This window comes from Hibiscus syriacus, unplaced genomic scaffold, assembly GCF_006381635.1.
Source record: "Hibiscus syriacus cultivar Baekdansim isolate YM2019G1 unplaced genomic scaffold, ASM638163v2 tig00111835_pilon, whole genome shotgun sequence".
Classification (NCBI taxonomy): Eukaryota; Viridiplantae; Streptophyta; class Magnoliopsida; order Malvales; family Malvaceae; genus Hibiscus; species Hibiscus syriacus.
This window is the reverse complement of record NW_024063193.1, coordinates 432,715-556,702: the sequence shown is the minus strand read 5'-3', so window position 1 is coordinate 556,702 and position 123,988 is coordinate 432,715. Positions and strand designations below refer to the sequence as shown.

The window sequence follows — 123,988 nt, the reverse complement described above, 5'->3', positions numbered from 1 at the left end:
TGTCACTCATCTCTCGCTCTTTGTGAACTTTGTCACATATCTCACTTTGAGGACTTGGTATTTTAACCGGATGCGTAAAAAATGACGCAATTAGGATTGCCAATCACTAGACCTTCCAGAATCCTTCCATTTCAATTCTCTGGAATCTTTCATTTAGACTCATCTAATCAAAGTAGTGCAAAAATATCGGTCTAAAAATGAAATTTCTGAGTGATTGTGTGAAGTTGACTATAACAGGTGTTTCACAACTCCCTTAGTCCATCTCTTAACACATTTGCTATTTTGGCTAGCTGAATTCAGCTTTATTGTATATAATAATCACCTTTATCAGGTTGATTGAAACTTATCCATAAAGCCGAGGTGATTAACCAATTGCTCTAGAGGGACAGTTTTATTGCATATAATAGTATAATAGGCTAGCTGAATATTATCCATAAAGCCAAGGCGATTAGCCAATTGCACTAGAGGGACAACTCAAGCTTTATTGTATATAATAATATAACATGGGTATCCAAATCCAATTTCTTAAGCTTGTTAAGAAGAACCTGTTATAGTCTAGGTGTTTTGGTGGAATTCAGAAAATCTCTTTGTTAGAGTTCAATTCTCAAGCAACTGATTTAAACTAGATTTACCTATTTGTAAAAATTATATTCATCATCGAATATCATCAATAGAAAAATACTCTAGTCAGTTTTCTAATGTAATACACCAATGATGCCCCATGTTGTACGCTCCTATATGTAAATACCAAGCCTTTTGTAATGTCTTTCAATTGGAGAAGGCTATCTCATATTTGTAATAGGATATTGTTTGGGTGTATTTCTTCTAGGGTAAGGTCAAGGGTCCTTGTTTTTCTGATTTTCAATCTTGATATTTTGTCAAAGATTACAACTCTAATCATGCAGAATTTTTAATCCAGTTGATATTCAAAGAACTACAAGATTACAAAATTGATTCAATGCTCATAACCTTAATAAGCAACACAAATTTATTTATTGCACAAAAGGCGGAGAAAGGAACAAAAAACAAGTTCCAACAAGATGCTGAAAATAGAAAGATACTACAGTGGTAGATATCACTTCCACTTGTTTATGCATCATGCCTCATTATTCCTATAATGTTGGGTATGTAATAGGATCAGGGTTCTTTTCTTCATTCGCCCCCATTTCTTGATCATTTCTTGTGTCAAAACCCCTTTGTCAACAAGCATCTCAATTTCTTTTAACAGTGGCCTAATATTGCCTGTAGAATGCCCCTTTACCCCCAAGTGGAAATTACAAACACTATCTTGATCATAGCTATGAGCAGAAGGGTTTGATGTCACTTTAGTTGGTCTTGGTGTGATGTATTGACCTTTAACCAAATGAGGATACAAGTCAGAAATGGAAGTTTGGAACACTTCCAAAGTTTTTCTTGATCGCATGACTTTCTTTGGTCGATCCGAACAGTTACTTGCTCTTTTTCTTTTGCAGTTGCGAGGACTCTGGATGCGACACTCATTCACATGATTACATTCTCAATTAAATCTCCACTTGTCACAAGATTCTCGAATTCTTTTGTCGGATTTGCCTGCATTAACTCGAAGAAAGGCGCTGGAAGAGAATCATGAAACATACGTGATATTTCTTCTTCTAATATGGGAGGTTGAACTTGTGCTGCCACTCCTCTCCATCTTAAGGCATATTCTTAAAATCTTTCATTGGTTTTCTTCTTTACTCTTCGAAGATCCATACGTGTTGGAGCTAAGCCTTTAACATACCGATATTGTCCCAAAAATGCATCAGCTAAATCAACCCATCTCTTGATCTGTTTTTGTGTCAACTGATTGTACCAGACTACTGCTGGGCCAATAAGGCTATCATGGAAAGAGTGAATTAACAGATCATCAGAACTTAAATATCCTTCCATTTTTCTGCAAAACATTCTCAAATGGATTAAGGGACAACTGGTGCCATCATATTTTTCAAAATTAGGCATTTTGAAATCATGGGGAATAACCAAGTGTAGAACTAAACTGAGTTCTCTTGCTTCTAGTCCTTTGTGGGAAGTATCAACACATTTCATATTTTTGATTACTTCATCCATCCTCTTAAATCTTTCCTCATATTGTGAATAATGAACGAGGCTATTCTTTGGGTTCAAGTGGGATGCCCAGAGTATATCCTTCTTAACTCTTCATTCTGATAGCATGGTTGCTCTTTAGCAGTTATCTTTTATTTATCAGATGCCACACACTGAATAATTTGATTTGATCCATCTGGTACTGAATCTGATGTTTCTTTTCTTATATCCTGAGGTAACCATGTCAATTGTTCTAGCCACTTATCTTGTAGTCCCTCATAAGATTGCTCCATTGTTTTCATGATGATGGTAAAGTAAAATAAATGAATGACCTTGGTTTTACTGTTACAAAACCTTTCATTAATTATTAACATGTTTTTATAATTAATGTATATAACAATACTAAAAAAATGTAATATAAATGAGAAAATGCATAAATGCAAAAATAAGAATGCAAACTGTGTAATGCAAAGATGTAAAAAGTAAGAATACAAAATGGAAATGCATAGATACAAAATGTAAATGCATGTATGAAAAGGTGTTACTCAAGAGTGATCATCTTAGAACAGATTTCATTGAACACAAAAGCTTCAGTACATCAAACAAAACTTTTACATATAAGGGACGACTTTTACTCCTAACTTCTCTATTTCCCTTAAAAGCCAAACTAACTTCCACTTATACTCAGGTGTGGAATTATCAATCTGCCTTAACTCTCTCGTGAAACCAGCTAGGTCCACCAGCTTATGAGCCACATTGTTTGCTTGAGCAGCGGCTTCCTTTATGATATTGTCTTTTTCATTCATCTTCTGTGTCAATTCCAAGAGTTGTAGGAAATGTTGCTCATTTTCCCTTGTAAGGGAATCTTTATGGTTACAGGGTTCTCGTACAAGATCTCCATAATCATATAAATATTTCTTCAATGTTTTGTTCTTGTCGATAGTGGCTTTTAATTCAGTATCGATCTTAAACTGATGAATCTGATATGATGGTTCCATGTTGGTCATAGCACTATTCAACCTTTGGTTGTCGACTTGATATTTTCTCGATTCCATGAAAGTTGTATTGAGTCTTTCTTCTGCAACTCGTAAATCATGAGAAAACTTATTGGCTCGTTCTTCATTTATATTGCAATTCTTTTTCAGTTTGGTGACCCCTGTTATCCACTCTTTTGGGGTGTTTCCTATGCCAGCATTTTGAAAGGCTTGACTGACCTTCTAGAAATCTTCATGTATGGTTTCTATTTTGGTGCTCAATTTATCGTTTTCAATCTTTAAATGACGTATTTGAGCTTCAAACCTCAGCAAATCTTCTTCTCTCTGGACGCCCCTACTGATACACTTACCTTTGAAGACTTTTGGGATTGATCTGGCATGATCTTCAATTACCAAACTAGGTTGATTATTTATCATAAACTGCAAGATTCCCTGATCCAAAAGACTTTGGACTCGACGTTTGAAGGCAAGACAATTTTCAATGGTATGTCCTTGAGCTCCGGCATGATATTTACAATAAACGTTGATGTCATACCAATTCGGATATGGAGGTTGGAATGGTTTTATATAATATGGATCCACTTCTCGTGCTTCAAGTAGCTTCTCATACAACTCTTTATATGATATGGGGATAGTATCAAGATGAGAACCACCTTTTATCTTGGATTGAACCTGAGTTTTAGACGTCAGGAGTATACCAAACTTTGATGATTTCAGATTACATGATTTCTTCTCATCTCTGGGAGCTTTTACAGTTGTCACCATTTCTTTGGTATCTCCAGACGATTTGTGAATACGAATGATGATTGTCTGTAATTTCTCAAGTTGGTTAAGATCCGAAGTCCCTTGCGTATCTGACATTGCAGGGTTAAGTTCGTTGAGCTCTCTCTCTCTTTCTGTGCAAGAATCTCTTCTCTTTTGGCCAAAACAGATATTTTATCCATCATCTTGGACATCTGCTCTCTTATTTCTCGTATCTCCTCTTGCTTCTTAATGGACACATGATCTCTAGGTGCATAGCTCTCCTCTATCTTCAGAGTTCCCTCAGGATGTCTTTTCTTGGCCGCATCATATTTTGTTTGATCATAAAACATTTTGTCCATTTACGATTTCTTTCCAATATGATAAACAGTCTTTCAAGTCAACACCTTTTGGTTATGCCATGATAATGCAATGTAAACAAAAGAAATCAATATGAACAGATTAGAGAAATGTAACATGCATAAAAAAATAGAATAAATAGAATAGTTAGTACCAACTAATGGAAAAAAATCTATCAAGGTATAAATCTTAACCTCATGCTTTCTAGTTCGCATGCATTGTTTGGAAAAAAATTAACCTAACCGCAAGATTTCTAGTTCGCATATTTATTCAGAGAGAAAAAAAAATATAAATTAAAAGCTAAAACTTATTTCTCCTTTGTGTACACCTATGGAAATGGTTTCAGTATTATCTTAGATTAGGAGGATTTCTAGGGTTTATTATATGCAGGTTTTTAGTTCTAGGAGTAAAGGTACTCGAACTGTCCTTGTTGATGTCCCCTTAGGCTGTTAACCCTCAATCCTAGTCCATCACAGACTAAAGTGGATCGAGTTCAACTCGAGGGGATACACTTCTCTATGCCTGACATGGAGAATAAATTCTCACGAAGACATAGAGCATATGAACCCCGAAAGTTACTTGCTAGGTCTGACACAGAGAATAAATTCTCACGAAGACGTCGCTTTCACTCCCACTTAAAAGGGACAAACTCAATTATAGAGCTTTATGTTATGCAATGCAAGTGTTGTGTGTGAGGAGAAATGTTCAAACCTCTGACAGACAAATAAAATAATTAATACCTTCATAAAATAAATAAAAAAATATTAATAAAATAATATAAAAATAATAAGTAATAAAAAATTTAAAAGAAAAGAAATAAAAATTAAATAAATGATTTTTTAATTTCTAATTAATAGAGACAATTTATAATTGATTTTAAAGTTTGACCGTCCCCAGCGGAGTCACCAAGCTGTCGTAACCGGTTTTCGTCCGTCCGGGTACGAATTTTTTACTTGGCGGGAAAAGTGATGTGAATAAATGGTTTTTTAAAATAATTTGGGAGTCGCCATTGGCCTTTTGGGTCAGGTAGGTCGAATACCTAAAAATCATCTTTTAAAAGAGTTTTTAAGAAAACATCGATTAAAAGATAAACTGATCTGCGTTTTAACCAAAAATTCATTCTTTTTAATAATAAAAAGGGATTCGTAGTCGGTTACGTTTAGGGAATGATTAGCACCCCTACAACGCCCAAAATTGGTACTTTTTAATTATAAATTGTCTCTATTATTAGAAATTTAAAAATTCAATATATATTTAATCTATAATCCTATTATTTCAAAATTATAATTATGAAATAAATATTAATTTATATATTTATAAATAAAATATTTATTTATTTAGAAATATCAGAAAATAACTTCTAGGTGCCTTAAGACAGCTCTTTTCTTCGATATTAAAAAATAAATAAACAATTAATATATAATTTCAAAAAAATAGGATATTTATTTATTTAAAAATATCAGAAAATGGACATCCAGTTATTTTAAGATTGCCCTTTCTTAATATTGAAAAATAAATAAATATATATTAAAATATGATTATTAAAAGTAATTTATGAAATATAGGATTTTAACGAATAAACAAATATTATTTATTATATATATATATATATATATTTATTTATATAAATAATAAAAATAATAATAATAAATAAAAATAATAATAATATTGTAAATAATGATTTAAAATAAAAGGAATTACAAATATAATATTAAAATGTAAAAAAGTAATAAGCTTGTAGAATGAATGAAAATATTAAACTTAAGGACTAAATTATAATCTAATAAAATTAAATACTTAATTCATAATTAATTATTTAAAATTACAGGGATTAGACATGCTATTTTACCCATTTATTAATTTAGTGACTAAAATAAAATTATATAAAATTTTAACATCAAATTAAAATAAATTAGAACATACTGTTCAGGATTAAAATATTAATTAACAAAATTACAAGGACTAAATCTATTATTTATCCTAAAATATACTATTTAATACTAATAAGGACTAAAACATAATAAAATAAAATTCGAAGGTCAAATTAAAATAAACACAAATAACTGGTGGTGACTATTTTGTAAAGATTACAAATATAGAACACCGCGTAAGGGGTTTACCCCTTATGAAATTATAGAAATACCCTCCCCAAAACGACGTCGTTTGGGAGATGGTATTTAAACCCAAAACTGGCTGGCCCTACGGGCCATTGTTCTCATTTTCTAAAGAGAGAGAAGCTCTCGTTTTCTCTCAACTGAAGAGAAAACCGGCCACCGTTGGTCACTGTTTCCGGCGCCAATCGCCACCACCGGCCGCCGTCTCCGGTGGCCGGAGATTACCAAACTACACCAAATTAAAGATCTCAACTCCTAGAGGCCAAATCCGGCCTTCTTTTACCCTAAATCCCCTTAGATCGACCTAGATCTAAGTTTTTTTTACCTTCGACTTTCGGCTTTCCGACGACGCAAGGAGGCTCCGATGACTATGGTTTCCTCGGTAAGCTTCTCTCTTCTCCTCTCTTTTCTTTCAATATTTGGCTGCTGTGGGTGGTTACTGTCTATTCGTATTCGTCTTTATTGTGGTCTCTTGTTCTCCGTTGCTCTTTGTATGTGTTGGTTGCCCCTCTGTTTTGGTTATCTCCAGTTCTTCCTCTTCTTCTTTTTTCTTGTTGCAGGTGTGGTCGATGGCTTTTATAGCCATCGACGGTGTGGCTCTCGGACCGGTCACAGAAGGGGGCACCTCGGTGAGTCATCGAGCTATGTGGTGACTCACCCTTAGAGCAGCAACGTGGACGGCCATCTGGGTCTTCTGGATCTTTCGGTGGTGGTGAGGCGTGGCGGTAGCTGAAGCGTCAACGTGGAGATGGCAATGAGCGGCGGCTGTGGCTTCTGGAAGCTTGAGGCGGCAGCTGGAGCTAGGGTTTAGAAACCCTAGCTAAAACCCTAAATGTTTAGGGTTTCTGGTTGGTCTGGGCCGGTTCTGTTTTGTTTGTAACTGGGTCGGTCCAGTTTTCATTGAGCCTGTTTGTAAATAATAATTATTTAATAATAATATAATATATATAATATAATAATAATATTTAATAATAATAATAATAATTTTAATAATAATTTAAGTAAAATGAAAAATTGGTGTTTACAGTTGGTTTACTGGTTTGTTGTGTATTGGGACTTGCGTTTGCTTGTCCTTTGTTTTGTTTTGAGTTCATTTGATTCCTTTGGATTATCATATGTAATCTTTTCCTTCTATTAGGTTTTGGAGATGTTTTTAATGAGCCATATGATAATATTGTTAGATTAAAATCTATAATTCTGAGCACATATTTATAATGTATATTGTTATCATAAAATATGAATAAATTAAGTGACTAATTATGTTATAAAATTATAAGGTATTGAAGTATCATGGAAATAAAAGTGTAGATACTATTAAAGTTGTATTTATAATTTGATGAGAGACAGAATTATAAGTACATATAATAACTGATTCAATCAACTATATAAAGGGATTATGGTCCTCAAGAAATAGATATATCGTATTTATGGTACTACCCTCTTTTTGTAACTTCAAATTTGCTTCCATGGGAGCTTTTCAAGGCTTGCAATGAGTCATCCTACTCTCATATAGTAACTCCATAATATACTTCCTTTTTTTTATAACAATTTCATCTCTTATCCTACAACACCCATGGCTAAAAAATATTGTAAGTTCCCAAATCCTTGGTTTCAAACTCTCTTGCTAGCAACGCCTTCAATCTCTCTATTTCCACTAAGTCATCACACGTGATGATAATATCATTAACGTAGACAGTTAAGATTGTCTTTTTCACACAGTCTTTACAAATAGGGTGTGATCATATTGGCGCTGCTTATAGTCGTCTCACAAAAGTACCTTCGTGAACCTGTCAAATCAAGCCCGAGGAGATTGTTTTAGTACATATAAAGACTTCAATAATTTGCACACTCACTGATTTCTAGATTTCATTTGTACTCCTGGTGGAACTTGCTTGTAGATCTCGTATTCGATATTACCACTGAGGAATGCATTCTTGACATCGAGCTGATGAAGCACTCAATCCTGATTCACTGCTAAGGATAGTAACACCCTTATAATGTTGAGTTTCGCAACCGGAGCAAAAATCTCTTGATAGTCTATTCTATAAGTTTGAGTGAAGCCCTTTGCCACAAGTCTAGCCTTGTATCGTTCAACGCTGTTATTCGCCTGGTATTTCCCAGTGAAGGCTAATTTGCAACCAACTGTATTCTTGTTTTTAGGAAGATAAAAAATAATCCATGTTTTGTTACTTTCAAGAGCTAAAAGCTCTTCTTCTACCGTCTTCTTCCACTAAGGACTTTTTAACACTTCTACTATGTCTGGAATGCGAATATTGTCTACTTTAGCTGTAAAATTCTTAAAGCCAAACATTATTTTACCATAAGCAACAGACTTATAAATAGGATGAGGTGTACGTTGTCTGGGCAATCGGTAACTCACTAGTATCAACCAATACATCCAACTTACTCCGATCACCTTATTCATTTGCTAGGGAATTCAAACCTGATTCTGGTTCTTAGTAGTACATAGGTTGTGTGGAGACTGATGGGACGCGTTGTGGCCGTTGTTTGTTCACATGAAGTTTTTCTCTTTCGATTTGGGAATAATTGGTGACGCAGGTGGGCTTGGTGTTTGAGGAGAATCCATCGGGCTAACGGTTTGGTGTAGGTCTATTTGGTCTTTAGGATTAGGTGTGGCGGTGGTGTTAAGAGATGGTTGATTAGGTGTTTCAGTGGTGTCAAATGTTAGTTTAATTTCAGTAGTTTTGGAAGGAAATAGGGTGACTGTCAGTTCAATATTAACCGAAAAAAACTAAAATTCAAACTTACTCACACTATTCCCACGAATTTCAGACTTGGAGAAAAATGTTTATGTCCAAGGAAGGTAACATCCATAAAAGAAAACACTTTCTTAATAGAAGGGGAGTAACACCGATAACCCTTTTGAAGAGAATAGTACCTAATGAAGACCCACCGAATTGCACTTAGATTAAGCTAAGACTTAGAGTTGGTATGATCATGGATAGAAGTAGTACAACCAAAGACACAAAAAGGAACACTAGTATTTAAAGGTCTAAAATGAGAAACATCGAGTAAGAGCATCCCGTGGATACTGAAATTGAAAACTTTAATAGTATGAGATTAATGAGATAAGTAACAGTTAAGAGAGACTTACCCTAAATATACTTTGGAACATTAGTAAAAAAAAAAGAGTGACCGGTAAGCCCAAGAAGATGTTGGTTTTTAAGCTCAGCGACTCTATTTTGTTGAGGTGAATTGGACACAAGAAGTGAGAAAGACAATGCATTTTTCCTTAAAGAAAGATCCCAATGAGAGAAAAATATTCATTATCATTAATAGACTTAAAAATCCTAATATAACCTTGAAATTGATTCTCAACCATTTTATGAAATCACTTAAAAATGTCACCACCTCAGATTTATTGCGTATGAGAAAAGTCCATGTAGTACGAGAATAGTTATCAATAAAGGAAACAAAACAACAAACCTTGTTTAAGTTTTTGATGCGAGATGGACCCCAAATGTCATTATGTACAATAGCAAAAGGTTTTGAAGAGTGATATGGAGAAGGATGATATGTACTGCGGGTTCGTTTGGCAAGGTGACAAATATCACAAGAGAAAGATGCAAGATTTTTATTAATGAAGAGCTTGGGAAACAAGTTTGCAAGATAAAAAAACTAGAATGACCTAACATAAAATATCATAAAACAATTTCAGCAGAAACATTAGTAGGTGAGGGATATATCGAACAAGACAAGACAAAATACTAGAGTTTGCTTGGGTTTGAATTGGTAGAGGAGCCTCAAGAATGTATAGTCCAGGACGAAGCCTAGCGTTGCCAATCACCGTCCCCGAGCTCAAATCCTGAAATTCACAAATATCATAGGTAAAATGGGTAGTGCAATACAATTCCACAGACAAATTACTAACTGAAAGAAAATTGAAAGTCATATTCGGAACATAAAGAAAATAAAGGGTACAACAATGTGGGTTTATTCGAAGAGAGACACTGCCACCAATAGTCGAACCATCAATAGTTCGGACACTAGAATAAGATATTGCTTTTTGAAAATTCTAAAATAGTGTGAAATCTCGTCATATGATCACTAGTCCCGGAATCAACAATCCATGAAATAAAATCAAGCGAAGAAGACAATGGAGCGAAAGAGTTGCTACGATCATGCACATCACGTGTGTTTGGGTTTAGAAGAAGAATGGAATTGGCCAAAAAGTTCCTTTAGCTCTGTTTTCTGCTAAATGAACCACTGCTTGCAACATCTACTGTAGCAGAATGCCGCTGAGGTTCACGCTGTGATGGTTGTTTGGAAGACTTCCAGTTTGCTGGTCGCCCATGAAGTTTCCAGCATTTATAACGAACATGCCCAACCTTTTTGCAATGATCGCACCAAGGTCTTCCCTTCCTAGGGCGAGAATCGCCACGAGTGTTCACAACCAGAGTTGAGCCATCAACTGTCGGAGTAAGTAGCAGGAGAGTATGCCTGCTCTCTTCACGCGAACCTCGGAGAAAATCTCGAAGCAACAGAAGGGGTTTAACACCCGAAATCCACCCACGAACCTCATCGAGATTAGCCGTCAAACCAGACAGGAATTGAATCACACACTGTTTCTCAATCAATCACTTGAAGAGCTTGACATCCTCGCCACAACGCCAGTCTTGAGATTCAAAGAGATCAAGTTGTTGCCACAACTGAGTGAAATACTGCATAGCACTTTGATCACCCTTGCTTTAATTCATTAATTTGACACTCAATCCAAAACAAACAGGATTTAGGTGAGGAATAGAGGTCGCAGCCTCAGAAAGAACCTCGGAAGAGGTGGAAGAACCATCGTGGCTGGGATATGGCGAGATTGGATCTAACCAAAACTGATACCATGTAGAAAATATATTTTACTTTAGAATTGAATTAATTGTATTCACGGAAGTAATTATCAAATAGGTACAGCGGAGTTTTATACAAGCGGTAACCAAGAGTCCTATCTAAGTTAAATTTATCCTTATCTACAAAGAAAGCTAGAGTTAGTGATAAGGTAAAACACTAATATTTACAGGACAATAACCTATAAACATAATATAACTCACATTTTCTACACTCTGCAAGTAGTGTTAAAGGCTCCTGGATTTGGAGGGGGTTGTGAACAAGTCTGATGACTTTGGTAAGTGCCTTCGTAAATACCTACAGTTTCAAGTAGGTGATGGGAAGTCGATTCGGTTCTGGCATGATCCATGGCTGGTGGAAACCGCTCTGAAATTTTGCTTCCCGAGACTTTTCACTCTTTCAGTAAATAAAGAGGAAAAATCGCAAATTTTGGTACACTGAATACATCCAGATGGTCTTGGAAAGTGGTGTTGCGTAGGAACCTAATCAACAGGGAGTTGGATCAATGGATAGGGTTAATGACCTTGCTGGAGAATTTCAGTTTTGGAAAATCCTCAAATGATTGCCTAATATGGAGAGGGAATGGTGAAGGTGAGTACTCGGTGAAGTCATGTATTAGTGTGTTTTCGAGAGAGATGGGAGAGGATCAGTTCTGGAGGAATCACCTTTGGCGAGGACTAGTCCCTCCTAGGGTAGAGACTTTTATGTGGCAGGTCATTTACGGAAAATTGGCGGTGAGGGCTGCTGAGCTGTTGAGGAGAGGGGTTCAAGTAATAGGTGATCTGCTATGTCCTTTGTGCGGGCTAGTACAGGAAACATCTTCGCATCTTTTCTTCTCTTGCCAAATAGAATGGAACTTATGGAACAAATTTTTGAATTTTTGGGGAGTTTTTTCGGTCTTTCGTATAGACGCTAAAGCTTTCATTATGGATTGGGGAAATCGGGTTCCTCAATCGGGCATTTGGAAACATAGGAACGAGATTGTGTTTGAGGAAGTAGCTCCTGACCCTTCTCAATTATTCTTCCTTGCTAGGTACAGAGCAGCGACGTGGTTCATGGCGAAGAACCCCAAAATTCCCATTCAGCTGGACACCCTTATTGGCAATCCTTTAGCAGATTCCTGCACAGTTCAGAAATCCTTAGCATATTCATCTTCCCCTTGGAGACCTCCCCCTTTGGGGCTCTTTAAACTAAATGTTGACGGAGCGGTAACGGGTGACTGGAAACCTAGTGGCATTGGTGGCTTACTCCGTGACCATTGTAGTAGGTTTTGTGGTTTTTCTCGGAAGCTTCAGGACCTGGACCCCCTGCGTTATCGGAGCTAGTGGCAGTCAAAAAAGGTTTAAATATGTTTGAACAATCGGCGTGGAGCTTTAAAGGACGTGTGATATTAGAAAGTGACAGCAAGATTTGTGCTGATTGGATTAAGAATCCAGCTTCATGTCCAGCTATTTACGGCAGTATGGTTAGGGATATTATTGATAGGGTTATGGAGAGAGGAGTGATTCTTCTTGTTATCTGTAGGAGTGCTAATGTAGAAGCAGATAGCCTAGCCAAAGCAGGAATCGGTTGACCACTGGGTTATTTTGTTAGGAGGGGAGGATTGTTGGGGGGGTGTTATGAAGTTTTCAGGGATTTCGTTTACTCAAAATCCATGGGTTTCATTACATATCAATAAATCTCGGGTTACTCTTTTCCTCCTTCCACTGGTCTTTCGGCAATTAAGAAGGGGTTTATAACGAGACCTCAAATTCTTATAAAAAAAAAGGTTGTAAGATGAAATAGAACTTACATTCTCATAATATTGTGATGAGTCGGACATGATATAACACTGTATCAAATGCGGGAGAGATATTGAATTGATAGCATGTATCAAATTCGTTGTATTAGTGTCTACAATAGGCAGACTTCAGGTGAAGTTGTGAACATGGAATCTTGTAATAAGTTGGCAGCCAAGTTATACTGCTCAATCTTGCTAATTTTAATGATCACCTACTATCAGTGCTAGATAAAAACTGAGAGCTAACGCGTTGATACTTCTTTTTAAGCCTTGTAGAACAATTGGGTTGTCAAACATCTTTTTACTTGTTATTATTAATCTGGGCCAATTTTTTGTTGTACGAAGTCATAATGATTGTTAAGCTTGTATGAATGCAATTGCCTGATAACAAAATTTACTAGGATTTTATTTATTTGAAAATCTAATTTTTCTATGTTGGTGAAAATTGCTTTGTGCTGCCATCTACAAGCAGTTGATTCCTGCTGGTGTCTTGCGAACATATCATACACAGTACCTTAAATACCATGGTCATAATTCATGCTAGTCTGACATGATGTTGTAAACATAGAACATATCATACACAGTACCTTAAATAGCATGGTCATAATTCATGCTAGTCTGACATGATGATGTAAACATAGAGTAACGTAAACTTTCTGGTAAAAAATTGTCTTATGGGGAGAGATTAAATCATGCTTTCTGATATAATCATGTGATAGTCACACATCTTTTAGCACATAATTCCTGCAGGAATATGCTGCTAACGGTACGGTGAACCAAAATTATGCAAATATTCTTTTGATGGTTTTGCGCCTTCGTCAAGCTTGTGACCATCCTCTTCTTGTTAAAGGATTTAACCTTGACTCCATTCAGAACTCTGATTCTGTGGGACAAGTTTCTGTAGAAATGGCAAAGAGGCTTCCTAGAGAAATGCTGATTAATCTAGCGAACTGCTTGGAAACTTCCGCTGCCATCTGTCATGTTTGCAAAGTGAGTTTTCGTAACCTAACATTTTGCTTATATATGGCTCTATTGTTCACCATCTGAATGTTGTTACTGTAGCATTGAGTTATATACGTAATTTTTATATGATGGCTTTTCTGAGGAATATAAGCAAATTTCATGTCATGGTAGTTTTTAACATTTTAAGACCGAAGGTGAGGTGATTGCGTTCAATATGTTCAATCATGAAAGAGTAACGAATTATTGGAGTGAGGGGTTTGGCTTTCTTGAAGCTGGTGCCCGTATTTTTACTTGCTATTCAGTTATAACCTTCTGTTACCTTTAATCCTCTTTGGTACTGGTATAGGTTGCAGATTTGAAATATTTTTCAATTACAAACCTCTTTAGTATATGGTTAGCCGTCTGAAAAGCTTTACTATTTTGAAAACATCTGTATGGTTATTTTAATGCTTAATCCTTTTTTGCATGATCCACCTGATGACCCTGTTGTTACCATGTGTGGTCATGTTTTCTGCTACCAGTGTGTGTCAGAACATTTGACGGCTTATGATAATACGTGTCCCGAGTGTGGATGTAAAGAACAACTGGATGCTGATATAGTCTTCTCTAAAGATACTCTTAGGATCTGTCTTGCAGATGGTCATAATGGTAGTCCTGTGCATCCTCTGTTTGAAAATTCAGTGATGTTACAGGATGAGTACAGTTCATCAAAAATCAAGGCTGCCATCGAAATTCTCAAGTCAAAATGTCTACTAAAGAGTTCAAGTTCAGAATCGCAGAATGCCATGGGATGCAGTGAACCTCCATTCTCCTCTGAGCAGACATTTACAGAAACTGGCCATTCAGGTGTTAGTGTCGCAAAGCACAGAACGGTTTATTCAAACTTACCAGCTGACCAACCATTAAAAGCAATTGTGTTTTCACAGTGGACTAGAATGTTAGACTTGGTTGAGCACTCACTTCGTAATCATAGTATAAACTATAGGAGGCTTGATGGGACAATGTCTTTAGCTGCACGAGACAGGAATGTCAAAGATTTCAATAATGATCCCGAGGTTTGTCGGTTATTATTTTTAGAGTAATTTTTAGTTTAGAATCAATGAATGATGTATGGTGTGATTCGTTTCTGTTTCCTACTTTTTAAGTTCACAGTTATTGATTTTCTTGCAGGTTAGGGTGATGCTCATGGCGTTGAAAGCTGGAAACCTGAGTTTGAATATGGTTGCCGCATGTCATGTTATCCTTCTGGACCTTTGGTGGAACCCAACTACTGAAGACCAGGCAATTGATCGAGCACATAGAATTGGACAGACTCGTCCTGTTACTGTGACTCGGATCACCATTAAAAACACAGTGGAAGATAGAATATTATCACTTCAGGTAATTCTTATCTATAGATTGTACAATGACACGGATTTTCTCCAATTACAGATGCCAATGCCATTTTGTAGCTGATTTGACTTAAGTCTTCTTTTCTTTCCTTTATTGCGGTACTTGTATATTTATGGATCAACTGTGAAAGTAATTACATTTTCCTGTACCATTGGCCGGAAAGCAATGACAGCTTCATCATGGCTAGGGTTGTAAAATCGGATAATCGTTTAGGTTTCAGTCGGATCCTAGCAGGTTGGGTAAAGTCGGAAACAGGTCAAGTCAGGTAAATTTGACACCAGATCCAGATCGGGTTCAGGGCAGATCAAATCAGTTCGGGTTATTTTCAGGTTGATTTGACACCAGATCCAGATCGGGTTCAGGTCAGGTCATTTTCAGTTCGGATCGTTGCCAGTTCAGGTCAAAACAATTCAGGTCCGAAGCAGTTAAAAAGCAGGTTAATTCAGGTTCGGATGGACTTCAGGCGGATCTCGTTCAGATCGGGTCACATCATTGGCAGACAAAATTCAGGTCGGATCTCTATCAGATACGGATTGAGTTCAAATCGGGTTATTTTTTATTTTTGGATTAATTATTTTCGTCTTTCGTGAACGTTGAATTGCAATTTGTAATTGTATATGATTTAGAGTAAATTACTAATAATATAAATAATCATGGTTCAATTTTATGAAAAATACAAATTTAAGAATTAAATTGAACAAATATGAAATTACAAAAGAAAAATTAAATAAATTAAACAACACACATTGATGAGGGATCAAATCGAAATAATTTTAAATTGTGAGTTTGAAATTAATACAAAAAAGTACTAAATTATACCCATTTAAAAAGTTATGGGCCAATTAAAAAAATAGAATTAAGTAATAAGTATTGATCAATTTCATATGCAAATAAAATTTGGAGGACTAATTTGAACAAATATTAAATTAAAAATAAAAATTTAAATAAATTAAACAACACACATTGATGAGGGATCAAATCGAAATAATTTTAAATTGTGAGGTTGAAATTAATACAAAAAAGTACTAAATTATACCCATTTAAAAAGTTATGGGCCAATTAAAAAAATAGAATTAAGTAATAAGTATGGATCAATTTCAGATGCAAATAAAATTTGGAGGACTAATTTGAACAAATATTAAATTACAAATAAAAATTTAAATAAATTAAACAACACACATTGATGAGGGATCAAATCGAAATAATTTTAAATTGTGATGTTGAAATTAATACAAAAAAGTACTAAATTATACCCATTTAAAAAGTTATGGGTCAATTTAAAAATAGAAATAAGTAATAAGTATGGGTCAATTTCAGATGCAAATAAAATTTGGAGGACTAAATTGAACAAATATGAAATTACAAATAAAAAATTAAATATATTAAAAAACACAAAAGGGATCAAATCAAAATAATTTTAAATTTTGAGGTTGAAATTATTAAAAAAATACTAAATTATACCCATTTAAAAAGTTATGGGCCAATTTAAAAATATAAATAAGTAATAAGTATGGGTCAATTTCAGGTGCAGATAAAACTTGGAGGACTAAATTGAACAAATATGAAATTACAAATAAAAATTTAAATATATTAAACAAAACAAAAGGGATCAAATCGAAATAATTTTAAATTTTGAGGTTGAAATTAATACAAAAATATACTAAATTATACTCATTTAAAAAAGTTATGGACCAATTAATAAATAGAAATAAGTAATAAGTTGAGAAAAAAAATTAAAACAACTAATATATATATATATATATTATAAATTATATAGTTTATATATAAAGTATATGTATTATATATATAAACTATATAGTTTATATATATTTTATGTATAAAGTATAAACTATATATACCATGTATAAACTATAATACTATATAGTTTATATATGAACTATTGAACTATATAGAAACTACATAGTTTATATATAAATTATATATGAATTATACAATTTATATTTATATATTATGTATAATTATAAATAATATATATTGTATAAATTATATAATTTATTAATATAAACTATATAGTTTATATATATATATATATATATGGTTTAGGGTTTATGTTTTAGGGGTTAGAGTTTAGGGTTTATATTTATATAAACTACATACTATAATTTATATTTATATACTATATTTTATACTATTTATATAAACTATAGTTTATATTTATATACTATATATGTGAACTATAGTTTACATATGAACTATATATATAAATATGTATATACTAAGGTTGATATTTATATATGAACTATAGTTTACATATAAACTATAGTTAATATTTACATATGAACTATATATATAAACTATATAGTTTACATATGATCTATATATATATATATACTATAGTTTATATTTATATACTATATAGTTTGCATATGACCTATATATATACTATAGTTTATATTCATATACTATATATTATATATATAAACTATATATTATATATATAAACTATATATACTATATAGTATAATTTACATATGAACTATATATAAAAACCCTAAACTATACATTATATAGTTTATTAGTATATATAAACTATACATTATATATAGTTCATTAGTATATATAAACTATACATTATATATAGTTCATTAGTATATATAAACTATATATTATACAGTTCATTAGTATATATAAACTATATATTATATAGTTCATTAGTATATATAACCTATATAGTATATGGTATATACAAACTATATATTATATAGTTCATTAGTATATATAAACTATATAGTATATATAAACTATATATTAATTTATTAATATAAACATATATATTAATTGAAAGAATTGGAAAATATATAAGGATCAAATTGAACAAATTTTAAATATGAAACTTAAATTAATAAAAAGTAACATTAAATTTGATAGACTATATTTTATATTAATTATAAATTATAAACTAGATTATATTAATATAAGTTAATATTAATATTAATTATAATATATAATTATTTTAATATTAATTATAAATAGTTTATTAATATAAATTTTATAGGAATGAAATTGAAAACATGCCCCAAAATTAACCATTTTCTCCCGCCTCTTCCCGGCCAAACCCTCCCTCCTTATTTTTTGTCTCTCTTATTCCCGCTCAAAATCTAAAATCTCCCCCTTTTCTCGCGTTTTCCCTCTTTCATTGTTGTTTCCTGTTTTCCCTTCCTAAGGTTTAGTTTTCAGAAAATCTGGAAACGAAAGGTTTGCTAGCATTTCTTCTTCAAGTAATCAACAAACTTCTTCGGTTGGAGTCAACCCTTATCCAACTGTGCCACCGCCTTCCTCTCAAATGTAATTCAATTCATCGTTTTCCTTGTGTTATCTTTGGTTTCTAATTTCTGCTTTTGAAAATGGGATAAAATGAGCTAACTTTTCAGGGGGAAAAACATTGCTTCAGCGCAGGATTAGAAAGTAGTAGTCTATATTAGAATTAATGTTGCATTTTAGTCATTTATCCATTTTTAATCCTTTTTCTTAGTAACTTTGTAATGAGCAAAAATCGATTATCAAACAGAGACATAGTTTTCATGTATAATGGAATACTGTATTATTTTTCTTGTATATGAAATAGTTGTATGTGAATTGATATCAAACTTTAATAATCTAAACATTTTTAGTGAAATAATTATAGTTTTTAATTGTTTACTTTTAGTTTATAGCAGTTTTGGGTTAGTGAAGAGAAAATATTGATTAGACGGACATTCCAAATATATATAGTTTATGGTGTGTGTATATTTTATTAACATTTATTTCTTTGCTTAGTTGTTTTTGTGTTCATATTTTGCAGAGGGTTGCCGCTTTTCTGGATTGGAGTAGGTGTTGGGCTCTCATCACTTTTTACATGGGTGAGCACAAAGCTTCTATTTTTCTTTTCGGTCTTTTTTGAGTGATATTTAGTGTTATTCTATTAATTGGAATTTGTTTATTTTTTTGTATATATTTTGATGAAGTTGATTGAAATGACAAGTAGCTTCAAGCTTAAAGGTGAGGGTTCTTTCCTATGAGGTATGGTTATATTGTTTTGCCTGTAAGTTGTATGATTGAATGTTATGTTATAGTTTTGGAAGTAGAATTGGGTACTTCAGTGAAGCAATGAAAATTGGTAATGGATAGAAATCTATTTAGTTTGCATGGTTTGGTTGCTTTCTACAAATTAAAAGTGTTCATTACGCTTCTTATGGCATCCGAAGACAGAAATTGGCATTTGAGTGGGAAAACTTTAGATCAAATCGGCTATTGTACTGACTGTTATTTCACCAAATTATTATAAGTGGAAATTTACGTCTTTCCATTACTTTTTAAAGTTTCTCTGTCAAGGAGCCTTCTTTTATCTGTTAAAGTTTCTTTTTGGAGGGATACGCATCAGTACTAATTTGAACAAATTATTTGGTTATGTAATTGATTCTATTCATTATACATTCTTTGAATCCAATAATCAAGGCTATAATAGATAGCGATAGCTCAAAAATAGATGGGAGAATACAGGTTTTGCTTACAGGGCCTTAAATTATACTGCAAAATTGTATTTTGATATTTGTAAAACCCACTTCATCCATTCCAAATGCTTTAGTTTTCCAATTGCGTTCTTCACACCTGGTATAAACTGGTTTGGATGTTGACAGAGGTTGGCAGCATCTCTTGTGTGTACAATGTTGTTTTACATTTTGTATGTTTGATATTTTAAAATTGATTCTCTAGCATAAAGCCTTTGGACCAATTAGCTTATTTTGCTAAATTGCGGTATATTAAGGATTTATAGTAGCAACGGAACTGAAAGATGTGTTGTTCATAGAGATATCAAGCCCTCTAACATTCTTCTTTCTTCCAAGAAAACACCCAAGGTAAGGATCTTGGTCCTTAATTCTTGAGTTGAAAACGGATAGAAGTCGTTGTTTTGCAATTTGATTATGTGATATCTGCAATTGTAATGGTTGTAGTTGTGTGATTTTAGATTAGCAACTTGGACATCCACACCTTCAATTCCATTCCTTTGCAAAACTGTTAAAGGAGCATTTGGGTATGCTGTCAACAACATTGTCCTATAGAAAGCTAAAGGATACTTTTTCGTTTTATTTTGCTTCATGAAATACTCGGTAAAGATTTGTCTTTTTTTCTCTCATATTTTAGGTATGTAGGTACTTGGCACCCGAGTATTTCCAGCATGGAAAAGTGCATGATAAAACTGATGTTTATGCTTTTGGGGTTATCTTGTTGGAGCTGATAACCGGATTGAAACCAATCGAGGCAAGACGGCCTCCAGGAGAAGAGAAATTGGTCAGGTTGAATTAATTACAGGCCAGGTTCATAACAAGTCAGGTTGAAAACAGGTCGAGTAATACCAATTTTTTACCAGGTCAATCTCGGGTTCGGGTTCATATCAGTCGGATGCAGTTCGGGTTCAGGTATCATATTTTCTGTTCAATTCGGGTTCAGGTCGTTCTCAGGGTCGGGTGTAGGTTGGGTTCAGATCCACAATTTCCAGGTCCAACTCGGGTTCAGGTCAACATCAGTTTCGACTCGAGTCGGTTTCATATCGTCACATCGCATGTCAAAAACAGTTTTAACTCAAGTCGGTTTCAGTCAGTTTTATAGGTCGGGTAAGCTTTTTACACCCTTAATTATGGCCACAATCAAGGTACATTTTCCACTATTTTATCCGTCGATTGGTGTACTATAGTTAAAATGTTCTTTAATTGGAAAATCGAGTAATTTAATCCGTCTACATTTCGTAACGGTGATAATAGAAAACCGTCGAAATTTTGACGTGAATTTCATGCTCTTGTCGGATTTCAGAAGTTCAAGTCGGCATTTGGATGGTTTTCCGTTATGACGATTGTCGACTTTACGAATCTTGTAGTATAAAGATTAGATTACTCGGTTTTATACAGTTTTGACTATAACAGATGACTCATTTTGTTGGATTTTTTCAGTACGGAGGGAATTGTATTTCTTTCTTCGTTTCAATGCGTAAAATTGAATTAGAATAAAAATATTTTTTATATACTTAAATTAAATTCACAATTTTGTAATAAATTAAAGGCTTAAGTATATAAAATGTGCTCAAAACTATGTCCGTTTTCTTCAGTTTAGTGTCTAATGTTATTTTATTTTAGTTTGGTGTCTAACATTTCATTTCGTTACTCAAAATGAGTCAAGTCATGACGGACCGTTAAATTTGGCCGTTAACCCATTAAAAATGTCAGTTGACATATTTTTTAATATTAAAAAATGATTTTCGAAAATAATAAATTAATTAAAATAGATTTTAATACTAAGTAAATTATTTTGATTTTAAGTAGAAGTTCATGGCCTAATTGCAATTTTAATCTGCTCAGGCTCATCATTTTCAATGTTTTTAGAAAGAATTTCAGACAAACGAATTGCAGACCGTCTGATTTCACCTGCTATCTTTGCAACAATTTTGCTTCCTTCTAAGCCATTGTCAAGGACCGTAGTTACTAGCCCATAGTGCTGAGCAACACGATGGGGTGCAAGCCGAACATATGATGTTGGAAAATGTTGGAACTCAAATTGCTGCTGCTGCTGAGCATTTTGCAAAAGCCTCTGGATATTGAGGATTGAGAATAAAACAAAAAAAAGTATTGATGAGACGATGACGAGGAATCTGAAGAGCCTCAACGAGGAAAGGATCAACGGGTAACACTCTTTCATTAATAGCTGCGATGAAGGTTGTTGTCGACGACGGTAGCGTCGAAGTCATGTCCATGGCTATATTAATTTTCTATTTGCTTACGATGGAGGCAAAAAAAGATCCTCTGCTTCAGCCTCTCCTCTGTTGTTTTCTCCTTGATGATCAATGAATGGAGCAATCAATCAAGAAGAAGAGATAATCCCTTTTCTTCTTAGCATATGGGAAACAAAGGGAAAGAGAAAGGGAAAGAGGGAGATAAACCCAGTTTTTAGCATTGGAGCTTTCATTCCACAATTACATTCTACGACCCTAGAACTATAACGAGGCATTGAACTTCCACTTGACATCCTTTACCCTTGCCTGTAGATTTTGAAATTCTGATTTTGGGTTCTTGAATTCAATTTTAGAAAAGGTGGAGAGGGAAAGAGAGGGAAGATTGATTAGGATAATCACGTTTTTACCAAAATAAGGTTTAGTTTTTTATTTTAATTAATTTCTTGTTTTCAGAAATCAATTTTTAATATTAAAAAAATATCATGTGACATTTTTAATAGGTTAACGGTTAAACTTAATAGTCTGTCAGGGTTTGATCTGTTCGATCTATTTTGAGTAACGGAATGAAACATTAGACACCAAACTAAAACAAAAATAAACATTAGGCACTGAACTGAAAAAACGGACATAAATTGAACACATTTTGTATACTTAATCCTAAATTAAAATTTGTGTATTATATTGCATATTATACCAAAAGTAATGATTTTTAAACAATTTTTTTGGTAATACAATGTACTCTTGACCACAAAATATTATTGTCATCGTTATGATCATAGTTTTATTATATATATATATATTTGGGATAAATATAACATAGGCTTAAAGGTTACATTTGCTTATGTAGTGGACCTAATTTATCATTTTCGCTCATATCGTATTTTCGTATCATTTTAGCCCTCAAAGTTACCTCCAACTTAAAATCTTAAATTATAAACTCTAAGATAGAGTTTAGGGTTAGAGTTTGTGGTTTAGAGGTTATGATTTAGGGTTTAAGATTTATAATTTAGGGTTTAAGTTAGGGGTATAGTATATAATAATGCAATTGAACAACTTCGAGAGCTTAATTGATGCGAAAATATGATAGGGGCGAAAGTGGTAAATTAGGTCTACTACAAAGGAAAAGGTTACCTTTTTGCTTGTAAGATAATATTTGTTTAAAGATTCTCTATCAATTTACAATAAAAGTGCATACGTTGGTGCTGGAACTCGGGATTTATGAGAAGAATAATAAGTACCTTAAATTATTGAGACCGCTTAGTTCATACGCTATATATTAATTCTTTTTTTTTTTTGCATAATTATTTTTAGGCAAAGGGTAATTTTTTCATGTAATAGATCCAATTTATTATTTTCACCCTTATCGTGTTTTTGCATCAATTTAGCCCTCGAAGTTATTCAATTTCATCAATATTTAAATATTTACTATTGTTTAGAGTTTTAATTTAAGGTTTAGAGTTTTAATTTAAGGTTTAGTGCATAGAGTTTAAGGTTTTTGGGGTTATAGTTTAAGGTTTAGAATTTAAGATTTTCAGTTAGGGATAGGGCATAGAATGATAAAATTAAATAACTTTGAGGGTTAAATTGTTACGAAAATACGATAGAAATGAAAATGATAAATTGAGTCTATTATAGGGACAAATGTGACCTTTAAGTCTTATTTTTAGTTACCATTTGTATTATTATCATATCTTAATCATTATTTTAATAGTACTTGTTAACAATATCATTTGATCCAATTAAAAACTTTTATATAAGAAAATAAAATTCATTGATAAAAAAATAGTATTGTTTTATTTAGAGGTCTTGAGTACAAATAATTGTTTATAAAATATGTGTATTGTCTATAACTAAATTTTTTTTAACAGATATTATCTTATAATTATTTTATAATATTAAAATACTATAAAACAAAATAAAAAACCATTACACAAGAAAAAGTATTAAATAAAATCGAATCTTGGTCCCAACCGTTAAAGGAACCTTGTTCTCTAATTTGGATTTGAGCAATATAATATGTATGCGTTATGAGTTTACATCTATTTTTTTATAGAAAAAATCTATTTATTATTCATAGCTCAACACAATTATAAAAAAATGTTTAAATATTGTGATACCGTAAAGTTTAAAATATTTAATAAATATATATAATTAATTTTTATAATCGGTGTATTTTTGTTATATTTGAAGCTTTCAAATTATTTAAAATCATGTGTTTTTAATTTAAGGTTTAACTACATGGAAAATCACTTATGTTTACGTTTTATCCTCTTTTGGTCATTGATTTTATATATTCTCTCAATTTAGTCATACTTTTAAATAAATTTTAACATAAAATATATATTTTAAATAAAAAAATAAAATACTTTTAAATAAAATATTCTTCCAATTTGCTTTCCTTCGTTTTCTTTCAACCAAGGGGGCACATGTCACTATTTGATTAGTGAAAATAAATTTATTAAATTAAAATAAAGTTAATCCTCCGATCGAATGGTGACACGTGGCATTAGGGGTGAGCAAAATTCGACTCGACTCTTGAAAACTTGACTCGAATTAAATTCGAGTTGTAATTTCATAAACTAGACTCAACTTGAAAAAATTTCAAGTTCAAACAGAGTTGTAAAATACAACTCGAATAACTAAAAAATTTTAGTAATTAGTGGATTGATTTTCAAGTTTGAGTTGCGTCTCTCGAGTCTGTTGAACCATGTTTTATAATGTTTTGATATAACAATTTAAGGAAAAGTGTTTTGAACTTGATTGAATTTATTCAAAGTTTTCAAAAATAATTCAAAGTCCATTAAACTAGAATTTGAGCACAAAAATATTTTTCTGAGTACGTAGTACCGATACTGTTCTTACAGTATCGATATTATATGAACAATATCGATATTGTTCATGTGGTACCGATACCAAATGTAAGAGAAGTATTGATACTCTAAAGGTAGTACCAATACTACCAGTTGTTTTTCAACCTGCTCAAATTCCATAATACAAAATAGGTACCGATACCCAGAGGGGTACCGATACCACTTTACATAGTAGTATAAATACCATGAGTATAGTATAGATAATGGCCAGACCCAACGGCTAGTAACGACTAGTTTATTTAAATATAATAAAGGAAATATCGATACTCATTAAAGGAGTACTGATACTCCTTGTACTGGGCAGTTTTATTTTCCCCAACAGCTAGAAACGACCACAAACTCATTCCAACCTATAAAAACAAGTTAAGGGCACTTGAAGAAGGGTTAGAACACCTATCCAAGCTTTCATACACAAGAGAAGAATTTTTCATTCATATTATCATTTCTCTTGTAAATATTAATGTTTTTGTGAGCTTAATCTTGTAAACTCATATCTTGTGAGGTTTTCTTGTTTACAACTTTTTACCTTTTGTAAAAAGGGAGTGGTTCTATCTTAGCCATTGAAAATATAGAGATTTGTAAAGATTATCTCCTTATCATGTGAAAAAGAAAGAACAAATTAGTGAATTTGTTAGAAAATCCTTGGTGAGGAGCTAAGGTAGTGGATGTAGACTTGGTTGAGAAGTCGAACCATTATAAATCTTTGTGCATCAATTTTCTCATCCTTAAATCTCCTTAATCCCTAAATTTTTCTAAAATTCACTTCACCCCCTCTTGGTAATTTATTCGGTTGATCGATTGAGCTTCATCAAATATCTGAACAATTGGTATCAGAGCCTGACTCATTAGAAAGTTTAACAACCTTGAGACGATACTTGAAGAAGCTCTACCGATTTCAGACGCAATTGAGAAGATGGCTTTAACCTCCAGCTCTTATTACATTGAAGATTCTTAACCGGGTAACAAGTCGCCTTATTTCAATGGAGCAAATTATGCCTATTGGAAGAATATGATTATGTTCTTCATTCAAGCCAACGATCTAAGAGCTTGGAACTCAATCATTAAAGGATACTCCATTCTAACCGATGAGATGAATGATTGAAGTGATGGAGAGAAGAAGAAGTTCCAACTCAATGCAAAGGCTTTGAAACATTCTATTTTGTGCATTAAGCACGTATGAATATGGAAGAGACTCCTCTTGTTCTAATGCCAAGTAGATTTGAGACAAGCTACAAGTCACTCATGAATGAATCAATTTATTGAGGGAAATGATTGAAGTGATGGAGAGAAGAAGAAGTTCCAACTCAATGCAAAGGCTTTGAAACATTCTATTTGTGCATTAAGCACGTATGAATATGGAAGAGACTCCTCTTGTTCTAATGCCAAGTAGATTTGAGACAAGCTACAAGTCACTCATGAATGAATCAATTTATTGAGGGAAACCAAAATCAATCTTCTCAACCATAGCTATGAGAATTTTAAGATGAAACCGAATGAAGACATCAAAGCTATGACGTATAAATTTTTCGTGATTATCAACGGTCTCAAGGGATTTGGAGAAGTTATCCTTAATGAGAAGCGTGTGAGGAAGATGATTTATTCTTTTCCAAAGTCTTGACAATCGAATAAGACAACTATCATCGAAGCTAATAACCTAAAGACTCTCACTCTTGATAAGATTTTTGGTTCTCTTCTCACTCATGAGTTGATGGTAAAGGAAGAAGAAAAAGATGAAGAAAAGAAAAACAAGAAGAAGGGGTAAGCATTTCCTTCAAATCCACCAATGAGAGCAATTAAGACTCAAGTGAAGAGGTGGATAAAGATGATGATGAAGAAGAAGAGATAGTCAAGCTCTTCAAAATATTTAAGAGATTCGAGACTTTTAAAGAATTGAAGCATGAATCAAGGAAAAAAAGGGTCCCCCGGTGTAGTTCGAATGTCAACGAACGTGGCATGTCAAGTATGATTGTCCCCTCTTAAAGAAGAATGGATCAACTAAGAAAAAGGCATTTGTGGCGGCTTGGAGTGATGAAGATTACTCCAATGATGAAGATGAAGTAGTCAATCTATGCCTCATGACCATCGAAGAAGATTCAATGGTAACTTCTAGCTCTAGTGAATCAAATTCCTATTCTTTTAACGAGTTACAAGTTGCCTATGATGAATTGTATTTAGAATTTGAGACCATAAATTCCAAATATAAGAAACTGATTTTAAAATTCAAAGTTGAAAATGATTTTCTTTTGAAAGCAAAATTGGATTTTGAAAAGCAAAATGAAAATTTGAAAAATGATTTTGAGCTTTCAAAAACCAAAATTGAATATTTGGAAAAAGAAAATATTAAATTGAAGGTTAAACTTGAATGCTTAACAAAAGAAAAAGAAATCATTTCTAAAAATAATTCATCTATGTTAAAAATGGCAAAATGCTCATATTATCATTTTCATGGTCACAATGTACATAATTGTCCTATAAAGAAAAGAAAAGAAAATATTTTAAAATTAGACAAGTATGAGTTCCTAAGGGAACTAGAGACAATGAATCTAACATTCAATGATCCAAAGCAATTTGGATATCAAAATCTACTTAAATGTCTCTTATAGGTGTGTGTGAGCAATGGTGATGAAAGTGAAGACATTCAAATGCTTTAGCCACACTTGAAAAGGAATGGGTAACCTCTAACCTTAAAGCTTTTTGATTTTGTAAATTGGTTGCTCATTTAGTTTTATGCATGCATGAGTTTTGAACTTAAATGATTTTGTGTTGTTTTTCATCTCATTGTTGAAAACACTTCGAAATTTTGATATACCAAACAAAATTGTTAATTAATTTTTATAAATTTTAAGATTATATTTGATTCATTCATTCGAATATATAAAATTATTCTTTAAAGTAAAAACAACAATTTTTACTCCACACTCTACTGAAAATTTGAGTCATAGACTGGAAATATTTTTAAAATAATTTTTACTAAGGATTTCGAACTTTAATCGAGTTAAAAATGATTTTTAAATATAGTACCGATACTACTATAATAGTAATGATACTTGTTAATAAGTATCGATACATATATCGATACTGAAACCCAAAACAACGAAGTAATACTGATACTTCTGAGGCAGTACCGATACTGTCAAAATAGAATTCTAAAATGGTACCGATACCATATGTGATATAGATACTACTATGAGTAGTAGTACCGATATTCTGAGTTATGGTACCGATACTACTCCTTTTGTTTTGAGTCCATAAAATTTCAGTATATTGAAATGGTACCGATACTATGTACAATTTCAATACTACTAAATATAGTAGTATCGATACCCTTGTGGCAGTATCGATACTGATGTTTCCCAACGGTCAAATTTTTGTTTTTAATGCAGGGAGTATTGATACTGATAGATGTAGTACCGATACTACTAGCTTCTGAGCAGCATTTAATGCGGGAAACTTCCCCCAACAACTCTATTCACTACCACAACAACTCAAATGGTAGGAACTGATTGAATGAGTATATAAACAAGATCTCAAGCCATTTGTGAAGATAAGAGACAAAAGAGAAAGCCATAAACATCATACTTAATTGAATTTATTCAAAGTTTTCAAAAATAATTCAAAGTCCATTAAACTAGAATTTGAGCACAAAAATATTTTTCTAAGTATGTAGTACTGATATTGTTCTTACAATATTGATACTATATGAACAATATCTGTTGAACATTGTTTTATAATGTTTTGATATAACAAATTAAGGCAAAATGTTTTTGGACTTGTCTTGAATTTGTTCAAAGTTTTCAAAAGATTTAAAAAATAATTCAAATTCCATTAAACTATAATTTGAACACAAAACTGATTTTCTAGGTAGTGGTACCGATACTGTTCTTACAGTATCGATACTTCATGAATAGTATCGATACAATTCACGTGGTACCGATACCAAAGGTAAGAGAAGTATTAATACTCGCTAGGTAGTATCGATACTACCATATGTTTTCCACATAGCTCAAATTTCAGGATGCAAAATAGGTATCGATACTCAAATGAGTATCGATACTTCTTTATATAGTAGTATCGATGCAATGATCATAATATCGATACCGTCAAGTCCAATAGTCTTTAATAGCTAGTTTTATTTAAAAATAACAAAAGAAGTATCGATACTCATTAGAAAACATACCCAAAGGCTCCAAATCACTCCCAACGGCTAGAAACGACCACAAACACATTCTAACATATAAAAACAAGTTGAGGACACTTGAAGAAGGGTTAGAACACCTATGCAAGTAAACGGACACAAGAGAAGAGCGTTTCACTCTTTAGTCCATTTCTTATATAAATAGTTGTGTTTTTGTGAGCTTCAATTTGTAAACACCTACCTTGTAAGGGTTTTCTTGTTTACATTTCTTTTCCTTTTGAAAAATGGGTTTGGTTCTAGTTTAGCCAAGTGAAAAACTCAAGGGGTTGTAAAGGTTACTCTTGATCCTTGAAAAAGAAAGAACAAATTAGGGATTTGTTGGAAAATCCTAAGTGAGGAGCTTAGGTAGTTGATGTAGACTTAGTTGAGAGTTCAAACCACTATAAATCTTTATGCAAAATTATCTATCCCTTTTTTCTCCTTACTCCCTAAACACAATTTGCTAATTCACCCCTCTTGGTCTAATTTTCGGTTCATCTTTGAGCTTCATCAATCAATTGGTATCAGAGATTGACTCATTACAAGGTTTAACAACCTTGAGCCGATCCTTGAAGAAACTCTATCAATTTCAGATGCAACCAGGAAGATGCCTTCGACCTCCGGCTTTACTACATCGAAGATTCTCAACCAGTCAACAAGCCACTTTATTTCATTGGAGCTAACTATGCCTATTGGAAAAATAGAATAATGCTCTTAATTAAAGCCAACGATCTAGGAGCTTGGAACTCAATCATGAAGAGTTACTCCATTCCACCCGGTGATATGAATGACTGGAGTGATGGAGAGAAAAAGAAATTCCAACTCAATTCAAAAGCTATGCACATTATATTTTGTGTATTAGGCCTAGATAAATATGGAAGAGTCTCCTCTTGTTCTAATGCCAAGGAGATTTGGGACAAGCTCCAAGTCACTCATAAAAGAACCAATGAAGTGAAGGAAACCAAAATCAGTCTTCTCAATCATAGCTATGAGAATTTCAAGATGAAATCGGATGAAGACATCAAAACTATTACGATTAGATTTTCTGTGACTGTCAACGGTCTCAAGGGATTTTGAAAAGTGATCACTAATGAGAATCTTGTGAGGAAGATGATTTACTATATTCTAAGGTCTTGGCAATCAAAGAAGACGGTGATCATAGAAGCTAATGACCTAAAACTCTCACTCTTGATGAGCTTATCGGTTCTCTTCTCACTTATGAGTTGATGATAAAGGAAGAAGAAAAAGATGAAGAAAAGAAGAAAAATAAGAAGAATGAGGTAATCATTGCCTTAAAATCCACCAATTAAAGTAATCAAGACTCAAGTGAAGAGGTGGATGATGATGAAAAAGAAGAGATGACCAAGCTCTTCAAAAGATTCAAGAGATTCATGACTTCTAAGGAAGCAAAACATGAATCAAATAAAAATAAAAGTCCCCCGTGTGCTCCAATTGTCAAAGAACGAGGAATGTCAAGTATGATTGTTCCCTCCTAAAGAAGAAGGGATCAGGTAAAAAGAAGGCATTTGTGGCAGCTTGGAGTGATGAAGATGACTCTAATGATGAAGATGAAGTAGCCAACCTATGCCCCATTGCCATCGAAAAAGATTTAAAGGTATCTTCCAACACAAATGAATTAAATTCATATTCTTTTAATGAGTTATAAAATGCTTATAATGAGTTGTATTTTGAATTTGAGACTATGAATTCCAAATATAAGCAATTAATTTCAAAACTTAAAGTTGGAAATGATTTCTTTTTGAAAGAAAAAGTTGATTTTGAAAAACAAAATGAGACTTTGAAAAATGATTTAGAGTTTTCAAAAATCAAAATCAATGATTTAGAAAAAGAAAATTTTGATTTGAAAGATAAGCTTGAAAGCTTAACAAAAGAAAATGAATTAACTTATAAAAATAACTCATTATGTTTAAAAATAGCAAAATGCTCATATTGTCATTTTCATGGTCATTTGGAACATACTTGTCCCATAAAGAAAAGAAAATCTTTCAAATTTTGACAAGTATGTGTTCCTAAGGGAAAAAGGGGAATTGAAACTAACGTTCAAGGATCCAAAGAAATTTGGATACCAAAATCTACTTAAATGTCTCTTGTAGGTGTGTGGGAGCAATGGTGAAGAAAGTGGAAATACTCAAATGCTCTAGCCACACTTGAAAATGAATGGGTAACCTCTAAGCTTAATGCATTTGTTTTGATTATGTTGCTTATTTAGTTTTATGTATGCTTGAGTTTTGATTTTAAATGATTTTATGTTTTTTATCTCATGCATGTTAAAAAGTGTTATGATGAACATTTTAAAGTTTTAATGATTTCTCATAAGTTTTTGGTTCATCATAATGAATTTTGGTTAAAATTTGTTATAAATGCAAACGATATCTCTCTAACAATTGATATCAATTTTTCAAATGCTTTGTTTTTACAAATTTTTTAATTTTTGACCTTAATTTAAATGCTTATGCATATGATTATATTGCAAATGATATCTCTCTAACAATTGATATCAATTTTTCAAATGCATAACATTTTGGAATAGCTTTATGCACATGCACTTAAATACTATAATTGGTATTCCAAAAAGTTTATTAGACTTAGATATATTGAATTTCATGTGCTACTAACATGTATGTTCATCTTTGTTGAAATTCAATTTCTTTTAAGTGTCAAGTTTTTAAAGTCAAAATTTTTTTTGGAATGCTTTTATTGAGGGGAGCTTTGATTTTTCAAATGAGTTTAATGTCAAATTTACCACTTACTCTCCTTTCTTATTTTTGAACATTAAAGTTAAATTATTTTTGATATAACAAAAATGAGGAGAAGTATAGGTTTGAAAAATTTAATTTCTCAATGAAAAAGGGGATCTTTAAATGTTTTCCAAAATATGTCTCTTTTTCATTAAATGGTTTATTAAGGGGGAGTTTTGCCAAAAATAAATTTCAAATGTTTTGTTATATCAAAAGGGGGAGATTGTTGAACCTTATTTTATAATGTTTTGATTTAAAAAATTAAGACAAAATGTTTTTGGACTTAAATTGAATTTGTTCAAAGTTTTCAAAAGATTTCAAAAATAACTCAAAGTCTGTTAAACTAGAATTTGAGTACAAAACTGATTATGGGTAGTAGTATCGATACTGTTCTTACATTATCGATACTGTTCTTACATTATCGATACTACATGAACAATATCGATACTATTCACGTGGTACCGATACTAAAGGTAAGAGAAGTATCGATACTCACTAGGTAGTATCGATACTACCATATGTTTTCCACATAGCTCAAATTTCAGAATGCAAAAGAGGCACCGATACAAGGAGTATTGATACTCCTTTACATAGTAGTATCAATACCATGAGCATAATATCGATATTGTAAAGCCCAATGGTCTTTAATGGCTAGTTTTATTTAAAAATAACAAAGGAAGTGCCAATACTCATTAAAGGAGTACCGATACTCCATGTCTTGGGCAGTGTTATTTTGTAGAGAAAACATCCCAAACGGCTCCAAATCACTCCCAACGGCTAAAAACGACCACAAACACATTCCAACATATAAAAATAAGTTGAGGAAACTTGAAGAAGAGATAGAACACCTATCCAAGAAATCAAACACAAGAGAAGAACTTTTCACTCTTTATTCCCTTTCTCTTGTAAATAGTTGTCAATGGCTAAGATAGAACTACTCCCTTTTACGCATGTATTGTATATGGTTATAAAAGATCATTTAAATTGGAATCAAATAATATCATAATATTATAAATATTTATAATTAAATTTAAATAGACACTCAAAAATTTGACTCGATTCGATTCTAAAAAATTTCAAGTCAACTTCGAGTAGTAAAATATGACTCATCAACTCGAATAACTTACACTTTTTTTGACTTGATTCGACTCGAATCAGCTCGATCGAACGCTCACCCGTACATGGCATGACATGTGACATCATTTGATTGGAGAATTAAATTTATTTTAATTTATTAAAAGTAGGACTAGGTTGAGAGTAGTAAATAAAAGGGATCAAATGTGTAATTCTATCAAAATATTTAACTGCTGTCAATGACAGTTAACTCGGAGTGACTACATCTTAATTAAATAAAAACAAAAATTATCATATCTTATAATTTTTAAAATCAGTGACCAAAATTGGACAAAACATAAACGTAAGTGATTTTTCATATGGTTAACCTTAATTTAATTGGTCTAGAAATAGAAAAAGTTGTTTTTAGATTAAACTCAGTGGTATTCGATGTAGTTTATCTAAATAATAATTAATTATGTTGGTGTTATCTATTTAGATTAACTGATAATTTTTAAGTATAATAAAAGAATATGGATTAAATGTACAAATGAAGCATAGTGGAGGGATCATAGCTATAATTTGACAATATTTAAAACCCTGGCTAAAACCCACGATGAGCGTTGCGCAACTACTGCAAGTCCAATCTGCTTCCCCATTTGTTTTTCTGCTTTACACACTCTCGCGGCCGTTTTCATTTTGCGGCAAATTCCTCTTCAGAAAACAAGAGACGAAAAATGGCGGGGCTTGTACCTCCTGGTACTACGGCGGTTCCGGCCGATGTTTCCCACACGGCTCACACCAAACATAACGAGAAAACCGATTACATGAACCTCCCTTGCCCTATTCCTTATGAAGAACGCCACCGTGAAGCTCTCAGTTAGTTTTATTTTCTCTTTCATTTTGTGTATATGGAGTTTCTTTGTTGATTGTAACTGTATCTTTAGATCATGGATGCGGTTCTTTTTGTTCTTTAAATAAAAAAAAGAAAGAGAAACTTAGATATTCATTTCTTGATCTATAGGTGTATGTGGAATTTTACGGTTTAACATAATGACTAGAGATTGTGAAGTCACTTGCAAGGAGGGGATAGAGATTTAGTTTTTCGTTGTTGAGTCCCTTTCTTAGAACCCTAGCTGCTCTGATTAGTGACAATGATGGGTTCATTGTTTTGATGATGAAGTCATTCTTTTTTTTTCTTAAGAAGATTGATAGGATTTTGGTTTTTAATTGATCTTAAGTGATTTTTTTATGAAATAAATTGCTGCTTAAGATTTGGGGTAGCAATGTCTCTGGATTTCATAAAATGAACAAGTAGACTATTAATAACAAACCCAATTTGACATTATAGTAGTTTCTTAAGCTGCTGTGTGAAAAGAGAATGGCCAATGGATAGTAATGTTTGGCAATGAGGGACAGAAATGGTTTATTAGGGAAGAAAAAAAAACATGTGAGAGTGATCCACTACTAAGATTTTTTTAAGTAAAATGTTGCTAGGCTATTGAGGTTCAAGGGTTCTTTGTGTGGATCTTTATCTTGAGTTCTTTGAAATTTGATCTTTCTCTAGTGGCGTATTTTCTTTAGCATCTTTTACATGCTAGGTGTCCTGTTCAGTTGTGTCTTCTTATGCATATTGGGATTCTAGGGCATTATGATGCATCTTTAGCATGGTTATGATAGAGAAAGAAGAATGTTCTCCAAAGGTGGTTAATTTCTGTTCTTCTTGTTGAAAAGCTAATATTTTCTTTATCGCTTGAAAATGTTTGGCAGTGTCTCTGAAGCCGGAAACTTTTGAAGGATTACGATTTGATTTCACCAAAGGACTAAATCAGAAATTCTCTCTCAGTCACAGGTAGATTCAGCTCCTCCTATATTCTATTTTATTTATATATAATTACTACTATTTTCTTTAATCTTTTTCTCTTCTATCTTAATTGATTCTGGTATCTCTTTGTTCTGAAACATTTCTCAGTGTCTTTATGGGCCCAACAGAAATTCCTTCTCAATCTGCCGAAACCATTAAAATTCCTACTTCTCACTATGAGTTTGGTGCCAACTTCATTGACCCGAATGTAGGTTGCTTCTCTCATTATCTCTACTCTTCCAGTTCACCCTCTTTTCCTCAATTTTTTTTATCCTAATAAATAAAGTTAAAAGTGGGATCAATTATGGTCTTCTAGTTGATGCTTATTGGGAGGGTGTTGACTGATGGTAGACTCAATGCAAGAGTGAAATGGGATTTGACAGACAATCTTACTGTGAAGGCTAATGCTCAGGTAAATCATGTTTTCATATATCGTTTAGTCTTTTGCTTTTCTTGTTTAGTTGCAGTATATGTTTTTCTTGTGTAAACACTAAAACACATTGATAGTTTTTTGTTTCTTGTTCCAGATCACAAATGAGCCTCATATGTCGCATGGCATGTTCAACTTCGATTACAAGGTCGGTCGCTCAACTGTATATCTTGTCTTGTTGGCTTTCATCCATGTATATTTTTGTTTGTGTCATCATTGAAAGTGTCATACCTGATATTCTGATTTTTTTTTTGAGTTTATTCATCATTATTTTTGTGCTTGTAAACAAAATTTATGTGGTGGCTCGGGCTTGCCGCAATGAAATATGACTTGTCTTTCGTTTTGTGACTTTTTTTTCCTTGTGAAGGGTAAAGACTTAAGGTCTCAGTTCCAAATGGGAAATGGTGCCTTATTTGGTGCTAGTTATATCCAGGTAAATAATCTGAAGCCACATTATGATTTTGAATTCAATGTAGGAACTAGTTATTGGATGATACCTAGAAAAATCACTTTTACTGTACCCAGACACAAAATAATGTGGAATTGTAATTTCTCTTGTATTGCTATAGTTTCGGTCCTCTCAATAAAAAATGCTAGAAGATACATATACCAATATTGATGTAAGCAACCTAGACCTTTATTGAAGGCCTTTTGCATTGTGGATTCTGTTTCCTGTTCTAAAGAGGCATTGCATACATTAATTGTCAATATTCCATTGAATCCGCTACCTCTGCAGCTTGTTGTTATTAATATACTGAATCTAAGCCATATTTGTGCAGAGTGTGACACCACATTTCTCCTTGGGGGGTGAAGTATTTTTGGGCTGGTCAGCACCGAAAGTCGGGCATTGGTTATGCTGCCCGATATGAAACAGATAAGATGGTAATGTAATTTTTCCTTGATCATTGGCTTGTCAATATTTTGTCCAATAGTTGCTGCATTTCCAATGCTTCTAACTATGTTTCTAGACATGTTACAAAAGTAGGGGTGTAGTTTGGATTTTAGATCCCTAACCAAACTCCTGAATAACGTTGCCTAGTTGTGAGAATCAGGATTTCCTTTCTTTTCAATGGCTTTTGGGCAAACAAAGTCATTGGAATCAATTACATGGTTTAATGCTGCCTTTCTGATGGTAAAACTGAATGTGCATTCAGAACTAGTTAGTATAATTATTCATTTTTAGCAAGTTAAACTTCAAGGTCAAATTTTGATGACTCCAAGTGGGCACATGTGTTATAGACACAAAAGAAGATCTTGGTTTAAGGGTTTAAGCTCCATGAAGGTTTTAGATATTCAGAATACCTGTTGGTCAATGGATATTTGATGGCAATGCTTCTTACAAATCTGAGTTTTTATCTATAAAAAATAATAATTTGCTTCTTAAATTTGCCGAGATGTGGAATTGTAATTTTAATGTTAGAAATAACATCCGTTCGCTATGTGCGCATGATACCCAACCAAAGCTCTCTTTGGCTCCAGGTTGCCACAGGGCAAGTTGCAAATACTGGAATTGTTGCTTTGAGCTATGTTCAGAAGGTATCTGATAAGGTAAGGCCTATTTTCTCTTCTAATAATATTGCAATTTGATTCCTAGTAATTCTTAGTTCTTACCAATATTTATTTCTATCAAGGTTTCTCTTGCGTCGGATTTCATGTATAACTAGTTGTCAAGAGATGTAACTGCAAGTGTCGGCTATGATTACATTCTTAGACAGGTAAACATTTGGCTGCTGCATTTTCACTAATGTTCTCTGCATGCCTATAAATGTTAGTGTTTAGCATTTATATTGTTCTATGTATTCACTGAATTGCCTTCCGGATATCATTGAAAGGAACTTTACAAAGCAGTCTTTGGTTTCCTCTATATATAACTTTAGTTGGCTCTTGCATGCAGTTTTTGTCGATTTTAACTGGACCATCATTCTGGTGAATTATTATTTTTTCCACATTTTCAGTGTCGGTTGAGGGGAAAGATCGATTCGAATGGATGCACGACTTCATATCTGGAAGAGAGATTAAATATGGGCTTAAACTTCATTCTCTCTGCAGAAGTAATATAAAAGAGATGTTTTGTTTAGTCCTTTTCGTGTTTATTGATTGGAGCCTTACCATTTTTCACCGGTGTTGTGTTTTTGCAGATAGATCATAGGAAGAAAGACTACAAATTTGGATTTGGATTGACTGTGGGGTGATTCCACCATTTAGAAATCCGGGTTGAAGATCTATGGAACAAAATTTTAATGGTTGTTCCCAGTTGGATGTATTTCTGAAAATCAAATGCAGTTTGAGATGTTCAATAATTTCAAAGGATTATTGTGAGCTACGATCTGATTCAAAATGTTCAATTCGAGATCGATTAAATTTTTACTTTGATGAAGCACGAGCATTGCCTGATTTGTTGTAATGTAAAATGTCATGTTTCTATAGGCAGCATTGTCCGTAAGACATGTTTCAACAAAATAATCATGAGTTCAGTCGGTGGCAAAGTCGATTCATACAATACCTTATAAAATAATAACTAATATCTTCATATTTTGTGAGGGTTTTCAATCATGACAAACCCTAAGCTCTCAAGAAAATTTGAAAATAAATATCGTATACAAAAACTTCATAGTTACTAATTCTTTTAAGCAAACAGTTCTTGCAAGAAAAGGAAGTGAATGACTGAATCCTATTGTTGTCTCTGTGTCCTGCAAAGGTATAGTGAAAAGAGGTCCATTACAAAAATGGAAAATAGACAAAAGAAAATACAGAGTAAGGAATGCCTAAATGATTGTTTATGGATCAAAAGACTTGCCTATCATGAAATTTGAGATTTAGCGGAACTCGTCGTGATATTCGTAGTCATCTTCATCTTCATCTTCACTGAAGATGGCACCATAAAATACATATGGGTTCTCTATCATCTCGATTAAGCTCAAACGACCATCTTTATCAGAATCCGCCTGCAGTCAAATAAACAACTTTTTTAGTACATAAAAGGAAGTCTAAGAGAAACAAGGGATTTCTCTCCTCTTTAAACTCTCTACAGATTCAACCTATCGAACCCCACATCAAACCCAGATTCCATTGTTGGCATCAAATTTTCACACGGGTTCTCCTTTCTCTGTTTGTCCAGATTTCTTACAAAAAGAAAACCTCCAAAACCCCTAATCTAGTATCAACACATGAAAACAACCTTGAGAACACCCCAGTTTTGCCACTCCAAACAATCCGACTTTTAGTATATTTTACCTCATCTTGCTCTTCTTCCTCACTATTTTGAAACCCCAAAAATACCAAAATACCTGCCAACCGTGAAGCATCATTATGATGTCATTGGTTGACATGTCAATACACAAGTCTAACACCTTTTGTCGATCCCCATGTCGCACGGGTGATAGACAACAAAAGTGCACAAACACACTGTTCCTAATCCGCTCTGTGCATTACATTACATTCCAAGTTCAAAATGCAAATGCACAACCAAACATGTCTAATTGCAATACATGGATTCAGCAAAAATACATCTAATAAAAAGGTGACTCCTAGAATCAATAAAAAGAATATAATAGAATGACAGAAAAATTCATAGAAATCCATGTGTAGTACTCCTCAATTCTTTGGTGTCATAGTACCTGTGTTATGATGTAATCAGCTTGCTGTTTTGCATAGTACCGTTCTGACGGATGAATTTTCTCAATTATCGGTAGAAGTTCTTCATCGGACAAGAGTCTGTTAATAAGAAGCACTATATATTTATTAACCATCCAAACAACAAACTTCTCAGTTCAACAATGACACTAAACATAAAATGTACCTGTCACCATCTTTATCAAGCTGGCTAAACAACCATTTAGCCGGGGACTCCAATGAGTCATGAGATGGATGAGAAGAGTTGTGATCTTCTTCATCATAGTTTCTTACCAAGTCAAATAGCCCATGAAAAAATTCCTCAAAGTTAACCTTCCCATCCTTGTCTGTATCCCTTTCCCTGAAAAGGAAAAAGAAGCAAAAATTAAATAGTAATTTGAAGGCACTAGTAGAAATGGAGGATCAAATGCAAATAGGATAACATGCCCCAAAACAGTGAACTGTTGTCCTTTTATCTCTTGAACCCAAATTATACAATATAAGCATGAATTTGTTCCTTTTTTACATATACAATAGCCTTGGGTAAAAAAGAAAAAGAAATAAAATTCATGTTACCTTACTTCCTCTTTGCACAGCCAGTTAAGTAGTTTTGGGTTTTTGCTATCAGCTGGATGCAGAAAGCTAGGAAAACAAGAAGCAGAAAAATTATGGGAGAAGAAATTCATGCAACTAAAAATGGCATCTTTTGCCAGGAGTAGATCAGGTGAAACTTGCTGTAGAATTTGGTACTTACTCGTTGAACTCAGTTACATTCAATAAACCATCACCATCAGCATCTGCTGCATTAAAATGTTCCTCTTTCCACCAGCCCATATCATAGCCAAAAGAATTGTTGTCTGGAAAAGGGAACACAGTAAATTACCACATGGTTATTTTGTACAACAGATCACGGATGTTTACAGTGTTTTGGCTTCATGCCTCGATTCTCTCTCAATAAATCAGAAATTGATGGGATTATATAAAGCAACTAATTTTTGAAATCCACCCATCAAACACTTCAAGCCAAATAACAATTTCGCTTTAAAAACAAACCAAAATTACAAAACTAGAAGATATAGCAAAAGTACAGAGGATTTGCACTGTTAAATGAATTAAAATTTAGTAATGTAATGGCATAAACAACTAACCATTCTTCACCCAACTGGGAGGCTCATACTCTGCAAATGAAACAAACCCATCATGGTTCTTGTCATGAGTTTCCATCTCCCTCGTAGACCTGTGCAAGACTTCCTTTGCTGCTTGTTCCAGGTTCCAATTGGTCAATTCGTTCTCAGTCACGAAGCCATCTGCTGGGTTGACATCAATCTTGGGAAATAGCAATACCAACCTGTTCATTACATTAAACCTCCACTCGATCAAAATCTATCAAAATGTTACTCTCGTTGCATCCACAAGCATATAAGCATGGGTGCGAAGTTTACATAAGCATTGCATCACCATGCAAACATATACACTGGTACTATCAATTTATATTACCGACGAAATCATCGCATTTTACCCATTAACAAGTAATTTACAAATGTCATTAAGCCTACTCATATCTAACTAGTTACAATAACAAAGACATCTAGCATGCCATTAATAATGCACTTGAACAAATAAAAAACTTAACCGAATATAGCCATTAGCAAAAAAACTAAAAGTAGGAAGCATCGATGTGAACATATAAAACACAGCTTCCTCGTGAATAGTAGCAGTAATCAAGTTTTTAAGCATGTGACTTCATAAAGCATAAATTTTTAACTATAATAGGCAGCTAAAGTATTAATCAAAGCTTAAAACTTTGGAACACTTCATAACCAAAAGAAGCACTAACATGAACTTAAAAGTGGATTTTAAATGTAATACCACGAACCTGTTGGTAACGTTGAACTTCTCCTCGTCATTCAAGTAATCCTCAGCATTCATGAAATCCTCCCACTCGGGCTTCGACTCGTGACCCGGGGCGTGGTCATCTGTAAACTCAGGATGCGTGTGCTCCAAATACTGCTTCTCCCATTGTCGGTCTTCACGGCGGCGCTCGATGTCAGCGACGAGAGGGTCAAAAGGCACGGGCTCGTGGCGGGTGGGATTGCTGAAGCTGAAAGAAGAGCGGAGCTTTAGGCGGCGATGGCGGTTGTGGCCGGAGTGTTTCTTAGGGGAGTGTGAGATTAGAAAGAGTACTAGAAGAGCCACAGTAATGTATACGATGGCTGAAACTTTTCCCATATCCAGAAACCACCCAAAAGTTGATGAAAATTTGTTCTGAAAAAAGTGATCTACCCCTTAGAAAAATCTGGAAAAGGGGTCATCAAAATATCAGGGTTTAAGAGAATGCAAACAAGAGATCCGATCTTAAAATTGAAGCAAGGGGAAGAGCTTTTTAGAGATGTTGAAAATTTTGGACTGAGGATTGACGGACGAGGAGAGATGGCTTTGGTGGAAGAGTCCTCTGTTTACATTTAGATCTGTTGAAGTGAGATTTATTAGATAAGCTCATCCTCATCGTATTCATATGAGATTTAGTTTAAGTTGAATTAGTTGTTTAATTTTATATCCGCTAATAAGTTTAAACCATTATTTAATTTAAGAAAAAGTTTAAAACCGTCAATGAGCATAACTGACGATGAGTATCATTAAATTAATTTATAAAACGTTAAATAAACTCGTCTTTATCATATCCATTATAATTAGGAATACACATGAGATTTAGATTCAATATGATTTTATAAAATACTTTTTTTTAATTTGTGTTTGGATCATATTAGAGTTTTATGTGGTATCATGTGGAGTTAATAATATAATCATCTCTTATATATTTAAAGATAATTGTATTAATACTTTTATGTCTATATATATTTTTTAATTAGATCTATATTTTACTGAATAAAAATAAAAATTATATATATAAATATTTGAGACAGATCTATTTGAATTGGATATAAACTTTTATCCTTAAAAAATAAGTCAATTTCGAGTCAGGTGAAATTTCTGTAAATTTAGGTCAAATAAAAAAAATAAACAAATATAATACTTGAATCAAGTTCATATTAATAAAAAAAAATATAATCCTTAATCATAATTATAGTTGGATTATAGTATTTGGATAAAGTTACAATTCAAATTACATTTCTCAAATTTGTGTTTAGGTAAGTATCGTAATGGATGGATCATAATAAATTGATTTATATAATTCGAGCATTCTAACTATATAATTTTTTTATTTTTATAAGGTACAAATTATAATAATTCTCATTTTATTATTAATTTTCGACCATATATATAAATATATATATATATATATATATATTATTTTCTATGTTCGTAATTTAATAACGTTAAAGGTTCTCTTTATTTTATTTATTTATTCCTAGAACAAAGTTAAAAAATATCATAATTTTCTATGATCCATATTGTCTAGATTTCTTTTCTTTTTTTTTTCATTCACAATATCACCTGATTTAGCGAGAATATATATAAATTGTCTGTAGTTTATAGGAAATGCAGATTGGAGTGGGCAAGTTGGAAGAAGGGTTTCGGCGCTTTTCAATCCCCCCCAGTGTCTTATTATTTCTAAGCAAATTAGTGGTTGAAGTGAGGTATTTAATTGAGCCATCCTACAACTTGTGAATTCTCAGGATAACCCATCAACATCATTTATGATCTTTGCTTTGTCTTTTTTGAACTTTTCTTCTGTGTTCCCGTCTTTTCTTTTTCAAAAGTTTCTGCATACCACGTATTCGTTATTATTACCGGGTTATAATTTCACTCGGTAAACTTACAACACGCAGAAACTTTACTTAAAAAAAAAAAAAAGTCATGATTTTGATATTGGGTTGGTTAAAAGTTTGATTTAATGCTGGTTTAATAATTTTATTTTATCTTAAAGTCGGTCAAAGTATCGGAATGTTGATAGTGACACTGGTAGTAGCGTTATCTACAGTTATTCTGGACCTTTTTAGATGAATTTAAGATAATAGAAGTATTGGGTAATCATTTTCAATGAGAATTTAACATATTATAAAATCATATATTTTTTTTAATATGAAACCTTGGTATCTGGGTTTGCACTTTTAGTATTTTCCTTTTGTTTTTATGTTACCAGAAGTAATGATTTTCAGGATGGTTGTTTGCTAATTATGGCTAGCATCCAAAATTATTTTGTTCATTCCTTGAAGTTCCATATATGCTTTTTTCTTGTTAATTTTACCTAAAAATACTGATTCTCTAAGGATTGTAATTGTAAATGTTCAATTTTGAATACAAAATACATTTCTTTGTATGTATGAATCAATTGACCTAAACTGTAAGCACAAACTTCAAAATCCCTGAAATTGTAACTTGTAGTTTTGAGTCTTTCACTGGAATTTTTTCCTGTTTTGAACTTAAAAGGATATATCCTTTAGAATGACCACTTAGATTTAAACTGTAGTGCATATGTGATTTGGATATATGATTCTTCTTGCCAATCAATTAGCAAAGAAAAACCCCAATTAACATTGAAAATAGTGTTTGCTGGTAACTTTCATGTGGGCCTCTGTTGTTAAAACTGTTGTTATCGAGTAGGTTTGTTCAAATTAGAATTTGGCATTTGTGGTTTTAAGATATTTCTGATGTCTAACAGAATTCTGTGGCCTTTTCATTCATTAATAGGTCAGCAATTTACAATAGTCCATTTTTTGAATGGTGGAGCAAATCATTTTTGAATTCTTCGTATACTCCACTGGTGCCTTCTGAATTTTTTTGGACTTCATCTCTAGTTAAACTTGCTTGGCCTTTTCTGGGTCTATTTTCTCTGTTTTGCACCGCATCTCTGCTTCTCCATAATTTAAGTGTTCCATTAGATCTGTTATTAGTGAAGCCCACTATTGAAATTACCCAAGAAAGTATTGTCGAAAATTCATGGTATTGATTACAGACTATCCTAATTTGGCAGTTTAGTGAAAATCATTTCTTTCTTCCTGGGTGACAATCTTGATTGTAGATTTAGACAAGCCTAGATGACTGTGGATGAAGCTGGAAACAGCTCCGAGTGGAGTAGGGAGCTAGATAAGGCGTTTGAGAATGCCCTTGCAACTTATCCCTAGGACTCTTTGGTTAGGTGGGAGAAAATTGCGGCCGATGTACCTGGGAAAACTTTGGAAGAGATTAAAGAACACTACGAGCTTCTGGAAGATGATGTTAATCGATTTGTATCTAGTTGTGTGCCTCTTCCACCGTATAATTCTTATTCTGAGCGTTCAACCAGCCATGCCTGTGAGTATGTGACGAAGGTACTGGTAAGAAGGGAAGCAACCATATAGGGCCTTGTAACAATGATTCAAATCACGGGAGTAAAAATTCAAAGTTGGACCAGGAACGTCGCAAGGGGACTGCTTGGACGGAGGATGAACTCAGGTGAATTAGTTGTGGTTTAATTTTTTTTCCTGTTTTTCATTTGGATTAACTATGCACCTTTAGAAGTATCTTGATTAAGATTTATTTTGCACTGTCTAATTTGATACTTCTTTTTGCTATTTATGTTTAGTAATTACTTTCATTTGTTAAGGTATGATTGTATTGGAATCTCGTATCCTGTTCATATTTGGAATCTCTGATTTTTATTTCACAAGAGAGTTCCCAAGAATTTTTTCAACCAGTGAAAGGTCTCTCTCATGATTATTGTTAGCTAGTTGTTAGGAAGCTCAGATCTTCTATGTGGCTTTCTTATTTAAGGTTTCACTGCTGTCCTTTATTGAAATCTTGATGTCTGTGGAAGATCTATAGATGAATAATATATCCTGAAATGATGTGAAATAACTAATGGGGAAAGGGAATTTCAGTGTTACCATGTGGAAGAGAGATCTTGCTGGCGGTTGCTGCTTGTTCATTTTCTTTTTCCTGAAAACTCGTTCTCTAAAAGAGAAAAAATATACCATCTTTAAACACCCCCATACAACACAAGCTGCCTTTATATGTGGACTAACTAGCATATTTAGTTGTCTAATGTGGGTGACACCACCACAATAGTCCCTTTTTGGCCTTGTGTACTGTGCGGCCTTATAGTATCAAAGTTGGGTCCCTCCACATATTGCCAATTAGTTTTAGGTTGGATGCTTAAAATGTATCTAAGCGTAGGTTCTGTTATGTTCTTTTTATTGCCCAAGCGAGGTTGATGACCCTCGAGGTTGTTCACATACAGGGTGGAGGGCGAGTGTTAAGTGATATTATCCCATATCTGTTATATGGTCTTTTATTAAAGTTGGACCCTCCACCTACATCCATTTGATTTACGATTGGATGCTTAACAGTCCTAAATGTTAAAATTGGCATTTAGGTTTTGATTGCTTTTGACTGGTATATGTGTCTCACGTTCAACATATTTTTTCTGGCATAACAGTGTTATGTTTTAGGGAAAATAAGTATAAGAATTTAGGGATTTCAAAAATTAGAAAGAAAGAGAATACAAAAAACGTTTAGATTTCATTCCAAAAAGATGATCCTTAGAAGGACGAGGTACACTTATATAATTACAAGTACCTACAGTTGTATCAAGACAATAAATCTAACAAATTAACAGAATTTTGCTGACTCACGCCATCTACCAATTTGGACTATTCAACCTAGCCCACTGCCTCCTCCAAGCCCAACTCACACCCCTTATCTGTTGGAGAGATAATTGGGTCTATGTCTGATGTAGCCCAATTGATTTTGCTCCCACGTGCTTTGTCCTTGAGCCTTTAATCCATCTGTGCCACTTCTCTCTTCATTAGGTAAAATTCCAATCCCTAACTCTCCCAATTCAATCCTATTTGCCCCCAATTCCTCTCGGTCGAACCCTAACTCTCCTGCCATCATAACAATACCCCTTTCTCCAGAAGATTTTTGTCCCCAGGGATCAAAATCAGGAAACTGTTGTCTCAACACAGTATAATCTTCCCAAGTTACGTCTGTTGGTCCCATATTTGTCCACTGAATGAGCAATTGAATGACTGCCCGATTCTGTCTTGTAACCACTCGTTGATTCAAAACAAGGGCTGAGTAGATCTTCAGTTTCCCATTCGATGCTACTTCTGGAGGATCGATCGAGGTTAGTCCCTGTTTCCCTACTTTATTCTTAAGTAGACTCACGTGGAAAACTGGATGTAGTTTTGAATTTGATGGAAAATCTAATTTATAAGCAACATGACCAATTTTTTGTTATATATTGTAAGGCCCAAAATATTGAGTAACAAGCTTCAAATTTTTCCTAAGGGCAAGTGATGTTTGTCTGTATGGCTGAAGCTTCAGGTAAACTTCATCTCCAATTTGAAATTCCCTTTCTGTCTGATGTTTGTCACTAATCTGCTTCATTCGATTGGTAGCTTTAACTAGTTGCTCCCTTAATAATGAATTCAATTTCTCTATTTGTCGCATTAAATCCTGCACTGCATCCACCCTAGAATCTATTGTCCATGTCACATTAGGGGCCTTATACCCATATAAAGCTTCAAATGGTGTAATTTGTAGAGCAGTATGGTAGTTAGTGTTGTACCACCACTCAGCCTGAGCTAACCATTTTGACCAAGTCTTTGGTTTCAAGAAACACATATACCTTAAATATTGTTCCAAACATTGATTAAGCCTCTCTGTTTGGCCATCTGTCTCTGGATGATAGGTAGTTGATCGCTTGTAAATGTATATGTTAAGGCAAGCAAATCTGTGTAAGTATACACAATCGATTCAAGTAATATAGGTTAAGTGAGTATCGTCTCCACAAGGATTGGTCGAGAAATATGTTTTCACCACAACTAGTACTAGTGTCACAAACTAAGTCCCTACTAAGTTGTCAGCTTAAGAACTAATATTAATAAAACAAAGAAGTGATTTAATGAGTTCAGGAAAGTTTGGTCGAGGCAAAATAAATATGCAGAATAATAAAACAAAACAAGACAAGTGCTACTTTAAATATAATGCAAACAACCTCACATATTCAGACATATCACAGAGCACTGATGCTAAACTTTTGCTTCGACAACAATTATTTCTAAGTTCAAAATGAATTATTATGACTTACTAAGCTGCCCGACAGGATTACTAGGTATTCTTAGACGGTTGCTATGGCAATACTACTTAGTGTTAACTACAACCCTTGGTTTGTCAAACTGTTGTTGTAGCAATACCTCTCAGCGTAAACTATAGGCGTTGTCTATCCTACACTAGCGTCTATCCCTTTTAGTCGATTGAAACTCACTCCTTATCTCTAAGGTATCAAGTTAGAACTTCACCATCCCGGATTCATTCCATTGCTCATGTGGATCTATCTTAATTCTCTCGAATCTAAGAATCACTATCTAGACAAAAGGCTATCTCTCGAGGCTCTTACATTGCCAAGACATGTTTTACCAAAACCCCAGGCGATCTCTCGATGCTCTTACAGCGTAAGGTAAAATATTTAAAAAATGAGCAAAACAGTCATACGCAAAACATAATTCATCATTCATAAACTTAAAAATATTGTTCAGGCAAAACAAAGTTCAATATCAAGTAAGATAGTCATGATGCTATCAAAAGTCATCCAAGGTTCAACGTTTAATACAACCCCAAATAGATAAAGAGTTAAAAACAAAGGAAGAACGACTCCCAAAACCGGGGGCTCTGCCGCGACAATTTTGATTAGCACTACGCCTGCCTTGGTGATCACCTTCTCTCGAGGCCTGATCACCGCTCTGCTAATGTTTGGTTATGGAGGACACCAAGGAAGGTCGGTGGGTAGACGGTGAAGAACCAATGCAGTTGCTTGCTAATGCCTTGGGTAAAGCTATTCTCTCTTCTTCCTTGCCTTTTTTTCTTTTTCGGCTACGACTGATTATATATAAGGAAAAATCTCCTAGGTTTTTGCATGTTTTTGGAGTTTCCTTAAATAACTGTTATTGAATGTCCAAACTAAAAAGGAAAGGCGATTTTCAGAATAATTAAGGCTTTCTTGCGCGTGACGTAGGTTATCCAGCTAGCTTGTGGCATAGGCGGTTTCGTCACTCCTGCTTCAGACTTCTTCAGATAAACCTTGCCTCGGCGAGATAAAACTACTCCTCACGTTCTCATATGTTCCGTTGGCCTTTGCAAATTTACGTTGTCACGACTGAAATGTTCTTCCTCTGTAGGTTTCCTGCACAAACACAATCCAAACAACCCTTTCTACTCAACAGCATTACTCAACCCAAATAAATCTTGCCTAAGCAAAATTTATCCACCACAAGCTAATGTAATCTATATGCAACTAAATGCAACTAAAATGTTGTGCATACTTTGTTTAGACGAGAAATAACTTAAGTGAAAAGACTGAAAATTGAGTCTTTTTACGGAGTTCACACCCCAAAACTTAAGCTATTGCTTGTCCTCAAGCAATGTACAATAGCTAGAAGAAAATAAAAATTGTCATGGCAAAGCAGAGTTAAGAAAATCATATGGTTTGAGATTTCAGCCCTCAATAAAAATTGTTTGGCCTCAACATGTTCGACAGTCATATCAGTCAAGTCCCTTCCCTAGTCAGGATTCTTTGCTATAGTGTGTGCGTGATTGTAACCAATCTATGCATAAAGGTAATTATAAAACTTAAGTAAGAACTTCTGGTTTGTCAAGGCAACAGATTATTTGTCAGGCTTAGTTTATACTCCTAGTTATTTATCAACTTTTTATTCCTTTTTTTCATAGAGGAGTCAGCTCATCACAACTACCGTCCCACACTCTAGGTAAAAGGGAGCATACCTTCCACCCCAAGCTAGTAGGGTAGAGTCATCCTGTGACTACTTTCATTCACTTGTGTTCCTTGACTACTCTTAATTTCTTATGGAGTTTTTCTGTTTATGCCTTTGCACAGAGGAGTGTCCCTTCTTATTTTCTTCTTATTTTTCAAGTTTTTAAACACTAGAGAGTTTTCACTTCACCCTTAAAATATTTTTGATGTCTTGGCAAGCAGTAAGTTCTTTTCCAAAAATTTTACAGATTACCTGAAATAAATATAGCCTATAATCATGTTTATGAACTTCAAAGAATCAGGCCTAAGGTTGGTTCTCTTCTTTATATAGTCTTAACAATAATTCTGGCCTAGGAAATCAAATTATGCATTCATCATCGGGCATCCCTAATTCATTCCTAACAATAATCTTAACCTGCTTATGTCATGACAATCAAAATTTTCAACCAATTATCATCAACTTCATTCTAACAAAGTATGGCAGAATATGGTACAATACCTCCCCCAAACTTGAGGGATGCATTGTCCTCAATGCATGAGATTAAAACTACATGAATCTATATACAGATGCGAAAAAGAAAAAAACTAAAAATAAAATAGAAACTCACTGTGGTGGGGTGGCTTGGCTGGACGCCCTCGTTCGACATCATTTGGGAGGAGAGGGACTCTCGGATCTCGAGTCTACTGCTATTGGTGTCTAAGGAGATGGCTGGAGGATATGACCTACCATTCTCTTGTAGCGTTTCTTGCTGGTCGAGGCACGTGCTGGAGTTGACTGCTCGGTAGTAGGAGTTGGTTGTGCTGGAACTGGTGCTGAACTAGGATCTGCTGCTGGGACTGGTGTAGCTTGACAGACAGGGGTCTGGATAGGGCCGTGCTCGGGTTACTTCGATGCTGGAGTAAAAGCTTCATCGGGGAAGAAGTTGGGTGGGCTATCTTGACTGCTCTCGGAGGTAGAAAAGGAGAAGGAGCTTAGGAACTCTTCTGTGTCGCCTTGGCCTTCCTCTGGTATGGGTGGGACATGGGTTGCCAGTGGTGGCACATCGGTGGGCACACCTGGGGGAACTTCTGGAGGGGCATGTGATGTCGAGGCATGGTATGTGCTGCCCCCCGCATTGTATTTGAGTATGACACTGGGGAAGGTCGATAGTCTGGTGTTAGTGTTCGGGAGCAACTAATTGAAGAAGGCGTTGAGTTGCATGTCCATCGCCTTGACATACTTGAAGTAAATTTCCATGTGGTCCTCCAGGCGTCCGATCTTTTTATGCGTTTCTCGAGTGTGCGTGACCACAGCAGTCATTCTAGCCGCGACAACCGATTTTGCTCCTCTTTATAAACCTTTCTGCGGGGCGTCATCATTTAAACTCATCAACTCGGGTACCTTCTTCTTGGTGTTACCCTCCTTGGATTTAATGAAATCCTCAAAGGGATCCTCAGGAACTTTCTTCTTCTTGCACAATGCGGTTATCAAGTTTGGAAATAGTAGGTTACACCGGTTCCTCTTGGCGCATTCATGGATCTGTTCGAAGATGAGTTCTCCAACGTCTATCTTCCTCTCGTATATGATCGAGTGCAAAAGCATCAATCTCTTCACGAGGACAGTGGTGTTGTGGGACGTTGGCATCAGCTTGCCTTTGAGAAAGTGATTCCACAACTTCACATTTGGTTTTAGTGCTCGGCGATCTACTCGTTTCCTCGTAGGGGCGTTTCCTTCAAACTTGTCCCACCCGAAGCATAAATCCTGTAGTACTCCGTTGTATGTTTCTTGACCCGCCTCAGCCATGAATCGCTTGTGTTGTTCCTCCACTTTCCCTCATACATACACTGTGTGGTTGGATGGATCTTTAAGATGTGCGTAGAACTCCCTTACCATCGCTGGTGCTACAGTTTTGGGATGACGAGCAAACTTCTCCCAGTTGTGTTTCCGTATCACGTCCATTACTTCCGGTCCAAACGGTTCCTCATCCGTGTCTGGGAAGACAAATCCATCTTCCAAATATACTTGACGTTTCTGAAATATTTTGAAATGTGTTTCTGCTTTCGCAGTTTTGAATCGTTCAAAACTTTGTGTTGGGGCTTTCCTTGTTCTTACCATTGTTCTTGGCTGAAATCAGTGGTGGCAATGGGGAGGTATTCATTGAATTTTTTTTCTTGTTTAGTAGAGAGAGAACGAGGCACGATGAAGAAAAAGAGGTTGGGCAGTTATTTCTTTGGAAAGTAATGAGTGGTTTCAGGGCATTTTTTACTTTACACGTAGGGAAAATATTTTTGCAATTAATGAGAAATATATGATTGGACATAAAGTGGGGGAAAAGATATCTTTCCCTCTTTATTTTGCCGCCAAAACCATGCATCATAGGGTTTCTTTTCCTCATGCATGCTCTAACTCCCTATGCTGTCACGTGTTCTTTGCTTGCCTACAGTAAAGAAAGGAAATTAAATAAAACGGATAATGAAAGCAGAAAATAACTTTATTTATTTATGTACATAATTCAAATTTTCGTTAAAGTATAACAAACTATTGGGCATCATATGCCAACGATGCAGGTTTGTCGCGCATAACTGGGACTCCTTTATACTCATTGAGTCTCTGTCCGTTCACCTTGAAGATGGAACCATCATTTTGGTTCTGGATTTCAATTGCTCCATTGTCATGGACTTGGTGTACGATGAATGGTCCTGACCATCGTGATTTTAACTTGCCTGAGAATAACTTAAGACGTGAATTGTAGAGCAGTACTTGTTGTCCAGAATAGAATTACCTCGTCAATATTTTTCTGTCATGCCATCGTTTTGTTTTCTCCTTGTATAGGCAGACATTCTCGTATTCGCGTTCTCTGAATTCATCCATCTCGTTTAGTTCCAAGAGTCTTCTTTCTTCAGCAAGCTGAGCATCCATGTTTAGCTTCTTGATGGCCCAGTAGGCTCTATGTTCTAATTCAACAGGCAGATGACATTCTTTTCTATAGACCAGTTTGAATGGTGACACTCCCATTGGTGTCTTGAATACTGTGCGGTAAGACCATAGTGCTTCATCTAGCTTCGGCGACCAGTCCTTTCGACTTGGGTTGACCACTTTCTCAAAGATCTGTTTAATTTCTCGGTTAGACACTTTGGCTTGTCCATTTGTTTGAGGTTGATACGCCATAGCAATCCTATGTCGTATCACCATATCGCTTTAGTGCCTTGGCAATCAATTTATTGTCAAAATGTGTGCCTTCATCGCTGATGATAGCTCGTTCCAAATCGGGTGAATATATTTTTGTACAGAAACTTTAACACCGTTTTGGAATCATTTTTAGGTGTTGCGATGGCCTCAACCCACTTTGATACATAGTCCACTGCCAAGAGAATGTACAAATCTTCGAAAGATGTGGGAAAGGGTCCAATGAAATCTATTCCTCATACGTCGAAGAGTTCAATTTCCAGAATATTTTGCCATGGCACCTCGTGTCTTTTTTATATGTTTCCTGTTCGTTGGCATCTATCACATGACTTATAAAATTCATGCACACCCTTGAATAAGGCTGCCCAATAAAATCCAGATTGGAGCACCTTCGATGCTGTTCTCATTCCACCGAAATGCCCTCCATACGGTGACAAGTGGCATTGGTGTAAAATATCTTTCTGCTCTTCTTCTGGAATGCATCTTCAAATTATTTGATCTCCGCATTGCTTGAATAGAAACGTTTCATCCAGTAGTAATGTCGCACATCATGTCGGAATTGCTTTCTGCTCTGGCTAGATAAATCAAGAGGAACAATACCACTAATAAGAAAATTTACAATGTCAGCATACCACAACGCAACCGTGACAAATAATATTTTCTCATAAGGGAAATCCTCTTTAATTTCTGTTGTGTCAAGACAATCAAGTTTTTTATCTAGCCTAGAAAAATGGCTTTGCATCTTTTTTATTTTTCAGATATTTAATGGCTGAGTGATCTGTATGCACAATTACCTTAGTGCCTATTAGGTATTGCCTAAACTTATAGAATGCAAAAACTATTGCTAAAGTTCCTTTTCAGTGGTGGTATAGTTTACTTGTGCATCATTAAGAGTACGACTCGCATAGTATATGACATGAAAGGTTTTACTTTTTTGTTTCCCTAGCACTACTCTGACTGCATAGTCACTGGCATCGCACATGAGTTCAAATGGTTGGTTCCAGTCTGGTGGGATCAGGACTAGTGCTGCCGAAAGCTTTTTCTTCAAATCTGTGAAGGCATTCAAACAATCATTAGTAAATTCGAATGGATGATTTTGTTGAAGCAAAATACATAAGGGTTTAGAGATTTGAGAAAAATCTTTTATGAACCGCCTATAGAAGCCTGCATGACAAAGGGAATTGAGTACACCTCGCACATTGGTGGGTAGGGGGTAGATTAGCAATCACGTGTAACACCCTCAACCCATATCTGACCCGGATCTGGGTCTGAGGTGTCACATTGACTTTTCAAAACACTTTTCTTTACAAATCCACCAAAATCTTAAATTCATCATTTGAAAAAGTGAGTACATTTTAGAAATAAATATAATCAAATCGTTTTACAAACCAATCAGAGTATATTCAATCCAAATCTTGTAACTACATGCCAACTAAATTTTATAACACAAAATACATATACTCCATATGTTTCTGATCTGATATTCATAAGGAATATGCTAACCTGTCTTGCTCCTCTTAACTTCTCTTCTCGTTTCTGTAACCTACTTTGAAACAATCACACGCTAAGTCTATGACTTAGTAAGGCATTAAATTATAAAAGAACTCTAACTATTTACACATGCATGAACATATTATCTTATAATTCCATATCAAAACAATATAACATTATATATAACGTACTATACACATATACATATCACACATTATTTTCATCTCTAACCTTATTCCACTATCAATATTCTTATAATTTATATCTTATAATTATATCGTCTTATATATATTCTTTTAATCAACATATGATTCAATTAACCAAGCAATACAGACATCTTCATATAAATCATATCAAATTATCTAATAAGAAATACATGCATAAATATAAATCATCATTAGTCACTTATCATTTAATCACATAACACATATACTTAACCTTCTTAATCATATATTATACTTATACCTCATCATGTCATTGCTATAAAATTTATCATATCACAACATATATTTGTTATTATCTCTTGATTAGCCCATGTACATATGTGAGAACTATAAATATGTGAGTCTCCAGAGGTTGTGCACTAATGTTGTCACCACAACTCATATAAATGCACTGAAGTGCCGCGTAGAATTGCACCGAAGTGCCATATAAAATGTCCCTATGGACCACGTAGAAAATTCCTTAAAAATCATATATATATGCTAAGGATAAAGTATGTGTCTCAAAAGACATCACACATGTTCCAAGGAATACATATATGTCCCTCGACTCTTGGCATGTTAACTATACCTCTAGCTCTCATGACACATAACATGGGGATTAATATTTATGTTTTCACACATTGCCATATTCATATCACATATACACATAATCTTATAATTCTTTCACATAGCTCATTGTCACATTTTCATAAGATCACACATAGTCATGTAGACCATTTTCATATCATTCACATATACATATACTCATATAGTCAGATATCATTTATCTTGTAATTACATAGATCATATCTCATAACAGACATCATGTACCTATAATAACTTATTCATATCATATAAATTATGGTTTGTACTTTTATACTCACATATATTAATATCGTAGAACTTGGTTCACTTTTCATGTTATCATACCAGCATCTAATCTTATAAATCCTATAGGTAAAGCTATTTATCTTTATCTCATTTTCCTGTTGTACCAGCTTACATGGTTTATTATACTAACCTGTACAATAACATATAATCCTTATCACTTATCTCACATTATTTAAATAAGAGTTTATTATATCCATTTAATTTAGTTTCACATAACTCTCATAACCTTCTCATAGGGGTTTATAGTTCTTCGTTTTATACTTCCTATATCATAATTTCCTTTTAAATATATCACTCTTTCCTATAGTGCTTATCCTATAAGTTCGTATCATCGTTATGTTATGTCCCCTAATTTATATATATTATTTTTGTAGTATCTTAATTAATTTCTTCTGATTTATATTTTATTCTCTTAAATATTATCATAGTCACATATCTCCATGACTTATCACTTATATGCTGTTACATTTCATTCTTACGTATCACAATAAACTTTGGCTTAATTATTCTGTCAGTAACATATACCTACATGACTTGTTTCTTACAAGTATATCTTTACATATCTTATTTTGTGATCTTCCATTATCACAGAATAATATTTTACATAAATCATGTATCATATACAAAGCATATCAACGTATAGCACATATAATCATATAAAATTATTCTCATATTCATGACTTCATGCATATTACTCTAGGAAATAGACTTATCGCAAGTCAAATTTCTAGTAAACATTACATATCACTAATATGCACTCACTTTGGCCTCACTAAATTCCAATCCCCTTTTATGATTTCCTTTCTTCCGATCGAATCTTAACTTGATGGTCATCTCGAAACTTGTTCGTGATTGATATCTACATATTTATACATTGATACATATCAGTATCTAATTGATGTATTCTAATCTATCATTTCTTAGACCAAAAGAAAGGTCTAATTATATTTCCCCTTAAAGTGCATCGGTACATTCTACAGTACATCGATGCATTCCTTAACATGTGCATTGATGCACTATCTATGCATTGATACACAAATTACATTCGATGTTTTCATTTTAAGGGGGTGCATCGATGCACTCCTTATGCATCGATGCACTAATTGCATTCGATGTTTATTTATTTGAGAGTGCATCGATACACATTAAAGATGCATCGATGCACACAACCCAAAAATTCCATTTTGAGCACGAAAATGTCTTACTTTGTCCTCAAATTATACTTATTAACCTCTCCTTATACCTTAAAACTTATCTATACATACTGAGCCTCATTAATATTCATCAATCTCATCTTTAACCTCAATATCCTCTTTTCTTTATGAAATTCAAGAATCATGCTCAATTTTTAACATGTTCTAAATCCACTTCTAACACTTCATATCTTTTAATTCCACTAATGATAAGTTAAATTCAACTTCAAAGTCTATTAACTCCTTTTATTTCAAGAATTCCCTTAAAAACTCCTTTTACTTAATCTCTCATAACTCCATCATCCTTTATTTTTAAGATAATTTAAGTTTTCCTTAAGCTTAATTATCATCCAATAATCATAGACCAACTTTAATTTCAACAAATAATCAACTAACCACAAAACTCACATTTGCTATGGTAACTCACGACTGAAGAAGAAGAGAACTCTAGAAGTTTGTTTTGCCTTCTTCTCTCTACCACGCGGGTTTTCTTATCTTATAGAGGAAAATAAAAATCTTTCATGTCAAATGACCATTTTACCCTTTAATTCATCTAATAATTACTAATAATGATGCATAAAATATCTTCAAATAAGTCATTGAACTATTTAATTATCCCACTTTAATCACCAATTTCTGAAATTTTTTCAATATAGTCACTAACCCGGTATTGAGGATGTTACAAATCTCCCATCCTTTTAAGAAAGTTCGTCCTCGAATTTTTACTGCATTTATTGATAAGTACACTATCCATACATATCTTCTAATGCTCTTCATCCACATTCGTTCCTTTATACATTCATCTATACTTTCGTATAACCTTTATCGTATCTGATCCTTTAAAATCAATCATTTTCATTTCTTTATTCCATTATTCCTTTATTCATTTAAAATTGAAATCTCCTTATACATAAATAATATATTTCCTTTCATATTCATATGTCCTATCACCTATACTCATCTCTGTGTACCAATCTTTATTGCATCCTCGAACTTTGATAACCCAATTTACTTATACAAAACTTTATTCTTTACCATCTCTTATACTTGTATTTTCCTTTCTTAAAGCTCCATACAATTACTTTTCTCCTTATCTACATCATAGTTATCCGATCAAAATACACAACTATATTCAAATCCACATCATAATTAATTAATTCAACTTTATCCTTTCTTCCAATCTTATAAATTTATCACCTTTACTCTGATAGCTAGTCAATAACATCTGTTCAATCTAGGGCACTAGCCCTAGTCAACCAATCATATACATCCTGTAATTTCCGTTACTAAAACTCAACATTCTGACTTCCTTTGTCTTATAATCTGATCATCGATATACCCATTCTTAAACTATTCTTATCAATCCTCAGCTTTATTCAAATATACAAATCCTTACTTCCTTTACTATACCACATTACTATGATCCAAATATACAACCGTATCTGGATCCATTTCATATTTGGTTATCATATCCTGACAATATCTTATAATCTTATAATTCCGGTACATTTTTATCATATACTCTGGTTAGCTAACGTTAACTCTTTCCGTATTAATTGTAAACCCTTATCATCTAAACACTCTTTCTTATACACAATGTTATCCCTTCGTTTCGAACTCATAAGCTCTAACTTTATACATTTTATACGCTTGTCACTAATACACTTATTCTTGAACTCTTCCACCAATTCTCACTGCATCATTTAATCTTTTAACGCTCTTATAGTGACACTTGTTCACTATATTCTATCTTATCCACGAAATAACAAAACTAGTCCATATCACTTTTCTACTTCAAAATAGTGAAAAACTTTCTATCCTTATTCAGATATGATTTTAACTTTCTGAAATCAACATTTAATCTTATAAGATGCTTTATGAGGTTTTCGCTCTTTATCCTGCCTGACCAGGGCAGGTGAATTGCTATCACCATCAGATTTGTCAACTATCGATTCACTTTGATAATTTCTATAATCAATTTCTACTATATCATACAAATCTTATTCTATTTGTAAGATAACATACTCCTTACACTATCAGATCAGAAATGTTCAATTTGAGATGGCATGTACACATTTTTAAACCTTATTTGGCTTCGGTTTAAGCCTAGAATTGGCTAAACCTTATCTCTGATACCATTAAATGTAACACCCTCAACCCGTATCCGACCAGGATCCGGGTCTGAGGTGTCACATTGACTTTTCAAAACACTTTTCTTTACAAATCCACCAAAATCTTAAATTCATCATTTGAAAAAGTGAGTACTTTTTAGAAATAAATATAATCAAATCGTTTTACAAACCAATCAGAGCATATTCATTCCAAATCTTGTAACTACATACCAACTAAATTTTATAACACAAAATACATATACTCCATATGTTTATGATCTGATATTCGTAAGGAAGATGCTAACCTGTCTTGCTCCTCTTAACTTCTCTTCTCATTTTTGTAACCTACGTGTGAAATAATCACACGCTAAGTCTATGACTTAGTGAGGCATTAAATTATAAAAGAAACTATTTACACATGCATGAACATATCATCTTATAATGCTACATCAAAACAATATAACATTATATATAATGTACTATACACATATACATATCACACATTATTTTCATCTCTAACCTTATTCCACTATCAATATTCTTATCATTTATATCTTATAATTATATCCTCTTATATATATTATTTTACTCAACATATGATTCAATTATCCAAGCAATACAGTCATCATCATATAAATCATATCAGATTATCTAATAAGAAATACATGCATACATATAAATCATCATTAGCCACTTATTATTTAATCACATAGCACATATACTTAACCTTTTTAATCATATACTATACCTATACCTCATCATGTCTTTGCTATAAAATTTATCATATCACAACATATATTTGTTATTATCTCTTGATTAGCCCATGTACATATGTGAGAACTATAGATATGTGAGTCTCTAGAGGTTGTGCACTAATGTTGTCACCAAAGCTCATATAAATGCACCGAAGTGCCACGTAGAATTGCATCGAAGTGTCGCGTAGAATTGCACCGAAGTCCCATATAAAATGTCCCTAAGGACCACGTAGAAAATTTCTTAAGGATCATATATATATGCTTAGGATCAAGTATGTGTCTCAAAAGGCATCACACATGTTTCAAGGAATACATATATGTCCCGAAAGACCGCGTAGACCCTCGACTCTTGGCATGCCAACTATACCTCTAGCTCTCATGACACATAACATTGGCATTAATATTTATGTTATCACACATTGCCATATTCATATCACATATACACATAATCTTATAGTTCTTTCACATAACTCATTGTCTCATTTTCATAAGATCACACATAGTCACGTAGTTCATTTTCATATCATTCACATATACATATACTCATATAGTCAAATATCATTTCTCTTGTAATTACATAGATCATATCTCATAACAGACATCATGTATCTATAATAACTTATTCATATCATATAAATTATGGTTTGTACTTTTATACTTACATTTATCAATATCATAGAACTTGGTTCACTTTTCATGTTATCATACTAGCATCTAATCTTATAAATCCTATAGGTAAAGCTATTTATCTTTATCTCATTTTCCTATTGTACCAACTTACATGATTTATTATACTAACTTGTACAATAACATATAACCCTTATCACTTAACTCACATTATTTAAATACGAGTTTATTATATTCATTTAATCTAGTTTCACATAACTCTCATAACCTTCTCATAGGGTTTTATAGTTCTTCATTTTATACATCCTATATCATAGTTTCCTTTTAAATATATCACTCTTTCCTATAGTTCGTATCCTATAAGTTTGTATCATCGTTATGTTATGTCCCCTAATTTATATATATTATTTTTGTAGTCTCTTAATTTATTATCTTCTGATTTATATTTTCTTCTCTTAAATATTCTTATAGCCACATATCTCTATGACTTATCACTTATATGCAGTTATATTTCATTCTTACGTATCACAATAAACCTTGGCTTAATTATTCTGTCAGTAACATATAACTACATGGCTTGTTTTTTACAAGCTTATCTTTATATATCTTATTTTATAATCTTCCATTATCACATAATAATATTTTACATAAATCATGTATCATATACAAAGCATATCAACATGTAACACATATAATCATATCAAATTATTCTCATGTTCATGACTTCATGCATATTACTCTAGGAAATAGACTTATCGCAAGTCAAATTTTCAATAATCATTACATATCACTAATATGCACTCACTTTGGCCTCACTAAGTTCCAATCCCCTTTTATGATTTCCTTTCTTCCGATCGAATCTTAACTTGATGGCCATCCCAGAACTTGTTCGTGCTCGATATCTACATATTTATACATTGATACATATCAATATCTAAATGATGTATTCTAATCTATCATTTCTTAGACCAAAAGAAAGGTCTAATTCTATTTCCCCTTGAAGTGCATCGGTATATTCTACAGTGCATCGATGCATTCCTTAACATGTGCATCGATGCACTATCCATGCACCGATACACAAATTACATTTGATGTTTTTATTTTAAGGGGGTGTATCGATGCACTAATTGCATTTGATGTTTATTTATTTGAGAGTGCATCGATACACATTGAAGATGTATCGATGCACACAACCTAGAAATTCTATTTTGAGCACGAAAATGTCTTACTTTGTCCTCAAATTCTACTTATTAACCTCTCCTTATACCTTAAAACTTATCTATACATATTGAACCTCATTAATATTCATCTTTCTCATCTTTAACCTCAATATCCTCTTTTCTTTATGAAATTCAAGAATCATGCTCAACTTTCAACATGTTCTAAATCCACTTTTAACACTTCATATCATTTAATTCCACTAATGATAAGTCAAATTCAACTTCAAAGTCTATTAACTCCTTTTATTTCAAGAATTCACTTAAAAACTCCTTTTACTTAATCTCTCATAACTCCATCATCCTTTATTTTTAAGATAATTTAAGCTTTCCTTAAGCTTAATTATCATCCAATAATCATAAACCAACTTTAATTTCAACAAATAATCAACTAACCACAAAACTCACCTTTGCTATGGTGACTCACGGCTGAAGAAGAAGAGAACTCTGGAAGTTTGTTTTGCCTTTTTTTCTCTTCCACGTGGTCTTCCTTATCTTATAAAGGAAAATAAAAATCTTTCATGTCAAATGACAATTTTACCCTTTACTTCATCTAATAATTACTAACAATGATGCATAAAATATCTTCAAATAAGTCATTGAACTATTCAATTATCCCACTTTAATAATCAATTTCTGAAAATTTTTCAATCTAGTCACTAACCCGGTATTGAGGATGTTACATCACGTCCACATTGGCTTTATCGACTTCAATGCCTCGGCATGAAATTTTGTGACCCAACACTATTCCTTTGGTCACCATAAAATGGTATTTCTCCCAATTCAGTACTAGGTTGGCTTCTTCACATCGTTTGAGTACCTTGGATAGATTATCGAGGCATCAGTCAAAATCATCACCCGAGACAAAAAAAGCATCCATAAATATTTCCATGCATTCTTCCACCATATCTGAAAAGATTATCATCATGCATCTTTGGGATGTAGCTGGAGTGTTACACAATCCAAACGACATTCGCCTAAATGCATAGGTACCATACGAGCATGTGAAAGTGGTTTTCTTTTGGTCCTCCGGTGCTATGGCTATTTGGTTATATCCTGAGTATCCATCGAGGAAGCAGTAAAATGCTTTTTCCCGCTAACCTATCAAGCATTTGCTCGATGAAGGGGAGGGGGAAATGGTCTTTCTTTGTGGCTTTGTTGAGCTTCTTGTAATCCATACATATGCGCCAGCCTGTGACTATTCTTGTGGTAAGGAGTTCATCATATTCACTTTTAATCACGGTCACACCTCTCTTTTTTGGCACACACTACACCGGGCTGATCTATGAACTATCGGATATAAGATATATTACTCTTGCGTCTAACCATTTTATGATTTCCTTCATGACTACCTTCTTCATGATTGGATTGAGCCTTCTTTGGGGTTCTACCGAAGTGCTATGGCTATCTTCAAGGTTAATTTTGTGCATGCATATGGTCGGACTAATTCCCTTCAAGTCTGCCATTGTCTATCTGAGAGCTTTTCTGTGTAGTGACAAGACATTCAACAAACTATTCTCCTGTTCGGAGGTTAGGTTGGCAAAAATTATCACTAGTAGAGTTTCATAATTCATATATAAGCATATTTCAAATATGATGGCAAAGTTTTAAGTTCTAATTTCGGTGCATGTTGCAAGGATGACTCTTGAGACTTTTCTTCATCATATTCTAAAGGTTCGAATTTCATACTTGATCTATTATGAATAAGTCTCGATTGATCCTTTGTCTTTCCTCCGTATCGTACATTGGTGTCATTTGCATGGCGTTCATTGTTCAGATTTCCGTTGTCAGGGCCATGAATTTCTGAATCGTCTTATGAGAATAGTTCGTCGGGGCCAAAGTTTTCTCCTTTATGCATCTCGGTTGTAGGGTCATGATACAAAGCACTGTATTCACCGAGTCGTAGAGATTCACCTTGTCCCAAGATTATATTCTCCTCTAATTCTCTAATGCATTGGCACTCTTCTGAATCATCCACATATTTCATGGAATTGAATACATTGATAGTGACACTTTGCTCTCCTACTCGCATTGTGAACTCTTCCTTTTCACAATCTATTAGGATTCTCCCAGTGGCTAAAAATGGTCGTCCCAGGATGATCGGGGTGTTTTCATCGGCTTCGCAATCCAGGATAAGGAAATAAACTGGAAATACGAATTTATCCACCTTTACTATGACGTCCTCTATTATGCCCTCTGGTTGCACATATGACCGATCGGCTAGCTGTAGGATGACTGAGGTTGGACAGGCGTGATACCCGTCTAGTTTCATAAATATGGACATTGGTATCAAGTTTACACTTGATCCCAAATCAACAAGAGCTCGTTCTATGAAGTCATTACCAATTGAGCATGGTATTATAAAGCTGACAGGGTCTTTTTGCTTTGGTGGGAGTTTGCTCATTGCTAAGCAGATTTCTATTACTGTGGTAACACACTCTACCTTTCGTTTCTTCGAAACAATATCTTTAAGAAACTTGGTATAAGAAGACATTTGCTCAATGACTTATAGAAAGGGTATGTTGATACACAACTAATCCAGAACATCAATGAATTTCTTGAACTGAATGTCGTCATCGTGCTTCTTCAACCTTTGAGGGAATGGTGGTGAAGGTATCACATTATCTTTTGCTGTTGTTGAAAAATTTCTGGCCCCTACCATGAATTTCTCATTGTTTGAGTGATACGTTTCTGAGCCTTTACTTCTTTCCTTCTCTTCAGGTGTTTCATTAGGTTCAACATTCTCAGCTCGATCCTCTAGTTGTGTTATGCCATGGCAAAAACTGTTTGAGTTTTCTCCCCCAAACTTGTCATGTTGTTTGATCTGTTTTCCGCTCCTTAGTGTAAACATATTGCATTGTTCCTTCTCATGATGTTTAGTGATCTCTGTATCACTAGGGAGATTTCCTTGTGGGTGAGAATGTAATGCCGTAGCAATTTGTCCCACTTGATTCTCTAATGCTCTTAGGGATCAATTGTGGCTTTGCAAAAGTGTTGCTTGGCTTTGTAACAAATTTCCTTGATTTTTAATTGTTGGAGAATATTCGTGGATCAAGGTCTTTGTGGAGGCCATGAAGTCTTTCGTCGAAGCTATAAATTCCTGCAATGATAACTTCAAGGAATTAGTATTGGAATTAGTATTTGAGGCAGAAACTATACCTTTATTGTTTTGCCAGGGCTGCTGATGATGCTGATTTTGAAAATGTTGATGGTCAGAATTATTTTGCTGTGGCCTGTAATTTACTGCTTGATTGTTGTTGTTTCCTTGATTGCTCCATGAAAAATTTGGGTGCTGTCTCCAGCCAGGATTGTACGTGTTTGAATAGGGGTTATTGTTTCTCCGATTGTAGTTACCCACAAAATTGGATGACTCATAGTTTTCTGGGCATTCGCTCTCATGATGGTTGCCGTGACAAAATAAACATGCGTTATTGGTCACCTTGACTTCTCTTATCTCATTAGGACGTTGCAAATTTTTCAACATGTTGGTTTTGGCAGAAAGTTGAGCAGCTACCGAATCCTTACCCTCTAATTTATATGCTCCAAATATTTTTCTATCGGTTCCCAACCTTGTATTTGGAAATTGATAATCATTATTTGCTATCCTGTCAAGGATGTCAAAAGCTTTCTTGGGTGATTTGTCCAGTAAGGTGCCATTTGCTAAGGCATCTAGCATCATTCGAGTTGGTGCATTGACTTCGTTGTAAAACCTCACCACTTATGTCCAATCGTGAAAGCCATGGTTAACACACTTGCGAAGTAGGCTTTTGTACCTGTCCCAACATTCGTACATTGATTCATTATCTCCTTGGCGAAAACTAACAATGTCATTGCGAAGCTGTGTATTCATATTGAGCGAATTGTATCGCAGTAAGAAGCTCTTGCATAAATCTGTCCATGATTCTATTGAACCAGAAGGAACTCTGCTGAGCCTGGCTCTTGCTCTATCGCGTAGGGAATAAGGGAAAAGTTTCAGTTTGAGCACAACTTCGTGTACTCCTTGTTGCTGAAATGAGTCGCATACTTTAAGAAAAGTGCGTACATGTTACCTAGCATCCTTATTGGTTGAACCACCAAATTGTCCAATAGAGTTTAGCATGTTAAACATCACCAGTTTAAGTTTGAAATGAGTGGCTTGTATCTCAAGTGCCACTATGCATGGATTGAGATCGTCGAGAATCGGGTTCAAATGATCTCGTATCGCTTTTGGCCTTGAAACGTGAAGATTGATAGCTGCACCAGGTTCTAGATCTCCCGTGTTGTTTTGCATTTGGAGTTGATTTGAATGTTCTCTGATTCTTTGGATTCGCAACCTTTGTCTGAGTCGATTGTACTTTGTTAAAGATGGCAAACCTTCAATGAAGTCCATTGTAATCACTTCCAAGCATTGTTTGGGACATGAATAGGTTGTAACAACCCTGGCTTAGGAATATGCTCTATTTTAGTTCTCTGACACATTTTACACTGTTTATATGCTCTTGAATCTGAATTTTCATTCTTGGCCAGAAGAAATAAGACTTAATTCTTTGATAATTAGCTTGAATACATGAGTGACCTCCTTGTGGTGAATCATGTAAAGCCACAATTATATTCTATCTAAGGTCCCCTTTGCTGCCCACAAAAATCCTATTTTTGAAATACAAGACTCTTTTAACTAATTTCCAGTCCTGTAGTTTATCTGGTTGAATAACTAGAATAAATTTTTTTTCTTGTGCTATAACATCTTCTTAATAACTCTTTTCAATGTCCTGTACCCAAGTAGGTGTTATAACAGTAACCCTTATTTGAACAAATGCACCAGAATTCATTTGTTGTCTAGAGAGTGCATCTACAACTTTATTAGACTTGCATTTTCTGTATTGAATAGTATAATCCAGCCCCAATAACTTTATAAATCATTTCTTCTGTATAGTTGTAGTTAACTTCTGTTCTAGTAGATGTTTTAAAGGCACATGATATATTTTAATGACAAAAGAACCACTCTCCAAATAATGTCTCCAGTGAGAAACTGCCATTAAAATGGCCAAATACTCTTTCTCATAGATTGAAAGATCTGCATGCTTAGGAACCAAAGCTTTACTCAAATAAGCTATAGGTCTCCCTGCTTGAGAAAGAACAACCTCAATACCTTTGAAACTAGCATTAGTTTCAAAAAAAATTCTGCTCAAAATTAGGCAAAGCCAAAACTAAAGCATTACACATAACTTCCTTTAACTTTTCAAAAGCTGATATAGCTTCTTGAGACCAATGAAACCCATCCCTTTTCAGCATATTTGTTAAGGGTTTACTCAACTCCCCATATCCTCTTATGAATTTTCTTTAGTATCCAGTTAAACCCATAAATCCTCTCAAAGCTTTCAAATTCTTAGGTAAAGGCCACTGTTGCATGGCTTTAATCTTAGCAGGACCAGTTGCCACACCATAAACTGAAATTAAGTGCCCTAAATATTCCACTTGCTGCTGTTCAAAGAAGCACTTACTTCTTTTGGCATATAACCTATTCTTCAACAGAACCTCCAACACAACTCTTAAGTGTTGTTTATGCTCTGTCATACTAGGACTGTAAACCAAGATATCATCAAAAAAAATACAAGAACAAACTTCCTTAGATATGCTCCGAACAAATCATTCATCAAACCTTGAAAAGTAGTTGGAGCATTAGTAAGACAAAAATGCATTATTTTAAATTCATAGTGTCCTTGGTGAGTCCTAAAAACAGTTTTGTGAATATCTTCATCCTTAATTCTAATTTGCCAATATCCAGACCTCAAGTCAATTTTTAAAAAGAAAACAACCCCATTCAATTAATCTAACAAGTCCTCCACTATAGGAATAGGAAACTTATTTTTAACTGTAACAGAATTAAGTTTCCTATAATCCACACAAAATCTCCAAGTTCCATATTTCTTTTTAATAAGTAAACAAGGGGAAGCAAAAGGGTTTTTACTCACCTGAATAATAGAAGAGGACAACATTTCAGCAATCTACTTCTCAACTTCAGCCTTATGATGATGAACAAATCTATAGGGTCTAAAATTTACTGGTTGTGTTCCTTGTTTAAGGACAATCGCATGGTCATGTTTCCTTCTATGAAACATTCCTCTTGGCTCTTTAAATACTTCTTTAAACTCTTCCAGTAGGTCTTGTAGTGGAAGACGAGTTACACTTTCTTCAACTTCAGCACTCAGCAAATAAATCTCCCCACTCAATTCAGTGTATTTTTCAGCTAGCTTCTGAAATTTCTCACATGTGATGGTTTTGATTAGTAGTAACTTTTGAGATCCTTTAATAATAACAGTTTTCCCATCCTTCTCAAAACTGATAGTCTTAGTTTTAAAGTCCATCATTATAGGGTTGATCCACCCCCAATACCATGTCACTACCTCCCAAAGATAGTACTCTAAAATCATGCTGAAATTCATAGCCTTGTATCTTCCAACTCACCTTGTTGCTTCTAGCAGTACTAAACAACTTTTCACCATTAACTACTATAATAACTAATGGCTGAGTGTGAACCAATTCAACTCCTTCCTTGGCCCACTTAGGAGTCACAAAGCTATGAGTATTGTCACTATCAATCAGCACATTAATAGGTTTCCCTCTGATGCAGCCCTGAATCCTCAAGGTAGTATGTCCCACATTTCCTGTAATAGCATTGATAGAAATCTCCAAGGCTTCTTTTGCTAGTTCTTCCACCTCCCTAGGCTTTCCTTCTGTCAACTCTTGTTCAACAGATTCCTTTTATTCTTCCATGCAATTCAGCTGTTTGATTTTGCACTAGTGCCTAGGAGCAAATTTTTCCGCACATTTAAAATACAAATTGTAGGTTCTTCTATATTCCAGCATACTCTGCTTTGTGTTTGTATTAGGATGAACTGACTTAGGCAAAAAATTCTTATTTCCACTGCCTTGTTAACTACTTGAAGGAGTGTAAGAAAAATTTTTATTAGGAGATTTATACTTCTTCCCTTCAATCTCATTAGCCAACTCATATAATTTAGCTTGCCTGTAAGCTTCAGATAAGTTCTTGGGCTCTTACACTTTCACTTTATGTTTTAATTCCTCTTTGAGGTCACTAACAAAACTGGAAACAAAATAATCCTCCCCCAAATGCATGTTCTGTTGTAACAAGTAGGGTCTTAACTCCTCAAACTTTTCTTGATACTCCTCCATACTCCCTTCTGCATTAGCTTATTGAATTCTTCAATAATATCAGAATTGTTTCTGTCACAAAATCTGTGACAGAAATCAGCCTCAAATTCATGCCAAGTAATCCTATACTTATGCATAATGTAACCATCAAACCAGGTCTCAACCTTCCCAGTTAAATACATAGCAACTATTTCCAGTTTCTACTCTTCTGGTATTCCAAACAGATTAAAAAACTTCTAACATTTCCTAATCCAACCTCTAGGATTGTTACCATCAAACATTGGTAGCTCCAATTTTGGTCTAGGTAACACATAACTTGTGTTCCCAAAAGGGATTTTAGAGTAATTTCTAGTGTCAACATGTTCTCCTCCCATTTTAATCTCACTAGAACTACCTATATGATTTTTTCTTGCAATTTTTGATTAAAAGGTGGATTACCAGTAAACCCCACAGGTTTAGAAGTTAATATCCCTGGTTTATTAGGTTGAAAAATATACTTCTCATGCTCACTAAGAACTGTAACTAAGCATGGATGCTTACCTTCATTTTGTTTTGCTTTGTAGCTGCTGGAGGCAAAGATTCAAAAAACGGTCGTGTAACGGTATAACGACCGTTATATCGTGCTATCGGTGGCCCCCGTTACCGATATCAACCGAAATCATGGTGTGAAACGGAATCAAACCCATAATAGCCGATAACGGCCGTAATTTAACAGGTAACAATTGATCGCGGCTATAACAGACCGTTTTTTCCGGTAATCCCCGTTACAACATCAGACCAGGGTTTCAAATCGCTGTTGCATTTTCGGTTATTTCAGATTTACCGTGATTGCAGCCGTCGCGGGTGCTATTGCGGCTGTCGCGGACGCTATTACGGCCGTCGCGGGTAACTCGGACGGCGACGAAACCGCTATATCACGGCCGAAATCGCGGTCGCGGATCATTTTTTAAAACCCTGCATCAAACATAACCAACAACACAATTACTTCAAAAAAATAGCAATTCAGTTTCCTTTACAGCAAAAGTAAAATAAAAGTAAAAATGAAAGAATATATTCTCTGTAAAACCTGTAAAAATCAGTTTACTTTACATCAAAATTGAAAAAAAAAGTAATCACAAATTCACAATTATTGAATCGGTACAAAATATAAAAATAAAAAGTAACAGAAGAAGCAAACCCAAATTGAAATCTAAATTTGTTTGCTTGCAACTTCAAAAATCCTCTCAAATTTCACTGTCCCAAACTCAAAATAAAAGAAAAATCAGAAGGAAAAAAGCTTTCACTTTGAAGAGAATCTCACAATTTCAAGTAAGTAAAATACCTGATTGTTAAGTTCTTCCTTCTTGTAATATGCAGCAACCAACATAGGTATGAAAAAATTTTTGACAGAAACTCTTCACAAATCCATCAATTTTTTGTAGTTTTGTGGATATTTTTTGTAGAAATAACAAGAAAAATTTAAGAAAGGTAACAAAGAAAAGAAAAGGGATGCATTTGAAAAAAAAACATCTTTGATGCTTTTGCGTTCTGCCTCTATCCCTATGCCCCTCCATTTTCACGTAAGAAGAAGATAGGTTTTATGTTTTATCTATACCCGTTAGGGATTTCAAGATTTTTTTAAGTTTTATTTCTTATTATTATTATTTTTTACTTTTAATTTTTAGGCTTTTTGGGTTTGAAGTTTGGACCCAAACCATATAAATTTAAATGGAGTATTTGGGTTATTGTTATGTTATGGCCTTATGAATTTACCCCATATAATTAAATAGATTAGTCTATTTAATTAGTTATTATTATGGCCTTATGAATTTTTTAAAACAAATGTTGAATTTAAATTTTATATACTTCAATTATTTTTATTATTTATTAGTTTATGTAATAAACTTATTTTTTCACTGTTAATAATGTTTATTATTTTTTGTATTATGTTATTGATAACAGAAGTAATGAATTGCTTATATTTCTAAATTCTAACTTTTTTGGCTTTATGTTTCTTGTATATAAATAAAAATAAAGCATGTCACCACTTGAAGAGTTTCTGACGAAAATATTAGAAGGTGCACACTCCAGTGCCAAATGCAAGAGGAAGCACTGCATGTAAACTATGGGGTAAAGTTGTGAAAGGAGGAATAACACGATTTAAAGAAAACATTGCTCATAAAGCCATAAAGGTTGCACTATGCCCTAATGTTACTGGTATGTGATATTTTTATTATTTTTTTAAATTTTACTATAAATTTATTGATATAGATTATATATAATTGATAACAATACAAAATTGACATTATTTTTATTTTATTAACAGGTGTCATTAGGGAAAGTATGATGAATTTATTAAAAGAAGGAAACAAAAAAATAGACAAAAAGAGGAGAACATAAGAATTCTTGTCCTAGTTAAGAGAAGAGGGGGATGAAAATGAAGGATTCATTGATGAGATTGATGCAATTAGGCGCAACTCGAGAAAGTATCAAATCACAACATGAGTGGCACAGAAGAGAAGAATTAAGACGAAGTACTGGTGGTTGGAGTAATATTTATGAAGAAGGGCGACCTTCCCATGGATCAGTTGGAGGATATCGTCGAGAAAGAACAAGTAAATCCATCTCGAGTGAGTCTGAGTTTACCTTACGAGAAGCTACACCTTAATTGGTTAGAAGTACAAGCTCAAAACAACCAAAGGTCAGTGGTTCTTTTTTAAAGACTTTACACAAGAAGATGAGTGAAGCAGTATCTAAATTTTTAATTTATGAACGACTTCCTTTTCAATTAGCAAGTTCTCCATGGTTATATAATTTAATTCAAGTGTCAATAGAAGTTGGAAAAAATGTTGTCAGCGTGTAAAGCTGCCAACACCTTATGAGGTTTTAGATGTGTATTTGATTGAGTAAATAGATTGAAGACTCATTGGAAAGATTTCAGTGCAACTCTAATGTGTGATGGTCGGACCAACAGTTTAAACCAAATGCACATCATTAATTTCCTTGTTTATTGCAGTAAAGGAACCGTTTTCTGGAAATCCATAGATGTCTCAAGTGTTCGTAGCAGAGATGCTGAGTTCTACTACAACTTGTTAGATTAAGTTGTAGAAGAAATTGGAGAAAGCTACATTGTCCAAATAGTGACTGATAATGAGGCAGCAATGAAAGCCGTTGGAAAAAAATAATGTTAAAAAGAAAGCATCTATATTGGACCTCATATGCAGCTCATTGTTTGGATTTATGCCTTGAAGATATTGGAAAAAGGCCTAGTGTAGCAAAAGTGTTAGAAGAGGCTAAGAAAGTGACTTGTTTCATATACAATCACATTTGGACTATTGATCTAATGAAGAAGTATACACAAGGGAAGCAAATACTTCGACCAGCTCTTACTCGATTTGCAACTCATTTCATCCAACTTGAAGAGATAACAAGACAAAAGCAAGGTCTGAGAGAAATGTTTAATTCAAAGGTCAGTATTTTATAATTAGTTATATAATTACTTAAATATAACAATCTTTAATGATTTATTATTTGTAAATACTTTAAATTATATAATTTTAATTTTTTATGAATATACATGAATTTAAAGACTCAAAATGGGGATAACAAAAGACAGGGCCAGCTTATGAAGCCAAGAAGATTATTTTGGGAAAAGATTTTTGGAAAAAAGCAAACGACCTCATAAAAGTTTACGAGCCCTTAGCGAAAGTATTGAGACTTGTGGATAGTGATGAAAAACCAATAGTGGGCTTTATTTATGAAGCTGTTGATAAATCAAAACGGGCGATTCAACAAGATTGTCGATATTTCACTGAGTATGAAAAGATTATTGACAATAGGTGGAATTTTATGCATTCTGACTTGCATTCAGCCGGTAAGATAAAATGTTTCATATAATTGAGAATTATTTTTATATTTTATTATAGATGAAATTTTATTACTTTAAGCTCTAAATTATTATTTAATGATATTCTCATAAATTATGCTTAGTTTATTTTCTCAATCCTCAATTTCAATTTGGGGTGGAGCATTATGATAATGTATTGATAGAAACATTAGAAGGTATAAGATCAGTAATTGAAAGATTAGAACCTTCTCTTGACACTCAAGTCTGAATGGTTAATCATGTTAGATTCAAATATTATTATTTGTAACTTAATTACATAATTTGAAAATATTTTTTTCTTCATTTTTTCTTTATCTTTTATTTATGCAGTTGTTACTATTTCGAGATAAACATGAGACATTCGGTACTCCACAAGCACAGAGAGCTTGGAGCCAAATGAATCCAGGTAAATAGTTAACTAAATTATTTAATTTATATTATTTAGTTATATTATACATTTTTAATTTATTTTGAAATTTAAACATTATTTTATAGCTAAGTGGTGGATAATATATGTCACATGTGTTCTTGAGTTACAAAGATTAGCAATTAAAGTGCTTAGTCAAACAACTACTGCATCAAATTACGAATGAAATTGGAGCATATTTAGCTATATTCACACCAAGGCAATAAATAGGTTGAAGTATAAAAGACTTGAGAAACTAGTGTTCACCTATTACAATATGAGGCTTCATATTAGACATCAGAAAAGAACGAGCATCGATGATATAAACACTAGTTTTAATCCTATCAACCTTGATCATATCTTTAAAGATGTTGATCCATTATCAGAATGGCTTCAAGAGAAAGAGAATCCATTGTTAGATGGTGAAATTGTCGGTGTGTTTCCTGTGGATACCTCAGATGATGAAACGAATGTTGATGAATCTCAACAACAAAATTTGGCTCATTCAAGTTCTAGTGCAACACCAAGTCAAAGTGGTGATGGACTTGATGGTGGTGGTTTAAGTCCAATTGATGATGATGATGATGATGATAATGGTGGTGGTGGCAGAGATAAAATTAGGTCTTCTAGTCTATATAAAAGAGAATATGAGGTTGGTACCACTAGTGGACATTTCCGTGATAGATCGAAATTTGGTGAAAATATATCTCCGAAAGGAACCTAAAGCTCCATCAAAAGGAAAGTGCAAAAAGCATACTTCTGTAGGCTCTTCATCTAATAGAAGATCAAGTTCTAGTAAACTTGGGCAGGGAGATTCATCTACTAACACACAAGGTTTTTATCCACCAGAACAATTTCCATATTTCCAACCTTCACATGGTTATCCATAACCATATGGTTATTATCCATCATTTTCTAATTATGGTGTGCCATATCAACCTCAAATGTATCCTCTGCCACCAATGTATCCTCCGCCACCAATGTATCAACCACCTAAACCTCTCATTTATCCTCCTCAAATATATCCTCCACATCAATTATATGAAAATCAAGGTGAAAATGTTACTTTTTTGGATATGTTTTTGGACAAAGGCCATAAGAATCAAGTCAAGAAGGCTCTCAAAATGAAGGTGAAGGATCTGAACCTCCTCGTCATTCCACTGATTAGTGAAAATTAAATTCTTCCTCTACCACTTGAAATGTATGTTTTTTTAAATAATTGGAGTCTTTGGTTGATGGAATTCGATGAAACTCAATTGAGAAAATATTTATGAAAGTTGCTTTTGCTGCTAGGTTTTTTTATTGTAACACTGATGATAGCTCAAGATAGTGGCAACATTTTCAAAGGCTTTGAGTCTTCCTAGTTTTGCAGTGCTAGTGATGCAATACTGCCTGATTTTGGTCTAAAAACCTGCCAATGCGTATCATGTACTTTTATCATGAGGGAAAACGATTTAATACTTGTGTAATTTTTCCACAACAGAGCTTCTATGTGTGTATTCTGTTACAATCTATTTTTTTTACTTCCTTGCAGTGGTTGTTCCTTGTTGGTATCAATGAGAATGGGAATGATTTCTCATGCTTCACGTAGTGTTGATGCTGTTATACTTGTACTGTTATATTTTTGTTGTGTGGTCTATTTCCTGCTCTCTTTGTGGATGTGTGATGATATGAATTTCTGTATTTGCACTAGGAGGCTTTTCTTGTTTTTACCCCGCAATGAAATTTGTTTGAGATGTTGACTGCCATGTATCCTATTACAGTTTGCAGTCCATTAAATCATCAAATGAGAAAAAAGTAAAGGCTTTAAGTTTTGAATATTGTTCTTAGTGAGCTTACTGATAATAAGTCTATAAGTGTTAGAAAATACTCTAAAAATCATTAAAAGTGATTTTCTATAATTATAATTATAATTACTATATTTTATAATAAGTTGTGCGAATTTCAAAAAAATTCATGTCCGCGACACCCGCAGTGACCGCGATAACATCCGTTACGTCCACAACCGCGATAGCAATTTGAATCCCTAGCTGGTGGTTGACTCTTTTCTGACCGAGGTGAATCTTTTTCCTCAGCTGCCTGATTGACCAACTGTAGGATTCTCTGCAAATAGCCTATGTTTTCAATCATTCCCTCTTCATATGTTTGTATCCTTCCTTTCAGCTCTGCTTTCTGCCCAGTCCACCAAGATGGTAAAGTCTCCTCCTTAACCTCCACTGCTTGTTCTGGTACCTCTATGGTTCCAGTCTTTTGCATCTTTCTTGTCTCTCCTAGCGTGAAAATTGTTTTGGATCACTAAACTCAGCTCTGATTACCAATTTGTTATGTTTTAGGGAAAATAAGTATAAGAATTTATGGATTTCAAAAATTAGAAAGAAAGAGAATACAGAAAACGTTTAGATTTCATTCCAAAAAGATGATCCTTAGAAGGATGAGGTACACTTATATAATTACAAGTACCTACAGCTGTATCAAGAACATCAAATCTAACAAATTAACAGAATTTTGCTGACTCACACCATCTACTCATTTGGACTATTCAACCTAACCCACTGCCTCCTCCAAGCCCAACTCACACCCCTTATCTGTTGGAGAGATAATTGGGTCTATGTCTGTTGTAGCCCAATTGATTTTGCTCCCACGTGCTTTGTCCTGAGCCTTTATTCCATCTGTGCCACTTCTTTCTTCATTAGGTAAAATTCCAATCCCTAACTCTCCCAATTCAATCCGATTTCCCCCCAATTCCTCTCGATCGAACCCTAACTCTCCTGTCATCATAACAAACAATTTATGGTTTCATTATTAAAATGCTTTCCAAATTTGATTCTGATAAAATTGTTCGGTTCATTCATGTTATTCGTTAGTAATATTTAGTATAAAATCTGCCAATTTTGCGTCATATTGATGATGCTTTTCTATATATTAGAGATATTGGTTTGGTCCTTCTCCCATAATTTTCCAAACTCTAGTATTGTATCTTCTCATTTAATAGGTTAAATTATGTAAAATAAGTTGAATAAAAATTTCCCTTCCCAATGAAAACACATAGACTGATGCAGATGTCTTCACTAAGCTATGTAACACATGTAACTTGACCTTTTTACTTCAACTCTAGTTTCTCTTTTGAGGTTAGAAATGTTGAAGAAATTAACAAGTTTCTACTTTAAATTTCTTTTGAACTTCAGAAAAATGTTAAATGGGTTAGATTCGGCATGCCTTAGATGTAAAACTTGCCATCGGTAAATGGTTTGTTGTGATGATACTGATTCTATTTACCCCCCCAAAGTTTTGCCCTTCTCCCAGTTTGCTTTCTGAACTTCTGTCTATCCCAACTGAATTCCTATGTGTTCCCCATAAGTGATTTCATCCAAATAAATGATGAAATAACGACATTATAGCTGCTTGGAGAGCCACGTGAATTTAAAATTCTGTCAACTTTTGTTTTCCATTTCTTTTCCTTGGGTTGTTTCTTGGTTTAATTAGAACGGGAATACTATGAAAAATGAACAGCATTAAAGAAAAGAAAAAGATAAAATGAGATGGTGAAAAATTTTAATTGATTTTTCATGATGGCTTAAATAGTTATCATGCCTTAATTTCCTCATTTGTTTGAGAAAAAAAATATTAAGGTGACCATATTGTATAGAATCTAGAAGGCCGTGTGGCAAATTGACACAGTTTGAGGTTTTGTGAGCTATGCAAACTAAATGTGTAGATTTAGTGACTGTCTGTAGGTTTTTCCAAACTACCTCATACTTGAACTACTCGCCACTCTTATAGTTGGACTTGTGCCTTAATGATCACCGTGTACGAAGAGAGATGTGGAACATTTTTTTCTAAACTAAGAAGGAAATGGAATGAAAACATTATAGTCATGTTTCTTTTAAGTGGTTTGTGCATTTTGACATTTGCAATACATTATACCTGTATGTGCTTAAGCTTGAGCTTTCTTTTAATTTAGTCTTAGTGGATTTTGTATGTACTAAAAACATATTTTGGTATGTCAAAATCTGCACAATAATTGACTCTGCGTAAATAATCAGAATACTTGAAAAGTCAAGGGGCTAAAAGAACTAAGGGTGTTAAGACAGTTCTTTTCTTTTGGATGTTTTAGTATCCTTTGACGAGTTAGTATCCCTGAATATGATGGTTTTAGAGCTTTTTTCTTCTTCTTTATTTTGGTCTATAGTGCCTTCTCCTATCCTAGAGGAAATGTCCATAACCAGAATCTGTAGTTTGTTTAGGGCTCATCATATTACATTTTTAAATGTATGTTTAGTCACCCCATCCTTTTATCTTGAAAAACAGGTTATTTCTTCTAGGTTTGGAAAAATATGGGAAAGGTGACTGGCGAAGCATATCTCGGAACTTTGTTGTCACAAGAACGCCAACACAAGTTGCAAGTCATGCACAAAAATATTTCATTCGATTGAACTCCATAAACAAAGATAGGAGGTGATCTAGCATCCATGATATTACCAGTGTTGGCAATGGAGATATTTCAGCACCCCAAGGACCGATCACTGGTCAAGAAAATGGTGCAGCAGCCGGAGTTTCTTCGGGAAAGTCAGCCACACAGCCCTCTCAACATCCCACTTCGCCACCTGCTGTTGGCATGTACTGTACTCCAACTATAGGGCAACCAGTAGGTGGTCTCCTTGTCCCTGCAGTTGGCAGGCCAGTGAATCTTCCTGCTCCGACACATATAGGCAACGGAGTCACAGTTCCCAGTGCACCTATGAACATTGGTCCTGCAGCATATCCAACAACCGCTCATATGTAACATGATGTTTAGCTGCCATATAGATAAAGGATAGAATACTACTCGCTTATGCGGATATTGGGTTACTGGGTTTTCCATTCTAACCCGAATAAGATAAGCTTATTTGCAAAAACAAGTTGTATCTGTAATTTGTTTAATCTCTAAATAAGCCATAGAGAGAGAGTTTACATGTATCTATATTTAGGCAACTGTGGAATAGGTAAATGTTAAATGTTAAATGCGTTAGAGATTGTATGGCATAAGCCGTAAAAAGAAACCTCATATATTTTGCTAATAATAGAAGCATATATTTGTATGTCTATATATATATATATATACAGGAACATGTCAGAACAATGGGCTTTTTCTGGTATGAGTTTCTGTTTACAGTTGGATATTGTGTTCTCGAGGTATCTATGCTTGTTTTTAGCTTCAGAATTGTTTCCCGAGCCTCAAGAGGGTATAGGGAACGTCTCGTGAATGGTTCACACGATTTAGAGAATCGTATGGAGAGTCATGAGAGTTACAGAGCGCTTGCACCAGTGGGGTGGGGCTCGAAGTTATATCCCGAAAGATCCGGAAAATCCCTCAACACCAGGCAACCCTTTGCCGCCATAGCAACAAAGATTCAGGATGTGGACTCCCAAGGCCATGATGCCATGTGGGGAATGTGGAAGTTTTAATGGTGCAAAGAGCATTAAAGTACAAAGTCATCCCAAGGTTGCATTCCTTGAATTCCCATCGTTCTTTTCTTCCTTTTATGTTAAGCAAAAGCTTTCATTAGATCATAGCCTTGGTTGTTGATTTGGGCAATGGAAAAGCAGATGGGATGAGGAATGGCCTACCGCCCATTCATTTCCAGTTAAGCATATGAACATAAGCTTCATTTTCTTTGACCAGTGGAACAGCGTTTCATCGCCCTTTTCAAAAGAGGGTTCCTTTATGGATCATTGACTGATAGTGAAAACCGAAGCAAATAAAACAAAGATTTTAGCTTCTTCTTTTTTCGATACCGAGTCTAGTTACGAATCGGAGAGAGTTTGAATTCTGTTGTTCTTATGGATGCCAATAAGGGGTTAAGATCACCACTCCATTATATAGGTATTTAAATTTAGAAATTTTAATAAATTTGATCTTAGTTAAATCGATTCATTTAATCACTTTTACGAATTTATCTTTAGATGGAGAGAAGAACAAAGTGCACAGCAAATGAATTCATTACTTAACCAGCTTTTAGCATTAACCCAAAAACTTTGGAGAGAGCCACTAGTGATGTGTTCATTATTGGAAAGCAAAGATGACGAATTATTACGCAAGCTGCATTTCTTATTATATCATTTTAGTTAGAGGTGAATAAAACTCGTTTCAGTTCGAAAAAAATTAAATATAATTTAAATAACAAAATATGACTCCTCAATTTAATTAATTCAACGCTAATTCTTCTGTCATTTCAAATATATTTTTGATTAAATTTGAATCACATACTCCTTCAATACTGAATTATATGTGTAAATTTAGTTTTTATTTTTAACAATAAGTTTACTCTTTTCACAAAATAATCCCTCAAATTTTTTTATTACAATTGTTTTGTAAATTATTTCTTCCGATCAATTTCTTAATTCTTTTTTACTCCTGTAAACACTCTTTTCCTAAAACACTTTCTTCAAAAACAAATTTATAATATTAGATGACATTGGATTTATTAAATAATATTGTAATGTGAAAAAAAGAAATATTTATGTATTTTTTATATGGTTAAAGAAATTTATTAAATATTTGTAATTGTATTTGATCAAAAATTTAAAAACTCGACTTTCATAAACTCGACATAACTCGAAAAATTCTTAAATTTAAAATTTAAAATAGAATTCACTAAATCGAACAATTTATTTTTTGACTGGACTTGATTCAAATTAATATTCATCCTTAATTTTAATATACAATTTCTGAATCTTTGTTTGCTTTTTGTTTGGAGTGGCAGACACCAGAAAACTGCAATGCCAACTCAGTTTCAAAATCACATCTTATAGAAAAAAAGTTACTTTAAAGGGTTGTCTCAACTGTACACCGTATTGTTTTTCTTTTCCCATTTGCAAAGACTGCTATTTTCAAATATTTCCTGGAAAATTAATCAATTTAATTAGTCCCTTTGCTTCTCTTTTAATCTTTCTGGTTGTTTCACAGTTTCTAATAGCTTGACAATTCTAATGGAGTTTTCTAGCTTTTCATGTTTGATATATGTTCCGTACATTTTAGTCAACCACCGCACATAAACAAACTTTTTTGTAGACAAATTTATGATTGATTCATGTATTACGTTTGAACAAAATTGAAAGCCTGACTATCAACCTACAAATAGTCATGATAATCGTACGTCTAACACATTCTAAAGGCCTCTATAAATACTCCAAATTAAAATTGAAAAAAAGGATAAATCATTCGTATGATAATTCATTTTCTTCCTGTTAAAAATAGAGTGTAGGTTGTTTGGGTCTTTTGCCAGCTGGTCGTGTGGTTAAACGGTTTTGATTATTCTGTTAGGAGGTTATGCTCAATGATCCAAAACATATCAGACTAATAGTGCTGATCTGATACGATATATTGGGCTATATAAAATAACGCTTGGGTCTCAAGGCTAAGATATCAAATAGCCTACATTTCTCTCTTTTCTGAACCTAATTTCCTTCTTTTGTTTTTTTTCTTCAGTCGTTTCTTCCTTTGACAGCAGGCTAATTCGGTGTGGTTGGAATGCTAGAGAGGTGTTCATTCATTGTGTCTTATAGTGAATGTTCTTCTCCCATTCTTCTTCTCTTGCTATTTGTTTCAATTTAAAGTTCTCGTTTTCTAATGAGATTTTTTGTTTTTCAGCATGGTATCAAGAGATTGACAATCCACGAGCCTGTGGGAAATCATGCCTGGTTCTTCGGTTGGTGCCGACATATCCTCGGGGGGCCTGAGTGGTTCTTCGGTCGCTAATCGTTCAATGGAGGCTCCGTTCGCCAACAAGTATGTCAGCGTTCGTCTCAATGACCATACTTTTTTTTTTTTTTTGCTCTGGAAGCAACATGTTATCCTCATGATTCGTGGTCAAGAACTCGAACATTTGTTGGATGAGACAACGACTATTCACCTCAGACGATGATGGACGAGCAAGGTGAACTGGTTGTTAACCCAGCTTTTAGGCTTCACAAGAAGCAGGATAGCTCGTTGGCTTTTTGGCTTCTCTCAACGATTAGCCCTTCTCATCTCCCTCAATTGGTGGGATTTGAGACGTCAGCAAGTATTTGGAGCGTGATTCATAAGATGTACTCCAAGTTAACAACAACGAAGATTATGAGTCTTCACTGTCAGCTTTGGTCCCTTAAGAAAGGAGATCAATCGATTCAGGAGTATTCGACTCTGATAAAGGAGATCTGTGACATGCTTGACGCCAGTGGGAGTCCCATTTTTGAGGTGAAGCAAATTGTTACTCTCCTCAATGTTTTGCCCACCGAGTTTGAGTCGTTCGTTGCTGCCATCACGGTGAGTCGTGAGTCTTATACGTTTGATACTGTAACCTCCGTTCTTATTGATGTAGAGTCTCGGATTTGTGATCCTACGCGTGCTCCGGTTAGCATAAATATGGCTCGTCATGATCGTGATGGAAGTCAGAATAGTGGTGTCCTTAAAAATAATATTGGGCATCAACACTCTAGAAATCATACGGTTGATAACCGTCTTAAAGAGCAAGCTGGTGGCAAATACAAAGGTTGCCCTCGGCATCAATGCCAACTTAGTGGGAGGCTTGGTGTTACGCTTGATAGATCAATCGAAAATCGTCAAGAGAGGGTGAATTGGCCTTTAAAAATCTTTGGTGTGAAATCAATAAAAGATAAGAATTAAACACAAGATTTATAGTGGTTCAACTTTCTCAACCAAAACCTAAATCTACTACCTTAGCTACACACTAAAGATTTCAACAAATCAACTAATTTGTTCTTTCTTTTTCTATGCTTAAGAGTAACATTTACAATTCCCTAGTTTTTCAAGGCTAAACTAGAACCACTCCCCTTTTCAACAAATGATAACTTGGGTAAACTAGAAGACTTCTCTAGGTAGGTATTTGCAAGGGTTAAGCTCACAAGAAAAAGAACAAAATATATGCAATTAAGCTCTATACACTTATGTACAAGAGAAAAATGAAGGAAATAAGAATGAATACTCTTTTCTCTTGATATCTAAGCTTGGATAGGTGTTGTAACCTTTTCAAATGTCCTTGGAGTGCTTTTACTATGTGAAATGAGTTGCTAGCTGTTTATGATATTTGGAGATGAGTTATAGCTGTTGGAAGCTTTAAAAACATTTAATTAAGGCCACCCACACATGAAGTTTTGAAACTTTGATGAAAGTTTTGAAACTTTGATGAAAGTTTCAAAACTATTGTGAAAGTATCAAAACTTCTAAACACATTGCTTTTGAAAGTTTTAAAATTTATCAAAAGTTTCGAAAATATGAACAATGTATGAACATTGTCATGAACAGTGTCTAATAGTGACTGGATAGTGTTTTTCATAATTTCAAAGCTTTAAACACATTAAACATTTTTTAATTAACTCAAAATTTTTTTCATATATATAAAACAATTAAGAACACATATTTTCCAATTTATTTTAGACTTTTAATTATTTTTGAAATATTTGATTAAGTCCAAAATCAATTTTATAAATATTTGTTATATAAAAATATAACTTCAACAATCTCCCCTTTTTATTTAACAAAACTTATTTGAAAATTTGTTTTTCATAAAATTTTCGCTTTAGAAAAATATATTTTGAAAAAGAGAATTTATTAAAAAAATTTAAGATTTCCCTTTTTCGTTGAGAAATTTTATTTTTCACTTCTCCACCCTTTTTGTTATATAAAAACAATTCAAATTTTATTGGTTCAAAATAAAAATGGAGAATAAGTTAAAAAGAGAATAAAAAATTAAGCACAAAATCATTTGAAAACAAAGCTCCCCCTTTATAAGACATTCCATAAAAAGTTTTGACTTAAAAACACTTAAGCACTTAAGAAGAATATTGAATTTCAATTAGATGAGAAAACATATTAGTAGGACATAAAATTCAATAAATCCAAGACTATCATACTTTATGCAACATAAAGAAAATTCACAATGATTTGCACATGCATAAAGCAATGCATAATGTCATGCATTGAATATGGATATCAATTGTTAGAGAGATACCAATTGCTAGTAAGAACACATGCATGAACATTTAATCTTATTTACATTTTCATATCAAGAATGTAAAATATTAGGCATACATATGCAAATAGACAAAAGTTGATGTTGAATTATGTTTCGATATAACAAATTTAAGGCAAAATGTGTTTGGACTTGAATTGAATTTATTCAAAGTGTTCTAAAAGGTTTCAAAAATAATTCAAAGTCCATTAAATTCGGATTTGAGCCAAAATGCTAAAGGGTGTCAAAGTGCATCCATGCACCCCTGCAGTGCATCCATGCATCCCTGCAGTGCATCCATGCACCTGCACTAGTGCATCGATGCACCATGCAATGCATCCATGCACTAAAACACCGAATGCAATTAGTGCATCGATGCATCCTTATGTGCATCGATGCATCAAGGCTGTGCATCGATGCATCCTGCTGTGCATCCATGCACAAAGCCTGCAACGGCTAGTAACGGCTAGTTTATTTGAATTTAATGAAGGGGTATCGATGCACAATGATAGTGCACCGATGCACCATGTTATGGGCAGCCTTTTTGAGTAGAAAAATCATCCCCAAACGGCTCCAAAACATCCCCAACGGCTATATACAACATCAAACACATTCCAAGCTATAAATACAAGCTAAGGACACTTGAAGAAGCAAAAGAACAACTATCCAAGCAATCAAACACAAGTGAAGAGTTTTTCATTCTTATTTCATCTTTCTCTTGTAAATATTTTGTTCTTGTGATTTCAATCTTGTAAACACCTACCTTAGAGAGGTTTTCTTGTTTACTTATTTAATCATTTTGTAAAGGGGAAAAGTTCTAGCTTATACCGTGTAAAAGCTAGGGAAAGGTTCTAGTTTATCCCCGAAAAACTAGGGAGTTGTAAGGTTATCTCTTTGTCCTTAAAAGAAAGAACAAATTAGTGAATTTGTTGGAAAATCCTTGGTGAGGAGCTAAGGTAGTGGACGTAGACTTTGGTTTAGAAAGTCGAACCACTCTAAATCGCTGTGCAATTTTCTATCTTTCAATCTCCTTACTCCCTAAACTAAAAAACCGTTCCGACCCCTCTTTACAAACCGTTCCGGTTGTCGAATCGAGCTTTCGAAAATCCCAACAGATGACATATGCAAGTAAGAAGAAAAATTTGAAGATTTCTTACATGTGCACCTTTTTAAAATGATACCAAATTTTTTTTAAAGCATTATCAAACTTGGCATCATATGTTTAAAGTGATTTCAAATGTTTAAAATATTTAATAAATTAATGATATCTCTTGCTTTGAAAATAGTTTTCAATAAAAGCACAAATTAAAGTCAAAGTATTTTAAAAGAATCATTTAAAACATACAACATAACTTGACCAAAAATATTATGATGAACTAAAGATTGATAAAAACATTTTACTTTAAACATGTCCATCGTAACACAATTTCAACATACATGAGATAACAAACAACATGTAATCATTCATGCTCAAAATCTCATGCTAATCAAAAGCATCAAAATAGCCAAACAATAAACAAAATCAATAAACATTAAGTTTAGAGGTTACCCATCATTCTTTTGTGTGACTAGAGCATTATAATGTCTTGGCATTTCATTTTATTTCTCTAACGTAACTATAGCATACACTTGATATTTGGTACCCAAATTACTTTGGGTTCTTGAACATTAGTTTCAATGTCTCTAGTTCTCTTAGAAACCCATACTTGTCTAATTTTAAAAGCTTTTATTTTTTTATATAGGACAAGTATGTAGACTATGACCATGAAAATGACAATGTGAGCATTTTGCCATTTTTAATATAGATGAATTGTTTTGAGAAATATTTTTTTTTTGTGAATCATTCAAGATTAACTTTCAAATTAAAAAAATTTCTTTTTCCAAACCTTTAATTTTCATTTTTGAAAACTCAAAATCATTTTTCAAAATTTCATTCTGTTTTTCAAAATCTAATTTTGCTTTCAAAAGGAAATCATTTTCATTTTTGAATTTAGAAATCAATTTCTCATATTTGGAATTCATGGTCTCAAATTCCAAATACAACTCATCATAGACTTCTTGTAACACTTTAAAAGAATAAAAATTCAAGTCACAAGAATTAGAAGTTACCTCTTGCTCTTCAAGAGCCATAAAACACACCATCTTTGGATTTGAGAGGATGTTTGAACTCGATGATTCTTCTTTCTTGTCACCATGAAGTTCTTCAAGCTTATCCAAAGCTCATTGACATTAGAACATGAAGAATCTCCTTCATATATATCGGGACCAAATGTACAAAATAAAGTATGCATGACCATGGAGTTTTGTTGAAATTTCTTCCGTTCTTGGTCACTCCACTCCTTCATCTTCTTCGTTGGAGAAGAATAGTCATTCATGATCATCTCACATGCTCCAAGATCAATGGATTGAATGAATAGATACATTAAGTTATTCCAATGTCTGTAAACCCCTAAATTGGACATAAAAGAAATTAGGTCGAATCTAGAGAGTCCAATTGAAACGGGTCTGTCACGAAAATAATATTTGTTTCAAGCTCAACTTTTTAACATTTTAGTTATAGAAATATTCCTCACGTTCAAAATTCCAAAATTTAGCTGATTTTAAATGCTTGCGAAAAATTCATAATAATAATAATAAAATATATCGTAGAATGCTTGCATAAAATAATTCAAGAAAAATAATATAGTACAATGTCCCAATTACAAATAAATAGTCCCAAAAATATAATCAAAAGTCCGAAAGATAAAGATCATATTGAAATAATAATTTACCTGAAAAATAATTGATGAAACCCTCCAAGTACCAGTTCACATAATTCTGAGTATCTGAAATAAAAATTATAGGGGTGTAAGCTAATAAACTTAGTGTATCTCTAAAGTACAAACAAACAAAAGTCAAAACACAATCTAATTAAAAAAAATATTCACAGTCAGAATTATAATATTCAAATCATAGTTCGAATCAACCAATAATAATCATAATCCGATTCAAACAATGATAGTCATAAATTAAAATGGTATGCAAATGATCATGCACCCATCCATACTCCTGGCATACCCACCGAAGAGCGGATTCTCTAGAACTACACTATCTACAATCAAATCACACCATATAAAGTGGGGTCCACCACAAAGGTAGAGACCACTGAATCCGAAAAAGTGTCATTCACCCTGTCGAGTGAATGCACTGAACCTCTTCTATCAAAATTCGTCCCAATATGACATGCAAACGACCCACATATCCGATATCTAATCCTATCTAAATAACACATATTCGAACAACATATACTCAAATATCATATATCCAAATTTCGATCTGATCCGAATGAGAATACAATTACATGATCCTAGAGTCTGAACATATGGCATAATCCGAATCCGATAAATATCACATGTCACATAGCATAATTTTCTGAATTTCAACTGATACAACAATATGACAAAACCATCATGCTCGAAACCAACCAAACAACAAGCTTAACCGAATTATATTTAAAACAACAATACACATAACAATCATGCTCACAACCAATTCTAAACAATCGATAAATCAACACGAAATAGATATAGCACCAAGTAGAGACACACCTCAAAAAATAGCTAACAATGACAATAACGTCTCCCATGATCAGCTCGAACAGTGGTTGAACCGAATCTATTCCTACATAATAATTAACCAATAATTGTTTGGTCTAATTTAATATCAGAACCATATCCAATCTACGTAATCGACTAATACTCACGCTTAGTCCTCGCAATACAAGTCGGTTCGAAGTTAACAGGTAACAACGAAGGAGGCGGTAATTCCGGTTCCGAGTCAAAGTCTCCTGTAAAAATTCAACATTCAATTTAATTCTCAACTCAACGTTTTCTTTAATTAACAAAACAACTAAATACCGTTTGTAATTATTTCCAGTTCGATGCGAGGTAACCGAGCAGTAGGCTCTGGTTTGAATATGAGGGCTGTCGGTTTAATGTTTTATGACTACCAAACAACTATTCTCACAACCGATCGGTGAGGGAACCAACATCAATAGCCACAACCGTTCGTAGTGTTATTTTGATCTGGGATCCGACCGACTTGACCTCCCACCAACAAGCCCTGACGACAGTGAACCAAGAACGACTGAAACAACCCACACCCAATTGTAAAACTCGCCAGAGCAACCGAAGCTCTCGCTTGAAAGTGAAACGACGACGCCCAACGGTCGAGCAAGGGCGACGTCACGACCAACCAACTAAAACTGACGAACTTACTTCAGCGAACGACGATGACAATGAGGTGGGAGCACTGACGAGAGAAATAAGCAAATAAGGGGGAAAAAACAAAAAGAAGAGCAACGTCGTTCGTGGGTTTTAAAACCAAACTTAGAATTGTGATTTAAAGGAAAATGAGGTAATCGCAACATAAAGCCTTGAACTTCTTAGGGTTTTTGAGAATGGCTTAAAACTTCGTGCCTTTCTCAAGATAATCACTAAAATTTCTAAATATTCAATCTAGCTCTTTGGTTTATTTTAGGGATTTAAATAACTTTCCCTAAATTTTAGAGTTTTAGATTTAGAAAAAAATCAGAGTGTTACAATGGCAATAGTTAGATCCATTGAAATATAGAGGCTTGTTAATCGGTTGGGAGTCCTCAATGTAAAGTCGAAAGTGGAAGCCATTTTCTCTGTTGAATAGGAAATTGATAGACCGATTCTAGGATTTTCACAAGTTTGTTAAACCATTGATTGTGACCTGCTCTTATACCAATTATTAAGCTCGATCGATCAATCGAAAATTGCCAAGAGGAGTTGAATTGACCTTTAAAACTCTTTGGTGTGGAAACAATAAAATATCAAAATTAGACACAAGAATTATAGTGATTTAATTTTCTCAACCAAAGTTTACATCCTCTACCTTAGCTCCACACTGAGCATTTTCAACAAATCAACTAATTTGTTCTTTCTTTTTCGAGGTTCAAGAGCAACATTTATAATTTCCTAGTTTTTCAAGGCTAAACTAAAACAACTCCCCTTTTCAACAAAGGATAACTTATAATATCCCAAATACCAGACCAGGGACTATATCGAAAAGATTTAAAAATTTAAGAATTAATTGAATAAAGGGTAAAAGATGAGAAAAAGGATTTGAAATAGTGTTTAGACTAATTTGTATTAATAGATAAGTTAAGAGGACACTTTGGTCTTTTAAGAGTAAAATGAATTTAAAAATAGATTAGGGATTTTAAATAGGAAAAAATATGAAAGTAAAGCCTTTCTACACTTCTTCTTCTTCTTCTTCTTCTTCTTCTTCTTCTTCATGTTGGTGTACTCTCCTCTCTAGCACAAGGTAAATTTCCATTAGCTAGTGTTTCCTTTAAATTATGGATTGTTTTGGTAACATTAAGTGATATATATGCATGAGAAAGGATGAGATGTGATTAAAATAAGGAGATAAAGGAATAATAGAGATTTTATAAAATGGGTTTTTAAATGATATGTTAAAATATGAGTGTTTATTTATGTTTATTTGTAAATTTGACTTGTTAAAGAGATAAATGAGAGATTAGAAGCATTGAAGGAGTTTAAAAACAAGTTAGAAATTTTGGTGTGATTCTTAGAATCAAATTATGTGGAAGGATATTAGATGTCTTAAGTATCAAAATGAAGGAATGTTAGTATGAATAGCTAAACAAGAGTTTGATAGTATGGTATGGGGAAAATATAACTAAATGTTGTTCCATTGGTGTAAAAATCGGGTTGAAAGCTGGAAAATCTGGGCAAAGGTATCGGTACTGATAGAATAGTACCGATACTATATGAAAAAAGGGGGATGAACTAGCTAAGTTGTATCGCTACTGATTTAATCAGTATCGATACCGGCGAGGGAGTATCGATACCGAAAGGAAGGTATCGATACTATTCCAAGGCAAAATGTAAAAATGGTATCGATACCATAATAGGGCATTGGTATCATAGTATGGTAATATCGATACCACGGTAAGGGCATCGAATCTAAATTTGGTATCGATACTGGAAGGGGGTATCAGTACCATATAATAGAAATATCGGTACCAAGGTAGTAGTATTAATTCTATTGAGCTTGAAACGACCAATTAGATTGAAATTGTTATAGAAATTGAGATAATGATATTTTTAATATTCTTGAGGTACAAGGTTAAGGAGTATACTAACATTGGTATGTTATGTGTACTTAATGGATAATTGTGTATATCAGAATCAAGCTCCTGAATCAAGTAAAGTAAAAGGAAAAGGCCAAGTTCTGGAGTAGTAGTTTGTGAGTTTTGAATATCAAAGAAAGGCAAGCCAGGTGAGTACTTTATTATAAGTATGCGAGATGAAGAATATTCAATTTAGAATGATTAAATTTTATATGTGCTTTATAATATTGATTCTGATATTTTATATGTATGGAAAGAATATTATGAATGAGTTTTAGAGTATGGAATGCTCTAAATCGATTCCATAAATTAAAATGCATGAAAGGATGCATTAAGGCATGAAATGATGCCATAAATTAAAATGCATGAAATGATGCATTAAGGCATGAAAGGATGTCATAAATTAAAATGCATGAAATGATACATTAAGGCATGAAAGAATGCCATAATTAAAAATGCATGAAAGGATGCATTAAGGCATGAAAGGATGCCATAATTGAAAATGCATGAAAGGATGCATTAAGGCATGAAAGGATGCCATAATTGAAAATGCATGAAATGATGCATTAAGCCATGAAAGGATGCCATAAATTAAAATATATAAATGGATGTGTTAATATGTGAAAATATACATAATTAAAGTTAGTGAGCTAAAGAGAAGTATGTTGGACATAATAAAGATGACACTGAGGATAATATGACCAAGGTTTGGTTATAATATGAATGACTTAACAATTTCCTATGGATGATATAACTTCTTTTGAAGTTAAATAACTATGAGATACTTATGTATTCTTTAATATTCTTTACTATATTATATCTCACTAAGTAAATGCTTAACGTGTGTTATTTCTCACGCATAGGTAAAAGCAAAGATTAACTGAGTAAGGAATGTTTTTGTAGCTGTGGTGATCATCAACTAAGGTGGACTCATCCGTGACACAAGACAATCTAGTTATTTTGTAAAAACTTAGTTGTCATGTAATCACAATATTAAAAAGCTTTCAACTTTAATTAAGTAGAACTTATAACATTTTAAATAAATGTTTGTTTTATATTAAGAAGTTATGTTTTCAGAAGAGAAAAAAATATTTTCGAAAATTTATAAAGGAAGAACTATTTTAAGAGTAATATGATATTTGTATCTCGTATACAGAAGGGTATATGAGAGATGAGTGTTACATTTATTGGTATAAGAGCTACAGGTTTAGCTGATTTTCGGTCGAAACCAGTTTTAATTTTAAAGTAGAAAAGGGATTACATGCCATAAAGATTGTCAATGTTACGGTATGGTGTCATTTTAGCGAAATTGATGACACTCCTTATTAATTGAAATGTTATTATTATGTATGTTATTAAAGATGTCGTAATCTTCAAATTCGCGAAGAGCTAGGGGACAAGAGATGCAATAGGGAATTGATAGTGAGAGCTATGAGGCAAACAGTGAACAACCTATCCCCTCTGAAAATGCTAGTGCACCTAAAAGGATTCTGGTGCCTGAGTTTGGAACGTTCATGCAAGCCCTGGATGCTATACTGACTCGGTTTCAACCTCCCCCTACTCCTCTAGGACCTAGAATATTAATCCCAAAAGAGCTGAAGAGCTTGGGAGCTCTAGAGTTTTGGGGAGAAGAGAGGGAGGGTTGATAAGTGCATAATTTAGTTAATATTTTGCTTTTAAATTACTCCTTAATCATTGGTTTTTGTGGCTTAATTGTTTGTTTTGATTTATTTTCTGTGCAGGATGTCAGATTCTGAAAATTGCACAAAAAGGACAGAATTATGCAGTTTTCTATTTTCGGAATTAAAGCTGGATGAAATTCGGATTTGAATTAAACTCAAGATTAGGATAATATTTTAAACATTATATTTTATCTTTGTATTTTAGTTTAAATAAGTTTTATTATTTTAATTAAGTTTTAGGATATTTTTTTATATTTTATCTTTGTTTTAGGTATTTTAGTTTAAATAGGTTTTAATAATTTAATTAGGATTTAAAATATTATTTTTAGGTATTTTAGTTTAAATAGTTTTAAGTGTTTTAATTAGGATTTTGAGATGTTTTAGATTGTTTTTAGGAATTTGAAGGCTATAAATACCCTCTCAGGGTAAACCTAGAAACATATCTCTCTCATCTGAGAATAAATTCTTCTTCTTCTCTCAAGCTTTCTCTCTATTTTTCACATGCTTTTCAATTATGCTAAGTATGACTTTGGCCATGCTTAGCTAAAAACATATCTCTGTCATTTGAGAATAAAATCTTCTTTTTCACTCTATATTTCTCTCTATTTTTTGCATGCTTTTTCAATTATGCTAAGTATGACTTTGGTCATGCTTAGCTAATTGTCTTTCAAGCCGAAGACTAAAGCGAAGATTCAATTCCAAACGTGAGAATTGTAAGGTACTTAAATCGCTTCGGATTTTCTCTATGTTTTCTGAGCTTACTTTTTAAATCAAAACGATTTCGACATTGATCTAAATATTGTTATGGTTAATGTTTGAAGAAGGATTTGCTTATTGAAGCATATTCAACTTCCCCATAACACACTTAGCAAAATTTTTTGCTAAGAGGAAACTGAGACCATAATCAATTATTGTTGAAACGACACAATCTGAGTTAGCAGCGAAGAATTATCCTTGTAAGCTGATGTGAATCTTGAAGTAAAAATCTGTTTCGATGATCTGAAGAATTTGAGGTGAAGCTGAAGTCTGAGGCTGCTTTCACCATAAGTTTTCTTTATCTCTATATATTTAGATTATTTATTTAATTATTTATTTTATTTAATTCTTATCTTTTATTTTAAAAACAACTTTTAAAAATCTTTTTTATTTTACTTATTATTTTATTATTTTCCATTTTATTTATTATTATCTATTTTATTTTATTAAATCTTTTCAACTTTACCTGGAATTCTATCTCCTCCTAAAATCAAGAAACACCACAGTCCCTGTGGATTGACCCTGCTTCTCTATACTACCTTTTCTTTTTTATTTATTAAGAAGCCAGGAATTATTTTGATAGCAAAACAACAGTTATCAAGGGTTCTATGGAGGCCGACTTGTGGTTAAATGATGTTATACTAATGCTAGAGAGTCTTCAATGCACTGATCCAGAAAAAATGGGAGGAGATGTATCTTTACTTAGAGGATCAGCTCGAGTATGGTGGTCAAATACTACGATGTATGCACCTCCAGAGCAAGTGACCTGGAAATTGTTCCTTGAGGAATTCAAGAACAAGTACGTGGGTGAACAATTCGAAAGGGAAATGTTGCTAAAGTTCCTTAATCTGAAGCAGGATGATCGAGTTGTACATGAATTCGAGGCTGAGTACAACAAGTTGAGCCGTTTTGCCACTGAAAATGTTCAAATGACAAGGCAAGACGTGATTAGTTTATATAGGGTTTGAGGTCAAAGTTGAAAGAGATGATGTTGGCCTTGAACTTTCCGAGTCTACAAGAAGTCATAAACAGAGCCAAAGCTATTGAAAGAGCTCATGAAGAGATGTTAGTTGTAGAACAGATTGTTCAGACGGGGAAAAGAGTGGGAATGTCTTCCACTCCCCATCATGTTAAAAGAGGCAAGGGCTCGAGTTCTAGATTTTAGATAGAGATAGTTTTACAGTAGCTTCCCAGAAAAATAGACAATCTCAGTCTTTTGCTGCGAGCTCGGGTATAGTAGTTGGGGAAAGAATTCCATGTCAGACATGTGTCAAGTTGCACAATGGAGCATGCAGACTACTCAGTGGAGCTTGTTTCCAATGTGGCGAGATTGCTCATTTCGCTCAAAATTGTCTTAAGAAATGTGGGGACAATTTGGAGCAATTTGAAAAGTCAGTAGCAACCTCAAATAGAAGCAGAGAAAGGGGTAGATCCAGGGGAAAAATGGATCCAGTACAGAGACAAGAGACTCGGGGAGTCGCTAGAATTTACAATATTAAGACTAATGAGGATCGGGATGACCCTAAAATTATAGCAGATATTTCAATATTTTTAATGAGCATGTATTGGTTTTAGTTGAACCTGGTTCTACATACTCATACATTAGTACCAAACTGGTTAAAATTAGGGGAATCCCTTTAGAACTAATTGTGAGTGATATGATAGCGGTAAACCCCATGGGTCACAGTGCAAGAGTCACTAGAATATGTAGAAAATGCCCTATAAAGATTCAAGAGATTATATTTCTGGCAAACTTGATAGAGTTGCTCTTCGATGAATTTGAAATTATTTTAGGCATGAATTGGTTATCTTCACATTATGGATGGGTTGATTGTCAAAAGAAACGCTTGTTTTTAAAGGATGACGAAGGTTTAGAAATCGTAGTGATCGGTGAAAGAATGAAATTACCATCAAATGTGATATCATCTATGACTGCCAGGAAGATGATGTCGAAGGGATGTATAGCTTTTCTAGCCAATGTGATAGATACTCGAATTCCAGAAGTTAAAGTAAATGATATTCCCATGATTAGAGAATTTTTGGACGTTTTTCCTGAGGAGTTACCAGGATTGCCTCCAGATCGTGAGGTAGAATTCAGGATTGAGATTTATCCGGGTACCGAACCTATTTCGATGGATCCGTATTGAATGACTTCGACTGAAGAATTGAAAGCCCAACTGTAAGAATTACTTGATAATGGGTTTATAAGACCTAGTGTTTCTCCTTGGGGAGCACCTGTACTGTTTGTGAAAAAGAAGGACGTGTCTATGCGATTATGTATCTATTATCGCCAGTTGAATAAGATAACAATAAAGAACAAGTATCCTCTTCCGAGGATTGATGATCTATTTGACCAATTGAAATGAGTATCGATGTTTTCTAAGATATATCTAAGGTCGGGGTACCATCAATTGAAGATTAAAGAGGATGATATCTCTAAAATAGCTTTTTGAACTCGATATGGGCATTATGAATTTGTAGGGATGCCATTTGGGTTGACTAATGCACCTACAACATTCATGGACCTGATGAACATAATATTTTAACTGTATTTAGATCAATTTGTAGTAATATTTATAGATGATATATTGGTATATTCCAAGTCAAGAGAAGAACATGATGTTCATCTTCGAGTAGTTCTCCAGACGCTATGCGAGAAAAAGTTGTATGCCAAATTGTCAAAGTCCGAATTTTGGTTAGCCGAAGTTGTTTTCCTTGGTCACATAGTCTCCACAAAGGGCATACGAGTATATCCAAGAAAAATCCAACCTATAGTGGATTGACAATCTCCAAAGAATGTTTCTGAGGTTAGGAGTTTCTTGGGACTTACCGGTTTTTATAGACGATTTGTGAAGAACTTCTCAATGTTAGCTTTGCCGCTAACTAAATTGTTACGAAAGGATATGCCATTTTTCTGAACAAAGAAATGCCAATAAATATTTGAAGGGCTCAACAGAATATTAACAGAGGCCCCATACTTGTACAACTTGAGTCAGGAAAAGACTATGTTGTGTTTAGTGATGCATCCCATCATAGACTGGGTGTGTGCTAATGCAAGATGGAAAGGTTATGGCTTATGCTTCAATACAGTTGAAGAATCAAGAGAAACATTATTCGACGCATGATTTGGAATTGGCAGCAATTGTGTTTGCATTGAAAATCTGGCATCATTATCTGTACGGGGAACGGTGCCATATCTATACTGATCACAAGAGTTTAAAGTATTTATTGACTCAGAGAAAATTGAACTTGAGACAAAGAAGGGGGATTACGTTTCTAAAGGATTATGATATAATTATTGATTATCATCCTGGAAAGGCGAATGTGGTAGCAGATGCACTAAGCCAAAATATTTTTGCATCTTTACGAGCTTTCGATGCACATATGTCATTAAAGGAAGATGGTGCCTTAATTGCTAAGCTTAATTTAAATCCAATGTTCTTGGATCAGATTAAAAAGCTACAAAGTCAAGATGATAAATGTTTGGCGAAAATGGCGCAATTCGTAAAGAATGAGACCAAAGACTTCGAAGTAAGAGAGGACGAATGCCTATGTTATAAGGGAATACTTTGCATTCATGATAATGATGATTTGAAGAAAGATATTCTTTATGAAGCACATTATAGCCCTTTGAATATGCATCATGGAGGAAATAAGTTATACTAGGATTTAAAAAGTCGTTATTGGTGTCCTGGTATGAAAAGAGCTATATCGGAGTTTGTGGCTAAATGTTTAACATGTTAGCAAGTGAAAGCTGAACATCAAGTACCCTATGGATTACTTCAACCAATATGCATTCTGGAGTGGAAGTGGGAGCGAGTTACCATGGATTTTATTTCGGGGCTACCTTTATCTCTTGGTAAAAAGGATTCCATAAGGGTTATTGTAGACCGATTAACTAAGACAACTTATTTTATTCCAGTTTGGGTAGATTACTCGATGGATAAGTATGTGGAGTTGTACATTAAAGAAATAGTCAGACTGCATGGAGTGCCTATATCAATAGTGTTTGATCGAGACCCAAGGTTTATTTCAAGGTTCTAGAAGTCGTTGCATGAGGCATTGGGTACTCGATTGAACTTCAACACAACTTTTTATCCACGGACGGATGGGCAGTCAGAACAAGTCATCCAAATACTTGAAGATATGCTAAGGGCATGTGTGATTGAGTTTAAAGGATCATGGGAAAGATATTTGCCTTTAGCCGAATTTGCATATAATAATAGTTACCAGTCAAGTATTAAGATGACCCTGTATGAAGCATTATATGTGATAAAGTGTTTTACACCATTAAAATGGTTTGAATTGAAATACCGAGACATATTGGGCTGGAGTTGATTAAAGAGATGGAGGAGAAAGTAAAGATTATCCAAGGAAATATCAAGATAGCCTCCGATCGGCATAAATTTTATGTTGATTTGAAAAAAAGAAAGAAATATAATTTCAAGTGGGAAATAAAGTGTTCTTAAAGGTTTCACCTTGGAAGAAAGTCTTGAGATTTGGGCGTAAGGGAAAGTTGAGTCCGAGATTTATTGGACCTTATGAAATCTTGAAAAGAGTCGGACCAGTAGCATATAAGCTAGCTTTGCCTTCAGATATGGATAAAATCCATAATGTTTTCCATGTATCGATACTCAGAAGATATCTATATGATCCATCCCACATTATTAACCCAGAGGAAATAGAGGTCTGAACGGATATAACTTATGAAGAAGAACCAGTGCGGATTTTGGCTAGAGAAATCAAAGAATTGCGCAACGAAAAGATTCCTTTAGTTAAAGTACTCTGGCAAAATCATATGGTGGAAGATGCTACTTGGGAAAGAGAGGAGGACATGAAAATAAAATTTCCATACCTTTTTGCTTCAGGTATTTATCTAAATTCGAGGATGAATTTTCTTAAGGGGAATAATTGTAATATCCCAAATATCAGACTAGGGACTATATCGAAAAGATTTAAAAATTTAAGATTTAATTGAATAAAGGGTAAAAGATGAGAAAAAGGATTTAGAATAGTGTTTAGACTAATTTGTATCAATATATAAGTTAATAGGGCACTTTGATCTTTTAAGAGGAAAATGAATTTAAAAATAGATTAGGGATTTTAAATAGGAAGAAATAGGAAAGTAAATCATTCCTACACTTCTTCTTTTTCTTCACGTTGGTGTGCTCTCTTTTATAGCATAAGGTAAATTTCCATTCGTTAGTGTTTCCTTTAAATTATAGGTTGCTTTGGTAACATTAAGTGATATATATGCATAAGGAAGGATGAGATGTCATTAAAATGAGGAGATAAGGTAAATAATAGAGATTTTATAAATTGAATTTTTAAATGGTATGTTAAAATATGAACAGTAGTCGTGTATGAATATTGTCTTGACAGTGCCAATTAGTGACTAATTAACTCAAAAATATTCCATATGTATAAAAATATTAAGAACACATATTTTCAAGTAATTTTGGACTTTTAATTATTTTTGAAATATTTGATTATGTCTAAAATCAATTTTACAAATATTTATTATATCAAAATATAAGTTTAACTATTGGTCATCTAGTTGACAGATGCTGGCACAAATTTGACCAGAACTTTAAAGGGGTTTCCTTGAAGCAAGGTAGATCGAAGAGTGAGTTTAAGGTGAATGTTAAGTATGGATCTGATGATTTTGATGCTGCTATAACCCGTTTGTTAGCACACCTGCAGGTTCTGGAATTTTCGATAAAGGCGCTAGTGATGATACTGCCCAGATAAATTCTCTGATAGCGAAGGGTGTTCTCTTTGTTACTGGTAGCTGGTTCCCAGATTCAAGGGCTACGCACCATGTCATGAACAAACAACCAACAATGTCTACTAGGTACACAGGTTCAGATAAAATGTATCTAGGCGACGATTCTACTCTGACTATTTCACATATTGGGTCTACTGCTTTATCTTCTTCTACTTGTGATTTAAAGCTTAATCAAATGCTTTTTGTTCCTAAGATTATAAGAAATATTTTGTTTGTTTCTAGATTCACTCGTGATAATAATGTGTATCTAGAACTTCACTCTGACAAGTGTTTTGTGAAGGACAAGGTAACGGGAGAAGTCCAGTTGGAAAGTAAAGTGGTGTATGGTTTGTATTACTTTTCACCTGCTTATGTTACTTGTGGTTCTCTACGTAACATTATAGCATCTTCGCATGCATCTCATCATACATCTTCTAGTAGCTTGAATGACTGTTACTGGCTATGACATAGATTGTTGAGGCATCCTTCAACCTATGTAATAAAGTAATTGTTTAAGAAAATGTATAAACCTGCTATGTCTGACATTTGTAGTGCTTGTCAGTTAGGCAAAGGGCATATATTACCCTTTCATAAGTCAAATACTGTCTATAACGCTCTTTTTGAACTTGTATAAGCTTATGTTTAGGAACCAACACCCATTAAGTCTAATGGTTAGCAATACTATGTCTCATTTGTGGATATGTATAGTAAGAATTGCTGAGTTTATCTTCTAAGGAATAAAGCAGAGTTTTCTCATGCCTTTACTTTATTTCATGCTCTTGTAAAAAATCAGTTTCATTCTAACATTTTAGCTCTGCAAACTTATAGGGGTAGAGAGTTATACGCTCTTGAAGGGTATCTTGCTTCTGCTTGGATTGAACATCGTAAATCTTGTCCCTACTCCTCGTAGCAGAATGGAGTGTTCGAATGGAAACATCGACATATCATAGATACTGCCTTGACCTTGCTTTCTCAATCTTCTGTTCCGTTTAAATACTGGTCCTATGTCGTGCTCACGATTTTTTTTATTAACAGATTGCCAATGATTGTGATTGGCGAGGTGTCGTTGTATCAAAATTTATATGGGAAGAAGACAGATTATGAAGCCTTTAAAGTTTTTGGCAGTAAGTGCTACTCTTTGCTCTGTGTGTATAAAAAAAGGAAGTTTGAGTTTAGATCCAAACCATGTGTTTTCTTGGGGGTATTCTCTTCAACACAAGGGTTACCAATGTCTTGATGAATAAGGTCGTGTGTATGTCACGTGATGTTCTGTTTAATGAGCATGTTTTTACATTGGCTAAGCCTTCTGCAAGTCTAGATGTTGTTGAGACCAAGGTCGAAGGATCATATCATTGGGTAGTACCATTTCCTAAAACTGTTGTTACTCAAGATAATGGTCTAGTGGTCGGGTCCTCATGGCAAGTTATTGCTTCTCCTTCTGCCAATTGCGATTCACATGAGCTAGGGCCAAGTCTATCCATACTTATTGATAATGATACCACTGGTTCCTTTGATGGTGCAGGTTCTAATAATGTTGATGGTTCCTCGGTTGATGCTAGCGCTATAGGGCAATAGTTGTCGAGTGAACCGATTAATGGGAAGTATGGACCTGTTATGGGTAATAAGGTGTTATCTACTACTCTGGTGGACGCGAGTGCTAGACCTGCTGGAAATAGGCACTCTATAGTTACTCATAGTAAGGTGGAGTGTTTAAGCCTAAGGTTTTAAATATTTCAACTGATGGTATACCTGTGAGTGTGCAGACTACCCTTCAACACGAGTAGTGGAGTGTGGCTCTTAAGTCGGAGTACAAGGTGCTCCTCGACAATGACACTTGGGAGCTTGTTGTTCTACCACATGATAAAAAAGCCATTGGATGCAAATGACTCTTTAGGGCCAAATATAACTCGAATGGTACTGTTAATCGGTACAAAGCTAGGCTTGTTTCCAAAGGGTTCTCGCAAGTTCCTAGCTTAGATTTCATTGACACATTTAACCCCGTTGTTCATTTTTTTTACCTTGAATGAGTTTTTATATGTTGATGTTACCTATGATTAGCAGGTTCTTCAGGTGTGTTGAGAGTTACTGCACTGCATATTTGTGCAGCAGTCCCAGGTGTGCTTCCATGCATGCTCGTGCATGGAATGGTTGAGATGGTTCTAGAAATAGTCTAGAAGCCTAGAAGCTAGTTGGTTACTATAACAAAATGTTGTTAATGAATGTTGTTAAGCAGTTTTTAAGCTTTGTAAAGATGTTATATAAGATGCAGAAAACGTGAGGCTTGTAATCATCTTTGTGATTGAATAAAAAAACATGTGTGCAAATTCTTGAAGCTTTCTTGATTACTCAACATGGTATCATTCACCTCTGGTCCTAGAGCATTCTGCTAAGCTGCGATGGTATTCTTTGCTGATTCACCCTCCTCACAAGCTCGGTTGTTCACCAACAAACTAGTGAATGTGGTGCTCGACGAGATGAACTTCCTTTTATGGAAGCAACAAGTTCTGCTTTGTTAGGATTTTTGGAAGCTCGAATCGACAACCGGAACGGTTTGCAAAGAGGGGTCGGAACGGTTTTGTGTTTAGAGAGTAAGGAGATTGAAAGATAGAAAATTGCACAATTATTTAGAGTGGTTCGATTTTCTCAACCAAAGTCTACATCCACTACCTTAGCTCCTCACCAAGGATTTTCTAACAAATTCACTAATTTGTTCTTTCTTTTGAGGACAAAGAGATAACCTTACAACTCCCTAGTTTTTCCGGGCTAAACTAGAACCTTTCCCCTTTACAAAAGAATAAAATAAGTAAACAAGAAAAACTCTCTAAGGTAGGTGTTTACAAGATTGAGCTCACAAGAACAAAATATTTACAAGAGAAAGATGAAATAAGAATGAAAAACTCTTCTCTTGTGTTTGATTGCTTAGATAGTTGTTCTCTTGCATCTTCAAGTGTCATTAGGTTGTATTTATAGCTTGGAATGTGTTTGAAGTCGTATATAGCCGTTGGGGATGTTTTGGAGCCGTTTGGAGATGAGAAACAATTAATAAAACAACTTGGAGCGTGAGGGGAATCGGTACCCCCTCATGGGGAATCGGTTCCCTAAGTGCAATCTGTTTTTGACCGTTAGACAGGGGGAATCGGTACCCCCTGGGGGGAATCTGTTCCCCCTTGGGGGAATCAGTACCCCCTGGGGGGAATCTGTACCCCCTGGGCAATATGATTTTTCTTGAAACCCTTTAAAATGAAAATATTTTTTGCTCGATTAAGGCTCGAAATACTTTGTAAAATTGTTTTAAAATAGTTTAAGTATAAAACACAATTTTACACTTTAGTAAGGATTAAAATGAACTTTGAAAGACTTGGAGTAATATTTTGATATTCGAATAATTATATCGAATATACTTAGAAAATCTTTTGTAAAATCTTAAAATTCATTTAACTTAATTTGTTATATCGAAACATCAAAATGTTTTCAACAATCTCCCTCTTTTTGATATAACAAAACATTTGAGTAATTTTAAGATTTTGAAATAAAGTTTGAAATTACTCCCCCTTACTTTAACACTTCTCCACTTTAACACCTTAACACTTCTCCCCCTTTTTGTTAAATAAAAAAGACTCTAATCTTTGAAGTTCAAAATAACTTTAGAGAGTAAGTAGTAAATTTGACATTTTAAAAATCATTTGAAAAAATCAAAGCTCCCCCTCAATAAATGCATTCCAAATAAAATTTTCTTTTAGGATCTTGACAGTTAAACAAAATTGAATTTCAACAAAGAATAAGAAACATGTTAGTAGCATATGAAATTCAATATATCCAAGACTAAAATACTTTATGCAATACCAATTGTTGAATTTAAGATCATATGCATAAAGTTTTATAAAAATGTTATGCATTTGAAAAATTTTGATATCAATTGTTAGAGAGATATCATTTTCATTTAAACCACATGCATAAACATTCAAATTTAGGTCAAAAATTTTAAAATTTGTAAAATCAAAGTATTTGAAAAATTGATATCAATTGTTAGAGATATATCAATTGCATTAAAACCAATTTTGACCAAAATTTTATTATGATGAACTAAAAATTCTTAAAAATTAATATAACTTTAAAATGTTCATCATAATCATCTTTTCAACATACATGAGATTAAAACAATGATGCATAATCATTTAAAAACAAAACTCATGCATGCTTAAAATCAAATGAGCAACCAAATAACCAAAATTAAAAGCATTAAGCTTAGAGGTTACCTATTCCTTTTTCATGTGTGGCTAGAGCATCTTAAATATCATCACTCTCATCACCATTGCTCCCACACACCTACAAGAGACATTTAAGTAGATTTTGGTATCCAAATTGCTTTAGATCCTTGGACATTAGTTTCAATTCCCCTTGTTCCTTTCGAAACCCATACTTGCCTAATTTTAAAACGTTTTCCTTTCTTCAAAGGACAAGTATATTCCAAATGACCATGATAATGAAAATATGAGCATATTGTCATTATTGAACTAAATGAATTATTTAAAATGATTTATTTTTCTTTTGTTAAGCATTCAAGCATAACTTTTAAATCAAAATTTTGTTTTTCAAAACTATCAATTTTTATTTTTTAAAGCTCTAAATCCTTTTTCAAAATTTCATTTTGGCTTTCAAACTCTATTTTTGTTTTCAAAAGAAAATCGTTTTCAATTTTAAATTTTGAAATCATTTTCTTATATTTAGAGTTCATGGTCTCAAACTCCGAATATAACCTATTAAAAGCATCTTGTAACTCATCAAACGTATATGAATTAAATTCATTTGAGTTAGAAGATACCTCGGGCTCTTCATAAGCCATTAGAGACACCACCTTTGTTGGTTCTTCTTTCTTGTTTCCATGGATTTCCTCAAGCTTATTCCAAAGCTCCTTGGCACTTGAACATGAAGAAACTCCTTCATAGATTTCATGACCAAATGCACAAAACAGCATGTGCATGGCCTTGGCATTAAGTTGAGTTTCTTTCATTCTTTGTCACTCATCTTCTTCTCCCTCTTCTTTGGAGAAGAGTAGCCGTTCTCGATTATCTCCCATGCATCAAGATCATTGGATTGGATGAATACCTTCATTAATTTCTTCCAATGATGATAGTTGACTCCATTGAAGTATGGAGGTTTGTCGGTTGATAGGGAGTCTTCCATGTGGAACGAGCCGGAGGTGGAAGCCATCTTCTCGGTTGTTTCGCGAATTGGTAGAGCTTCTTCTAGGATCGTCTCAAGGTGGTTAAACCTTCTTAACGAGTTAGGCTCTGATGCCAATTGTTAGGATTTTTGGAAGCTCGAATTAACAACCGGAATAGTTTGTAAAGAGGGGTCGGAACAATTTTATGTTTAGGGAGTAAGGAGATTGAAAGATAGAAAATTGAACAGCGATTTAGAGTGGTTCGACTTTCTCAACCAAAGTCTACATCCACTACCTTAGCTTCTCACCAGGGATTTTCCAACAAATTCACTAATTTGTTCTTTCTTTTGAGGACAAAGAGATAACCTTACAACTCCCTAGCTTTTCCGGGCTAAACTAGAACCTTTCCCTAGCTTTTACACGGGATAAACTAGAACCTTTCCCCTTTACAAAAGAATAAAATAAGTAAACAAGAAAACCTCTCTAAGGTAGGTGTTTACAAGATTGAGCTCACAAGAACAAAATATTTACAAGAGAAAGGTGAAATAAGAATGAAAAACTCTTCTCTTGTGTTTGATTGGTTGGATAGTTGTTCTCTTGCATATTCAAGTGTCCTTAGGTTGTATTTATAGCTTGGAATGTGTTTGAAGTTGTATATAGCTGTTGGGGATGTTTTGGAGCCGTTTGGAGATGAAAAACAATTAATAAAATAGCTTGGAGCGTGGGGGGAATCGGTTCCCTAAGAGCAATCCGTTTTTGACCGTTAGACAGGGGGAATCGGTACCCCCTGGGGGGGAATCTGTACCCCCTGGGGGGAATCTGTACCCCCTGGGCAATATGATTTTTCTTGAAACCCTTTAAAAAGAAAATATTTTTGGCTCGATTAAGGCTCGAAATACTTTGTAAAATTGTTTTAAAATAGTTTAAGTATAAAAAACAATTTTACACTTTAGTAAGGATTAAAATGAACTTTGAAAGAATTAGAGTAATATTTTGATATTCGAATAATTACATCGAATATACTTAGAAAATCTTTTGTAAAATCTTAAAATTCATTTAACTTAATTTGTTATATCGAAACATCAAAATGTTTTCAACATGTTTTCTGTTCGCAGTCACCGTCTTGAATGGTTGCTGAATGGCACCTTCTCGGTTCCACCAGAGATGGTTGTCAATGATCTTGGTGAAATAGTAGTGAATGAAGCTCATGAAGACTTTATAGCGTAAGACAGTGTGCTTGCGTCCTGACTTCTCTCCACGATCAGTGCTCCATTGCTCCACCAGTTCGGTGGTGCTGAGTCAGCTGTCGCCATCTAGAATACGGTTCTGTATTTCTTTGCAAATCGACCCACGACTACAGTCATGAATCTGCATTACAAACTCCAGTCTATGAAGAAAAGAGATGATTCGATCCGGGTTTATCTGACTCGAGTTAAAGAGATTTGCGATGCTCTTGCTTCTTGTGGGAGTCCCGTGTCTCAAGTTGAACACATTGTAAGCATTCTTAAAGGCTTGCCACAAGAGTATCAACCATTCATGGCGGTTATTACAACCACTCGTGAATCACTCTCGTTAGATAAGGTGTATTCTATGCTGGTCGATGCCGAAACACAGATAGATGGGTTTGATTTTCGGCCTGAGAACTTCCCAATGAGTGCTAATGTTGTGCAAGGGAGGGGGTCGGTCTGGTGTACGTGGTCGAGGTCGTGCCCGACTTCAGTGCCAGCTCTCTGTGGCAAGAATGGGCACTCAGTGGATCGATGCTGGTACAGATTTGATTGAGACTTCCCTGTTGTCAATGCATCTTCTGGTTCGTCGTGATCCAGGGATGAGCCTGGTGCTAACTGTGCATTTCTTGATTCATCAGGTTGTTCTTACTGCAGTGCTAAAATTGATTCCAATCAACCTTAAACACACATGGCTTTAGGTGAATAGTGGTTTGTTGATTCGGGGGTAACCCATCATATAACCCCAGATGCTTCCAAGATGATGAAATCTTTTGAGTTTACTAGACCAGGTAAACTTTTAGTGGGCAATGGTGCATCTCTAAGGGTAAACTTAGTTCGAACATCTATTTTACATGCTTCTTCTCAGGCATTAATTTTGAGTGATCTTTTGCATGTACCAAGAATAAAAAAGCACTTGATTTTGGTATCCAAGCTTGCTAGGGACAACAAGGTCTTCTTAGAGTTTCATGCTGATGAATGCTTTGTTCGGGATGAGCTGACTGGTGCAATGGTACTTCGAGGGCAGCAGCGTGAAGGACTTTATACATTTGCTATAGAACCTATATTTTCTTCATGTAATAAAGCTGAAGTGCATAATACTGTTTCTTCTAGTATGTTTGAGCTTTGGCATAGGAGGTTAGGGCATCCTGCCTTCCATACATTGAAAGATGTGTGTAATTCGATCAATGTTAATGTTTCAAACAATCTTAATACGACTTGTGGTGCTATTGCATTGGAAAGAGTCGCAAGATGCCATTTGATTCCTCTACCATAGTTTATAATGTTCCCTTTCAGTTAGTTTTTACTGATCTTTGGGGTGTTGCACATGTTCCTTCTTATGGTTATCGGTATTACATGTCCTTTTTAGATGCATGGACACGCCATACCTGGGTTTATATGCTAAAGAATAAATCTTAGGCTCTTGATGCATTTCAGCTATTTGAAGCCATGGTTTCAACCCAGTTTTTGTTATCCATTAAATCAATTCAAAGTGATTAGGGAGGTGAGTATAGGTAGTTGTCTCGTGAGCTGACTCGTGCATACATTTCTCATCGAATTACATGCCCTCACACCTCTGAATAGAATGGCGTTGTAGAACGAAAGCATAGCCATTTAATCGAGCTAGCCATTGTGTTGCTTGCTTAGGCAGCTATTCCTTTCAGCTTTTGGTCCTATGCTGTGGCTACAGCAGCACACTTGATAAACCGGTTACCTACAAGGGTGCTAGGTAACATTTCTACATTCGAGAAATTATTTGGTTCTAAACCAGATTATAAGTCACTATGCGTGTTTGGTTATCGTTGTTTTCCATATTTGAGGCCCTTCCAACAGCATAAATTAATGTTTCGTTCTACACCCTGTGTGTTCTTGTGCTACAGCTCATAACATAGAGGTTTCCAATGCCTTGCTCAGGATGGTCAAGTGTATATTTCGAGACATATCAAATTTGATGAAGATGTATTTCTTTTTGCAGAAAAACAACAAGCTGCATGTGTGTCTAACACTCGTGCATGGAGATCAGCACTCTTATAGGTTGTGTCTAAATGTGTGAACACAAGGGTTGTGGCTGACACTTCGATGCATTCTTACACATCTTCACAAGTGCATGAATATTCTATTAGTCATGTTGGTGCAGGTTTTAGTGCTCAAGGAGGTGCAGATTCTAGTGTTCAAGGTGATGCTGATAACTCAATTGTGCAAGGAAGCACAGCTGAATCCAGTGATACTGAACCTACACAGCTACCTCATGCAGTGCCTAAAGTCTTGCCTAGTGAGCACATGCAGTTTGCTTCTGAGCAGAATACACCCTCTGCAAATCAGCATCCCATTCTAACAAGAAGCAAGTGTGGGATCTTTAAGCCCAAGGTATTTGTCAGCACCTTGAATAATTCTCTTCCTACATCGATTGATGAAGCTATGAAATCCAAAGAGTTGAGGGTAGTTGTTCATGCTGAACTTACTACACTTTAGAATAATGACATGTGGTTACTTGTGAAATTACCCGAGGGGCGAACCACTGTTGGTTGTAAGTGGTTGTTTAAAATAAAGTACAATTCAGATGGTTCAATACAAAGGTACAAGGTACGTCTGGTGGCTAAAGGATACTCTCAGGTACCAGGGAAGGATTTCAAGGAAACCTTCAGTCCTGTTGTGCGATTCTCCACATTGAATGTTATACGTTCTCTTGCTGTGTCTGGAGGATGGCTGTTGAGGCAGGTGGATGTCAACAATGCATTCCTCCATGGTAACTTGCATGAAGATGTATACATGCAACAACTAGCTGACTTTGAGCAGTACACTCGTGAGGGTGGAAGGGTCGTTTGCAATACAAAAATCCCTATATGGTCTGCGCCAGGCACCACTAAACTGGCATGCTAAGTTGAAAGGAAGTCTGCTTCATCTTGGTTTCAAAGAATCGAGAGCTAATGCCTCACTGTTCGTTTTAACAGATGATGGAGTATCAACCTATGTTTTGGTCTATGTTGATGACATAATAGTCTCAGGACAACCATCAGATGGAATTGAGAAGGTGGTTATGCTGTTGATGAATTGGTTTTCCTTAAAAGATCTAGGTGAGTTACACTATTTCTTAGGAATCGAAGTAAAATGATGTGATTAATTGTTGGTTCTTAGTTAAAAATAGTACATTTTGGAACTACTCAAGAAGGCAATAATGGTTAAGTCTTCATTCACTGCCACACCGATGGTTGCTTCTTTCAAAATGAATAAGGATGAAGGGCACTTGCTTATTGATGCTCGAGAGTTTCGCAGTTTAGTGGGAATGATGCTCTATGTGTGTCACACGAGGCCTAATATTGCCTTTAGTGTGAACAAGGTGGCCCAGTATATGCATGCCCCTCGAGAGCAACATTTGCTAGCTGCCAAACGCATTCTGCGTTATCTGGAAGGGACACTAAACTATGGCCTTGGCTTTTTACCAGGAAACTTACAAGTGTCAGCTTTCTCAGATGCTGACTAGGGAGGTTGTGCTGATGATAGGCGATCAATGTATGATCACTATATTTTTATTGGAGAAAGTCTTGTGTTATGGAGTGCAAAGAAGAAAAAGGTAGTATCACGATCAACTATGGAAGCTGAATGCAGGAGCCTTGTAGATGCTGCAACAGAGGTAGCGTGGGTGGATGCATTACTTAACTTGAAGGTACCACAAGATAAGCAACCAACTATATGGTGTGATAACACAAGTGTAATTGTTTAATTGCTAATCCAGTGTATCGTTCGCAGTCTAAGCATGTGGACTTAGATGTACATTTTGTATGAGAAAAAATTACTGTAAACTAGCTCTGTGTGAGTTATAATCCAGCAGCTCATCAAGTTGTAGATGACTTGACCAAGCCATTGTCAAAGACAACCTTTACCAGCTTTTGTGACAAACTAAACATTTTCTTTATTGCTGAAGATGAGAAGAAGAAGCAGGGGGAATATTGAGTGTTACTGCACTACATATTTATGCAGCAGTCCTAGGCATGCTTCCATGCATGATCGTGCATGGAATGGTTGAGATGGTTCTAGAAATAGTCTAGAAGACTAGAAGCTAGTTGGTTAGTATAATAGAATGTTGTTAAGGAATATTGTTAAGCAGTTTTTAAGCTTTGTAAAGCTGCTATGTAAGATGCAGAAAACATGAGGCTTGTAATCATCTTTGTGATTGAATAAAAAACATGTGTACAAATTCTTGAAGCTTTCTTGATTACTCAACAAGCTGGATGTTAATAATGCATTTTTTAAATGATACCTGTAAGAGGATGTCTACATGAGGCAACCAAAAGGGTTTGAGGAAACTGGTCCACATGGTGAAATGTTGGTGTGCAAACTCAAAAAGGGTCTTTATGGGCTAAGACAAGCACCTTGTAACTGGTTTAATAAACTTAGAGAAGTTTCTCTGTTTGTTTGGGTTTAAATCATCTCAGGCTGATAGTTCCTTATTCTTATTTTAAATTACTGATGTTGTTACTTATATTGCAATGTACGTGGATGGCATTCTAGTCATTGGCTCATCTACGGTGCATGTGTAACAAGTAATTGATCAACTCCATGACAAGTTCTCCTTAAAAGATCTTGGGCACATTCAATATTTCATGGGTATTGAAGCTGTTCGAACACCTTCTGGTCTATTCTTGAGTCAGAAGAAATATGTTGTGGAACTGCTTGAACGGTTCAATATGAATGCTACTGGGCCAATTGACACTCTCCTATGCTAGTTACTCCTAAGTTGGGTAAGAAGAGTGGAGGTAATCTTGTGGATGCCACGATGTACCGTAATGCTATTGGGGTACTTTTGTATGTGTGTCATAGTCAACCATATATCTTGTTTGTTGTGCATAAGGTTGCTCAATTTATGCAGAGGCCATGTGACTCGCAATGGTCCAAGGTTAAGTGCATATTTCAGTATCTGGAGGGTACGATTGACTTCGGTTTTTGGACTGCTCCTCAAAAGGTCGTTCCATCTATAACTTGTTTTATTGATGCAACTTGGGGTAATGATCTCAATGATCGATGTTCCATATCTGGTTATTATATGTATCTCGGGTAACATCTCTTATTGTGAAGTTCACGAAAGTATAGATTTGTTTCTCACTCCACTGCTGGGGCCGAATATCGAAGTCTTGCGAATACAACGTATGAGATTATTTGGGATAAGGCTATGCTTCAAGGTATGTTAAATACATTTTGATGTGTCGATATAACAAATTAAGTTAAATGAATTTTAAGATTTTGCAAATGATTTTCTAAAAGTATATTCGATTTAATTACTTGAATATCAAGCTATTACTCCAAGTCTTTCAAGATCAATTTTAAACCTTACTAAATGTGTAAATTTGTGTTTTATACTTAAACTATTTTTAAACAAATTTTCAAAAAGTATTTTGAACCAAAATCAAGCCTAAAATCAATTTTTCAAGGGCATGCACCGATGCACCAATCCATGCATCGATGCATCAATTAATTTCTTGAACATCGAATGCATTTTATGCATTGATGCACATACAATGCATCGATGCACTCAGTGCATTTGATGCATCGATGCACAAGACCATGCATCGATACACTCAGGCTTTTTCAAATCATCGAATACATTTTATGCATCGATGTACTCTTAGTGCACCGATGCACTGAGAGTCCAACGGTCAAAATATTTGAATTTTACACTGATGCACCGATGCACCTAGGGCATACATCGATGCAAAGACGCTCCCATCCACTTTCATTAATTGTTTTCACACTTAAACGGCTCTATTGACTCCACTAATCATCCCCAACATTTAGAATCATTTGAAGGTGTATTTAAACAAGCTTAGAAGCCATTGATCAACAACAAGAAACAACAAGAAACTAGAATCAAGAGAGAATCAAAGAGAAAGTATCAAACCTAAAGTTTGAGCATTTCAAGCCTATTTTTCATTCAATATTCATTTTGTTTTCATGAACACTACTTGTACTCAATTGTATTCATTCTTGAGTGTTCTTTTATTTGTTCTAGAATTGTGCAAACAATCTACCTTGTGAGGATTTCCTTGTAAGTTTGCAAATTTGTATTGTTCTCTTTGGGAGAGAGTGTTCTCAAGAATTTGGGGTATAATTCTTGAGGGTTTGTAAGGTTACTCTTTGTCCTCAAAAGAAAGACAAATTAGTGAATTTGTGGAAAATCCTTAGTGTGGATAGCTAAGGTAGTGGACGTAGACTTTGGTTGAGAAAGTCGAACCACTCTAAATCGATGTGCAATTACTTTCAATTTTCTGCAAAAGCTTCCACCAAATTTTTAATTGCCAATTCACCCCCCTCTTGGCCAATTCCGTCAATTGATTAACTCAACAATTAGTATTAGAGCCTAACTCATTTAAAGGTTTAATCGCCTCTTGAGTCGATACGGGAAGAGTTACATCGATAATCAAAGTCATCAATGTTCTCCACTTCAAACTTCGACTCCGGTCTCGATTCGATGCCCGTCAACAAGCCTCTTTTCTTCAATGGGGCTAACTATGCCTATTGGAAAAATTGGATGATGTTCTTCATTCAAGCAAGTGACATGGGAGCATGGAATGTTGTAGAAGACGGATATATCAAGCCTCTTACTCATCCAAGAATGTGGAGTGAAGGAGAGACAAGATTGTTCCAGCTCAACTCTAAAGCCATTCATATCATATTTTGTGCTCTTGGACCAGATGAATACGGAAGAGTTTAATCTTGTACAACCGCAAAATAAATATGGGACAAGCTTCAAGTCACTCATGAAGGTACCAATGAGGTAAAAAATCTAAAATTAGTATTCTAACGCATAGCTATGAAAATTTTAGGATGAAACCAAATGAAGATATCAAAGCTATGATGGATATATTCTCAATGATTGTCAATGGTCTTAAATCATATGGAGAGATCATTTCAAATGAAAAGCTTGTGAGGAAGTTAGTTTACTCCCTTCCAAAATCATGGTAATCAAAGAAGATGGCAATCATCGAGTCTAAGGACCTAACGTCCTTAACTCTTGAAGAACTAATCGGTTCCCTCGTCACTCATGAAATGATGCTTGAAGATGAGGTGGACCTTGATAAGATTGACGAGACACCAAATGAGAAGGAGAAGAAGAAAAACATTGGAGTTGCTCTCAAATCCACAAAAGATGAGAGTGATTCGAATGAAGATGACGATGACGAGGAAATGGCATTGTTTGCCAAACGGTTCAGAAAAATGATGAGACCTTACCGAGGAAGAAAATTCAAACGAAATGAAGGCCTCCAAAATGAACCAAAAGAGAAGGACCCGATCATTTGCTATGAATGCAAAAAGCCGGGGCTTGTCAAATATGATTGCCCATAATTAAAGAGAAAGGGTCAATCAAAGAATAAGCACAAGGCTCATGTGGCTACATGTAGCGATGAAGAAGGTTCCGATGAAGAGGAACAAGAAGTAGAAAACTTGTGCTTGATGGCATTCGGGGAAGATTCTAAGGTAACCTCTAACTCATCTGATTTTGATGATTTATCCTATGATGAGCTATTAGAGGAATATAATGGGTTGACTTTGGATTATGAGAAATTATTTTTAAAATATAAAAATGATGTTTCAAAATTGAAAAATGAAAACAAACTCATATCCAAAACCAACAACGATCTTGAAAGTAAAATCAAAGATTTGCAAATCAAACTAGAAGAGTTTGAAAAGAAAAATTTGGATTTGCAAAATTTACTTTCAAAGGTCAATGATGATCATCAAAAGAAAATTGATGATCTTAAAACTTCTTTTGATAAAGTTGGAACAAAACGTTTTGAAAAAGAAGAAAATTCAAAATCCAACTTTATTAGAAAAGATTTTAAAAACTACAATCATAGAGGTCCCCAAAAAACCTCTAATGGAAAAATTGTTAGAAGTATGTGGGTTCCTAAAGAACTCATTACTACTAAAGATAAAGATATCCTACACAAATGGATACCTAAGAGGACTAGGATTTTTGAAATTAATGAATATGGACCCAAGAGAATTTGGGTACCAAAAATCAAAAATTAATCTATGTTTTTAGGGAAAGGAGCATTGCTACAAGGCACGGGAAACAAATTCAAATTCATGGTACCTTGATAGTGGATGCTCGAGGGTTGCCTAAACTAAAATTTGATAATGATAAAATCTGTGATGCTTGTTCCAAAGGAAAATAAAAGCGAGTTTCTTTTAAATCCATTAATGATGTATCAACTAGTAGAGTATTACAATTGATCCATATAGATCTTTTTGGGCCAACTAGGACTACTAGCTTAGGTGGAAAACAATATGCATTTGTCTTGGTAGATGACAATTCTAGATACACTTGGGTTCTATTCTTAATTACTAAATATGAAGCATTAGAAAAATTCATCACATTTTCAAAAGTAATCCAAAACGAAAAAGGTTACTCTATAACTAGTGTGAGGAGTGATCATGGAACTGAATTTGAAAATCTTGGATTTACTGATTTTTGTAATTCTAATGGTATTAGTCATAACTTTTTAGCACCTAGAATCCCTCAACAAAATGGAGTTGTTGAGAGGAAAAATTGAACTTTAGAAGAAATGGCTAGAACTATGCTTTGTGAAAACAATTTGCCAAAATATTTTTGGGTGGAAGCCACAAATACCGCTTGTTATGTTATTAATCGAGTAATGATTAGGCCTATTTTAAAGAAAACTCCATATGAACTTTTCAAAAATAAAAATCCTAACATTAGTTATTTTCATCCTTTTGGATGTAAGTGTTTTGTTTTAAACAACGGTAAAGACAATCTTGGCAAATTTGATGCTAAAAGTGATGAAGGAATTTTTCTGGGTTATTCCTTAAATTCTAAAGCTTATCGAGTATTTAATAAAAGAACTTTGGTTGTAGAAGAGTATATACATGTTGTTTTCGATGATAACCTCCTTCCAAGGAAAGATTCTTGTGTGAATGATGATATAGGTGTTATAAATACAAATGACGTTAGACATGACGTTGGAGAACCATCATCAAAGGAAGAAACGAAAAATGAGGAAACTCATGATCCTCTCGAGAATCCAACCATTGAAGAAAGGGAAGTCTCTTGCCCAAGGGAATACAACTATGTCAAGGATAGTGAGATTATAGGTGATCAATCCAAAGGGGTAACAACTCGATATTCTCTTAGAAATATTTGTAATTATGTTGCATTTATCTCATGCATAGATCCTAATAATAATATGGCTATGCATTAAATGATTAACATTGGATTATGGCTATGCAAGAAGAGTTAAATCAATTTGAGAGACGTAAAGTATGTATATTAGTTGAAAGGCCTAGTAATAAATCTACTGTAGGTACTAGATGGGTATTTAGGAATAAGCTTGATGAGAGTGGTAATATAGTGAGAAACAAGGCTAGACTTGTTGCTCAAGGGTATACTCAAGAAGAGGGCATATACTTTGATGAAACATACGCTCCCATAGCTAGGATGGAAGCAATTAGAATGTCATTAGCATTTGCATGTTTTCATGAATTTAAATTATATCAAATGGATGTTAAAAGTGCATTTTTAAATGGTTTTATAAAAGAAGAAGTGTATGTGGAACAACCTCCAGGTTTTGAAGATTCAAAATTTCTGGATCATGTTCTTAAATTGACAAAAGCGCTTTATGGTTTAAAACAAGCTCCTAGAGCTTGGTAGAAAGATTGTCAATTTTTTTAATTGAAAAAGGTTTTTCAAAAGGGAAGGTTGACACTATATTGTTTTTAAAGCATAAAGGTAAAGATTTATTAGTAGTTCAAATTTATATTGATGATATAATATTTGGTTCTACTAATGATGTTCTTTGCCAAGAATTTTCTAAGCTAATGCAAAGTGAGTTTGAGATGAGCATGATGGGAGAACTCTCATTTTTCTTGGGACTCCAAATCAAGCAAAGAAAAGATGACATCTTCATCAATCAAGCCAAGTACGTCAAATATATGCTCAAGAAGTTTGGACTGGAAAATGACAAACCACATGACACTCCAATAAGCTCATCAACAAAGCTTGACTTAGATGAAGGAGGTAAATGTGTGGATGTTAAATTATATAGGTCAATGATTGGTTCTTTGCTTTATCTACTTGCAAGTAGATCGGACATTTTGTTTAGTGTTTGCTTATGTGCTAGATTTCAATCATGTCCTAAGGAATCACATTTACTAGCTGTTAAGAGAATCTTTAGATACCTTAAGGACACTCCTAGTTTAGGACTTTGGTATCCTAGAGACTCTAGCTTTAACTTGCATGCCTTCTCCGATGCGGATTATGGAGGATGAAAATTAGATAGGAAAAGTACCTTCGGTACTTGCCAATTCCTTGGAAATATGCTAATTTCTTGGTTTTCAAAGAAACAAAATTGTGTTGCATTATCTACCACTGAAGCGGAATATATTTCAGCCGGTAAGTGTTGTGCACAAGTTTTATGGATGAAGCAACAACCTTTTGATTATGGAATTGAAGTAGGTACCATTCCTATCAAGTGTGACAATACTAGTGCTATTTGTCTCACTAAAAATCCCATCCAACACTCTAAAACTAAGCATATTGAAATTAGACATCACTTCATTAGAGACCATGTCATCAAGGAAGATATAGTTCTGGAATTTGTTGATACTTTGCACCAATTAGCGGATATCTTTACAAAACCTTTAGACAAAGAAAGATTTTGGACACTTAGGAGAGAATTAGGTTTAACTGACCTATCTTCACTTAGTGTTTAAAATAACTTTAGCACTTTTAAGAATAAATGAAAAATGCATATAATAGTAATTTTTGATTACATTCATTACTATTAGTTAGGGGGAGTTTATGTTGCTTGATGAAAATTAATTTTATGTTCAAATGAAATTTAAAGGATTAATTTGATTGATTGAACATGATTAATCTTCAATATATGAGTTGCCAATACCACTAAATCTAATTAATTTAGCATTTTAAGTGTTTAAAACAAATTTTTGACATTTTTGTGCTTCATGCATCGATACACTTAACAGTGCATCGATACATCCCTTTGAATGTGCATCGATTCATCATGTTGATGCACCGATGCACGCCTTGAATGTGCATCGATGCACAGGGTCATGCATCGATGCATCCGTCTGGTTTATGGGTTTATATGCCTTTTTTTCCTTTATTTTCAAAACCCTAAAACTAAACATACACCCACCGTTCGTCTCTCTCTCTCTAAAAATCTCCTTTCTTGCTACAAAATCATCGTTTTTGGCCGGAATCTTCAAGCTTTTAACTTCTAATAATGCTTTAATCATTAATTAGTGCAAAACATCATTATATCCCTCTCAATCCGAAATTTTAAGGTAAACTTTTCTAAAAACTCTATTTTATCAATTTTTGATCTTATGGGTAGTTTTGATTAGTTCTAGGATGAACATTATATCGGCATTGGTTATATGATGATTCTAAACTAGATTTTACAACACATTTCATCAAAAACACATAATTTTTCAAAATTTTCTTTGAAATTCGAAATTAAAAAAAATCAAAAATCATTGATGTTTTTGACTTCATTATATTGTTTTTATGAAAACTATATGTATTGCAATATTTCCAATGATATTTTCAAATAGTTTTCAAAACTTTGCCCATTAGGATTGTTTTAGAGAACCTTGATTATTGCGGACTTAATTGAGTTTTGGGATTGATTAAATTGCATACATATGTTTCAATTTGCAGGTTATATTTCTTATTTCGATTCCTAAATCATGTCTAATCCCAAACGGCCTAGAACTTCGTCAAGTCATTCTTGTTCAAACCAACCTCCTAATCCCGTTCCTCAATCTCCTAATAGCCTATTAGGATCTTGCTTTAATATGCCTGGACGTTGGAGAGGAGAATTGTACCATAGGTACATGGATTCTTTCCAATCTTATAGAATTAGGGAAGAACGTATTCCATCTCTACAAGCCATGATAGACTTTAAATTTGAATACCTCCCGATTCTTAGAACATGGAAGTTTGATAAACTGTTCTCTCTTATACCTATCGTCTTTCATCAATTAGTCCGCATTTTCTATTCTAATGCGGTCTGTATTCAAAACGAAACTCAATGTGAAACTATAGGAATTAGATCCTACCTTTTAGGACAATATATTCTTATTGATTCCGCAACTATAGCTTCAAAATTTGGGTTAGATGACGATGATGTCTATGACGAAAAAGAAACTGTGGATTATCCATATCTCCCAAACCCTAGTGTTAGTACCCTTCGATCTCATCACGATCGTTTTCTTCATTTAATGATCTCATGGTGGTTTTGACCATCAGCGGGTAGGTACTCCACTCTTCGTGCTAGGAATTTATGGTGGATTTATTATATTAAGAATAAGATCAAAATAAATCTTCCACATATTATCTTTAGTGTGCTAGTCGATACCGTAAACATTATTCCATCCAAACATGTTGAAATATTAGTTTATGGTTGTCTTCTTAGAAATCTATTTATCAAACTCGGTTTGGATTTATCTCTTGACAATCTTATTCCTCTCCAAAACCCAATCAATCTCACATCCTTGAAGAAAACAGATTGGAAACAAGATGAGGTAACCGGTCAATGGGTTTTTAGACCCGGTAAGAAAATTCAGGGAGCTAGTTCCTCACGAGCTGCTCCAAGCTCCTCTCGTGCTCCTCCTCCTCCTCCTCCGGCTCTGGCTTCTGATGATGATCCTGAATTTCAATAGCTTATGCAAGACATCGATGATCACGTACCCGATGACGAGCCTGCTCCAGAACCAGCTCCACAAAAAGATCAAATGCCTCCATATTTTCGTTCATTTTTTTAGACATTTGATTTACGATATGCTTCCATCAAATCCCACTTGACTGCTACTCACAAAGTAGTAAATCAACGCTTAGAAACTTTGGAAGCTCGTCAGATGGAGTTTCAAAGGGAGATGCTTGCACGCATGGATGCTCTCTCTCTTGAGATACAAGCCCGATTTCCTCCTCCGCTTCCAGATCCTTCTATGGATGATTAGACTTATTTTAGTTTGATTATATTTGGGATTAAATTTAAAACTTGGATTGATTAAACATTTTGCTATTTTTGGAGTTGAATGATTGGTTGTTTGAACTTATTATAAATATTTGGTTTGGTTTAATTCTTGCATCATTTACATATTAGTTGCATTATGACCAATTATGCCATTTCACATTTTATTACGAATATTGATTATGAAACTAATGGCTAATCTCTCTTTTCATCTTTGATCTTAGCACCTTAATCTTTAAGTTTCTAAATATAAATTGGCTAAGTTTTTTAAAACCTTGTGTAAAGTTATTTAGAGTCTTTTTGATTTAACAAAAAGGGGGAGAAGTGTAAAATGTTTTAAAGGGGGAGAAATGTTATAGTAAGGGGGAGTAATTTCAAACTTTATTTTCAAAATAGTTTTTCAAAGAAAATCTTAAAATTACTCAAGTGTTTTGTTATATCAAAAAGGGGGATATTGTTAAATACATTTTGATGTTTCGATATAACAAATTAAGTTAAATGAATTTTAAGATTTTGCAAATGATTTTCTAAAAGTATATTCGATTTAATTACTCGAATATCAAGCTATTACTCCAAGTCTTTCAAGATCAATTTTAAACTTTACTAAATGTGTAAATTTGTGTTTTATACTTAAACTATTTTAAACAAATTTTCACAAAGTATTTTGAATCAAAATCAAGCCTAAAATCAATTTTTCAAGGGCATGCACCGATGCACCAATCCATTCATCGATGCATCAATTAATTTCTTGAACATCGAATGCATTTTATGCATCGATGCACATACCATGCATCGATGCACTCAGTTCATTTGATGCATCGATGCACAAGACCATGCATCGATGCACTCAGGCTTTTTCAAAACATCGAATGCATTTTATGCATCGATGCACTCTTAATGCACCGATGCACTGAGAGTCCAACAGTCAAAATTTTTGAATTTTACACTGATGCACCGATGCACCTAGGGCATGCATCGATGCAAAGACGCTCTCATCCACTTTCATTAATTGTTTTCACACTTAAACGGCTCTATTGACTCCACTAATCATCCCCAACATTTAGAATCATTTGAAGGTGTATTTAAACAAGCTTAGAAGCCATTGATCAACAACAAGAAACAACAAGAAACTAGAATCAAGAGAGAATCAAAGAGAAAGTATCAAACCTCAAGTTTGAGCATTTCAAGCCTATTTTTCATTCAATATTCATTTTGCTTTCATGAACACTACTTGTACTCAATTGTATTCATTCTTGAGTGTTCTTTTCTTTGTTCTAGAATTGTGCAAACAATCTACCTTGTGAGGATTTCCTTGTAAGTTTGCAAATTTGTATTGTTCTCTTTGGGAGAGAGTGTTCTCAAGAATTTGGGGTATAATTCTTGAGGATTTGTAAGGTTACTCTTTGTCCTCAAAAGAAAGACAAATTAGTGAATTTGTGGAAAATCCTTAGTGTGGATAGCTAAGGTAGTGGACGTAGACTTTGGTTGAGAAAGTCGAACCACTCTAAATCGTTGTGCAATTACTTTCAATTTTCTGCAAAAGCTTCCACCAAATTTTTAATTGCCAATTCACCCCCTCTTGGCCCATTTCGTCAATCGATTAACTCAACAGGGTATGGGTGTTCATTCAACTCAGACATCGATTATATGGTGTGAAAACACTAGTATGGTTGCTATGGCCGCAAACCCGGTTTTACATGTGCAAATTAAGATATACATTTTGTTTGGGAGAAGGTTGGGAGCAAGTTTCTTGAAGTGAATTATGTGCATGCTAAGTTTCAGGTTGCTGACATATTTACCAAGTCTCTTACCATAGCTCGGTTCTAGGAGCTACGTTGTAGTTTGAAGGTTTCTTTAAATCAAATATGTGCCCCTGCTGGAGGTGCTGATTAGTTTTTCTTCTTGAAGAAGGTTAAGAAGCAGAAAGAATGTTAAAAATAATGTGTAGATTATTTGGGTCTCTTACCAACTGGCTGTGTGGTTAAATGGTTTTAGTTATTTTGTTACGAGGTTATTCCCAATGATCCAAAATAAATCAGACTAATAGTGATGATCTGGTGGGATATATTGGGCTATATAAAATGGCCCTTGGGTCTCAAGGCTAGGATATCTAATAGCCTACACTTCTCTTTATTTTCTAAACCTAATTTCCTTTTTCTTTTGTTTCTTTCTTCAGCCGTTTCTTTCTTTAACGATAGCCTAAGATGCGTTTATTTATAGTGTCTTACAGTGAACGTTCTTCTCTCATTCTTCTGTTGCTATTTCTTTCAATTTACAGTACTCGTATTCTAATAAGGTTCTTTGTTTTTTAACATTCGCTCCTTTAAATACCTACCAATGATTATTCTCTTGCTTGATTCTCTACTTAAATTAAAAGGGGGTGAAATACCAACAAATTACGAATTAAACTTATATGTATATTAAAAAATTCAAATATATTCGAATCAGATCACTTTAACACGTTGAAGTACTTCATTAAGAGTTAAAGTTGAAATACTTCATTAAGAATTTGAACCTTTTTCCTTGAAAGAAACCAAATCTTCTTATCACAATTACTTTTAAATTTCACCTCTAAAAGGTGAAGAGCTATTAGTGACTCGTGCAGCGAAAAAGTTGGATTCACTTCCACATCCCATTTGCCAGAAACAAAACAGAGATTCATCACAAAACATTCAATAGCTTGTTGCCGTTGAATTTCATTTCATTTCTTTCATAAAAGAAAAGCAATGAATATTCAGCTGTTTCAACAAGTTGTTGGATTTCCAACAACATATGGAGTTGAAAGAACATCAAGGCCGTGCTTACCTGATGCTACTGGTCAATACCAAATTTCATCAAAAGGGTCTAAAAAAGGTGGCTCTTTCTTCCAATGTTTCCCAGTTATGGGAATTTTCATGGTAAAGTTGTTTCCGTTTTCTAACGGGAAACTGTTTTTTGCAGGCAAAGGAAACTTTGTTCTTAAAAGGATGAACTTGCTGGGGAAGAACATGGTATGAATTGTGAAAAACATTTGTAGGAATGTTGATATGAATTGTGAAAAACATTTGTAGGAATGTTGATGAGTGTCCATAATCGTTAATATTTTCTCGTTATTTCTTCGATCTTGTGAATTTGTTGCTGCTGATTTGGTTATGTTATGCTTATTTTCGTGCAGGGTCTTACATTCTAGAATTAGTGATAAAACGGGCGCATTCTGCATTTTTTTATTATTTGGTCAAGGCTGGAGACATAGGCACGATTCTGGGCACGACACAGTCTGACGTGGCAGTTTCTAGAAGATCCAGTCAGCGGCGATTTCTAGAAGATCTACTCGGCGCGCCTTCTGGAAGATGGACGAACAGAGTTGCATTAGGAGACTTGTTTAAAGTTTGAATTTGGAAAAAAACAATTATCTTTAGGATTATTTTATTTTAATTTCTTTGTTTTTCCTTAAGCTTTGACAGGATATAAATACCCTCTTGGGTTAAGCCTAAACACATAACTCAGATTACAATTCTCTTCTTCTTTCTAGTTTTATTAAAGCTTTCTCTTTTATTTTACTTTTCAAGTTTTTCGATTTTTCTTTTTATTTTAAAGCTTTTTTTTTAAATATGCTATGTATGACTTTTGTCATGCTTAGCTAATTTTCTCATAAGCCGAGAGCTGAAGCGATGACTCAATTCCAACGGGAGTATTGAAATAGACCCTTAATATCTTCGGAATATCTCTCTCAATCTCTACGCTTATTTTTTCAAAATCATAACAGTTTTCAAAATCAAAGATAGACTTTGGTCAAGATTGTTGTTGCGATTAAACGTGTGGGAGGAATGATTAGCTTATTGAAAGCACATTCGACTTCCTGAAAACACACTTGGCTATTTTTTTACCATATTCAACTTTCAACTTTATACTCTTTTATTTTTAATTAAAATTTTCTTTATTTAATCTCTTTTATTAATTAATCATTTTTATCAAAACTCCCCCCCCCCATTTACTATACCACGCCTGACATATATAATTCAGACAGAAATTCAGAATTTTCTAAGTCCTTGTGGAATCGACGCTTACTTCTCTACACTACGAATTTCCTTTATTTATTAATCGAGAAGAAAGAATTTTATTTGACATCAAAACGACAGTTGTCAAATATAAATGAGATGATTAGAAATGATGAGCTCGACCCCACTTGAAAAATTCAAAGTTGAGTTCGATTTGATTTGAAAAATTTTGAAGTTGAGTTTGACTCAACTTGACTCGAAATTTCCAAAGTTTAAAATTGTCAATCTCAACTTGAATTCGAAATCAAAAATTGAAACTCTACTCAAGCTTAAAAAACTTGAATCTCGAAACATTTTGAGACTTAACTGCCTAGTTGGGTTGAAGCTCGAACTCAAATTTGAACCTTAGCATTAAGTATATTAAAAACCGCATTTGAAAAAAAAATCATATAAATGTTAATATTATTAATAAATTAATCTTAAAATTAAAATGTTAATATATTATTATTTTTGTCACTCATAGACTTTTCAAGTTGCGTATCAAGTAGTTTGTTTCGATTCATTAATTTGAATTGAATTCGAGTTTGAATCGGATCTATTTAACTGTTGACCGAACTTCAACCAAATCAAAATCAAATAATTTACTATAAATCTGGTCTCAGTTATAGCCCCACACATGCCATATACTTCAAACATATAATACTGTGAAATGAAAGCTAAAGTTGAGTTTGTTGGAAAGTGCAGTGAGATTGGGGCAAAAGATGAGTGAGACGGTGAAGGGTAAGTTGACTTTGGCGGAAGGATTCTTCAAGTAGGAGGCTTAGAGAAGATTTTCAAGCAACTATTTAGTAAGAGAGAAGGGGAGAAGTTTTTGAAGGCTTGGCAATGTTATCAACCTATGTTGCACTGGTACGGATACGAGGACGGATACAGGGACGGGGACGGGAAACGACAATTTTTAAAATTACAGGGTACGGGGACGGTAAGGGTACGACATATAAAATAATTTTAAAAATTATAAATATATATAAAAAAATCATAAATAAACTCAAATATCAAGACTCAAACAACAATATTAAGTTTAGATATCATGCATCAATTGAATGTAATTGAAAACAAAACATACGAATATAAAAGGCGAAAAAAGATGTTCATCATAAAACAACAACATTCACATGAACCAAATCCTCGGACGAATATAAAACAACTAATAAGAAAATAAAACATCTTAACATACCTATACAGCAACCCCTTAACTAAGGCTCTCCCCTTAATTCCTAAATTCATATTAAAAAAGCCACATCATAAAGAAAAGATCCAAAATTCAATCAGCTTATGTGAAAGTCGCTTAAGATAGGTTTCAGAGAGAGATCTCACTCTTCTGTTTAGCACATAACATTAGTTTAGCACAGATGCAAAATTCCTCTGTGAACAACTATGGGAAATTAAGGTGCAAATATCCGAACTGACCCTCAACTAGAGTTAAACTCATGGTTTTCAGAACCGGACCGGTTAGCGAACCAGTCATGCTACCGGTTCACTGGTTCAACCGGTCGAACCGGTCGAATCGGTCCGACCGGTCGGAAGAACCGGACGACGTCATAATTATTTAAAAAATTAAATAAAAAATACCAAAAATATTTAATAAAAAATAATTTTTTATATCACAAGTCATATTCAAAGCAAGTCATAATATATATAAGTTAAAAACTATAAAATCAAGTGAAACAAAATGATTCAAATTAACTACAACATAATATTTAAGGTAAAACATATTAAATAATAAATATAATTATGTAACTATAATTAAAAAATAAATTTGGGGTTAAAAAATCATAACAAAATGATATTGTTTGGTTTAATTTTTTTTAAAACAATCTCACATGGCTAAGAAACATAGAAGAGCATCCCAAAAGTCTAAAGAGTAAAAATATGAGAACAAAACAATCTCACATTGCTAAGAAACATAGAAGCGCATCACAACTAACTTCTATAAATAATAGAGGTAATTTGACATTCAAAATCATGGAGCCTTTTGGTGAGCATTGAGTGAACTATTCTTTCACTTCAATCAAGCTCGAATTTTAGGCTTCAATCGAGCTTCTAAATTTTTTTTGAGTTCAAGTTTCAATATTATATTTCGAGTTTGAGTTGAACTTGATAATTTTTAGCTTGTGAGTTTGAGTTGAGTTGAGCTTACTTTTAAAGTTTTCAAGTTCGAGTCGAGCTCAGCAATACTCGAGTTCGACTTGGCTCGTTTAACAAACGACGTTGTTTGGTTTAATTTTTTTAAAAAAAAAAAACAAAAATCCCGGTTTTTCCCAATTTTTTCCGGTTTTCAGCCAGTCCGGTTCGAACGGTTCAGCGGTTCTGGCCAGTTCACTAATAGCAGTTCAACCGGTTTAGATTGAACCGGACTAAGCAACGGTTCCCGGTTGAACCGATTGAACCGGTCGGTCCGGTCCGATTTTTAAAACAGAGGTTGAACTACAGCTTGGTGAAACATTTTAGCATGACACATGTTAAAAGTTGAACGTAATTGTTCTAAAGCAAACAACAAAAGACCAAAACGTTCAAATATCATTTATTTGCTATCAAATGCAAGGGAACAAACAAAGAGTAATAATCATTTGCTACTTTCCACTTGAAGTATAATACAAAAGAAAGTTAGTTGCTACTCGCCAATAGAAACTCTATATCAATAGTCATTTGCTTGCAAACAAAGGCGGGGGGATTACAAAAACAAAACCAAAAAAAGAAGTGTGCGTTGCTACTCAAAACTCCATATCAGTAGTTGCTTGCTAGCAAAGACAAGGGAACAAAGAAGAAGCATAAATCCACAATGAAAGCCAGTTACTACTCAAAATTTCATATCAATAGTGAATTTATAATTAAAAAAACGGTTCATACTTTCACCAAAAGCCATATAAGAATCTTTCTTCAGCTTCTCCCACCTAATTAAATCCCTATTGAAAAAAAATCCTGCTTTCACTACTCAAAACTCCATTTTCTTTTCTTATCATTTTTTTCCGGGTGGACTTTCAGAAACAATATCATCCAAGAATGGGCAATCCAATTGTTCCCAAAATGGCAACAACTAAAACAACACCTAGAACAGTTTAATTAAATCCCTAGACGCCGATTACCTTCATGGGCATCTGTAAAATGTATTTCAACAGCTTCGTAACTTAAATCAATATACAATATAACCTATCAGAAGAGAAACTCTTCACAGTTTCACAATTCTGTTTATGAGAATGAGAAATAAGACCATGGCAAAAAGACAGACTGTCGAAAGAAATAAAAATCCTTCTGTGTCCATTCGCACTATCACGACCATATAAAGAAAAAAGAATAGAGAGAGAGCAAATAAATGTCCATAAACAAATTACCATATTGGTACGAAATAATTTATAAGATCTTGAAATACTTACAGCAAAAGAGCAGCAGAGAAATCTGGTTTGTTCAAGTTTATCCCAGCAGTGTGCTTGGTAAAAGAAGCAGAAGCTGTATCAAATCCAACTTCACCACCCAAATAAAGCTCGTTGCTGCCGATTGTTGCCGAAAGCTTCAACTAGGTTATGCTGTTGTGAGTTTTTTTTTTAAAGTAAAATGACGAAAAGCACATGCCGTCCCCGAAACGTCCCCAGGTTCTGATGAAACGTCCCTGACGTCGTTCAGCCATACCCTTCGACCGTGGCACGTCCCCGGTACGTACCCCAGCCGTCCCCGTGTCGTCCTCGGCAACTTGAAACGGGTCGTTCAGCCGTACCTTGCCACCGTGACACGTCCCGGTACGTACCCCAGCCGTCCCCGTGTCGTCCTTGGCAACTTGAAACGGCACCTCTATGGCGTCCCCGTGCTTCCTTGTTATCAACAATAGCAGGCCCTATTGCTGGTTTACTCTTCATATCATCCAAAAGGACAGCATTTTGCAGTGACAGATCAATCAAGATCCCTTGTGGTAACGGAGAATTCCTCAGAATCCATTACAAGATCTTGATTCCATCGGAGAAAATAAAGGGTGTTAACCAGAGTGAGAACATTATGAAACCATCTCAAAAGTACATCCAGATTGTGACAGTGGATGGTTTTGACATCTGGTTCATGGGCTTCTTCAATATCAGTAAGCCTAGATGATGTTCAAGTTACTTTCCAGGTGGTTTGTTGATGAAATGAGGAAAAGCAAACCAATCTTACAAATGTAAAAGATAAGTTGTTCTAAAATGAAAAGTGATTATTTTCCAGTTGGATTAAAACTTGTGTTCATTCACCAATCTCTATCCAATCAAAAGTTTTGTAAAGGGGAAAAAATGAAGAATCAACATGTACTTAAGAATGTTTGCAACAAGTGAGAACAGTCTTCCAAAACCTGGCTGAGCTTACTTGTATTCAGATTTGGGTCATTTCTGAAATGATCAACATGTGGTGTCCAGACGAAGTTGCACGCCCCAATCTCTTTTGCTTATATACCGGTGTAAATGAATTGAGTTTGAACAAATAAAGTTACATTTGTGTTTGTTTATTTTTAAAGACGTTTCATGTTTGTTTAAATTTCTAATATCGTGTTTGTGTTTATTTATTTTCTTTTAAAAAGTGTTTGTGTTCAGTTTGTTTAACGTTCACGAGCTTGTTCGTTTATATGTTCAAAAACTACACTAATAGTCCTTAAACTCCTTAGGTTTCATAGGTTGTACTCTAAATATACAATTT

General features: G+C 34.1%; 2 protein-coding genes, 2 long non-coding RNA genes and 2 pseudogenes across 5 annotated transcripts; 5 read left to right on the top strand and 1 right to left on the bottom strand.

The window, feature by feature from the left end:
• Positions 1–12,479: 12,479 nt before the first annotated feature.
• LOC120171695 (helicase-like transcription factor CHR28) lies at positions 12,480–15,344 on the top strand. Its single transcript, XM_039179363.1, has 4 exons — positions 12,480–12,665; positions 13,662–13,901; positions 14,273–14,929; positions 15,045–15,344. Exons 1-4 carry the CDS (start codon positions 12,480–12,482, stop codon positions 15,327–15,329), a joined length of 1,368 nt encoding a protein of 455 aa, XP_039035294.1. The 3' UTR covers positions 15,330–15,344.
• Positions 15,345–33,522: 18,178 nt separating this feature from the next.
• On the top strand, positions 33,523–37,366 carry LOC120171741 (annotated as a pseudogene).
• Positions 37,367–37,612: 246 nt separating this feature from the next.
• Positions 37,613–41,117, bottom strand: LOC120171675 (calumenin-B-like). Of its 2 annotated transcripts, XR_005520891.1 has the most exons (9): positions 40,626–41,117; positions 39,898–40,097; positions 39,504–39,606; positions 39,326–39,391; positions 38,937–39,110; positions 38,755–38,851; positions 37,935–38,082; positions 37,790–37,827; positions 37,613–37,716 (listed from the first exon to the last, which is right to left on the bottom strand). XR_005520891.1 is itself a non-coding variant. In XM_039179350.1 (8 exons), exons 1-7 carry the CDS (start codon positions 40,976–40,978, stop codon positions 37,954–37,956), a joined length of 1,122 nt encoding a protein of 373 aa, XP_039035281.1. In that variant the 5' UTR covers positions 40,979–41,116; the 3' UTR covers positions 37,731–37,827; positions 37,935–37,953. The 2 variants fall into 2 exon arrangements, 1 of the variants encoding a protein (XP_039035281.1); XM_039179350.1 differs by lacking the exon at positions 37,613–37,716 and having other exon boundaries at positions 37,731–37,827; positions 40,626–41,116.
• Positions 41,118–42,227: 1,110 nt separating this feature from the next.
• On the top strand, positions 42,228–76,536 carry LOC120171678 (annotated as a pseudogene).
• On the top strand, positions 45,183–69,944 carry LOC120171679. The gene is made up of 4 exons (XR_005520892.1): positions 45,183–45,818; positions 45,943–46,018; positions 69,287–69,466; positions 69,576–69,944. It is a non-coding gene; the product is annotated as an uncharacterized LOC120171679 (long non-coding RNA).
• LOC120171680 lies at positions 70,282–71,542 on the top strand. Its single transcript, XR_005520893.1, has 3 exons — positions 70,282–70,718; positions 70,839–71,123; positions 71,466–71,542. It is a non-coding gene; the product is annotated as an uncharacterized LOC120171680 (long non-coding RNA).
• Positions 76,537–123,988: the final 47,452 nt, after the last annotated feature.

Coding starts and splice junctions, on each gene's coding strand:
- LOC120171695 (XM_039179363.1), top strand. CDS start 12,480: ATGTTTGAACAATCGGCGTGGAGCTTTAAAGGACGTGTGATATTAGAA. Junction 13,902..14,272: donor CCATCTGTCATGTTTGCAAA/GTGAGTTTTCGT, acceptor GTATATGGTTAG/CCGTCTGAAAAGCTTTACTA. Junction 14,930..15,044: donor ATTTCAATAATGATCCCGAG/GTTTGTCGGTTA, acceptor ATTTTCTTGCAG/GTTAGGGTGATGCTCATGGC.
- LOC120171675 (XM_039179350.1), bottom strand. CDS start 40,978: ATGGGAAAAGTTTCAGCCATCGTATACATTACTGTGGCTCTTCTAGTA. Junction 39,607..39,897: donor TCCCAGTTGGGTGAAGAATG/GTTAGTTGTTTA, acceptor TCCCTTTTCCAG/ACAACAATTCTTTTGGCTAT. Junction 38,852..38,936: donor CTTGATAAAGATGGTGACAG/GTACATTTTATG, acceptor TCTTATTAACAG/ACTCTTGTCCGATGAAGAAC.